Genomic DNA, 144,179 nt, shown 5'->3' on the forward strand with positions numbered 1-144,179 from the left:
CTGTGTAGGTGAGGTAGAAACCTCTTTGACAGCTTCCCAATATACGATGAATACATTATGTGCAGTATCATATCTGTATGTGATATATGCACAGACACACATACCTAAATATACACGTACAGTATACTCACAATTAAACAATTTCTGAATTCTTTACATATATCCATCCATCTTCTGTATAGGGTCACAGTTCCTTTAAATGCATTTATTATTATAATTATTATTTTGTTATATTAGTGATTTTTGTGTTTGTAAAAATATACATTTGCATTGATATGAGTCGCAATGATGGTATTTATCATAGCAGTGCAAGTGCATGTATGTAAAAGCATTATTCTGTATATATAAGATTTATTCTGTATGCTTAGCAGTGTTCCCCTTTGGTGGCAGCTGTCAGCCGTTTATTGTGCCGTTATTAATGGCTAATTGACATTCATTACATACTATTACATGATATTTACATTACAATGTTTCCACCACAAAGAATAATAATAATAAGTATATAGCATTTACATGAAATATTTATCATAAAGAAATCATTCAATCGTTCTTTACCAAAAATGCTAACAAATACATTGGCCCATGTTTTTTTCCGTATATATTGTGAATAGACCTACAGACATACCATGCATTTTCATTTGCAATGGACCACCGTTTTTTTGCTGTTAAAAACCTACCTTTAATTGGCTGTGTTTTACCATCCACTTTTTTTAAATGAGGAGAAATCCACAGAGCCGGTCACTTGCAACGTTATTTCACAGCACTAATTGCATTTTAATGTCCAGGTTATATTAAGAGAGATGAATTACAGGGCAGCCTCACAACCGCGCTGCGACTCGCGAAACAATCTGTTATGAAATTAGAGCTCGCCCTGTGCTTCCCCTAACGAGGTGTCCAAACGAAGGCAATATCAGTCGATAATTTAAATTTTGTATGTGCCGTTTCCTGAGCGCGAAAACCTTTGCTTTCTGAAAAGCCAGCGCTGGCACAAAGTCTGCACTTTATTAGCAGGGTAGTCTCTCAGCAAAACCAAGACTTCACGTCCATCAGCATCAGCCTACAGACCTAAGACTGCCCCGGCTGTAATTAATATGCAAATTCGCTTCGCCTCATTGGCAATTCAGATTACCTTCTTCTGTAATGTAACTCAAATTGTTCTACTTCAAACACTGAATTTGATTTCCGAGACCCCCTCCCCGTTCCCCCAGGGCATCCCATAATGGCTCCCTTTATCCAGAGTGTGAGCCATACATTGAACGTTCTGCTCGGACTTTGAATGCCTATTAAAAAAATATATGGAAAAAACAGGAGCGATGGCCAAGGCAAGTTTCCTTCACGTCTGAGCGCGGCGTCTCTGTGTCCTTCGGCATGTCCGACCCCCCCCCCCCCCCATGTCATTTCCGCAGTGCCAGGGCACGTCCTGCCTTCCCTGTTTCACAATGGCGTCTCTCCCGAAGACTTCATTTCAGAGACCTGCGGACAAGAAGGGGGGGAGTCGCCTACTCTGCATATATTAGTATGCAGAGCATAACTGCTGTCCTGAGTGGCGGCCCCCCCCCACTTGTCTTTACCCAAACGGGAACCATGGGCCCACATAGCAACACGCCCCACCTCCCTGTGAACCAGCCGTCAGCACGCAAGCATGGCGACAGCCGCGGGCCCACATCACGCTGCCACGCGACTTCGGGAAGAGTCGTTGCGTGAGGACCACCCCCAAACTGTGCCCCGGGCGTTCTGACAAGGCCCCCCCCCCTTCACTACTACTACCACCACCACCATGTGACAACAAGTGGCAGGATCAATGGGGGCGCAGTCGCCGGGCGCTGTAATTCATTCCGCCCGGCCTTGGCGCGTGGCCAGCCCTGCCATCTGTCTCTCTACCCCTCCCCCATCATCACCCCGCCCCCGCCCCATTCCCGCTCGCCGCTCCGTTCTGTCCTACATTTCGTAGCATGCGGCACGTGCCTGGCATCTGCGCTCAGCGCCACACGTCTGCCGCCTGCATGCGCCTCGCTCCCTCTCCGGCTCGTGCTGGCACTGCGGGCACTGCTCCCTGCTCACCGTCGCCTTGGAGGCCAAGCTCAAGACGGGATGGGTCCTGTGGTTGGCTGGCGCGTGGGTATTTCGTCCCTCCTCATGCCATCGGCTTTCCTCTTTTACGGCTCTCTCACTTTATCGACTCGTGTCCTCTCGGCCATTCCCTGATGGATCCCGGACGCGTAGGAAACTCCAGCTTGCATGCCACGGCCCAGGTGGCTCTCGAGCGCCAGTTCGACGTACCACCTCCATGCTGCCTGCTCTGCTGGAAGTGAGAGGGGGACTGCGAGCCGGTACGCAGCGGGGAAGGCAGTCTGGAGCTGCGGAAAAGTGAATAATCAATTAAGTATTGATTCCTTGTAAGATTTAGCAAATTTCAAAGGGAAGACAAAGAGGGCGGCTCACAGAGAGCGCGGCGGGACCCGGCGGCGAATCAGGCAGCAGACTGAGCCGTGGGATAAGCTTCCTCCTGGTTTTTCCCAAAATAATTAACGGTAACAGTCGGAATACAATGACTCCTTTTAACAAAAACGGCAAACATTCGAGAATTTCACCAAGGACCGCTGACAGGATCTAATTATGTGAGCTCGTACAAAGGAACTCATTCATATGCGGAGATGCAAATGTGGTTTCGCTGGGAGGAGGAAGAAAAAAGCCGCGGTATCGAGAATTAACAGTTATTTCAGACACTAAGTGCCTCACTTTCGCTCTGGTGTTTCCGCCTGAACTGCTTTCGGCAGAGCGGATATATCTCTGCATTACCTGGAAAACCAAACTGCGTTTGCATTCATCGACTGGTTTTAATTGAATAACCAGAAACGGAAGTAAAATTTACCTTTGTGCACACGATAGCGAAGCTCTGCGGATTGCAATGTCCGTATGAGGAAGAGCAAACATCTTGGTACTTATGAGACAGGAACGAGAAGAGAGATGAGATCTACTTTAATGGCCGATGGTTGCTGTATGTAATTCAGGTCCTGTTACATACATTCCAGCGATGTGTAATTATCAGAAAGAACTATGTTTTCTGCCTGAATGAATGAGAGCGTCACGAAAATTCAAAGAAAACTCAGAGAAAATTGCCTTTCCCTTGCTAAAAGCCTTACCATTTCATTTTGGCCTGCAATTTCGATGTTTTGAAATACTGCTATTGGAGGAAAACCCCTTTATGTCACTTTTTTCTTAGTCTTTTCTTATGAACTAAAGAAAGGCTTGTCTTCTCACTTCTGGGAAATAACAGAAGGGTAATAGCCTACAGATAATAAACACCTACATCTGCTTTTTGGTTTCTTTTTTTAGTACATGGTGCCTTGACTGGAATCCGCAGTTTGACAGTTGCCTGTAAAATGGATATTTTTCCTGGAAACAGAGATGCCAGTCACAAGAAGTTTGGTGGAACAATGTGTAAAGCTATTAGGCGAAGTAGATGTTGGTCTATCTGTACAGAGTACCTTGTGAAATACATGCTACTTCCTGTGGAATACAAAGGGGGCGTGTTGACTTGTCATGTGACGCACACATATCACTGCAGCACACAGCTCATGATGCACCAGATCCTGGCTGATATCCAGTAATACTCTGACTGGTTAAGCCATTGATTTGCAATGTGCTATTTGAATATTTCTGTTGTTTTTCAGATACTTGAATTTTGTGATTATGCTTTCATTTTTCAAAAGAAAAAATGACACTTCATGTTTGTATTCTGTTCATTAATATTAATATATATCATGCTACATTATTAATGACTTTATGCCTTCTTTGTGGGAAAATGGAACTGTTGAAATAATTTAGTCATAAGCATAGGCATATGCTTATAAAAACACATAAAAGCAGTAATTGCATTCAGAGTTATTTTGTTTCATTTTTCATTGAGAATACTGGGTAATGGGGCACTTCCTTGTTGTTATTGCCTGGTTGTATAGTTAAGCAGAAGTTACCAGGCAATATGAGAGACGCCAGAAAGTGGGAAGCTGTAACGGGAAGGCAAGCAAGATTTGCCAAGACTCTGATTTGACTTTGTACAGGCACTGGTAGAATTCACTAAACATGTTCCTGACTGACTACAGGAGTGTGACGGAATTTAGCATTTAAAGTAAATGTTAGAAATGTTTCAGCTGTGACTAAAATGAAGAAATTAATCAATACTTTCTTGCTGCAGGTGTCTTTAAAAGCATATATTGTGCAATTATTTCCACCGCAGTTGCTACTGCACTGATTGCTCTAAAGCATGATTTGCAATATATATTGAGCGGTGACATTGACATCACATGACATTATTTAGAAAAGGTTAATTTTGATAAAAGTGCAAATAATTTAGGGCTGCAGTCAGAGAAATCATTGGAGATGGAGCTGTGGATTCGTTTCCGGTACCTTATAAAAAGCTGCTGTAAGCCCACATGATCAGCCTGGGATGGGAAAGCGGCGCGTCAGCAAGAGCTCCTGCTAAATCATGCAGTATTACACCTGACAGTGATTGGACATCCTTTTTTTAATGACCTCAACTGTGGTGCAGTAGGATGGGAAAAGGCGCTGCCTCCCCGCTGATGGTTTCTGGGTTGGTATAGCCTGGGGTAACCCTGTCCCACAATAAACTGTAATTTGATTGATGGGAAATCGAAGCAGTTAATCTAACCCACCACTGGGTCTTTGCCCATGGTCCCCACAGCCGTGCAGATGATGATGCATCGTGTTCTTGGAAATAATTGTCATTCACGCTTCCAGGGTGACTTCACCTCCAAAATGAAGATCTCACAGCAGTACTATGACCAGTTTTAGGGCAGGGAATTCTAAGGGGGGGGGATACCCTTTTGGGAGCTTTGGGTGGGATGAAACCACTGGGGCAGTGTTGTTCTTTGGAGCGCAATAAATATGTAAAACTTAAGTGAAATGTCAGCAAAGCTCTGGCCAGCATCACACTACGTCAGGGAAAGATGGGACAATACATACAGAGCTTTTTGTACTTTTACTAAAGGCAGTGCTGACTTTCAGAGTGCTTCCTGATAGGATGATAGGAATACCGTGTCATGGGGATTCCCCGGCAACGTCAAATTCACCGTACGAAAATCAGCATTGTAACTTTGTAACTTTATACTTATTTATACGTTTTATGTGCCTCCTTTTTGTTTTGGTCACTGAACTGATGGAATGTTTATTGGATCAGTCAGTCATTTAAAAAACTAAAAGCTGACAGGGAAACGAACCACCACAATGGACATTAAATATGCCTTTAAAGACAGGTTTAGGCAAATATTTTAGGAGATTTAGAACAGCAAAATTTAATCCCAGTGCACAGTTTACAAATGGGGAAATAATAGATTTCATGTATAGAAACACTGTTTATTTATATACTAACCTAGAAAAATATGTCAATATCCTGGGTAAATGTATAAATGTGCTGTCAATATGTTTCTCACTTGGTGCAGTGGGCAAGTTTTTATTGAGTTTGTACGTGTTTGCGTGAGCATGTCTATGTGCGTTATTTATTGCTCAGGGAAAACTGTAGTGTGGGCTGATTTCTATCGCTTCACTCTGCAGTAGATAAGCTGGAAGCAGAGCTGGAAATTAAACAACTGCCCGAGATGCTGAATTACCAGGTAAGTGACAAGGTGATACGGTGACATGTGTGTTCGTGAGGTTCTGCGTAAAGATAGCTCATGATAAAAGTGCCAAGAATGATTGCTTGGACTGGGGATGGGATGGATTCGAGTGTGGATTGTCAGTAATAAACTCAGGTGCTGTCTTTCGCATGTAAAAGGTTCTTGGTTCTGTGAGTCCATTTGCAATGCTAAACTTTTAGGAGGAAACACTTTACAATCTTGTCACTGCTTGTTTTTAAGTGGCGAGCTACAAGCGCAGAGAGAGCTGCTCTGGTTTACAGCTGCATAAGGGTATTTAGGAGACCTCTTCAAAAGTCTGCCGGACTGTAAAAAGCAGTATTTCTTTTACAGGATTTTGGATTTTAGCCTAGTCAGGTTGGACAGCAGGAAGTAGAGTGGCTGCAAAACTAGAGTTCTAGTCCCACTAAACCCTGTTGTTGTACTAGAGAATGCAGAATTGTTTTGGGGCAATATCCAGCTATCTAAGTATACAACTGTCAGCTATGTATAGAATGCATTTTGTATAAAAGCAATAGATGAATAAAAATAGTAGCTTTACTATTAATTGCTTGGTCATATTCATGCACATTATTCCAGCTGATATTCAGGTTCTATGGTGCATGACATATGCATTACAGTTCCCCCCACTAGGACCATTACAATAATTATGATCATGAATTATGCACCATATCAGTCTTGTGTAAGGCTTTTGTTTGTATGAACCACTTTATCATATATAAGAAGAGACATTAGGAAGTCCTAGTTCCTCTATATCAACTCAAATTTATTAAAGTGTGATCTATAATAACGATTGGGTTAAATCATTTATACAGAGAATTGCAATTTACATATATCTTGAGATTTATGGGGGGGATTATTGTCCATTTTCCATGATTTTTGGTTACGTTCATATTTGCCTGCACTAGAAGCAGAGCCCTAACCAACAATACTTAGAAACGATCTTTGAACACACTAATAGATTAGTCGATGGGCAACGTGTCCTGTAATTGGTCATTGAGTGATAAAATAAAGGAGCTTCCTTTAGGTCAGTCACAGTGAGTACAGTGATTTAATCTATACTTCACACAGGAAAATGAAGCCTGACCTTGAAGTAGTCATTTGCTCGATACCTCTGCCAGAAGGAAGGGGATTAAGAAGCAAACAGAGTACTAACATGCTCTATGAAATAAACAGAACTCTGGTCTCATTCAGTGAAACAAACAACAGTCACGTACTCTGTGAAAAAAAACAGACCTCTGCATACTCAGTGAAACAGACAGAGCACTAACATACTGTGCGAAACCAACAGAACTCTGGGCATACTCAGTGTAACAAACAGAACTGCACATACTGAGTAGAAACGGTGAGGATTTCCCCCTGGGATCAATAAAGTCAATCTTAATCCTAAAACGAAGCGCTACAGATACTCTGACAAACAAACAGAGCTTTGGACATTCACTGTAGGACAAAACGATTACTGCACATACTCTGACGAAAACGGCACTGCACACGTTCTGAGAAGAAAATGGAGCACTGCAAATACTCTGTGCAAATACATAGCTTTGGGCATGCTCAGCAAAACAAATGGAGCATTGTACATACTCTTGATGCGGAGTATTCCACGCTGGAGATTCGAATGACAATGCTTTCCCTTCCTCAGCACTTTTTTAGCATCCTCAGTTGTCGTGCTCACTGTGACACCTACCAAATATCGAAGGTCACATTTTTACTTTGAGATTCACTGTTTATATTTTTAAGAGGTTGCATATTGAGCCAGATGATACATCTGTCCAAACATTTTCATCCCCATTTCATTTCTGCTCCACCGTTCGTTTTTGAGAGAGAATTTGAAAATATGACCATAGTTCAACAGGAAAAATGGCAGCCAACCACCTGCAGCTGTAGGACACGTTTTATTACCGTCATCGTACTACCTCCCAGTGAGCGTGGAGCGGCTCACTGTCAGCACAGCACATTACAGATACCTGCCCTGCTAGGAAAGAGCCTACAATTGTTTGATCACTGAATGACAGAGCAGGGCCTGGGTTTATATATCCCCCAGGGTACCAAGAAAGCCGACACGTCCCTGGAAAAAAATTGGGGGGCTGGGGCAATGAATAATACTCAGAGAGAGACTTCCATCACGCATACGTGAGAGGTCCCGCAGCAGACCGAGAGGAGCATTGGAAGCAATCAAGGTCAAATCCATTATTAGACTTCATCTTCTTAGCGATGTCAAGCTCGAGGAAGCTAAGTTACCTATTAATACTACTTGTATATCTTTGATACATAATCATACCCAGAAGCTTACTTGTTTATATTTGTCCATTAGATATGGGATAATGGATGGGCAGTCAAAATATGTAGTCATGAAGGCTAAACACATCTATCTAAGAAAATGTAAACTTCTGTAAATCTGTCTCGTTAATTGATTTACTTCATAAGCTAATACAGGACAGCATGTTGAGTAGCATCAAGCCTTCTGGGTCGTGGATTTTATTTCTCGGCATCCTATACTTACTCTCGTGTTGTTTAAGTGAGTTGGTGTCTCTAAATTGTGTGTATGTTTGTGTGTGTGTGTGCGCGTTTGTGGTCATCGGACCAAATGTCCCCTTAACGTGATAAAAGCCTGTGGTTTTGTCTTGATGGGGACATTTTTCAGTTCCCACGAAGGGAAACTCAGTTTTATAAAAACCTGTTAATGCAACCAAATAACTAAAATAGTCACAAGTCTTGTATTTTGGTTGGTTACTTAAGCTTAAACTTACGGTTAGGGTTATCACAGTTAGTATTAAGGTTATGTCCATAGAAATGAATGGAGAGTCCCCACAGAGATATGGGTATGTAATCTGTGGGTGGGTGGGTTTGTTTTTTACCACATTGTGGGGAACATACTTTTCAGTTTGTAGGGACATTTTTCAGGTCCATAAAATATAAAGTCTGTGAATGTAATCAAAATACTAAAATAACTTGAAGGTTAGAACTGGGTGGAGGTTAGGGTTTTCGTATTTGGGATTAGGGTTATGCCCATACAGTCCTTACAAAGGTATATGGATACCTAATGTGTGTGTGTGCCCTGCAATGGACTGGTGTCCCATCCTCGGTCCCCCTGCCTTGTATTCTGTCTTTCCTGGGGTAGGCCTCAGGCTGACACTGTACTGGGTAAGCGGTTATGGAAAATGGAAGAATGTATGATTCAACACATAAAATTGAGTCACTTTCTTGGCAGTGCAATTTTAAAATCATACTTTTGTAACGCACTGGCAAATGGATTTAATGCAATCACAATAGTTTCAGAACTAAGTAAAACACCCTATGTCAAACAAGCAGGGGGAGACATTTAACAGAAAACAACAGAAGACCCTACAGCAAAACCAACTTCAATGTTTGTACCTCCCAAAAATTCTTGAGTGTAATATAATTAGTGTTTGCTGCAGTGTGTTAACTTGTACTCGATCAAATGCAGTGTTTTTTGACAAGAAACAAATGGATTTTAGCCAACAGAGAAATTCAGCATTATAAGTACAGACATGATTCTTTGAAAAGACTGATAATAATATGCAGGCCAGGACTTGGCCTTACTTAATCTGGAAAAGGTCATTTTGGATAATTGGTAAAAGTAACTAACTCACTCTTTTCTTATGCATTATGGAAAATTGAACTTGACATTTTTCAAATATGTTTGTTCAGCAACTTTGAAATATGAGAGGAGTTTATCAGCAACTGCTTAACTCTGATTTCAGAAAAAAAACCTGACATCCACTGCAAGGTAAAAAACAATCTACAAATAATGCATTGCTTTGAATGTGGAAAATGTTGAATGAAATAACATTTACTCACATAAAACTTGGTTTCCCATCAGAAGTCTTTGCTTTCAAAGCAATCGGTTTCCTCTGTTTATTGACATTGCTTTTAATGTGACAAGTGAGACGTAATAATTCCGCCGCTGTTTTCTGATGAAATGGTTTTAGCTAGGCACGCATTTCCCGTTTCCCTCTGATGTTTAAGGGAAAGTCTCCTCCAGATGTCCTGCTTGACATATGGCCAGACTTTCCCTTTTAAAACATCTAACAGAACCACAAATGACTTTACACAATGTCCAACCAAAATACACTCACTACAGGTGCATACGCCTACGGTCAGTAAATCATCTTTCCATGAGGCTTTTCTGCATAATAGTATTAGCAGACAATGGTAATCAGAATGCATGGTATCTTTTATATCTCTGTCATATTTGACTGCCTGAAAAACTCCCGGTTGTTGTAGTCAGTAAGATGTAATGTGTAAAGATGTAAGATGTAATGTGTAAAGATGTAAGATGTAATGTGTAAAGAAGCACTTTCAAGGGTTCATATAAAATAGTGAAATTAAAGTACCAAATTTTATTAAAAAATTAAAATAATTATTTGGTGAAACTGGTTGGTGTCCAGGGGGTCCCCTGCCTCATGTCCTGTGGATAGATCGACTTCAGGCCCCCAGCATAAGCAATATATCACCCACAGCTCCGTCTGTGGAGAATCAGTCTTCTACTCATCTTAACAGAATTTCCAGCTTGTGGTAAATAAAGTATCTATGTGTTTGTGTGTCTATTTGGAAGTTGAATTGGAAGATGATGGATGGATGGTGTATGGATTAAAAAAGAATGCATTATGCTAATGAATTTCTAGAACAAAATATACATTATCTAAATGTCAGTAAATGCACCCTTCCTTAAAAAAGAAGCAAACGCTTGTTAATATGAATAAATAAATCATGGAATTATATAGCAGAGCAGAACACAATGCCGGTTTGTTTCAAAAGGAAATTACTCAAAAATCCTTTGCAGGTTTATGCTTGGCCAGCATGTTTTTGAAGTGCAGCCCTGCATATTTTAACAGTGAGACGCGCTTATGAAGAGAAGTACTGTCAGAAGTTCTATTATGTTTTTTGAATGGCCTGTCTGTAAGAAGTCATTAACTGAGTTAGGGGATAAGGGTTTGCTTAGCCACGAGTTTGTGGCGTATGTGGCGTGATTTGAGGAGAGTTGAGAGTTCATTTTCTATGTGCAATCTTCCCAGAAAGTGTCTGAATGGAGAAATAGTAACAAAAAAGCCATTTTGATTAGTTTGCCACACAATTCTTAACCTGCTTCATAAAGATACCACATCATATTTGTGCAATAGAAAGAATCATGAGGTAAACATCTTCCTTTAAAGCATAATGTATTTATTAAAATTTATGAGGTGCATTTAATTAAATAGCTCTGTGAAATCTTGTACGTAGATTTAAAGACTCCAGTTTTCAATCTGAATATTGATATGCAATATATCTTTATATTCATAAAGAGAGTATAATCGATGTGAACGGCAACACAGGAGCTCTGACGGTTTGACGGAGCAGGCGGTAAGTCGTGACTGGTTGTCGTTTGTAGCGAGTTCGTCAGTGGAAAGGTCGGCTTTGCTCCCCCAGCTGTTGTGGCCATCTCTCTGTGACGGGCCTGCCCTCTTGTCCGCGGCCGTTTGGAGTCCACAGCCCTTCGAAACCGCTGCTAACCTTAAGGGTTGCCTTTGTTGCGCCACACAAATGAGCCTGACCTTTAGCCATAAAACAGACACCTACGGAGGAGGATGAAACGGCAGCTGAAATTAAGAGCCGCTCGCGGTTATTTCAAACACATCCAAGAGAATTTGAAAAAGAATCGGATCGCCTGGACTGCAACTTATTTACGTTAGCGCCCCGGCATCTTCAATAATGAAACAGAGATATTTGAAAAGACTGACAAATGGCACAGAAATAAAAGGACTGGCCTCCCATTAATGATAGATGATGCTGATGAAAATGTACCTGACAAGAGACAAAATCACTCCAAATAAATGGCTTGTTGATTTATTTTTTCAGGCAAAAGACAAAAGCCTCAAATCGTTTATGAATATCGTAGAAGGGCAGACGGAAGAGGGCACGCCGAAGCTTTGATTTTCACTAATAGCCACTTCAAACGGTCTGCAGTCTAAAATGCGGGGCAATTATGGGATGTAAGCCTGTCATCATTGTTTTGTCGTGTTTCAAAGTGGCGTCTGAGCCTCTCTGGATGCTGCAGTGGGAAGGTGGCGGTGCAGAGCGGCCTTTTCAGAATCAGGGTCGACGACTAGTGAAGACTCAGCACAAACTGGGAGACCCGTCTCTCTGAGCGTGCACACTAAACGCACACACACAATCATGCAATTTAATTTTACACGCACCGGAGCCTGGAAAATGAACTGCCTTGATGCATTTAGGCATTCTGTATTTTTTTCTGGTGTGCAAAGATGAAAGAATAATTTGATTTAATGTTGCAAAACAACATCCTGACCGCTGTTGACCACGGGTCGGTTTCCCCAGAGTACCGTGTTTCTGCAGCAGCGTTTTGGTCCAACGAACTGCATTGAACTCCTTCGAACTGCGCTGAACTCCTTCGAACTGCGCTGAACTCCATCGACTGCCTCAGTGCTGTGTCGCATTTGGGAATTGCACCCTTTTATGCCCGTGCAATAAAGGCATGCTTGCTCGGTTTGGTAATTACATTATATGTTACGGTTGTGTAATAATGATGTGAGTTTAGTTTTTATATTGCAGACCTCTGCATAACATGTGATGTGAGATATATGAGGCAGATGGAAATGCTGGGACATTTTACATGAAGAGGCTTTGGGCTGGAGTTCACTGAATGGATTTCAGCCTCTGCAGGTCAAAGATGATGCAAATGATTGTACAAGATTACCTCATGTTGTGGGTAGCCCAGATGCTGTAGCTAGCCTTGTGTGTGGTGAGGGGGTGGGGGGAGGACTGGGATGTTCCAGAGGAGCGGTGAGGTCAGTTGACAGAACCCTCCAATCCATAATCGATTAATTGTTGAGGATAAAAAGCAGCCCTTTGTATGGAAGACCAGCAAGAGAGACTGGAGTTATGTGCTGGCTCTTATAGTGTCCTGGCCCTTCTGTCTTTTGTTAGAGCTGAAACGGCTTATTTGCATGTCCGCTGTGCTGCCCCATCCCAAAATACCCCGAGGAAGCTAATAAACTCCCCTTTCCATCCCCGTTTTCCCATCACGTGGAAATGTCCCTCCTAATATACACCAGTCCCTCATTTGCTGACCCATGGCAAAGAGTTCATATGCGTAATGTTTTTGACAAAGAACCGTGCATCCAAATTATCATCATGGAAAAGAGTCACTGTTTTTTTCTGAACTAGTACCTCTGCAAGTTCATTCATTCACAATTACTGTTGCAAGCTGTCTGAATGAGGATGTGAAATTAGGAATTTTGAGTCAAACGTCAACATGTTATATGACTAGTGGCATCTGGACGAAGTATCTGAACAGTTTTTTTCCGCAGGCCGTCGCTCTGATACTTATAGCAGTCAGACATTGTCAGAGACAATGTGCAATAATGTGTTGCTGGCCCTCCTATTCCCTCTGTCTTCTTACTAGCCCCTAGTGCAGGTGCCTCCAACTCTGGTCCTGGAGAGCTACTATCCAGTAGGTTTTCTATCATACCTGGCTTCTGATGAGCCACACCTGCTCTCAGTAGGTTGAGCGTGTGGCACCATGACTGAAACCCTACATGTATGGGTTCGAGGCCTGCGTCTTTTGTTTTTCTAGTGTTTTACTTTTGTTTCCTTGTTTTAGTTTATCCTAGTTGTGTCCATTTTAATTCCTTTCTGCATCCTAGTGTTAGCCCTCTGTTGTGTGTCATTATTCTTAGTATTTATTTCCCAGCATTTAATTCATTTTTCCTGTTTCTTAAAATTCCCCAGTTTCTCTGCATGTTAATTGTTAGTTACGTTTCTCCACTTGTGGCCATGTACTGTGCTTGATGGTTAATTGTCTTGATGATTTACACCTGCCTTTTGTTAGTGCTCATTATTTGTGTATTTAAGTGCCTGCCTTTGTCCTGCTCCTCAGTCTACCATTGTAAATGTAGCTGTATGTCTGTGTATTAGAGGCCAGTGCTGATGGTGTTCTGCTTGGTTTCCATAGTCCTGCTTCCCAGTTGTGTTAAGTTATGGTTTCTTTATTTGTTAATCTGTGTATTTTCCTCCTGTTTTGTTCTGACCCTTCGTGGTCCTTTTGTTTTATAGTTAACCCCAGTGTGTGCCGTTTTCCCCAATAAACCCCCATTGTCTTGAAGCCACTAGTGGATGATCACCTCTTCCTGCCTACGCCACGCCGCGATGTTACACATACCCTAGCCTAGTCTACCTTAAACAGACTTAGCACACTTACATTAGCCTACAGTTGTGCAAAATCATTAACACAAAGCCTGTTTTATAATTAAATGTTGAATATCTCATGTTATTGAATAATCATAGGCATCGTAAAGTCGAAATACCATAACATTGTAACCCAGGGAACGTTTTTATTCGAAGGTCAGCTACAAGTCGCAAAATATCATTTTTACAAATAGCTCCATTCACTACATGATATCCAGTAAGGATAGTGCAGTTACTGACACCGATCTAGCTGAAGAAGGTAATACGTTTTTGCTTTATAAAATTCATAATTTTCCTTTAGTTATGAATGCAATAGTTCCAATGATGGGCTAGCAAAAGGGCAACATTCATGCAAAACACACTGATGCCATGACTGGTTGGCAGGATGAGGGTTGTCTTTGCAATGCTTTTTTGTAGGGTCTGCTCTGAAGAATCCTCAACGTCCAAGCATTCTGCTGTATAAAAACAAAGAATATCGTGTCGAGGCACAGTGAACAAGCAGTGATATAGCCTAGGGTCGCCTTACGGAGAAAAGCTCAAATCGCTATTGAAACACTATTGAAAGGGTGACTCTTGTGGCTGGAGAGGGCAGGACAATGAGAACACTGACAGGTCAGCTAATTGTAGTGGCTCTGGCTCTGTCAGGACCCCTCCACAAATGAAAGTCAAGCCAGTCACATCGCCTGGCACCACATGGCACCCATTGAAAAACACCTCACACAATAAGAGGTGGCAGGGTTCTGGAGAGGCACACAATAAAACCAGGAAAACCTTAACAAAACTGTAAATGTCAGTGCAGGGGGAATGTCAGTCTCCTCAGGCCAACTGCAGGCTAATCAGAAGGAATATTCAGTGACGGCTGGCAGGAAGGCTGCTCGTCGCCTGCTGCTAAGCAATCGATTATTAAGCTCCTTCGTGGACAGGAGTGTGGTGAAGCCGGTGAGCTACGCGGATCTTTCCGGGGTTCTCTGTGGCGCCGGATCGCATTTTTCATTCAGTTGTGAAACCTTTGTCAGCAGTAGCTAGATAAGACACGTAACGCCCATTGGGGGGGGGTAGGGGTGGGGACGGGGGGAGGCGGTGGCGCGTCAGCTGAATATGGGAAAATTAATTTAGGCGATTTCTCATGTCACATTATAAATCTCACTCTGGGTTAGTCCCACCCCCTCTTTATCGAAGCTCTGCCACATTTGCCAATTCAGTAAAGCTACCCACACGTGCGTAATTTAAATCTCTAATCCCCTACGTGCGGCTGTTATGGGGAACCCGTATTAATCGGACACCTGGCCGACAGGTCGCTTGCATCGCCCTTTTCCAAATATGACCGCGATAGCCGTGATGGATTTTCTCACTCACTCAGACATATTTCTTCATGTAGCTTGATCTCGCTCCCGATCAGCTAATGAATTTCAGACGTGCAATCTGTTTGCAAATTTCATCATTCACTTGTGTAATTAAAACTTGATTACATGTGATTAATGTGCTCAAGAGATAAATACTAAATATGGAACCTGCCTAACACAAACAGATTGATTGTTCTCATAAAAACAACGTGTTTAATTGTACTGAGAATTTCTGACCCACACCTGTACTCTTCGGTGTAGCGGTGACGCTACTTACTGAAGGTACCATATATGCTTTAGATTCAATTGTCACATCGCACCTTATGTAAAATGTAAAATATATAGTTATTTCCAAATGATCTTATTTCATGGAACCGATATGTTGAATTAAAAAAAAAAGTCTTAAATGAGGTTATGGTCACCCACGTTATGAAATGACTCTCTATGATTGTTCTTTCTTCAGTAATAGATGACCCATCAGGAAGTAAATTTCACCCATAAATCTGCCCTTTGATTTTTCAGAGTTCATCTTCCTTCCATACAGCTTTCTCCAGGACCTGATGTGACATAATGTTTTTTTTTTTCAATTCATCTATTGCACTGGACCCTAAAGATATTTAGAGGCGTATATGATATACCTGCCATACTGGAGTTTTAAATGAAGGTCAAACACGGCAAAACCAACCCATCTCTGTCAGCATTTTCCTTCCCCGATAAAGACAGAACCCCCTGCCCCCCACAGTATTGTGAAGACGTATGGTTTGGGTCAGCTCCAGCTAGCTGGGGTTCTGCATGTATATTCATTGTGGTGAGTAATTGTGTTTCCCTGCAGAACACTCTCACCTTGAGGAGTGACACGTCCCTTAAGAGCAGCACTCTGGAGCCTTCCTCACCGTCCGTGATGAGAACCTCCAGAACTGCTCGGAGCTTCTCACTCTAATGGAGGCCGATGATCTGGTTTTAACGAGTCCTCCTCTCAACATGGCTGTCGTTCCCTTCAGGAACCACATTTATGTGGAATCCGTACCTCTCACATTCACACTCTTTTTCAGACTATTATCCTTCGTCTTTCGGAAGCCGACTAGGCTTCACATTAGTAAATGGGATATTTCCTATCTAATAATGGTCAGATGTTAAATGTACCTGAAAGGATGTAGGCAGCCTGTTTTACGGAGCCGCAGCGCATACCAAATGGTCATGCTTATTATCGGAAAGCCAGCATGAGTTCTGCCTCTCTTCTGATGTGAAATTCTTCCCCTGGAGCCAGTGCTGCGTACCAAAATGCATGTACGATATCCCATGTGTCATTACGCACTTTATGTGTGTGTGTGTGTGTGTGTGTGTGTGTGTGTGTGTGTGTGTGTGTGTGTGTGTGTGTGTGTGTGTGCGTGCGTGCGCGCGTGTGTTAGAATGCACTACTTCTTTATTATTTTTTATTTCTAGTGTGAGAAAGCAGGGAGGAGGGGATGAAGGATGAGATCAGGACACGGCAGTGAAGAATATTTGCTAGTTTATCATTCACGGTACAGCGAGGCTGGAGACAATGGAGTGTGGGACAGTGGCAATCTAGCACTGTGAGTGATACATTAAATGATTGTCTCGGATGGCGGCTCATGACTCTCACCCACTGCAGATCCCGGCTCTGGCCGCGCCGCTAGCCTGCCTCCTCAAAGTCTCCGTTACCCAAGGTCATATGTATGCAACATAAACCCCGCAGTTGTTCACCATGCGGGGGGGGCAGGGGGGCCTTGCGGTCCCGCCGATAAAAACCAGTGCCCGCAAAATGGGCTCCGGCGACGTGGGCGCATCGGGAAGCTGAAGCCGAGGGTCGTTGCGAGAGTGGCGCTTTAATCAGACTGCATCTCTGAGGGAGAGAGCCCGGGAATCCTGTGATTAATGGCTTGGATTTACATATGTTTTCTGCACTGCCTGGCCTGGGGTTTTGGTGTTTCCCTGGCAGACGCCATGTGGTGGGGAGATCTCTGCTCTACAGCATGGCCTCAAGTGATCAATTCATTGTTTACTAATTTCATTACATCTACGACACACATTCCCTACACTAAATACCTAGAGGTTAAAGCACGACGCACAAGCATCCCCGTCTGTCTATCGTCATCTGAACAGCTTCCCTGTCCGCTAACAGCTCACCGCTTGCTCTGTCTGCAGCCGTTTATAAAAACACAATTTCCATAGCATAGTCGACACCAGAGGAAGATGTTTCACCACTTCATACCAGGACTGAGGTCCACATTAAATGATGCTGGAAAATACCGGGAAAGAATGTTGTTTGGTATGTTCTACAAGAACCTGAAAGCCCTTTGTTAATTATTAAAGAGGTCTAAAGCAGGAGCTATAATCTGGCGTTTTGACTCTGACGTCAGTGCAGTTGGTTTTCCTGCCCCGGGACTGCAGTGTCACTGGTCATAAAAGATGCACTTGGTCATATCACAGAAGGCCAGGCTGTAATGAATGGTCTTAATTATGAGCCCTTCAATGATCTGAGTGCAGAACTAGCTTTTGTTTGCCATCAGGCCCTGATGCTTTGATATATACAAATGTATGACCACATGTAAACAAAAAGTTACATCAGAACACTGAACGTGTGGAACCCCGCATATGTAGAGCTCATTATCAGTTTTATATTCACGTTCTTTTTATATTGGGCGAGAGTATAGAAATATGAATTTCATAACACATATTTTCTGTTTAATATGTTTGAACAAGAAAGGCTGCATCTTTTGGGAAAAGTTACTAAATAAATAAGCAAAATACAATCCATAATGTGTGTTTGTTACTGGAATAAGGTCTGAAATACATTTCGGTCTTTTCCCTTTGCCCTAGTTTGTTTATTTGCCCAGATCCAATATACATCAGGGATATTATGGTGGAGTTCAGTAATGTTTTTGTTGTTGTTTTGTTGTTGCCCCCCACCCCGCACTCCCCTCCCCCCATACTTATGGAAATCTACCCCCCCCCCCCCCCCCAGCCCATCAAACAGAGAAGAATGGCTTTGCCAGACTGATGACTTTCAATATGCCTCAGTCGAGCGTGTCACTGTGAGAGGCCAGGGAGGTCAACAGTAATTCATAACTGCTTTAAAATTGCGAGCACCCCCAGCAGCAGCCTGCATTCTAATGCTCCCCGCTGACCAACCCCCCCCGTGCCGGTTCACGTGTGCAAACGAAAGGCCGATTTCACTCGCTTTCACTTCCACTCTATATAGCACACCTCACGGCTCCAGAGGCACCATGGGAAGTTTCATCCCGCTTCTGGAGCAGAGCACACTGGGAAGGCGAGGGCGTCTCTCAGCTTCATGACCATTTCCCCTCGACGGGCCCCTAACCCTTCATAAATCTTCCCATAAATACCGCTTTTTAATCCTCGCCTTGCACCTGTTTCCTACAAATAAGGCCAGTGCCGTCTAAAAGGCATCCCGCATTTTCGACATTGCATCCCAACATTAACCAGTGCATGTAAAGGGCCCTCGAGTGTCCGCACAAATGCCGGAGGCCAATTTTTCTGTTTACTATTCAGATCCTAATTGGATGAAATGGATTTAATTTTCTGCCCGGTAGCGAAGGGGACGAGATGAGGTTCGCGGAAATGCAGTTCAATTCAAACCTCGCTTTGTAGCGACAATAGGCTCGCCAGCAGTAATCTCCACATGAAGTAAGAGCGATAGACTATCCTTTTATTCACATATCTGCTTTTAAATAGGATGCGGTTTAGAAACAGTGAAAGAGAAATGGAGTTTCAGGCCGGGGAGCCTATGATTTGAAGGGGCAGACAGAAGGAAGTAGCTGTATGTACAGGCTTTTTCGCCCCGGTGTTAACAATACCTGTCACTGGCCTGTCATCCTCCCGGGCTAACAGACTGCTCCTGTTTCCATAATATAATATCCTCCCAGGCAATCGCAGAAAGCCATGTAGATATATCATTACGTGTGCACATTGGCCGCAATAAGGGAGTTATTCTTTAAAATAATATATAAATAATGATCACAAGGTACTGAACATTTTTTTTAACTTAAAAAGCAGAGCCGACATTTTCATTAGGTACCATATACAAAGTGAGTGTGTGTGTGTGTATGTGTGTGTGTTTTATTGACCTTGGCTGCAGTGTCATTATTGTCAGAGAAACTCTCATTTCACACCCTGGACTGTGGTGCATAATTTGCATGTAAATTATGATCGGTGGGTCGGGAGGTCCGACTAACAAGCATTTTATTTTTTGGTCACTTCAACCACCCCCCTCGTGTCAGATGGCTTTGCCCACTCCAGAAATCTTCCATGCACTGAAGGAGGTCGTGACGTTGCACCGGTGAAAGCTGCCAGGGGAATGAAGCCTCTGCCTCTGACGGGAAGAAGCAGGAATTCCCCCTCTCTACTTTCGGAAAAAAGACTCCGCAGGCCAGTCAGGCCATTGCAGAATTTGGCATGTGAGGATCAGAAAGTGGCCTGTTTGACATCCAGGATCCAGGCCCTGTCCTGGCACGTCTATGAGTGTGTGTGTGTGTGTGTGTGTGTGTGTGTGTGTGTGTGTGTGTGTGTGTGTGTGTGTGTGTGTGTGTGTGTGTGTGTGTGTGTGTGTGTGTGTGTGTGTGTGTGTGTGTGCGTGCGCGCACGCGCATCTGTATGTCCTAGCCAGAAGTTATATTGGCAGACATTCAGAACTTCACACAATGATTCCTGCCCAACACGCATGTAATTTCCACCCATTTGTCATGCTGAAGAGGGCTGGACAGAAAATAAAAACAGATTGCTGTTTTTAAAATCATCAAATGTTGTTCCAAGATTTAATTGAATTAAATTATGAATGATGACTACGCATGTCCTGTTTGCAGTTTACTGAGCAAGAAAAAACAATGATCTTGATTTATGCAAAATACATTGAACAGCTCTAAATGTTGTAAAAAACACCTCACAGCTGAATATTGTAAAACATGTTGTGCATATACTCTATGTTACATATGTTACCCATGACATTTTTCTGAAAGCAGTCACCCTCTTTTTGTTGAGGTCTTTTATATGAAGTTTCAAAAATCCAAACCATGATCGAAAATGTCCTGAGAATCATGAACACAGGGCCATTTTGGGGTATAACCTCTAAAATGCACTGTAAACATGCTGTTTCGTCTCTTCTCACATGGATAAGATTACAGGCCTCTTCGGTACAGCAGTGAGTCTTCAGTAGAGGCGCGTGCTCTGCTCTGCACCATGATAACCATTAAAGGGACTTAGCTGTTCGCCATTTTCAGATGAGAGGCTGCATCTCCTGTATAATTTGCTTTCCTCTCTTAGGATGTCTCTTTGAGTGTGTCTAATGGGTGTCTTGTTTTATTTCACCAGGACCCATAATTCCTTTTCGTAATCATTAGGGTTTCGTCTGCACAAATTAATCGCATGTAAACATCAGATGGGCTTAAGAAAATTTTCTAACAGGCTGTATTGAAAAGTGCTCTGGACTCTTAAACAATGGTTTGTAAAGTGGTTCTTTGCAGTCCGTAGAACACATCCTTTCATTTGATCGTATATACACATTATTATTTAGAAATGTTTTGAACAGAAAACAACATTCTGATTTCCTGGAGTATTTCATTAATGGGCTATACTTATTAATATCAGTCACATATTAAGACAAGTGTCTTGCCTCTATGCTTTGTTTCTGGTAGAAGGTATATGGTTATTCTTATAAAAATAAAATATTCTTTTCTTTTTCTTGTTTGGCCCATTTGTTTAATTGTGTCTGTCAGTTGGCAATTAAGACGGTGCTGCAGTCTCACTGGAATGCACTCATGGGTAATATGCCAGTGAAACAGTTTTATGGAGTAATTAAGACAGTAGAAGGAGTCATTCATACATCTCGGTAAACGGAGCAGGAATGCAACGCCATGCACAAATGAGATTAAATAGAAACTGCGGCCATAAATAAATGCTGATTGCACTAGGACGAGGCAGGGTTTCTCGGGCTTTTACCGACGATAACAAAACAACGTTGTTTTTGTTTTCTGTGAAGGTAACAGCGACCGTTTGTCAAAACAAATGCCATTTCAGTTACCTTGCAAAATGAACGAGCGATTGTTTCAGCTATAAACAACCCAAATAATTGAGGCGAAAAGCAGAAGGAGGTATGCTCGTCAATGGATATGCTCATTAAGACATCATGCCCCCCCCCCCTATTTTTAGAGATAGTAGAACATGCATTCTTGGTCTAATGGACACAGAAGTGCCTACAGAGACATACTTTGAATTAATTACTCAATTTACATTCCCTGAGAAAGCGCAGCGATGTCGCGGAACTGCGAACATGTTCCGAAGCAGAGATGCTACCGGTTAACGCTAATGAAGGCGGTGAGTCCAGTTCCAGTGTTGCGCGACATTTTCGTGGGTGAGGAACAGCAGAGAATTTTTTTTTAGCTAATAAGCTAAGAGCAGAGGAGGAACCAATTTCCCAACTTTTCATTTTGGTGGGGTGGGGGTGCAGAACTGCGGAAATAAAAGAAGCACAATGATGCTCATAGTCAGCTGTTTCGTGGTGAGGGTCTCCAGCCGTGTCCAGTATCACTCAACACCTAAGCCTGGAGTATTTGGGAAGAAGTAAAACTCATGCCTGTATAGGTAAGGTCTTGGTCAATTGTAGTCAACAAAAAGTTTTAGTGTGAGGATTTCTTTGTTTACAAATACATACACTGAAGCTCTCCCTGGTCCAGAAATGAGATTGATTATGCGTGTTATCTTTTTATTAGGCACTGTAACGTCACTGTAACATCACTGTAACGTCACTGTTGACTCCCAGCAGCCTTACATTTGACATTCACCCAGAATGTGCTGCCTCCGGTCCATCGTTTCAGGCTTCCCACTGTTCCCAGAACCATATTCTTTGTTGGCCTGAACGAGTCCATCTATCTTTGTGTTGGTTGACCTCATGCTTTTTTTTCTCATAAAGGCAATTACCTTTATTATGTATTTATTGTTTGGATTAAAAACCAAAGCAGTGATGATGCTCTTCACCATGTGTTGATATAACATTGTGTATGTGTGTGTGTGTGTGTGTATGGTTGGGTGGGTGGGTGTATGTGTGGGTGGGTGGGTGTATGTGTGTATAGGTATGGGTGGGTGGGTGTATGTATGGGTGGGTGTGTGTGTTTGTGTGTATGTATGGGTGGGTGTGTGTATCTGTATAGGTATGGGTGGGTGGGTGTGTTTGTGTGTAGGTGGGTGGGGGCAGGCGTTTCATGTTCCTTGGGTGCTTGTAATTAGAAGTCGTCTAGTTTTGGTAAATTGTTAGGTGCTGCATAGAATTATCCAGTAAACATGCTTAGTGGGTCTTGGCTGGTCTAACCCTGTTACAAGCTGCTTAGCATTACTTACCAGTAACTCACAGCAGATCAACTGGTCTAGGCACTTAGGCGTTAATAGTATTGTTAAACAAAACCAACATAGCAGTTCAGCTGACCTTTTACATTTTAAATTCTGGAAAAAAATAAATTCCACTGGAATTGCCCTGGAATTTCCACTTGGGCAGACATGGATCTTTCGCACTGGCTGACATAAGTCGCCTTAATAAAGAAAAAGAATGTTTATGCTCGGTGTACGGAGCGGACGTGCTACTGCATTCCGCTTAACATGGCCACGTTGTGACACTGTTCTCTGCATCTTCCCTCCACTTACACTCATCAGCCTTTGCAATGCAAAAAACAATTAAGTAACACCAATGTGAAATGAAATGCGATTATCCATTTTGCTCTGAGCTATACAAATCAATGCAGATGTTAATCCTTTGTACATACCCAAACGCTGCAACACGCTTTAAATACCGGGTTATTGCATTTTCATCCCCTGCATTTGCGCTGCAGGACAAAGCAGATCTGTTGCGCCGTCATGCCCCCGGCCGTCCTCAGGCCTCCCATCCCCACCTCCAGCTGAAATATCAACATGCCGCTGTCTCTGCGCCTTTCTTGTTGTCATCTTCTGCACTTTCTGTTGTGGATGCCGCTTTGATGCCTGCACTTCAACGTGAGAAGGATTATGTTTTTGTAGAAGACGCTACTTCTGTGACACCAGGGCACAAATACTGCATGTGAATTGATGTAACATGGAAGCAACTTACTTACAGAGGAGGAAGACTGATAGTAGCAGTGATGGAAGGACTTTCTCCTCGTATCATGTCCTCGTCTTTGGGTCCATTGTTGGGCAAAAACAGACAGATATTTGCATTTGCCTTATTTAGCGCACACTTTTGTACAAAGTTATGAAGTGAGACAAAGCGTATGTTCAGATGACAGCATGGACGGGTGTCTGAGTTTGCTGGTCATTCACTTCGACGCTCCAGGTCAGTTAAACTGGAATTTTGGGCATTTCCATTCACTCTTTACGTAAGGAATCATGTTATATTTGTGAAAGCAGTCACCCTTGGCATTTGAAGACCGGAAAGGTCTGTCATTGTATGATAATTAAAATCCATGCATGTCACCTATTTTCCACCTGCTTCCAAAAGGGGACACCCTGGATAGTATGCCAGTCCATCGCAGGGCAGGGGACACCCTGGATAGTATGCCAGTCCATCACAGGGCAGGGGACACCCTGGATAGTATGCCAGTCCATCGCAGGGCAGGGGACACCCTGGATAGTATGCCAGTCCATCGCAGGGCAGGGGACACCCTGGATAGTATGCCAGTCCATCGCAGGGCAGGGGACACCCTGAATAGTATGCCAGTCCATCACAGGACAGGGGACGCCCTGGATGGGATGCCAGTCAATCACAGGACAGGGGACGCCCTGGATGGGATGCCAGTCCATCGCAGGGCAGGGGACACCCTGGATGGGATGCCAGTCCATCGCAGGGCAGGGGACACCCTGGATAGTATGCCAGTCCATCGCAGGGCAGGGGACACCCTGAATAGTATGCCAGTCCATCACAGGACAGGGGACGCCCTGGATGGGATGCCAGTCAATCACAGGACAGGGGACGCCCTGGATGGGATGCCAGTCCATCGCAGGGCAGGGGACACCCTGGATGGGATGCCAGTCCATCGCAGGGCAGGGGACGCCCTGGATGGGATGCCAGTCCATCGCAGGGCAGTGGACACCCTGGATGGGATGCCAGTCCATCGCAGGGCAGGGGACACCGTGGATGGGATGCCAGTCCATCACAGGACAGGGGACACCTACTTAAACAGATGAGATGTGATTTGTCTCTATCCCTGAGATTAATTAGATAATCAAATTTAGACCAGATGAGTCGTGAAGTTTTTGTCTAATTTCTCTTCATGTAATAAATTTCAATGCATATTTTCTGTGGCATGCTGACATTAAATGTACTAATAACAACAATAATCATGCTGGTACTAAGCAATCTGTTAGCTTCTTATGATTGGGGTATACTGCTTGCCCTCCCTGTCTTCTGTCATTAGGTCTCTACCTTTCTCCTTCCTTGTCTCTCTCTCTCGCTCTCTCTCTCGCCCTTTTTCAGCAAGCATGTCCCAGGAATTGTGTGTGTCGTGTAGAGGCTCTTTGGAGAAGGAGCCCAGTTCATCTTTAAACCTCCCTGCCCCAAGGTCAAAGGCTGCCTTCTGTCAGTGGATGCAGGCAGTTGAGCTACGTGGGGATTACAGTTATCCCAGGATGTGGGATCTGTCTCTTAGTCTCCAACTTGTTTATTTCCGTCATGTCAAAGACCAGGAGCTAAATATACAGAGGTTTCAGCATAAGTAGCTGTAAATTCTAGCATATGTTGCCAGCATCCAGCAGTTTTGTCTAAAGTAAACAAAGTATGTAAAAAGTCTTTTCTAAAGATGAAACTGCAGCCATGCTAACAAACAGCCTTGTGGTTGACAGAATAGGTCTCAGTGTGCATTGCAGCCTAGCGGACAGCCGGCCTGCTGCCTCTAATATTTAGAGCCTATTCTGGGACCGGCTGGCAGAAAATGAGAAGGTTTCCCGTCCCCCGTCCACTCCTTCTCCTCATCTTCCTCCTCCTCGTCTTCCTCCTCCCCCCAGCTCATCACAAATAGCACAGCAGACTGCTGTTTCTGGCTTTGGTGCTGTCTGTCATTGGCGATGAGTGGCTGTGAGTTACAGCCCTTGCAGATGTATGAGGTTTGTGAGTAGCCTCGAGCAGACAGCGGTTCGAGGTCTCCGTGATAGAGATGGGGCGGGTGTGGGGGGGTGTAGGCTCTTTTAACGACATAAAGGCTTGAGCCTAAACTTCGCCTCATCAAGGAAGCCACATACACATCACGCCCCCCACACTCCTAATTTGCGTTTACCACTAGTTTGCCAAGGCAAGCAGTTTCAAATGATTTATATTTTCAGGAAAAGCCTTTAAAAGAATATGGTGATGGTATTGCTCTGAATACATTTAAATACATAAATATACATTTAAATTTTGGAATATAATTGTAAAATATGATCCAAATCCATATTTTGACATGGACTTTTACACTAACTTTTACATTATTTTATAATGCTATCCAATTATAGTGTAATACCTTAAAACTTATCTAAGCTTAATTGACAGTGCAGCCTTTAGCCAGTTACGTCGTATAAACTATGAATTATAACCAGGCCTGACTAAATCCTACATCAGCTATACAATTTTATTTTTATCTTTTTAACCTTTACATTTCAGAAAATGTCAGTGAAAAAATATTGCTTCCTGAAAAAGTGAGGATTTTACACCCTCACAGTTTTTGTTCATTGCATTTTATCTTAATATGTTATTTAAATATAAGTGAATTGATCCTTTGAGTATTCTAATGGGTTGATAGGCTGTTTCCATCTTTTGCATATATATCATAGGAAAACACGCCCTGTACACTGAGTGTGCATATATATAATATATGTGCCTGTTTTCTATGAGACCGTCTGAAAGTGATCATTAGAACTACTAATGACCCTTTGTTATTTAATGTTTGATTCTGTATGAATGTAGTTAAACTTGTGACAGGTAAATGTTTTGTGGAAACACATGGCATTCACTGATAAGGAGGTGTACGTTACGGCCACACGAAACAATCTGGAATTTCATCAACCAGTAGAACTTGGCTAATTCAGAATAAATGTTCTGTTCTTTCTCTGGTTCACAGAAAAGTAAACAGCAGACCTTTCGGTGTGTAAGTCTATTACAGAATGATCTTATCGAAGCTCCACAACGGCAAATTCCTTGTATGGAAAATACTTGGCTAATAAAAAGGATTCTGATTCTGATTCTGAACACAGCTGGTTACAAAGGTTAGCCGCGCTGCAAAGATGGTGATTACCAGAGCTAACATTTATATGGTGACAGCGAAAAGAGTGGTTGTGATACAGAGAGAGATGCAGCTAAAGGTAAAATCCTGGAAGGTTAACTGCTGTTGTACCATCAAGCAGGAAATCATTCAGTAAACATTAAGCTGGCCAGTCAAAAATGTAAAACTTTGAATCGCGCAGTCGATCTGAAGAATAACTGAAAGTTGATGCAGTTTGAATAAAATTAGCTATTATATTTTAAGCATTTTGATTGCGTCATACAACACGTCATGGTTTAGTTCAGGATAGTGGTCACTGTAACGTGGCCAGACTTCAGCTCTGACCCTGAGGGCCGGCCACCCGGCAGCTCTGTTAGCAGGCTGGACCGGTCACATTTAGATAGCTAAACACCTTACTGTTTCCCCTCAAACACAATGCACTTCACCATCTGACAGATACATTTGTGGCATCTTGCCGTTGTTGCTCTCTGCTGTTTTCTCGGCGTCACACCACTTTGCCAAGGCATGAATTCCAAATGCTGAAATATTACTCATGATAAAAAAAAATTAATAAAGAAGTAATTACATTATAATCAAGAAAATAAATAACATCTGAAGCTCTGTAGAAGACAGCTCTTGCAAACAGCACAAGGCGCTATAAGGTTTTGTGCTAGTTTAAAGAATTTTTAAAAAATTGAGTCACTAATCTTTCCCAAGCGTTCAAAATTGCAGGCACATGTTTTGGGATGGTTCATTTATGCTATGAAATTCAGGATTTTTCTGCACTTTACAGATTAAGGGACAATCTGAATAATATGTAAAATAATGATAAAAATGGTCTTTGTGTATGTTTCTTTTAAGCATCAGTGTTTAAAAATTGTTTTCTTTGCATAAACATCTTAATTTTAATACTACTAACTGAGGAGTGCATGGATCTACCTATAAAATAATAATAATAAATTACATATGTATAGCATCTTAAGCCTAAGGTTGCTTTATAAAGATGAAAAATATATCAAATAAAATAACAGTAATGGTAAAATAATTAAAAATTGTTAAATTGTAAATGTTGCTTTTGAAAAGTCATGGTAATTAAGTGTAACGCTAAGTATTTGTCATGTTTTTTTTACATTTGTAAAAAAAAAAAAAAACGATATAACCACATTGCATTGCGCATGTAATTTGAATAATAATCACGCTTGTTCCTTCTTTTAAAATGAAAGCAATAAATAATGCAGTGCAATAATAAAATAGCCGGACAGTAAACACGCTGTGGAACATCCATGACGAGGCAGGCTGGAGGCAGCAGATACGGCCAAACTGATCCTTGGATTGGGGGGGGGGGGGGGGGTTCTGTTCATTTTGGTCCATCCAGGGCTTATGTTAATGAAATACAGAATTAAAAATTATGCAGGTGAAATTCTCCCTTGAAATAGCGACTGTCACCGGACCCCTATCTCATTAAGATAAATATAGCGGGGGGGGGGGGGGGGGGGTTTGGAGAATCGGGTGGATACATTTATCTTCACTGTGGTGTTGTTTTGTGTGGGAGCAAAAATGGGTCTAAGCACGTTTTAGGCCCGGAAATGTATGGAAATGTATGTGCATTTTAAAGGGAGGGGCGCATCCATTTCCACCATCCTGATCCTCCTCCCCCCTCCCTTTCCAGGCTAGCCACACACTGGGCTTTTTTTTACATTTGCTTTTGGGTGAATGAAATGATTATTTCACTTTTTCACAGTCAGCAAGTTCTGATTTAATTTGTATAGCAAACAATGTCTGTAGATCTGACAGAGGACTTTCAGACTTCATATGTTAATTTTATATGTCGCATTTATGTGTGTGTGTGTGTGTGTGGTGTGTGTGTATATATATATATATATTATAAAGTTGAGTACAAATTCCCATTGTTCCATAGCTTGCAAAGGATGTTTGGTGTTGATTAAAAAAATGTCGAAATAGGATAAACGTGCATTGCAGTGAGGCAGGGACCAGCCCACGGTCTGTCCAACACCACCGGAGTCAAATTTAGAGGTTCTGAGGGACTTTCCTGTGAGCAGACCTAAGAGTCTCATGCTGGGAAAAGCTGCCAAACCCGCGAGACGTCAGACTCGTTTGTGGTCGGGGTCCGGGAGGGCGCAGAACCGGCAAGGCGGAAAAGGGTGCATGTCTTAGTCATATGGGCGACTCGAGTGTCCGCGGAGGTCTGGACAGGCTGCTGGTTATCAGACTGCAAAATCAAATCTTACTGACTACTGAGCAAACTAGTAAAATTAAGGCCGATTGGCCGTCCCAGAGCTCATGCTGGCAAGATGCCATCTACCCCGGTTTGTTAATTAAATTATTTCCCAGTCACACTTGTGTCCTTTAATTAACTACTTAACGAGACAAAGACACAAGACATCACAGATTTTTCACTATTAAAGGAAAATAATAAGCACAGTAAGATACACGCACAGCTGATGTATAATTCCGTTTTTATTGTTTGGAGCTGTATTCAGATGAATGAAAGATGCTTAATGGCTGCCAGTTAGAAACAGGCTTTATCCCAGCCTCAGGCCAGAGGACTAATTATTGTGTCGCCTACTGTTTTGATTGGCGCTCCGGAACAGGCTGGGGCAATGAGTCAGACTGGAAAACAACAGTTTGCTTTTTAATGCTTTATATTGAATAAATAAGAGCCATATTTGGGATTTAAGTTAAAGACTAAATTGCTTTTAGAAATGTTAATTTACGATAGTTATAAGGGTAAAAGGACACCGCTGTCCGAGTAAGTTGGAATTAACACTCTCAGTGTAGCATGATGCACCCAGTACTGAAGTGGAAACATCAATATGTGCTGCTGATTTTCCCCAGTGTACTTCATGCATGTTTTTCACATCATATAGACTATTTCACATTAATGCATTTGCAGTGGAATGACCCGCTAGGGAATGTTTAAACTAACATGATGAGTCAAACCTCACACTTTAAAAGCTTAAAAACAACTTTCCTTTTCTTGTTCACATAACACTGATGTGGGACTTAACTTGGTCTTATTTTATGTTTCTAGCGGTAATTTTGTATCATTAAGTTTCATAACAAATTCTGTAAATATATTGCAATTAAAAATGCTGCAGCTACCCTAATTTGATAAATTTATACAATGTTTGCCATGACCAATATTGGAGTGAAAATATACACGGTGCAAAAACAAAGACAAACATCTTCTGATTTAAAAATCTGACATTGGTCTTTTATTTTATTTTATCCTATATATGTATCCCATATTTTCAGGGATGTCTTGCTGTTGCCAGTATGACATCACATCCTGCGATCTGTTCCTTTCTGATGTGCTTGCTGTAGTTTCATGAGATTCCCTTGCAATGCTCAGAACTTCATTCCAGGCAGAATAATTAAATCACTGCACAGATACTAACAGAACTGCGAGGAATATACTGAAGAATTTATCCTTAAGTCCTGTAAATGTCTGAGGTCAAATGATATGTTTGGTATTCAGCTGTACGAAGTGAAACTGTTGTTTTACAAAAGTGTGATCCTGAAGGCAGTGCTGGCAAAGGAAACGCCATAGAGACAGAATTATATTGCCTCGGTTATTGGAAAATCTAAATAAATTCCTGGTTCTGATCTGGATCAGTTTGGGGTTTCATGTCTAATTGAACAATTAATTACTGCTGAGAGGGGCAGTTGGGGGGGGGTGAATCCGTGGGTGTTCGGCATTTTACTAAACACACGCTAAACTTGTGGTCTTGGAAGTTAGTGCAGGAAATGCTGCAGCAGAATGAATATCTGATGAATCCTACAGGCCCTCCGACTAATTTCAAAGTATAACCTGAGATTTTCCAAGGTGAGTTTTACACTGTGAAGCAAGCGAAGGAGGCTGAATTTAAAGTGGCTCCGTTTTCATGCGATACTTTATTACGCCTCCAGGGACAAAATGAAAACCATATTGAGAAAATTATATTTTACATTTGCTAATCTTTTATTGTGCCTCAAGCTGATGCAAATCACAGGTGCTTGTTCAGACAAAGGGCCCGTGCTTATTGTGGTAACCTACACGTCATAGTATAGATGCCACGTTATTGTAAGTCAGCCTCCTCCATAAATCTAAGCTCAGTGCCTTGCCAGTAATTCAGAGATGCTTCCCATACATTCTGTCATGCCATCATATATCATGAGTTACACGCCAGTCTGTGTTTTTGTTGAATTATTTAAAGCCTAGACATTAGCCTAGGCTAACATTTGAGGTACACCTTTCAGATAGTGGATATACACACGACATAAAGGCACATCGTAGCAACAGATAGTGAGGCTTGTTTATTTATTTATTTATTTTCCTGTTTTCCCAAAATTCGGCGACGACATTTCAAAACAAACGGAAACAGCGGCGGCGGTTCGCAAGCCCGAGCGCTGCGACGTGTCACGGCCAGACGATGCCGGCGACGCGCGACGTTGCGTGCGCCCCGCGAGACGCGTGCCCGTCAGCTTGAAAGGGAGAGCTGCGGCTTGCAGGAGAGCGTGCAAAGCCCCGGGGACAGGGGCTGTATGGTAATGACGCGTGAGAGGATAGTGCTCACCCTCTACATCCTTATTCCCTTCTGTCATTATGCTAGTTCCAAATGATCCTGTGTGCACTTTCAGGGAAACTGATCACAGCTGTAACATTCACAGTCATAAAGTTTACTGTTAAAAACAAAGCCACCCACACTTGTTTCCATTCAGATATTTCTCTGCCTTTTTCTCTCTGTCATTTGTCTAAGTGCATCAACATTTTCCCATCCCGGTGATCTAGAATCTAGAAGTTACAGACCCCTGCATCTATCCCAAAAGTACTCAGCAAAGGGGCAGTTTCTGTCCTCGTGTTCTTGGCTGTGCACCCTGCCTTCCACCTACAAATACTGTATTTCATTCCCATACATAATGATCATTACTGCTGTTGGCACTTAATGTATATCACATGTCTTCTGTTTATCTGTATATAGCTTGTATGTTGTGTATTGTCTATAAGTTATAGATACATATATGTATACATACTTTATCGATCCCGAAGGAAATGTAGGACAGTGCTGCTGAAAAGGCTGCCGCTCACGTCTGCATTAGAAGCAAATGTAAATGTTCATTGTCTGTATTTTGTGTGTCTCACTTGACAGACGCCGTCGGCCGGAACCAGATTCCTTGTGACTTAACAGACCTGGCCAGTAAATCTGATGCTCGTGATTCTAGCAGCCGGGAGTGAGCTCCCTCTGAGGGCCCGTGCACTTCCGGGCTCCCGGAGCCCACCGTCACTGTGCTGTCACATCCGGGCTCCCGGAGCCCACCGTCACTGTGCTGTCACATCCGGCCGGTGTGCTCGAGGACCTTTCGCTGTCCTCCTCACCGCGCTCAGGTACCCACAGGCACCATTTTTGTTTTTTTTTTCCCTCCACAGATGAATGCTTCGCAGTATCTTGCACCGAAGGGCCTTCTAGAATGTTCTCCAGTAAGGGGTAAAAACTCCCTTCTAGTGTGTGTCAGGCATTATGCTGCAGTGGTGAAGGTTAGGCTCTCCGTGTGCGTCGGCGAACAGGCTGCACGTTCTCCCATATGCCGCCTGACTTGGCAAGCCCGGCTCGCTATTGTGCCCTCCTGAGGACATCAACAAACATCAGCTTGTTCCTTATTGTGAGCTGGGATCAATTAGGTTGTCTTGTGCTAATTAACCCTCTAATCAATCTTATTTGTTCTCCCAGTGGAGCCCACAAAGGCTTGAGGGACGGGCTGCCTGTAAAGATCGCAGTGAAGGGCGTGCTTCTGCGGGCTGTTACTGGCCACTTACACTGGGTCTCCCAGCAGTCGCTCCCTCCCAGCTTCTTTCACGCAGGTCTGATGTATCGTACGCATTACGGTCATAAGCGCACGGGTGACGCCATTAATATGCTAAATAAAGAAAACGCTTTTATTATCAACTTACCGCAGGTCTTTTGTCATGTCTGATAAACCACAGATTGCTAGCAGACGGATACCAACTGTAAGGAACCGTCGGCTGTGAGCGCCGCTGCTATTGTGCTACTGTATCGAGAGGACGGCAGTGTTAATTGGGGTGTAGGGGCACATAAGGTGATGTGAATGTGCTTTTAACTGGTGGGGGGTTTGTCGTTTGTGCATCAGAGCTGCTTTGGTTGGGAGCACACGCAACGCACATTCCACGTCTTCCTGTCCGCCTGCGCGTGTTACCCTTGGGTATTGGGCTTCTTGGTCACTCGGACCTTGATAGCCGTCCAGCCAGGAGAAGGCGCCACGCAGCAGCGTCACTGTCACAACACACACGTTAAGCTGACCTGCAGACGTACACATGTTTATTGTCAGTAGTCTGGGTGACAGATACAAATGTGCTTAAATAATAGTGACATGAACAGAACAGAAGGCAGCTTAAAATCAGACAGACTTTCTATCCATTCATCTGCGTATTCAGATCAGGTTCACAAGGACACACTTTATATAATTATCGATAATTACACATTTACGTGTGCTGTGTGTGTGGGAGCATATGTAAGAAATGTTCTTACATTTAGTGATTTTAAAACTGAATCATTTTCTAAATAAACTAACAGGAAATTACACTAAAAGCATATTTTTGAGTTTTGAATTTATTTGTTATAGGAAATGTAAAAGTATATTTGTGTGTGTGTCCGTATGAGTGCGTGTGTGTGTGTGCGTGCGTGTGAGTGTGCGTGCGTGCGTGTGTGTGTGAGTGTGTGCGTGTGTGTGAGTGTGTGTGTGTGCGTGTGTGTGAGCGTGCGTGCGTGTCCGTATGAGTGTGTGCGTGTGTGTGTGTGAGTGTGCGTGCGTGTCCGTATGAGTGTGTGTGAGTGTGCGTGCATGTCCGTATGAGTGCGGGCGTGTGTGTGTGCGTGTGTGTGTGTGTGTGTGTGTGTGTGTGTGCGTAGTTTTCTCTTTTTTGGGGGGAATAGAAACTTCTTCTGTGAGATGGGAGCACTGACAGGATGTGTCAGGACCTCTTTGTGTGACGAGATGGGGTTCAAGAATTAAATCATTTCAAAACAGACCTTATGCATTTTGCATGAAGTGTTTTTCCGACTCCCCCATTGCTGCCGGGCGGCGTGGAGACCGCGGACACCCACCCAAAGCCGGAGCATCTGGCCGGCCTCGCGCTGCCACACTACTGCCAATCTGAGGGCCACCGAATGCTGCCGTCAGTGATTTTTATAGGAAAGAAACTCAGCGAGAAGCTGCTACTGGAATGACAGGAATAGCGATTCAGGGAGACGGCGTGGGGGCCGCAGAGCTGAGGGGGCACCGTGCCCCCGCACTCCACAAGTTTGGTGTCCGTGGAAGCAAACCAGGGCCGCGTCGTCTATTCCGTCCTTCCCTTATTTCCGAGCCTGTAATCCCTGGCCGGTAGCAGGAGTCGTCGAGGTGTCTGCCTTTCCTCCGACGTTTCTCTCCTGTAAATCTGGAGACAAACAGGCATCTTAGGCAATGCAGCCTCTACATAATTTCACGCAGTTTGCCGTCGTAGCGCGGCTGACTTGCCGAGATGAGCCCTTAAACACGGCCCTCGCTTCCCCTTCCCTTCCGCATTTTCTGCCTCTGTCCCTATCACAGTATCTCCTAACCATCAAATGCAATGACATGCAATCAGTCTCAGACATTATATTTTATTTAAAATATAAACAGGCTGAAACCCCCGAAAAAGGCTTGACCTTTTCAGTGAGTCAGCTCATCAGACGCCGTAATCTAGCTTCCATCCACATGTGAACCATGCAAATGTTTTGGCCATTAAAATTATCCCCTCAGCAGAAGATACTTAACATTTTTAAGCTGCCAATAATGCACTCACGTCATAAACACACGTTTTATATACATTATATACCGCAAATATTTGTTATATAACACAAATATTTGATATATTACACAAATTGCATTTCGGAATTCCCATTCTATTTTCCTTAAAATAAATATCCACCAAAACTGAACGATTGTTGTCAATTAATACATCCATGCATTTTCAGTACGATAATATTCAGGACAGGGATGATGCTGTATTACTCATGTCAGATCTTACGTTTGACAGCGAGCGGCTTGGCTTTAACACGAATGGGGCTGGGTGTGGCTCCCAAAGACAGCTACAGTACAACATCATCTGCCTTTGACAGGGATCAGGAGATGCCTGCTGGGTCAAGCTCTCCAGCAGATGATCCATAGGTTTCTGTCTCTGTGCAATAATATGTTAACTTTTCGATCTGAGTATGTGTTTCTGCAGGTGGCCCCTTAATATGTTGTGAAAGATGTTCTCCAGACCATTGTGGAGAACAATATTTCCTTGATGCATGTGAAAACACATTTTGTATGAGAAAACCAAATACGGCTTGGGCATAGATATCTTTTTTTTTATTATTCATAAAAATTTTATCAGACTGGAAGCTATCAGATACTATAAAGCACATCAGCCCTACTTATTCTGTGTGGAATATCTGACATCCAATGGATCACATGGTTGTTTTCAGGAATTCATTTGAGATCCTCACTGTATGTGCTTGGCATTATACTTAATACTAAATGAAAATGGAGAAGCTTTAATCAAAATTTATCTAAAACCGGGCCTAGTTTGTGCTGTATTGATGGATTATTTTTGCATCTTTGAGCGGTGCACACGACCAGGCTTTGTGTAAAAACGTGCCGCCATCTGCCTGTCTGTCATGCGTCTCGCTGTACCGGGCCACCGCGGAGAATGGCGGTCTGTGTGGGGAGCAGGCAGGTAGCCGCGTATCTGGGGGGGGGGGGGGGGCCGGGCGGCGGCTATGAAGCGGGATCTCACAGCCCTGCGGGTCCGCGCAGCCGCGTCTGAGCAAGGCGTCCGCCTTGAAGATGAGGCCGCTCGTCTGCAGCCGTCCTCATGCCGCTGCTCAGATACGCGCGTGTCCACTGATGTCCAAACGAATTCCGGTATTAATACTGGTATCTGCTGTCTCTTAGTTGCCTCTGCTTCCGTTTTTCTCGGTGTTAATCACATATAAACATTGATCAAGCATACAATTAATGACTCATCAGTATGCATAACAAGGATGGACATGCTCACAAACGTACACATTGCTTATTAACTTTAGGAATGTATTTAAACTAAGGCCCATGTAAGAAATATTACAGGACAGTATAACAAAAGAATGCAAGCTTCGAATCCATTCTACCTTTCATCGGAACAAACTGATTAAAAATCATATAAGTCACATGATCATTTTTTACCAAAACATTAACATTATAAAAACTGTTATTTTAAATATGTGTTTAACAGACCATTACACAGCTCAGGGAATTTTCAAAGAGAACTTGTATCGACAACACAACTAGCTCTGCCAGAAGCGAACAAATTAACACACCGGAAAGCGGTAGGCTATATTTGTTAAAAGTAATTTAACTTTCATTTGGCTAACAAAGCTGAAGGTGTGTTCGGGGCCCTTCCTGAAGCGCCAAAGGTATGTTCTCAGTTACAGTGTTTCCAGTGTTAAAACATACAAAACCAGCTTTACGTGACGCCCCAGTAAGATTTATCTGATATTTTGCAGCAGTATCTTTTTTCCCTGATATGATAATGAACGTGAATTTGGTCACACCGGAGTCCGTGCACATCTCCATAACGAAATGAAACAGAAAGTCTTAGAAAGGGATTAACCCATGCAGGACCTGCGTCAGAAATCAGAGAATGTAAAATTTCATTCAAGGAAGAGATACGCATTTTGATCGCCGCGAACCCTGTTTCCGTTTTTCCCCTCTCAGTGAGTCCTACTGACTCTCAGAAAAGGAGAAATGCGGCCGGTGTGAAATACGTCCGGCCTGCCGTATGTGCCAAGTGACAAAGTGGGCGCTGCAGGGTGAGCGTCAGTGCAGACATGCGCTACATTAACCCTCGTATTACGACGGCGCACGGGCAAAGTGACGGCGCTTTTCTGTTTCATTTCATTATAAGAATACGCCTGTGTCATTAGATCATTATGAAACCAGACGTCCGTCGCGTTTATGTACAATATTCACATGCAGAATATGTGAACGTACATGTGTTAGAGCAATACCTTCAAAAAATGGAAAAAGCTATTTTTCATAAATCAGTAATGAAGCTAAATTAGTATAATGTTGACGTGTTTTTAATATGTTTTTTTTTGCCAAAAGGATTATATAATGTTTCATAACCGTATATATTTTCACTGCTAAATCACAATTATATTAACAGCCAAACATTAGTACATTGCGCATCAGTTGTAAACTCTTGACATGCTTAAACGTATGTTTTCCATTACCAAAATGATTTTCCCATAATCTTGTCCTGAATGCTGGCCTCCGTGTGAACGTGTGTCCTTGCAGTTCACGTCCTGCCTTCACAGTGCTGCCAAGCAGCGGGAAATTAATGTACTATATAAGGGTGAGGCTCCGGTGCCATGTGTAAGTCACCAGATAGACCGCGAGCAGAAAATGGGGGGAAATACACGCTTAATAAGTGGGATCTACTGACTCGGCACTTCATTTCCTTCTGGGATCCATGTAGCAATCAACCAAAATTATTATTTTGAATATTATTATTTAAAGACTTCCTGGTAACGATTAAGAATCCCCCCTTCGACACTAAAAATTAAATTTTGGAAGAAATCACATAACACTTAAAAATACGTATATCAATAGAAAAAAATTTTGACAAAAATAATTGCCGTGAAATCATGGCGCAAACCAACTAAACTGCCTGTATGATATGAACTACAATTTGCCAAATTGCTTAACGAGTAGTTTTATATGCACAGGCATTTTAATGCTCTTAACTCGGAATTAATTGTAACCTACAATATTTACTGGGGGGAACTACAAAAGACAGACTGGCTGAAAAGGCATCGTCGATTAAAAGAGCCCATCTTTACTGTAAACCATAGAAAAGTACAGGAAAGGACTGAAGAGGCAGGTGTCAGGTGAGTGTGCTGTTTAACGTGGCTACCTGGTGCGATCGAGGCCCCTTCCCATAAAACCAGCTCCGAAATAGAGCAGAGGCTCACTTTCATTTGCTTTCTTTATCAAACAAACAGATGCCCCCCGGGCAGCAAACGCGCCCAGCTTACTCGCCCTGGGGGAGCCGAGGCCTCTTTGATTTCATGTAAATTTGTACAACGCCCACTTCGGCGTGTCTCCGCTTATCACCGATCCCTTTCTGTGGCTCTTCTGAAAACTTGACAATGCAACCCAAGCCGTATTAAAAGCAGAACTTTGTTTAAAAATCTGACATGTAATAACCTAACTGTGTTATTGTCACGTTGGATCTGTTATGGTCGCGCGTTGCGCTAACAATACTAACTCACTGCATTAAAAAGGCACCGGTAACGTTTTAAAGCAGGTTTGCCATGTGTGAAGTGTTCTGCAATTTGATCGGTAACCGAGTTTACCCATCTGGATAAGTTTTATATAGATTTTCGTTTTTCTAATCGATTGGTGGGATCCAATACATCGATTAATGTTTAGTGTTTTACAAGTCCCCACTTACTCTCATATTCGATTTCAAAACGGATATTTCAGCATTAAAGCAAATACTACCACCGCTGATGCATATTCAAAATTGTGTTCAATCGCCGGGTTAAAATAACAATACATATAGAGAAATAGAGAGATCCGAAAAAAAATACTGATTTAGGCTAACGATTGTGTTTTGGTACGTTAGAAATGCTAAGCGTTTTCCCGATACGCAGGTCTCCCAGAATTATGCTGAATGCAAATGATTTTGAAATGTTAGATTTAAGTTGGTGAAATCCTCTTTAAGAGAGACAGGACCTAGACTCAAACTTATTTGCTGTTTTCTATGACCGCATCACTGCGCTGTTCTCAATGACAATGTGACAAATCAAGGCGTTTTGAAAACCTTCCTCACGTGCTTTAGGAAGGCAGAAGAAGAAAGCAGTTCTCTTATATGTAAAAGGTACATTTTAATTGTTTTCGTTGGCGGTGTTTTATATAAAGTATAACGAAACTAAAAAGAATATTTGTCATTGTCATTAAATGGATATAGTACGGATGATTGCTTTACAATATATTGTTGACTTATTACAGATAGTGCGGAATGGATATTCCAGCTGTTATGTTGAAATTAGTTTTTATTTAATATTTCTAGTTATTTTAAATAGCAGTTATTATTACGAGATGTGAGGATTAGAATTTTTTTGTATTCCTGTTTTAAAGACGTTGTTGTGAAAGAAGGAAGTGCTCTACAGACGGGATCGGAAAGGTAAAGGAAAATTCGCAATTCGTGTAAGTTGCCTTCTATTAACTTCTTTTCAAAGCTTTGGGTTTTATGACAGCAACAGTCATAAACTCTAGGTTTCTTACACCTAAGGTAAACTTCTCAAATTAGTGGGTTGCTTTTTACAACGTAATTTTAGTGCTGTAATTATAATCGTTTTATTCTGCAAATATAACTGTATGTTAGGAAAAATTGTTTCATTGGGGTGTTTTGCTTCTTGTCCCGAGGTATATGTGTATATGGCGTTTGTCGATGTCGTTGTCATCATTATCCGTTCGCCATTCTTTTAGAGATGCGATTTTCCGCGGGCTGTTACCCCGGCGAGGCGCCCTGCCTATAGCACTGAGCTGCTCCGCCCCAGGGGGCGCTAGGCCGCTGGATTCGAGAAAAAAACACCCTGTACTTAATTTTTAGACTGCCTTCTAATTCTGTTAAATAGCATTTGTTTATGAAGCACATAGGTTTATTTAATTATCGTTTTACTTTACTGCAATTTTCTACAACAAATAACTCGTGCACTTACATGCATTTAATGTGCTTTTCAGCAAAAAAAAAAAAAAGCTCTAAACTAGGCAGTTTATATAGTAGACTACGTAAAAGGTAGCACACATCTATATTACATTTTACGTTGTCGTTTAATCACGATTTAAATTTTTAAGTATATTTTAAATGCCTTCGAAAGAGCACATGCACTTGAAATAGGCTGGGGGAAATATGCAAAGCGTTTTATTTCATCGGGTACAAAACAACAACAGTAATGTGGATATGTCTTACTGATATCCTGTGACTTGGGGTTACAAAATATAAACAGTTCAAATTTCACGCTCGGAGAGATATTTTTATCATTTGATTTTCACCGTGAAAACACGCGTAGAAGAGCATCTAACTGAAAAAGTAACACACGAATTACATCAAGCGTAATATATGGATATGTATTTTTACCAATAAATATCTAAATGTGATATTTTTATTCAGACACATCGTTCGCACAGTGCAAAGCCTACTTTATGATTAAATATTTTCATGCAACATCCGAAGTGAGTCGCCTCTCTGATGATCTTATTCCATCACAATAAAAAATCGTTTCTTATCTGTGCTCGTAGCTTTCGCGCCGTCGCGTAGCTGGTTCCACCGGAGCGGCGACAGTATCGCGGGTAAAACTGTACGGACTGCTGGCCGCTTTCGGCAGAGCCTGAGATGATCGGCCGCATGTCGGGCGCAGAGAAAGGCTAAGGGCGGGTCCATGGCCGCGTCTGCTGCGCCTTATCATAAGGTCTCTGAAAGAACAGCTCACTCAACTCACCTTTTTTCGCAATGGAGAGACGAACCCCCCCATTCATGAAAAAAAAACTCACTCACTCACATTGATCGCATCCTCAACTGAGATTTGCAGGGATTTTTGTTAATTTAAAAAACTTTGCGGGTACCCGAGACACGAACGATTCTCCGTTGTTTTACCTCGGACCAGACAAGTCTTAGAAAAATGTAAAGACTTTCAAATGAATATTTCACACCACTAAAGTGGTTTATATTTTACATTCAGTAGTTTTAATACAACACACCTGCGATTCATTTATGAACATTTACCTGAAAAGGCATTGGGGTCATATTAAACACAAGAACAAGAATAGATTGTATGCAGTTACCCGATACTGAAAATGTTAGGCCTTTTAGATTAAAGTGGAATGGAAACGTCGAGTATATACGGCATTTCATACTAAAGCTTTAAAAATTAACATGTTACACAGTGTCACTAAAATCATCCTGTGGGTTTAACAGTAGCCTATAGTTTGCAGTTCAGACCACTGCATAAACTGCCTGGTTTAACTGTAGCCACCAGTGAAATGTGTAAGACGTTAATGGGAATCCCATCATTTCTAATATCTCTGGTGCATTGACGTAAACGTTTTAAAATAAAGATTTATTGTTAGGCTGCTTTAAAGCCTCGGACTGAACAGCTCGGAGGGGCTTGCACTTCACGTTTAGTCGTACGGTATTAAACGCAGCCGTTTGGTGACCCTCACATCCTTCGCTGTGATCCGGACAGGGTCAGTCATTTCCCGGTCACTTTTATTTTAGGTCCCCGGTGCCGCTGGTGTCTATTCGTAGCGCGGTGTACGCGTTCGTGTTTATAGAGGCAGGATTGTCAAGTGAGGATTTTTCACCGCGCATCTTTATATTTGTTAATATTTTTATGTATGTATAATCATTTCCCGGCGTGGCTTACTACTCCTATTTAAAAAGACCATAATATGTAATGAGATGCTGTTGATCATCTCGCTAATTACAGCTCCTGCTCTCTCTCTCTCTCTCTCTCCCTCTCTCTCTCTCTCTCACCACCCCCCCCCCCCCCCCCCCCCCCCCTCTTTCTCTCTCTCTCTCTCTCTCTCTCTCTCTCTCCCTCTCTCTCTCATTCCCAGAGTGCATATCGGGAATAGACACACAAAGACATGCGCACTCAACTTAATCAGCCATTTTTTTAAACAGGGCTAAAACGATAATAATTAGCAGAATAAAGACATATCGGATTTTCATTTCCTTTCCTCCCTTTTCCCAGCCTCGCACAAGCTAAACTGCGAGGCGGCGGTCGACACACGCTTTAATAGCCGGACCCAAAGGATCGCTTCATATTCTCATCGTTTCTGTTTAATTTTTTTCCCTATAAAGTTCAAGGATTATTATTTTTTTTGCCATTTTCCCCCCCGTTTTTGTTAACTTTCGCGGTCACTGGATTTGACTGACTATAACTAAAGAAAAAAGCAGAACACGCCAGCGAGGAGACATCGAGGGGAGAGAAAGTAAGTTTTTTTCCCTCTTAACTTTATTGAGCACTTCTCGTTAAAGATATGTCGGTATCGATCATCTTTCTGCGTTGATCCAGTTCAAGCCTTGATATTCCGCTCTCTAGATCACAGCTGTTGAGTGTGATTTATACTGCCGATAACATTATATCGGTTTAAGGTCTTTGAACTACTAAATACGAGTTTTATTTATTCTAAAGGAATAATGAATCATTGGCAGAGGTACTTTAGATAGTCTAAGTAAGCGAATTATGCAAGTTTATTCGAGTTTCTGGGGTCTATTTGTATATTATACACAAGAAAGAATTTCATTATCCCAAAGAAGCGTTGTGTTAGTATTTCAATACTGGAATAATAAAGACCGATTATATATGAAATGAAACGAAATTATTAGTAAGGCAGCCTTGGGCACTTGACTTGACCCGATGCAGAGTCATAAACATCAAGTGGCAGGCAGTAAAGCTAACGGGGTGAATTCATGGGAGCTTAGGATGACAGCCTGTCTCCCCCGTTTATTAAGCGGTATGCTGTACTTTAAAATGAACGTTTAACGCTATTGTGTTTAATCTTTAAAGGAGCGGCAGCGACAAGAAGGATGATAATTATATTATTATTAATAATAATAATAATAATAATAATAATAATAATAAGGGCATCCTGTGAGAAAATCCACGGGAAAGAAATATTAGATACTGTGTTGAAATGGTGATGTCGGGGCTGCGGCTGTTACCTGGTTGCCAGTGATTCTTTACGGTTCTTTGGGTGACCGTATATCCGACAATAGTGTCTGGTCGCTGGGTTAGAAACCAGCTCCGGGAGGATTACGACGCGGCTAAATGGATGTTTTTGTAGGCATGGCAGTCCGAAACTTTACGCTGCAAATCCTCCGGTTTTTCGACCAGCTCTGTCGGCTGTAATCTCCATTTTCCAAACGCATCTTTCTTGCTTTTAGTTGCTGAAACGCAGCCCGACCTCTGTCTCCCAACAGTGTGATGCCACTATCATTTCTTTTTCTCATTTTGTTTTGTTTTGATTCACTTGACGGAAAGAGAGCCTGGAAATTGCGGCGGCTGTGCTGCCTTTTAGGCTGCTGGCTGTTTGTATGAAGCCGGGCTCCGGCGTGAGAGCCGCAGTGACAGCGGCATCGATCGCCCGCCTTAGGGGCCAGTAGCGGAGCGGAGCCGCGCTCGGGGTGTGTAGCTGGGAGTATAGCGGAGTGTAGCCGGGAGTATAGCGGAGTGTAATGGGGGTGTGTAGCCGGGAGTATAGCGGAGTGTAGTCGGGGTGTGCGCCCTGGAGTATAGCGGAGTGTAGCCGGATGTGTAGTCGGGTGTGTAGTCTGGAGTATAACGAAGTGTAGTCGGGTGTGTAGCCGGGAGTATAACGGAGTGTAGTGGGGTGTGTAGCCGGGAGTGTAGTGGGGTGTGTAGCCGGGAGTGTAGTGGGGTGTGTAACCGGGAGTATAGCGGAGTGTAGTGGGGTGTGTAGCGATCCGGGTCGTACTGTTTTCTAGCGCCCCTTTCAAGTAATTTTACAATGTTCTAATGCATTGTACATTAATAATACTATATGTATACATTTGTTTTTTTTATTTATACAAAGTTCTTAGAGAATTATTTGTAGTTGTACAGTACAAAATTAGGTTTTAAAGCAGAATTTAATGTACGCCTTCTTTTATACACAAACGTTTGAAGGACATTTTCTTGTGAGGCCTACAACAATTAATATTTTTACCATTATACATCGTAGTATTTTATGTCATCTTTTTTATTGTACTTTAAAAGTTATTATTTTGAGAAAAAATTAATTCGGATTGATTTCTGAATTTGCAAATAAAGGCGAAGAAACATCAACTTTCTGTGAAATAAAATGATTCGTTCTGTGGCCCTACGTCGTTTAAGCTGTGTTACCGGCCATTTTCATGGTAATTCACGTTGTATTTATGAATATGTATTAATACGGTTTTGGATGGTCTGTGTTCACAGTTAACCAGATAATTCGGTTAATTCAGTTAGGCCTATTAAATTATTCAAATGCGGTTAGCTCTATTTTCCTGTTTTGCGGCAATATATTTAACTGCAAAGGCAAGCAGTGAAGAATAATGTATCTCATAAATATAAGGAGGAAAACCCTTAATAACTCCAGAGATTCAGACGTACTCTACTCTGCTGGCTGAGGCATCTCCAGAGGTCCACCGTATGTCATTTCCATGAAGCTAAATTGCTCTCTGCCAGTATGATATTAATGTGGAAATCAATATTTCAGGGCTTAAATTCCCCTCCTTAATTTTCTTATGGTTTATACCTCAGGTCTCAAATCGGATAGAGAGAAGCCGTTACTCTGCAGTGGGATTCGTGTCTGTTATTTATTTATTTATTTATTTTACTTTTCCAGTGTTAATTCCTAAGGGGTCCCAGTCAGGCTGTTATGTTTGAATGTTAAGGAAGCGTCTTTGTGCAAATGCAAGGGGACAGTGTGTCTGCATGCTCTGCATCCGTGTGAACATCTTAAAAACATGTTCCCTTACTACAAATTAATAATAATAACAATAATAACAACAACAATAATAATAATAATAATAATAAAAATGTACTACTCATGCTCTCCCTGTCAATTTTTTCTGTCACTCAGCAGTGAAGGTTACCTCTCTATATATATAGTGACAAATACTGTAGCACAGCATTACTAATAAACACAGATCTGTTTTTAAGGAGCCGGCACAGTGTAGCATGACAGCTTTGCACAGTATTAATCATTAACAGCATTCTCCTGTGCAGACATTGTATTGGGAGTGTAAATTAGGCCGGCTATCTGCCGTAACCTGGTCTCGTCAGAATGTCCTTACGGAGTCAGCCTTACACGGAATGCGTGTTCTCCGCTCCGACGCGCTGTATTAGTACTGAACACTGCTGAGTTCAGCCGCTGTACTCTTTGTTATAAACTCGCGTTGATATTTTTGGTGTCGTTACCGTTTATAGTTCAGTGTCTTTGGCCTATAAGCCATGGAATTCTAGTAATAATAAGTAGTAATAATTTAAAGAATATATTTGGTATTTTTAAGGGTTATATTTCATTGTGCCTGTATTTTTTTTCTTGCGATAAACGAATTGCAGACAGGATTTTTTTTTTTTCTTTTCCTTTTTGTCTTGATAAACTCAACTGGACACGGCAAGAGTGAGTTTGCATGAGTGTAAGATGTCAATGAGACCTGCTTGGGCCCCAGGATTAGGGCTCAGGGCTTGATGAAGAAAGTCGCTTCTTTAAACTGAGGTTTTATGCACAGGCCTTACAAATGGTGTCAGGCCTTAAACAGAGCCTGCCAGCTGCCAGGACCTGAACCTGTCTGGCAATCAAAGTATTGAACCGAAACGGAGTTTGAGGATTGATTATCATTTACGGCTCGCCGTGCTCGCAGCCGGGAGCATTTGATCCCCTGTAAATTAAACTTGACCGCGCCGGAGGTTGCAGAGCGTGTCCGTGAGCTGCGGACTCGCGGCTGAAAGATGAGGAGTCGAGCGGCGGCTTAATGCCTCGCTTCGGGATGGCCGGGGGGGGGGGGGGGGGGGGGGGGCGGGATGTCACTTCAGTGCGTGGTTCGTTCCTCCTTTTGCTGGCGTGGCAAGGGTTAAAGATTTGGACGGGGCTCAAAGCGCCCAGGCAGAGTGCATTGGAACATACACGAGCGTCACACAATTAGTACTTAATTATATTAACATATGCAAATGGGCCGCCCGCGGGACCTTTCGGTTGGGTGGGATCAGCTGGGCCCCGGGAAACCCATTGTTTCCGCTCAAAACAACGGTCTGGAGTCGGACTGTGGAAAACTCATAACAAGACATCTCATTTAGCCATCCACACCATAGCAACATTTCATTAGTTTCCATGGTGACTCCTTTTAATTGTGCTGACTAATGTCCCCTGGCCGTCGTGCGGCCCGAAAAATGCTAGCGCGGCGCGGCTAATCCCCCTCGCGGTGACACATGCTTGTACATATCCCCCATTGTGTCGCTGTCTCGTTTGCCGTGACTCCTCGTTACGCTCTCGGCCAATCCCGTCTCCCTCTGAGGCTCTGTGGTATCATCTCCTTCAAAGGAATTCTTTTAACGTTTGTTTCTGATTAATAGGCCCGATTGGCCCCATTCTGTTCAGCCTCTTGTAAAGGGAAGGTCAGCTCTGTTGTCAAAAAAAAAAAAAAAGTGTTTCCACAGCAACTCAGGCATTTTTCTCCTCCTCCGCCTGTTGGCCTATTAAGTCTCGGCCTAAGCAGACCCGACACGCCTTGGCCACAAACTCCTTCCGATAATCTCTGGTTTCCTTCGGGCAGAATCGGTGAACCCCAAAGAAATGCTAATATTTCTGTGACAGCCGTGTTTTTATTTATTTATTTATTTTTTGACAAAACGTCAACGGATACCGCTGCCTTTCATCGGCGGGAACGGCAGTTTATGCGAGTGTGAAAGCGTCAGAAGCGGATTAGCATTTTTTTGCATAATCAAACGGCGCTGAATGGAGATGGCCGCGGCCCGCTGAATGGGCGAGATTAAAGAGCGGAGCGGCATGCTGTCGTTCCCTTTATTTTATGCGATGCCTTTCCCATATGTGTCGAACTTTGGGGAACTAACATTTCCCCATAACCTCGCTGTCCGAAGTGACCCAGCATTTCAGTGTCGCGTGAGGGAATGCGTATTAAATTGTCCGTGCATGAGACCAGATTAAAGTGGGGTCAGGCGGGTTCTGCGATAATATCGGGCCAACGGGGAATGTTTTTGTCGTGAAATTGACAGGTAAACACTGAGAATTGAATAGAACATTTTTTTTTTATTTAAAACTTTGCAGTGTATTGGGGTGAGACCTAAAGCTATTGGTCCGGGGAACCTTAGCAGAAATGCAGGAGCAGCCCATGGGAGCGACGTCACTGGCCGGCTGTATTGTAGGCTAACTGAGGTCCACAGAGTGTTTTCATTAGATGGGATATCATGTCACCGGCCTTCTGTGGGCCGGAGCCCAGCTTCTCATCCCAGGAGGCACCGTTTCAGGAGAGTGACGGTGCCCTTTGTTTTAATCTTGCGCCCGTTTGGGCCGCTGTCAGCGTGGGACAGGAAGTGAGGGTGAGGTTGTAGCGACGGTCCAGAGCGAGTGTCTGTTGACAGCTTCTGCCTCGCCACTGCAGCCTCTGCAACCGTCCGCGCTGGTGTTGGCGGTTTCTGCCTCGCCACTGCAGCCTCTGCAACCGTCCGCGCTGGTGTTGGCGGCTTTTGCCTCGCCACTGCAGCCTCTGCAACCGTCCGCGCTGGTGTTGGCGGCTTCTGCCTCGCCACTGCAGCCTCTGCAACCGTCCGCGCTGGTGTTGACAGCTTCTGCCTCGCCACTGCAGCCTCTGCAACCGTCCGCGCTGGTGTTGGCTGCTTCTGCCTCGCCACTGCAGCCTCTGCAATCGTCCGCGCTGGTGTTGGCTGCTTCTGCCTCGCCACTGCAGCCTCTGCAACCGTCCGCGCTGGTGTTGGCGGCTTCTGCCTCACCTCACTGCCTCCAACCTCTGTCCTTGACTCTCGAGCTCACGAAGTTCGAGCTTGTTGCCCCGAGGAATGTTAGTATCCTATTTTCATGTGAATTCCGGAAAATGCTGTTCCATCCATCCATCCATCCATCCATCTTCGGACTGGCTGGAGCTGGTCCCCAGGTCATTCTGTTTTTACCTTCAAATTCTGTATTATTGTACTGCCCTGTACTTTACTGTTTTAAATGGGGGAAATGGGAATATTTGCTAAAACCTGAGTGTGTTGTTGGTAATACACTGTGCAGGAATGTTAGTTCATGTCATGGCCGATGGAGAGCTTCTGTAGTGCTTTGTGAAAACAGCCTGGCCCTGGGAATCTCTCTGCCCGATTTAATCTGGCTTCATGGCCTGGTCCCCTCGCTCTTATGCTGGGGGGGTGGCAGAGGGTCGCTCTGGGGGCTCCCGCAGCAGCGGTCGGGTCCGCTTTGGCCCGTGGGAAGCTCAGGGAGACCCAGCTCGAACCTCTGAGGGCAGTTCATCCCTGTGGGGGTGGGGGGGGGGCCAGGATTCGTCACCATTGGCAGAGACGGAAACGGTGCGTGTGATTCTGACCTTCCTCCTAAGAAAAGCTGCAGTTTTACTTTCAGTGAATATTGTCTTTGTATCTTTAAAATAGCTGCGACGTCGTAGTTTTATTTGTTGTAATATTCATTACAAATAAAACATGTCGGATTTATTTTGATCTTCAGATGCGCAGAGTGGATTTGAAAACTGAAAGGCAGCATATTTTATCAGTAGTATAATATAAGCTGAAGCCTCTATCTTGTGGTGCTGTTCATTATTTATATTTAATTTCATTTTGAAGAGCCCCTGATTTGAAGCCTTTGTACTTGACATCTGATTTGGATCTGTGAGCTAAGGGGGGTCGACTGAAAATAGGGGTGTGGTGAAGTAACTCTTGAAGTTAAGGCCATGTCACAGAAAACATACCACCCCCGCCCCGTATCAGTAAAAATGAAGGGGCCACTGGCACCTGACATGGCGATACAGGAGGAGGGCACACTGCCCACCAGTGGGATGGCACAGCAGGCGGTGGAGCCGTGCAAGGTGCATGTCAATGTCGCCAAGATCGACAGGGGACCCTCCAATAAAGACCACTTTTATTGGGTGGGCATCTTTGGTTTGGTGTCTGCGATTGGCTATTCTGAGCATGCCTGGAAATCATCAACGAAACTGGCGAAATGGTTCGGCACAGTGCAGGTGTGCGTGCGTAAGTATATGTCCGACCCTTCGCTTCGAGGTTGGGATCGCGACGAGGACACATAAACACGGGGAGACGATTAAATATTCATGGCCGTCGCTTCTTAAACAAACTGCGCCGCGTTGGAATGAGGAAGCACCATTAAGGGCCACGCGTGAGGGACTGGGAGATTAATGGCACGGAGACGCGGCTGGTGGGGCGAACAGGCCGGGCTGCTCCATAGGACTCCTGCTTAGTCTCCTGAGAAGTGTTCAGATTACGCCAGCTTTCTCACACACTGCCAGTTCAGGCCCCCACCTCTGACACACGCTGCCTTCTAGCTGTGGCCGGGACGGGTTAAATGAGACCGCCTCCCCCGTTTCCCGTAAAGTCAATGTGCTGAGCGTGATATTATGATGCATGCTGTCTTGGTTGTGTGTGCGTGGGTAATTTTTCCTTAGGAGAAACAAGTCATGACAGGGTTACGGGGGGCAGAAGCCCCGACAGCTGCGAGAGCGAAGGCGAAAGAGGAAATTTGTTTTGTCTGTCGTTTGCTTTTAGAATTTCCTAGTAGCTCTTCCGTTCAGGAATAATTAGTATTCCAGTCGCTATGTAAGTGGTTATTAGCAAGGATTCAGGTAGGAAGCAACACTTCAGGGAGATATTCATAAAAAAAAATATATATATATATATATATATATATATATGTGTGTGTGTGTGTGTGTCTTTCCTTTATGGGCTTATTACAGACTGGTATCCTGAGATTCGGATTGACGTGCTTTGGAGATCGTCCTCTGCACCTCCTCCTCGGGTTTGAACATTACTAACATTATTGGAATGTCTCGGAGAGCGTCCGTCCTGTGATTATGTTTATGGTGATAATGGAAGGATAGCTGGCTGTAAAACTTGCCTGTTTTTCTTTCTTTCTTTTCTGTTACGTTTTGCTCTGGAATGTGGACACAGGCAAGGCTGGAATTACAGGCTGCAGCCCGGAGTGTCCCCGAAACGCAGAGAGAGGACCTCTTCCTGGCTCAGCTGAAAGCGTTTGTCCGAAATGGCACTACAGGCATCGCTTGGATGTTACGTAATTGTGCCTTTTGTAGTTAATGCCTTATATTCAATATATTTCAAAAATTAACATGAATATGCTGTTGTGCCACTTTGGCGGTAATTTTATCACACCACTGTCGTTTATAGAGGAGGTTTGTGTATTTTGCTGTTTCTGTAGGTGTTAGACACACGTCATGAACTAGGCCTAACCCTCAAAACACATTTCATTTCGTTTTTTCAAAACGAAAGCTGGCGTCTGTGGCACTTCCAGCTAAAAAGTCCAGCCTTTTTGTTCGAGTTTGTGTCACTAATCGTCTCCTTCAGGTATTGGAAGGAGCGTCAGTTATCCACCCGCGTGGGAGACATTGGCACCGGAAACTTGTTGACAGTGGGGAAGAAAAGCTCGCGTGCACACATACAAACAAAATGGAAGTTTTGTTTCACAAAAGATACGACCAATCCCTTTGTATAACTAAAAAAAACGTCTGGGTGGTACGCCTTACTGACTGCAGGCTCCGGATTAATTTAGTACAGGGAAATCAAAAGGAATTGACTGTGATCATTTTCGCTAATCCTACTTTCCAAAGGCTCCACAAAGGATGATTAGGAAACATGAGACACGGGCTGTTTGCACCTCTCCTTCTTTTAACACACTGTTGGGAGACGGCAGCTACGTGCTTCTGCAGATGTAAGACGCACAGCCAGGAAAGCGGAGACAGCCTCACGCAGGCAGGAGCAATGTGGTCTTCAGAGAAGCTAAAGACGGAACAGAGTTTGTCAGTCCGCTTGTCAGAAACGTGCATGAAACCTGCCAGCGGTTCTCAAATCATATTGTAAATGGGTCTGTTGATGAGGATTTGAGGCCTGCGGACGCAGCTCCGGCCTTGTTAATGGGGCGGCCCAGTTCCTAAAGAAATGGACAGAGTCGGATAAGAAGTGGGTGCTGTGGAGCGGGAGTGGGCGGCGTGGAGCGGGTGCTGTGGAGCGGGCGGCGTGGAGCGGGAGTGGGCGGCGTGGAGCGGGTGCTGTGGAGCGGGCGGCGTGGAGCGGAAGTGGGCGGCGTGGAGCGGGTGCTGTGGAGCGGGTGCTGTGGAGCGGGCGGCGTGGAGCGGGTGCTGTGGAGCGGGCGGCGTGGAGCGGGTGCTGTGGAGCGGGTGGCGTGGAGCGGGTGCTGTGGAGCGGGCGGCGTGGAGCGGGTGCTGTGGAGCGGGTGCTGTGGAGCGGGCGGCGTGGAGCGGGTGCTGTGGAGCGGGTGCTGTGGAGCGGGTGCTGTGGAGCGGGCGCTGTGGAGCGGGCGCTGTGGAGCGGGTGCTGTGGAGCGGGTGCTGTGGAGCGGGCGGCGTGGAGCGGGTGTGGGCGGCGTGGAGCGGGTGCTGTGGAGCGGGCGGTGGGAGTGGGCGCGGTGGAGCGGGTGGCGTGTAGCGGGCGGCGTGTAGCGGGAGCGGGTGCCGTGGAGCGGGCGCCGTGGAGCGGGAGCGGGCGCCGTGGAGCGGGCGTGGGCGGCGTGGAGCGGGCGCCGTGGAGCGGGTGCTGTGGAGCGAGCGGCAGGTGCCGTGGAGTGGGGACAGGGCGCCGTGGAGCGGGCATTTGTGATGTCTGGTATGACACAGCAGCCGGCGCGGCTGCCAGGCCCTCTGGCTCAGGAAGACGAGGGCGCAATTTTCTCCAAAAGCTGCTCCCTGCCCCTCATGCCGGGTCTTGCCGTAATTAACACATTAATTTATACTTTTAACGTTCCAGCTATCTTTGGTGCCAGAGCCGGAACCTAAGAAGCAGCGATTTGAGAAGAGTAGCGAATCCACTGCCCCTGACGCCAAACAAACAGGCTCTTGTTCGGTATCTCGTCAGTGTCTCCTTCTCACTTCTTTCCCTCTCCCCTGCGTCCTCAGCCGCTGTCCTGTCTCACATTCATAACGTTGCCCTTTCCTGTCGTCCCTAAAACACACACCTTTTATTTTCTGCTGGCGGGTCTCAGTTTCAGACTTAATTACACTCTGCCCCCACGACCAGTCTGATGGTCCCGCGACAAGCGGTCATGCCTTCTTTCGGGGTGCTTCTCCTTAATCCCCCCGTCCTGTCCCGTCCCGTGGAGGAGCTGTAACAGAAGAATCCTGATTCCGCCGCAGGAAGCTCCGCGCTGCTTAATGCAGCATAATTGTCCGGGCATAGACGGCCTTTGTTTGTGTGGCTCCCCTTTGAATCGCGGCATAATTAACTTCAGAGTGTTTCCAGATTGTCCACGGAGGGAGAAACTCTGGCGTTTCGGTCTTAAATTGAAAGAGGCGTGTAATATTACATACCTGACGAGGGGACTCTGGTCGAGGGGCATTACTGCCACAGATGCTGCTGATTAGAGGGTGGGGGGGGAATTATGGGCTAGCTTTAATTAGCCTCTTTTTACATGACTGTGTATCTGTGCCCTCCGGCGTGGTTCAAGGGTACGATACTTTGCGGACACCGCGTGAGCTGCCGGCGTGAGTTTATTCCCCAATGTGTTCCACTCTTTCCGTTAAAAAAAGAAGAAAAATCTTAGTAGGCAGTTAAAGGAAAACAGCCCATTTTGTGGAAAAGGCAATTTGTACGACAGAATTCCTGAACCAAATGAACCTCTTCCTTGAATAGGGCCACCACACCCAATTGTAATGATATGGTGTCTGCAGAAAATTAGGGCCCAGAAACTCGTTTGTGGCACCAGGGAGATTTTCATCTTCTGCATCTACTGTTACACCTCCGGGCACAAAGGGGTCAGTGAGAATCCCAGAAAAAAAAAAAGAAAAAAATCCAGCATGACCCCCCCTCCCCCACCCCCCCCACCCCCAACCTCTTTTCTCCCTGCCTTTTGACAATAAAGAATTAAGCCCCGGTGTGTCCTGGGAAGGGCTTCATGTCTGGATAATACCTTTTTCATCAGGCTGCTCTGCATGGCAACAAATAAACAAGTATAATTACACCTGGGAGGGTCCATTGAGCGCTCTGCCGGGATTAGGTGCTAGTGGCTCTTGGACGGGGCCCTTGCCTTTGTCTTTGCCTAACTCGCTGTGACGTGCCGGCGGTGTGTTTTGTGCCCAGGCGGGCGACGGCCTTTCAGGAGCATGACAGAGTTCAAGGGGAGCCGTTTTATCTCCCCTCCCCCGCCACTCACAGCACGGGCCGCCTTAAAAACTCACGGTCGCACTCCAGGCCTGTGTGTGTGTAACTCTTAACCTGAATGGGACAGAGAGAGTGGGGGGGGGGGGAGAGGGGAGACAGCCCCTTTTGAAGAAAATAAATAAAACTGCCTCTTTTTCTCCCCGAAAGCACTCAGAAAAGGCAGTGCCTTCTGCTGTCCGGTCCAGAAGCCACATAGCAGCCAGTATCTGAGGAATGTGCAGGACGGGCTAGATAAGCTTAATTAAAAAGGAAACAGATATGTCTGTGTCTGTGCGGGTGAGGAACAGACGTGGTCACCTTGGTATTAGTGCCATTAAATTTAAATGCTACACTAACGGTGTGGAGAGGAGGTCAGTGATGAGTCTGCCTTCCTAGTGAAACACACAAGCCGGCCTGTTGTTCAGCTGTGGGAGGGGGACCACGATGAGCTTCCCTCCCTTCCTAGTGAAGCAGGCCTGTTGTTCAGCTGTGGGAGGAGGACCACGATGAGCTTCCCTCCATTCCTAGTGAAGCAGGCCTGTTGTTCAGCTGTGGGAGGAGGACCACGATGAGCTTCCCTCCATTCCTAGTGAAGCAGGCCTGTTCAGCTGTGGGAGGAGGACCACGATGAGCTTCCCTCCCTTCCTAGTGAAGCAGGCCTGTTGTTCAGCTGTGGAAGGAGGACCACGATGAGCTTCCCTCCCTTCCTAGTGCAGCAGGCCTGTTGTTCAGCTGTGGGAGGAGGACTACGATGAGCTTTCCTCCCTTCCTAGTGAAGCAGGCCTGTTGTTCAGTTGTGGGAGGGGGACCACGATGAGCTTCCCTCCCTTCCTAGTGAAGCACACGAGCAGGCCTGTTGTTCAGCTGTGGGAGGAGGACCACGATGAGCTTCCCTCCCTTCCTAGTGCAGCAGGCCTGTTCAGCTGTGGGAGGAGGACTACGATGAGCTTTCCTCCCTTCCTAGTGAAGCAGGCCTGTTGTTCAGTTGTGGGAGGGGGACCACGATGAGCTTCCCTCCCTTCCTAGTGAAGCACACGAGCAGGCCTGTTGTTCAGCTGTGGGAGGGGGACCACGATGAGCTTCCCTCCCTTCCTAGTGAAGCACACGAGCAGGCCTGTTTTTCAGCTGTGGGAGGAGGACCACGATGAGCTTCCCTCCCTTCCTAGTGAAGCACACGAGCAGGCCAGTTGTTCAGCTGTGGGAGGGGGACCACGATGAGCTTCCCTCCCTTCCTAGTGAAGCAGGTCTGTTGTTCAGCTGTGGGAGGGGGACCACGATGAGCTTCCCTCCCTTCCTAGTGAAGCACACGAGCAGGCCTGTTGTTCAGCTGTGGGAGGGGGACCACGATGAGCTTCCCTCCCTTCCTAGTGAAGCACACGAGCAGGCCTGTTGTTCAGCTCTGGGAGGGGGACCATGATGAGCTTCCCTCCCTTCCTAGTGAAGCAGGTCTGTTGTTCAGCTGTGGGAGGGAGACCACAATGAGCTTCCATCCCTTCCTAGTGCAGCAGGCCTGTTGTTCAGCTGTGGGAGGGGGACCACGATGAGCTTCCCTCCCTTCCTAGTGAAGCAGGACTGTTGTTCAGCTGTGGGAGGGGGACCACGATGAGCTTCCCTCCCTTGTAGTATTATTCCAGGTATTTATCTGGTCCCACTTCACACTCACAGTCTTTATATATGTATTTAACAATTATATATGTATTTTTTCAAACTTAAGGACAGCACCAAATCACATGAAGTCCAGTCAAACAACTAAAAATCCAAAAAGTCTTGTTTGTATTTGGTTACGGATATGGTCATCATGTTGGGATTAGAGTCTCCCCCATAGAAATGAAGAGAGAGTCCCCACAAATGATATGAATATATATATTCAGGTTAATGATCATCAGAAGGACAAACCGGTAAATACCATGGTGTCGATAAGAATGCATTTACCTTTATATTTACAACTTTAGCTGATGCTTTTGTCCAAAGTGAGGTAATCGGCACAATAAAAACATGTGCTGTCGAGGAGTCGACGTGGCATAAGCGCAGCTAGGCTGAGCTTCCAGTGAATGTCCAGGTGTGAGCAGTACTGGAGCAGGAGCTACACACCGTTTAATACCCTTTGTAGGCTGTGTTCTTCAAAGGTCACATAGAAAGCATCGTCAAGTGGTCTGGCTTATGGATAATTTCCTATTTACATTACCAGCTGCTCCTATCGCAGGGGTGGCCAATCTTATCCGCAAAGGGCCGCTGTGTGTGCAAGTTTTCACTGCAACTCCCTAATTATTTTACTAATTAGAGGACTGATTGGCTGAAGAGTCCTCACACCTGGGTGTGAACAGCTGACCTAAAGGTTATGCCAAAAACCTGCACACACACCGGCCCTTTGCGGATAAGTTTGGCCACCCCTGTCCTATCGCCTAGCTGGGACATGCCCACTTTACCTCTGCGCGGTGAATCTTGGGATGTGTTGGTCTGTGAAGGAATCATCGACTAGGTCCAATCAGCAACTCTGCAAAAGGAGCACACATTTCTAGTCCGCATTTCAGAAAGCCTTCGGAATGGGACGGTTCTTGTCGGCCTGCTGTAACGGATCCGGTCCTCGAATGCAGCCTCAGGAAGGTGCAGCCCCTCAAACTCAGACTGTGCCTTTCTAAGCGTTGCCATTATACAAATCCAGCTTCATCTATGCTGTTTTGTTAGTCGGTTTCAATCCTCTGATGCCTGTTAGAGATCCTGAAGGCTTGGGCTCCTGGCGTTGGCCAGTGTTGTCCCACTGCAGATGGGGGGTGGCAGCCTGTCCCCATTTACCCTTGCTGGAAGCGCCTTAACCGGAAGGCCGAGGTCCTCTGTCACCTCTGACACAGAGCAGCTGCCCCCGCCTCCCCTCCCCCTCCCCCCCCCCCCGCATCGCTTTGGGATAAATGCTCTGCAGCTGGCTGAAAATGTGAAGGATCTCCATGGGCACTGGGCCTCCTTCCCGTGGTGGTCAGTGACAGACCTCCGGGCCTCCAGCACTGGTGGCATTGCCGCCGCATTCGGGACGCTGCCGACCTTTTCTTCTCCCTTTTGGGTGACGCGCTGCTCTTTGTCTTCCTCCTCTGGGGTGTAAGCGAGTGCGGTAATTAAGCCGGACTGCTCTCCGTGCCGTGCGGGGTCCGAGCGTGGGACAGAATCGTAATTAGAGGCACTTAATAAAGACCCACTGGGAACCTCAGAGACATGTCCGGGGGAAGATGTGAGGTAAGCTGATTTACTTGGTGCCACGGCAACCGTAGGTACCCCCCCTCCTTCAAAGAAGAGTAGTGATCGTTTTAATTTTTTTCTTCTGCCTTTGTCTTCGCGGATCAGTTTCTTATCATGCTGAGGTAATGAATAGTGGCGGCAGGGGGGGGGGCTCTTTTTTGTGTTGGAGGTGTGAAATGGGCAGCAATAAACACAGTGTTGTCTCATCCATGCTGGATCCTTATTTGAAAGGCAGGGTAGCTACAAGAAGCGCCCAGTTATTTAATATGCGTCGCAACATCAAAAAGCTTCAGAAATCTGGTTTCATTAACGGTGAAGTGCTCCTGCTGACTGTCACGGGCCCCGGCTGAGTGTGTGTATGTGTGTGTGGGAGGAGCATGTATTTATTACACAGTGTGATTAAAAACCTGTTATTTTAATGTTGCGGGGGCCACCTTTTTGGTCCCCATGAGGGGAACCACAGTTTTATGAAAATCTGTGTCTGCAATCAAAAAACTAAACATGCCAAAAGTCTCGTATTTTGTTTAGTTACTTATGGTTAAGCTTAGGGCTGGGTGGGGGGTAAGGCTGTTATTGTGGCGATTAAGGTTTTTCCCAATAGAAATATGAATCTGTGTGTGTGTGTGTGTGTGTGTATGTGTGTGTGTGTGTGTGTGTGTGCGCGTGTGTGTGTGAGAGAGAGAGAGAGCCTGTAACATGTGCCCTGTAAGAGGGAGAATGAGGCTGTGCGAAGTACCTGCCTCATTATTCAGGGACGCCAGCAATCACAACAGTAACCAAAGCTGAATGATCACGGCGGCACACGCGGGCCTGGGACGTAAACCCCCCCCCGCCCCCTCGCGGCTCCTTGCCATGACCCGCCCCCGCCGGGGCCCCAAGCGGCGACTTTCTAATCTCGCCGAGTGATGTAATTTAGCGCCCGTTAAGCGACTGCCCGTCATATCATTTATAGGCAACGCGACGACATCTGTTGGAGCCAGCAACCTAATGACTTATTGATTTAACCTTATATTTCAGTGTTTCAGAATTCAGCATACGCATCACTTCCTAAATCACGCTGTCATAAAGCTGTCGCGTGGACGTGTGCAGCTAGTCCGCCAGTTTGGTAATGAGCCGCTGGACGCCCGCGTGATATTTCTGTAGTATTTTTTTAAATATACACAAACATCACCTTGTTTTCTGTTTGTTTTTGTTTTTTGTTCAGGTCCCTGACAGGTGGGATGAAATGAGATCCCCATGTCGTGATTGCCATGGAAACCGGTGATTCCCCTTCTATGTCAAGGCAGCAAAATGGGCGGAGCCTCTCAGAGCCATGCCAGGCCACTTGTCACGATAATGACCTCGCGGAAAAAGGCGATGGGATGGAGCTGGGCACGGAGGGTGGCCCCACTGACATTAGTCTGAGAGCGGCGCCTAGGCGGGCGGTCGGCGCATGCGGGCCAGACGGGGATGAAGCCGATGGGGCCCCGCCCACCTCACCGACTGAGATCTCATGCGGCGAATGCACGGGCGCTTTTCCAAGCTTACGGTGCTATATGGAGCACCACTGCCCGGCGTCACGGCGCGTCCCGCCCGAGGACGGCGATGGAAGCGGGATCAGCGAGCCGGAGGACGGCGATGTGGAAAACCTGCCGGGGGAGATCGTGTACCAGGCCGACGGCTCCGCCTTCATCGTCGAGGACTCTGGAAAGACTGCTCCGCGAATGGGCCTCTTCTCTCTGGCTGCTTTCCCAACTCCGGCACCTTCCGTCGGGGCTCTGGCGTCCGTGTCGGTGTTCCCGCAGATCATCGACACGTTTCACATCGCGACGGCATCCGCACCTCCACCGCCTGACCGCTCTTTCCCAGATACCTCAGCGCTTACGGCCGCTGGCCCCGTGTTGCACAGTTTCCGTGTCTACGACCTCCGGCACAAGAGTAATAAGGACTATCTGACCACCGTTGGCGCCCCCTGTGTGTCAGATGTCCCCGGCGACGTGGACCTGTCCCGATTCGACGGCCGTGTCAGCGATGGCAAGAGGAAGCCCATCCTGATGTGTTTCCTGTGCCGGCTGTCTTTCGGATACGTGCGGTCGTTCGTGAGCCATGCTGCACACGATCACCGCATGGAGCTCACTGAGGAGGAGCTGAAGCTCCTCTCCAATAGGAATGTCTCTGCCATCATACAGGGCATTGGCAAAGACAAGGAGCCCCTCTTAAGCTTTCTAGAACCAAAAAAACCAAACGCTGGCCCTCCCCGTTTCCCCAGTGCCGACCTGCTTAGTCCTGATTCCCGAGTTAATGGTCTGTGGAGCACAGTCCGTTTGGAAAATGGCGAGTCCCTGTCGGCCAGCCTAGCCTTCTTGAAGGGAAGCGCGAGTCCCACCAGACATGCAGAAACGGACCCCGCCGGCGCATCCGCTTCTGTGGCTCGCTCTCCCGTCAGGCTGGAGGGCACCCGCGAGCGGCCAGTGGAGGGCGCCACATCATTTTCTGATGGCTCGTTCAGCGTCAAAAGCGAGCCCCAAGATGAGAATGAGGATGGCGGCATCGGTGACCCCGAAGGTGGCAGCAGCGACTTCTCTGTCTTAAACCAAAGCATTTCCCCCTTAGCGAGCCGTGTGCCAAAAAGTGGCGGGAGAAAGTCTGCGTCTTCCGCGGCTGGTGCTGACGATGCGGAGAGGAGCGGGGTGCCACCTGCCTCGGCCGGCGGCAGCGACAGCCAAAGCGGTAGCGACAGGGATTGCGGCGAGGGCACCACGCCACCTCAGTCCAGCCACCCTCCGCAGACAGAAGACGGGAGCCCCCCCCCTCCACTTCACGGCCCCTGTGCAGGGGGCCATTCTCCCGGCGGCATCGAATGCCCCAAATGCGACACCGTGCTGGGCTCGTCACGCTCCCTGGGCGGTCACATGACCATGATGCACTCGCGCAACTCCTGCAAGACGCTCAAGTGCCCCAAGTGCAACTGGCACTACAAGTACCAGCAGACGCTGGAGACCCACATGAAGGAGAAGCACCCAGAGTCTGGCGACTCCTGTGCCTACTGCGGCAGCGGGCAGCCGCATCCCCGGCTGGCGCGGGGCGAGAGCTACACCTGCGGCTACAAGCCCTTCCGCTGCGACGTCTGCAACTACTCTACAACCACCAAGGGCAACCTAAGCATCCACATGCAATCCGACAAGCACCTGAACAACGTTCAGACGCTACAGGGGGGTGGCACCATCGACACCACCGCCACATGCGCCCGACCCACCTCCCCCTCCCCTACCCCCGCACCCGTGCCCTCACCACCTGTCCGGCCGAAGCAGAAGCCGGCGTGGCGCTGTGAGTTGTGCGACTACGAGACGGGTGTGGCCCGCAACCTGCGCATCCACATGACCAGCGAGAAGCACATGCACAACGTGCTGTTGCTGCAGCAGAACATCAAGCAGATGCAGCATGGGCTGCACGTGGGCCTGGCCCCCGCCGAGGTCGAGCTCTACCAGTACTACCTGGCCCAGAACCTGGGCCTCGCCGCTGTTAAGCTGGAGAACCTGGCTGAGCAGCACGCGCTGGTGGGCCCCTTGCAGGCAGACTCGAGCCTGGCCCTGGGGCTGTCCTCCGGCCTCGGTAAGCCCCCGCCCCCCTTCTCTGCCGGACACTGGTCTCCTGGTCGCAGTACGCTCTGGTCAAGGAGATTGATGAAGTTCTTCATTTCTTGTGCTAAAGTTGGGTCTAAAAGGAGTGCAGGCAGCAGTCAGTGATTTATTGGTCCCGAAATTAGCTCAATCACACTGAGAACTAGGATACAATGTTACAGTGTTCTGGAAGTGTGATTAAGTCTGATACTACAGTAATAATAATAATGCATACAATTAGCTATCATTTTTATTATTGTTTTTACTGTCTTCTTGTTGTTATATTTACACGATTTCATGCTGGAGGAATTTCTCAGGTAGAGACACCATAGTCGTGCAGTATATCTCTAATGCCTATTATTACAGTTTCAATGGATATTATTAGATATGTTCTGCTTTCTCTGCGATGCTGATATGTAACATTATTTTCTTTTTAATTGTTCGTTTTGATGTTCTCACAGAAAAAGTAAATCCCACGTGCAGAGAGCTTATTTCCCATGGGAATAGGCTAATGACAGATTATTGCTTTCTGGCTCCAGTACAGAGTCTGTGTGCCGTAATTTGGCGAGTGTGTTTTTTTTTTTTTCCCCTCTCTGGTTCACGTTCTAAATCACTGCCATTTTTACAGTATTTCCCATGATGCACTGCGTAGCTGCTGCTAAATATGGAAATGCTCGGAATGGTCATGTAACGACTCCTGCTACTTTCTGTCTACAGGCGGATGTGTTGTACCTTTTTTTGCTGATTGATTAGATTTTTCTCTGACTCTGAAGCAAACTGATGATGTTCTGGCTTCCTGTAGTAGACATAAAACTGGCCCTTTTTTTACATGGATTCAGTCTATCGAAATTTAAGTAATTATTCTACGTATTGACTCTGAATGAGAATAAACATGAGAATTTAAAATATGAAATAATAGGAGTTCTGAAGTATGATAATGCACTATAACAATAGTGGCCGTGATGTGCGTGAGACAGCATATTTTTCTACTGTCCCTTCACACCTTTAAAAATCTGCTGTTCTTTCTTCATTCCTTTTCCTCCATGTCCTGCCGGCTTCCCTCCCACAGCAAGCGGCGAGCGGTCGCAGGAAGAGCGCGTCTGCGCCCGTCCACTGGGGGCGGAGCCCTCCGTCACCACGGACCCCCGGCTGAAACTCTTCCACTGCGTGGTGTGCGGCTGTTTCACCTCGGATAGCCTGGAGGCTCTGGGGGCACATGCCGTCGCCGAGCGTGCCCTGCCCGAGGCCGAGTGGCACGTCAGCGTGGGCGAGCTGCACCAGTGCACGCTCTGCGGCTATGGCTCGCAGCTGCGCGCCAACTTCCAGCTGCACTGCAAGACAGAGCGCCACGTGCAGCGGCACCGGCTGGCGGCGCACATGCGTGAGGGCGGCGAGCCGGGCTGCTGGCGGACCAAGGCTCTCGACGCCGCTGCCCCCGTGCATCTCAGGTGCAACGCATGCGACCACCAAGCCAGCAGTGTGGAGAAGATGCGACAGCACACAGTGGGGGCGCAGCACGAGGCCGGCGTCAGGCTCTACAAGGTGGGTGGGGCATTGGGACGGCTTCCTGGAGGGGGGGACTAGCTTCCGGAACCTTCTGCACAGAAAAACCACTGTGCTGCCATGGTTTGCGCAGACTCCGTGCTCACAGAGCACACAGAGAAGCACTGTTGTATCTCGAATAATGAAGGATAATCCGAAAGACGGGACGGGTTCCCTGCATTCCTGGAGGTAATAAGCCTTCAAATGCCTTGACAGTCTGACTTGGAGCGGAGAAAAGGTGCAGCTCTGAATAACGGAGAGTACTGTGCTCTCACGAAGCCCGCAGCGAGCATGTCTCCCCTTCCACAGGGATAAAAATCATCGCACCCGGGGATCAAGATCCGGCGCGGTGCATCTATTCATGTCGGGGGTAGGGGGGGTTGGAGTACCGTGTTTGACTGCCCCCTGCTGGCGGAGCCTGGTACCTTGGGCACAGGCCAGTCATTTGATGCAAGACGGGCGGAATCGGCAGGTTTTTATTACGCCGATGGCTGCTATTAAGGTCTTCGGGGGCAGTGCAGTTTGGGCACCGGGAATCGCATCCACAGGAAGGAGGGAAGGCGTCGGTGAAGACGCCGCAAGGCAGAGCGGGATCCGTCATTATGATCGGAGACAGAGGGTGAATGTGCTGTGTTTTCGGCCGGCAACCATGACTGCTTAACACTGTAATAAGGGATAAACCAACATGAGGTGTGCAGTTATACCAAAATAATCCATGGCAACTTAACGTGATGCGTCTCGCCGCAGAGCGGAAAAACTAAAATAATAATAACGGTTAAATTTTCAAAAAAAATTATATTTAAATTAGAATTTAATAATGTTCCAATGTGCGCTTATAAATATAGTCCCTGTAAGGGTAGAACATTTGGTCTGGTTACTGGAAGTGGGGAGTCCGTTAAGCTACCGTAGAAACCGTCAACAGACCGGTTTGTTTTTTAAAACACACGTTTTAAAACCCAGAGAAAATTACGCTGATCAGAATATTAGCTTATTTGTAAAAAAAAAAAAAAAAAAAGTCACACAGGTTTTTATATTAACATGTCTAATGAAACATTAAAGTGCATTAATACAGAAACGTTACGCTGCTGTTGCTACCTTTGCAGTCACACAAGAATAACACACATGTGACATTTCTGCACCAATAAGGAGACGGTATTTAACAAAGCTATGGTTTTGATATATATAATGTGGCACACTGCATGTACCATGTCTGGGAACAATCGACGTGTCCTGTTTGACATTTCTGAGATTTATTTGTGAAAGTCCTGGAATATAATGTATTAATTTATTATTAGTAGTAATGATAATAATCATGGATGGATGATAATAATAGTGTGTGGCTGCGACGCCGCTGGTGACGACCGTCCTGAACGGCCTCCCCGTCTTCACGTCCGATACTCCATGCGCCTTGGCCTGCCGGGGGCTTGAGTCCCAGGGGGAGTGTAAATATAGGGGGCTGCCCCCGCAAGATGCCGTTAACCCCCCCCAACCTTAAAATGTGCTGTGCAGATGGGCCCCTTGATGCCTTTCATAGGGGACTGAAAGCAGCTCATATTATATACATAGTAGTAAAGAATTGGTGGGGGGGGCTTTTAACGATTTATGGTGATTTAAGTGCCAAAATCACCGTACAAACATGGCCTGGGCTGTTTAGTGAGATTCTTATGTTCCTCCTTTGTTTGGTGCTCAAGGATGGGGGGGGGAAATGAAGCGGTTGTACTCAAATTAAACGGATTCTGGAAGATTCTGCCCCTGTGTTAAGGGGTTTAGCAAAATACCTCTGACAAGAGTGCTGTAGGCTCTTTTTAAGCCGTGGGAATGATGCAGGCCTCTGCTCTGGCGGTGAAACCGAAAATCGGTCACCTGCATGACACCGGAGGGTGTCGGTAACCTGGTTATGGACCGGTGTTGCCGACTGTGAGTCAGGTCTGTTTTGGAAGCAGCTGTTAGTGCTGGATAATGGCGACCGGCACGGAGACAGACCTTTGACCTGACAGTTGTGCTTTCATACCTGTTAGGAAGGAACTTAAAATACCAGAAAATAAAAACAGTAAGAAATCCAGTAACAAATGACCAGGTGGTAATTGTAATAGTCATAATTGTGTTGAACAATAAATTAACACCAGATCATTGTTCTTTATTTGCTGATGGTAAGCGATGTGAAGTGCATTGTGGGATTTAACGTCTGTGAGAGGCAGTTATGGTGCAATCTGTGGTCTCCACTCTTCTGCCTACAGTTGGGAGAATGAAAGTGATTTTTTAAAATAATAATAAACACTGTCACTGCATGTAGAGTCATGTAAATCTGTCACGACTATTCAAAGTTTCTGCAGCGCTCAGTAAACACAGGAAATATTTGTTTCTTTAACAAGAGGATTAGTGCAGGTGCTCGGGTCATTTAAAACCAGGAATGTTCAGGCTTGGTGCGTCGGCCTCTTCGCTGAGGAGCTCGAATGGCTCGCCACACCTGTTCCTCAGCTGGCTGCCCCCCAGGGGGGCATGGTAACTGCCACACACCCCTCCCATGCCATTGGCTGCCCCCCGCTTTTGCTGGCCCCCTCCCGTTTCCCGGTGACCTATCAGCAGGCAGTCTGCATCTCCCCGCTTGTTTGCATATTTAACTTTTATTCTCCCATCCCGGGGACGGGGGGGTCTCAGCACACACAAAGTGTACATGTGTCGTAAAGGCCGGGGTGGGGGGATTTAGCCCTATTCTGGCCAGGCAGAGGGGCAAATAGACAGTCTTATTGTCCATGTGGGGGAGGGCTGATCCGTCTGTGTGCATGGGGTGGGGAGGGGCGGAAGGCATATATAGGCGATGGGGGTCAGGGGGCAAGAACGAGTATGCAGGTAAGGAGGGATAAGCAGGGAAGGGCTGAGGCAGTCTGCAGCCTGGATACCAAGCAAATCCTTGGTCCTAACTTCTGTCTAATTTTAACATCTCACTTTATCAACTTGTCACTTTATTTGTGCTGAGCCTGGTGTCCTGAATCACCCTCCCCCATCTTTACTCACTTAATGACCACCCCTGCCCCCCCAAAGAATTAGTACAGAAATAATTCAGCAGCTCAGAGCTGCCTCATCGCATGTTTAATGAAGGAGTTTATAGGACAGTGACAGAAACCTTAAGCAACCACAGCCCAGGACGGCCAAGCTCTGAAACCTTAAGCGGGCATGGCTGGGGAAACTGAACTCCAGAAACTTAAGTGGGTGAGGCCCGGGATGGCTGAGCTCTGAAAACTTAAGTGGGTACGGCCCGGGACACTGAGCTCTGAAAACTTAAGCGGGTACGGCCCTGGATGGCTAAGCTCCAAAACCTTAAGCAGGTATGGCCTGTGACAGCCTAGCTCTGAAACCTTAAGCGGGTACGGCCCTGGATACTGAGCTATGAAACCTTAAGCGGGTACAGCCCTGGATACTGAGCTATGAAACCTTAAGCGGGTACAGCCCGGGACACTGAGCTCTGAAATCTTAAGCGGGTACGGCCCAGTACACTGAGCTCTGAAACCTTAAGCGGGTACGGCCCAGTACACAGAGCTCTGAAACCTTAAGCGGGTACAGCCCAGTACACAGAGCTCTGAAACCTTAAGCGGGTACGGCCCAGTACACAGAGCTCTGAAACCTTAAGCGGGTACAGCCCAGTACACAGAGCTCTGAAACCTTAAGCGGGTACAGCCCGGGACACTGAGCTCTGAAATCTTAAGCGGGTACGGCCCAGTACACTGAGCTCTGAAACCTTAAGCGGGTACGACCCAGTATACAGAGCTCTGAAACCTTAAGTGGGTACGGCCCGGGATACAGAGCTCTGAAACCTTAAGTGGATACGGCCCTGGATGGCTAAGCTCCAAAACCTTAAGCAGGTACGGCCTGTGACAGCCTAGCTCTGAAACCTTAAGCGGGTACGGCCCTGGATACTGAGCTATGAAACCTTAAGCGGGTACAGCCCTGGATACTGAGCTATGAAACCTTAAGCAGGTACAGCCCGGGACACTGAGCTCTGAAACCTTAAGCGGGTACGGCTCAGTACACTGAGCTCTGAAACCTTAAGCGGGTACGGCCCAGTACACAGAGCTCTGAAACCTTAAGCGGGTACAACCCGGGACACTGAGCTCTGAAACCTTAAGCGGGTACGGCTCAGTACACTGAGCTCTGAAACCTTAAGCGGGTACGGCCCAGTACACAGAGCTCTGAAACCTTAAGCGGGTACAACCCGGGACACTGAGCTCTGAAACCTTAAGCGGGTACGGCTCAGTACACTGAGCTCTGAAACCTTAAGCGGGTACGGCGCAGGACGGCTTAGCGCTGAAACCTTAAGCGGGTACGGCCCAGGACGGCTTAGCTCTGAAACCTTAAGCGGGTACGGCGCAGGACGGCTTAGCTCTGAAACCTTAAGCGGGTACGGCGCAGGACGGCTTAGCTCTGAAACCTTAAGCGGGTACGGCGCAGGACGGCTTAGCTCTGAAACCTTAAGCGGGTACGGCCCAGGACGGCTTAGCTCTGAAACCTTAAGCGGGTACGGCCCAGGACGGCTTAGCTCTGAAACCTTAAGCGGGTACGGCCCAGGACGGCTTAGCTCTGAAACCCTAAGCGGGTACGGCCCAGGACGGCTTAGCTCTGAAACCTTAAGCGGGTACGGCCCGGCACGGCTTAGTTCTGAAACTTTACGCAGGTACGACTTTGGACAGCGAGCTGGACTCCGGGACCATGGGGGCCATGAGGACTCATGGGCCTCACCTTAAATGTAGATGAACATGGGAGCCAAACATAAATCCAGCCTGTGTGACTAACCCCTAAAGAGAAACTCCCGATTTTCTTTCCTGCTGATGAGCAGATGGAGATTCTCTTTCTGAGTCCAAAGATCCAAACCCAGGCTTGTGTTTTGTGGTGATGTTGGCTCGTTCTGCCTCATCCTCCTCTCCGTCAATGCCCCCCCCCCCCCCCCCCCCCCCCATCACTCTTCTCATGTGACTCTGTTTGGCTCGGCCTAGGGGCCTTTTCTGGCTTCCTAGTCTCAAGGTCACCTGTGGGTCACATTGGGATGCCTTCGAGGCAGGCTGACGGTTGGGTATGAAGTGGAACTGGATTTTGCATGGTCCTCTGGAGCCCCTCCCCAGAAGGTCTGTCCGGGGAAGAGATGTCATTGCTACGTTTTCCCCCGCGTACATTCGGCCCAGTTTATCAACCCAAAAATTTCTGCGTGAGCCGTACGTGGCGTGTTGAAGTGCACCTGCCTCAGTGACGTTAATATGCTGTAAGTTTGAAGCTTGCTTACCACGCATGCGAGTGTCATCCTGTGTACCTGCTGCACCTGCCTGCTGGGCGGGCCGCATATCGAATAATTGACATGCGACCTTGACAAGCTGATCTGTTTTTTTTTTTTTTTAACTGATCTGTTAACGTGGGATGTATGAAGTATTACCGCCGTAATTGATTTGGAACATTAGGTACTCAGGCTAGGATTTGAAGCGGAACAGGATTTTCTATACTCAGCCTCTGTAGGATTACACTTCAGCAGGAGCATAATCCTTAATACCATGAAATAGACCCAATAGAAACCACTCTTACTTCTTTAGGATTATACTTATGAATTTCAACGCACTTGTTTGGCTTGTTACGTTTAATACCGTACGTTTGAGTAATAATAGCCATGTTAATACCTTCCGGTGAGTCAACCCGCCCTTTCTTACATGGATCCGGTGTGTAGTGTTTAAATGACTCTTGGCTAGAGTAAACCTGTCTTTTTTTTCTGCTGTACAATATGAGTGCATATCGTTCTGTCGGGAGGGGCTTATTGAAAACACCCCCCCTCCCCCAACACACACACACAGACCAACACGGACAAGAAAAGAAAGAAAACATTCCAGTGATCTTCAAAGTGACCACTGGAATGTGCACTGGGTGAACCTCACCTATGCTAGACAGTGACTTCATCAGTATTGCCCTTTTCATGACAAGACTGTGTTTGTGCTACAATGACTTAATGTCGATTTATTCATATATTTTTTTTAAATACTGTTTCTTGCTTTATATGCAAAATGTTCATGAATCATCTTTAGATAATAAGCTGTTTAACAGAGTTCTTTTGAAACTCCAGTGCCTGTATTCGTTTAAATAAGTTCGTTTGTCTTTATTCTTGTTTGAATGAATATATTTAAGATATTTTACATAAAATTTACTATTCGAGTCACTGTTTGTCAGGCTGGAAATGGCTGTGGTGTGCACTGCCAGTGACTGTGAAATTACAGTGAAACACCAAAATACACCTTTTAAAAAGGAAAATAACTTATCTTAACTTTATTGTTGATTAGTTGTTCAGCCCATTTGGCTACTTGAGGGAAAAGACCGAGTAGTTGCACTAGTTGATCTTGTGCTGGTAACTTCAAGGTTCTCCGCTGGCCAAACGTGGCTTGCTTGATGTTTCAGGGAATTCCAGTGAGCATTTCCCTGAAAGTCAAATGGACACTGGCTGCAGGGCTGGCAGTGGAAGGAGCCGCTTTGCTGTCTGTAAAGCAGGGAGTAAGTGGGAAAAGGAGCCCAAAAGTGGGACGTATTGGCGTCGCTGATGAAAAGCAAGTCAGGCACGGTGTTCATTTTTAATCGCCCTAACTACTCCTGGTTTTGATGTTAGCTTGATATCTTTCCCTGCCGTGAAAAGGCAGGGAGAAGGGGGCCGATGTCCGGGATGCTGGGACGCATGAACGTTACAAGTTCATCGGTAGGGAACAGAAAATTGACTTCCCTGATTTCGTATTTGCTTGCCATTTATCGGGCCCAGGCGGGTGTTCCCTGACCTTCCCTGTGGTTGTCAAAAGGACAAGCAGTGACCACGGCAATGCGACCGGCGGCATCTCCAACCACGTGACTGGCCGCCGCGTTTACATCACGCCACCCTGCAGCGCTCATGCTGCCCACAGGGAGGTGCTGTGTGCAAGTTTGGCAGGCCAGTCCCAGCGACCTGCACTGATCTACACGGCTGTAATTATAATTCCTAATTAAACCTACATGAGATGGTCTGGCCTCTGCCTTACGTGCCGTTAAATTTTCTTCATGTCACAAATCTAGAGTGCACTTAGAAATGTGCCTGGGCGATTTGTCGGGGGTGGGCTGGCGAGGCAGGAGGTTGCTGTCACGCATTGGGACTGTCACGCTCATTTACTGCAGAACTTTTAGTCACAATCGACAAATTAGTTTTTTTTTAATTAATCATTATACCTGGTCACTTTTTGAATGGGTCAGCTGCTCCTCACACGGTTTGCATTTCGAGAGGATTAGATGCAACTATAGGGTAAAAGAACATTGAAAGAATTGCCTCTTTGATGCCAGTTGTGTTGACCGACTTTGCAGTTTGTGCAGCTCACAGATAATGGCAAACGGGTTTGAAGTATGCAAAGTATTTTAAGGGGCAACATGACTGTCGAGTCAGTTTTCAATTGTGTTCGGGGCATGTTGGGTGCTGTGGGGGGTGCTGCAGGCAGTGCTGTGGGGGCTATGGGGGTGATTTGGGAGGTGATGCTGGGGGTGATGCCGGAAGTGCTATGGGGGTGATTGGGGATGTGAATGGGGGGGTTGAAGCCAGGGTGCTGTGGGGGAGGCACAGAAATGGCTGAATCCCGCCACACGTCCACAGGGATAAGCTGCTTTCTGTAACTTCGACTTTCCATTCCTCTGTTAATGAGCGCAGCCGGCGTCCACACAATGCCTTCATGCGTCTTCAGTCAGCTCCTGTCAGGACAAAGACGGCGCTCATGAGCCCCCCCCCCCCCCCCCCCCCGCTGGCCCAGAAAGGCTTCCAAAGGAATTTTCGTAAATTCTTTTTCTAAGACAGTCACACAACTTCTGTGTGTACGGCGAAAAGCTAGGAAGCATATCCCAGTGTGTCCTTACCCCAGCAGTGTGTCCTTACCCCCCCCCCCCCCCCATGAGGATCTGAATGGTTCTGCCCCTTGCCTGTGCTTCACCCCGCCGTCCCTAAGTCTGCCACATGGCCTTGACAGACTCACTGTGTGTGTGTGTGTGTGGGGGGGGGTGGATTAAGTTTATATTACTTTGTGGGAACCAAACGTCCCCAAATGTAATACAAACCTGATTTTTGTTTTTTTTCAGGTCCCCACAAAGACCTGTGAATACAATCAAAAACTAAAAATGCCAGAATTCTGTTTGGTTACTTATGATTAAGGTTAGGGCTGGGGGGGGGGTTAAGGTGGTCATGTTGGGATTAACATTTTTCATATTGATATGAACAGAGAATCCCCACAACGTTAGAATTACAAATCTGTGTGTGTTTGTGAGGAGGGGGGGGTGCCTCTGCCAGGGGGGTGGGAGTATCCTGGCATGCAGAGAGACATCCTGGAACGAACCATCGTATTAGATGATTGGTCCCGGGAGGGGGGTTGGGGCTGCTATAGTTTTGGCTGCCCTCCAAACAGTAATTGAGGATAATTTTCATTGTGCCGCTGTAATCCTGAGTGTAGGAATTGTCTCAGTATCTGAATCTCCTTCTGGACACATGATGTTCTGGTTCTGGACTTCGAGCGTCTGTTCTGGCATGGCTGCTTCTGTGGCGCGGGGGGAGGGGGGGGGCTCTGGGAGGAATGCTGGGCTTACCTACACTTACTAATAAAATATTACCCGCCTTCCAGCTACCTAGCCAGTACTGGGTGTCCCTGGGGTCTGTCCTCAGCATGCAGGGCAGCACACTGGCTGGGATCTCTGTCCATCAGGGGGCACAGACAAACTCGCACGCTTAGCGCGGTGCTCATCCCATTGACCCCACTTAAGTGTAAGTGCACCGAGACACTACGCACTGCGGTGAGGTATGTTGACGTAAGACGCAAAGTGCGCAAGTATATGCGAAGGGCTCAAGGAAACAATGGGACATACTTGATATCTGAAGATGAACAAGAAACACGCTACAGCTATGTTATCATTTGTGTTAGTTGTGCTTGGGGTCGTCCTTCACTGTAGCCTACGCTGCGTAAACATCCGTTATACACACTGAAACTGAAACTTCTTAGGAGGCATGTTGCGCTCTGATAGGCCAGCAGACTTCTTTGTGTTAAATGTAAACATTAGTCGTCATGAATGCGGTGCATCGTGGTCTATATCCTTATATGAAGACCACAGTATTTTTGGCAAAGTGTGGATAAGGTAGACATTAAGCGTGCTGCACTTGGCTTACTTGAGGAATGGGACACCCTTGGATACTTGCACTAAGCGTCAGAATGCACCCACCAAGTGTATAAGTGTGTACTTGGTGGGGCAAACAGGGTGAGGCATGGGTGTCTTTGGACTGCTGGAGGACCCAGAGGAAACCTAGTGAACACTGTGAGAGAAGGGGGAGGAGCCAAAGCCCCCAACGTAGGCGGTGTGGTGACGGGCGATATCCAGTGGGGCGAGCAGTGTCTCGTGTCATCACCCTGGAGTCAGCTGCAGTGATGTGACCGGCCTGTAAATTTGGCACCTAGCTTGTAGCACGGTAACTCAGCAGCCCGGCAATCACCAAAGTACAGAGAAATTAATCTGTATATGAGTATATTGTATTAAGTTTGTACAGTTCAGGCGATTAATGCAATTAGTTCATCCCGAAAAATCTTTCCTAAAGCAGGATTTTACGTTTTTATTTATTTTTGCCAAAAATTGAATTAGAATTTTTTTGCCAGATTGAAAGGAACAGACAGATGAAGTCATTTGAGTTTGTGCTTGAGATATTTTCTAAAACTTTCCACTAATTTTAATAATAATAATAATAATAATAGCTGATGCCTTTCACCTGTGAAATGTGGTCTTTGTCTGTAAGATCTGCTGCTGCTCCCTGTGAGCTCAGCCTCCTCAGTGCCTCCGAGTCTCGCACAGACCTCTGCTCCGCGGGGATAGGGGGCCGCTGCCTTTTAGCGAGAGCCCTGTGACAGGAGACTCTTTCTCAGCAGCATCTTTCACTGCTCTCCTGTTGCCCTGTGTCGGATGTAGCGGTTCTCCTGTTATCTTGTCGGATGTCGTTTCTCAGGACTCCCTCCTGGGGCATTCTGGGCCGTTTCACAGATGCGGCGAGGTTGCAGCAGAACTTCCGGGCTGTGTTACCCGTTCTTAGCGGGTCTGCCGTAAACAGCGCCCTTCCTGCGGACCCCCCAGAACTTCCAGCTGTTCCTCAGAGAGCCCCCACCCGCCCTGCCGGCCCAGCTTGTCTGCGGAAGCCTTCCTTCGCCTCGCAAAGAAACAAAGATAGCAGTAATTAATTACCCTGGAGAAGTGCCAGGAAGCCGCCTCCCCTCCCACTGACAACTCCGACTTAATTAAAACTTGGGCTCTTTCAGTGGCCCCCGGACGCCCCTAACGGAGTGGGGGGTTGTTGGGGGGGGGGGGGGGGTGCTAGTGCCATGACGCTACTAATCCCTGACACTCTAAGAGGCCGTGGCCTTTTCTGGTATCGGGGCCACACCTGCCGGCCTTCTTGCGCCCCCTCAGCGCCCCCCCACCAAGAAAGCATCATTGTGTACCCATTGGAAGCCCCATAATGGGGGGGGCACCGTTTCTGCCTTTGTCTTTGCTGCATTGTTCATTATCCGTCTAGCACCGGGGGCTCTCTCGCTCTCGCTCGCTCTCTCTCTCGATGTGTTCTGCTTGGCCGGCGGGGGGGTGGGTCACAGTGACACTGCGGAGGGTCCCTGCCTGGACCCTGGCCCCCGCTGTGCCACACGATTGGCTGCGGACACCCGCTGTTCCAACACATTTCACGAGAGGGTCATGAGGGGGAGCGTGTGTGGTGTAGATGGGCTGAGACCCACAAACAGGCGGGGCCTGGACCTCAGTAGGAGGCGGGGCCTGGACCTCAGTAGGAGGCGGGGCTTGGACCTCAGGAGGAGGTGGGGCCTGGACCTCAGGAGGAGGTGGGGCCTGGACCTCAGGAGGAGGCGGGGCCTGGACAAAAACTGTATTGTTCCTTTATTTGCCGTTAATTAGTGTCCTGTGGGTGGGACTAATATATATATATATATATATATATATATATATTTTTTTTTAAAAGATTGTTAAAAGATTGTTTTAATAACAAATCAAATATCTTCATAAACTACACTCCATAAATATTTGTCCTACATGGTGTGGCCCCTTTCTGTCTTAAGAATGGTACTATACTTTCCTGCAATCCAGAAACCCGTCAGGCTAATCAGTGTCTAATTGGGCTGTGTGTGTATTTCGCAATAGGCTGGCATCCTGTCCCAGATGTGCCCCTGCATTGTGCCCTGCCCCCCTGCCCAGCATTAGTGGGTGGATGAATGGCTTGGGAAAACCCACGAGTCATATTCTGCATGTTGCCTTTGAGTTGATTCATCTCGAGCTTCGGAAGTGTTTCTCTAGCTTAAGTGCACCTTATTCCTAGCAGCTGACCCATTCGGGGCAGTGAGCTCGGATAAAACCAGGCATTCAAGCCAGGCTAATTGAGGTAAATTAGCATGAGAACGCGGGGCTTTAATTTTCCGTGGCCGTGCTGCCTGCATTGAGAGAAAGTGCTCTGTCCGTAGTCCGTATTCCTCCCAAATGAGGAAGATCCTCACTTTGCAGTCTGGCAGCTCAAGTCTGAGAAGCAGCCATTTTATTAGAATACCCGCAGCAGTAGGAGAGGACAGTCTATGTCTGTCTGTGTCTGTCTGTGTGACGTTACCCGCAGCAGTATGAGAGGACAGTCTATGTCTGTCTGTCTGTGTGACATTATCTGCAGCAGTAGGAGAGGACAGTCTGTGTGCCTGTGTGTGTGTGTGTGTGTGTGTGTGTGTGTGTAACATTATCTGCAGCACTAAGAGAGGACAGTCTGTGTACCTGTGTGTACCTGTGACAGACACAGACTGTCCTCTCCTAGTGCTGCAGATAATGTCGCACACACACACACAGACTGTCCTCTCCTAGTGCTGGGGATGGTCTCCTAATGGGGCCCGAGTCTGATAATGGTTGAGGGCACACGATGAAAGAGAGAAACACACAGTCACGCGCGCGACCAGACGCACGACACACATTGATCCCTCCTGATCCCTTATATCCGCCGCCTGACAACATGTATGTTTTCCTGACTTCCTCCACAGCACCTGCAGAAGCAGGAGAGTGCCCTGGACCCGGACTCCTGCACCTACTCCTGCATTCTCTGCGACTTCTCCACCCGCGCCAAGCTGGGCCTGCTGCAGCACCTCCGCTCCCCACGGCACCAGCAGGCCGACGGGCTGCGGCGGCTGCGGCTGCGGAGGAGGGGCGCCGGCCTGGAGAGCGACGACCTCGCAGAGATCTTCGTCGTCAGCGACCGCCTGCCCCGGCAGTCCGGTGAGTGCGCACTGCACCCCCTCCAGCTCCTTCCTCACGGGCCTCCTGACCTCCCCAAAATAAGCACGCTGTCTGAGACCCGGCATACACATGGGATCTTCTTTATGAACCGTTCCAGAGGCTGCTGGAAAGCCCTGGAAAGATCCCACAGTGAAATCCATCTCCTTCCAGTGAACCCTAACGTGGCTTTTCTTTACCAGACCGGTTTGGCTTCCATTTCTGTGCTCAGGGGCTAATATGTGTAACCAGTCTGTATAACTTTCGGAAACAAAAGATATTAATAGTTATGATTTGGCCGGTGATGTAAAACATGAGGTCCAGTCGGCTCGGTTGTATAACACTCTAGCGTCTGCGATGCTGGCCTAGGCAGGGGCTCGGCCTCTGCGTGCCGGATCTGACCTGGCCCTTTGAGCTCGCTAACACGTCGTGAATAACATTCCAGCGCCGAAACCCACCCTCCCTGTCCCTCCAAGCGTCCTGTTTATACGGGGAACCCAGAAGCAGAGGACAGTCAGCTTGAGAGCACATGCTGCCCTCCTCAGTGCCGCCCGTACACTGCGCGGCCAGGCGATCCGACCTCACGTCTGCGTTTACATCCAAACGACTGACGGGGATCCTGGGCGGATGAATCACCACTGGGCACTTGAGAAAAGATACTCTTATCAAATCTTCAAATGACACGTTTTCAGAGGAAATTTCAGGTCCAGAGAGTAAAAATCCAAACCAGGATTTTGTTTCAACCAACCAGTTGAACATCACAGACTCAGAGACTCAGCTGGTTGGATGAAATAAAATCCTGGTCTGGATTTGTACTCTCTGGACCTGAAATGTCCTCCTCTGCACGTTTTCCTTCTCCATTCATGAGACGTTTTAGGTGTGTATTTCCGTCATTTCCTGCTCCCAGTGACTTTTTTGCATTCCCACGTTTATTCTTATCACAATACGTCTTGTCGAAGATTAACCTTTTGTCAGCTCACTGATTAATTGGTCTTACTGGGGTGAAGGCAGAACAATCAAAAACCGACATGGAGCCGTGTTGATAAACTGAGAGGCTGTTCCTGATGCTTTGGGTTGTTTTTAGGTTTCCTGCGGGACTTGCTGCGTGTGTGTGTGTGCGTGTGTGTGTGCGTGATTAAAAACCTGTAATGTTTTACTTTGTGGGGACATTTTTTTGGTTCCCACAAGGATAACCTCAGTTTTATAGAAATCTGTGAATGCAAACAAAAAACTGAAAGTGCCAGAATTCTCGTATTTGGTTTGGTTACTTGTGGTTAAGGTTATGGCTGGGTTAGGGTTAAGTTGGGATTAGAGGGGTCGTCATGTTGGGATTAGAGTATTTCCCATACAAATGAATAGAGTCCCCACAAAGATATAATTACAAACCTGTGTGTGTGTGTGTCTGTCTGTGTGTGTGTGTCTGTGTGTGTGTATGTGTGTGTCTGTGTGTGTGTCTGTCTGTGTGTGTGTGTGTCTGTGTGTGTGTGTGTCTGTCTGTGTGTGTCTGTCTGTCTGTGTGTGTTTGTCTGTGTGTGTGTCTGTCTGTCTGTCTGTCTGTGTGTGTGTGTGTGTGTGTCTGTCTGTGTGTGTCTGTCTGTCTGTCTGTGTGTGTGTGTGTGTGTGTGTGTGTGTGTGTGTGTGTGTGTGTGTGTGTGTGTGTGTGTGGTACACGTGTGTATTTCCATGAAAGGATCTGAAGCAGCCTGTATTTTGGTTGTGCTCCAGTAGGTCATTTAACGCAAACAGATATGATCATTTTATCATCATCATTCTTCTTCTTCTTCTTCTTCTTATTATTATTATTATTATTTATATGTGCAGTGTTAGTTGTGACGGCAGAGATGATAACGCTAATAATATAATTAACAACAACAGGTGCCCCAGTTTACAACATGAAATAACTGGAGACTAAGGAGCAAAATAAAAAGGAAAAAAATTAATCTTTTTTTTCCTAATTATGGAAATTCACCTGCTTTCCCAGGCGAATGCAGCTCGTAGGTCTATCTTGCACGGTGCCGATAACCTCGAGCAGCAGCCTATCTGGTTTTTGTGTGGCCGGTGTGGAGCCCCGCCTTGCATGAGCTCTGCGAAAGTCGCTTCTGAATATTCAGGACACTCTGAAGAGCACAGTGGGGCCCCCTGACTGCATAAATTAATGTAGCACCTCTATATGTGTTGACATATGTCTTGAGCAATACAGGCGAAAAACTACTCAAATTTCTCTTCAACTCATATTTTTTAAATTTAGCTACCTGAAATATGTGAATGTAAGTGAACTCCTGACACTTTGATAGACCCTCAGAATGATTAAAAATATCTGTTTGTCAGCTATAAGATTATGAATGTTGAATAGTGTCACATGAACATGTTTTGCCGCTTATACATTTTGAGAGCCTGTGCTGATTTTTGGGAAATCTTCATTGTTTCCTGCGAAGCTGAGAATTAGCAGAGGGCGGGGGTGCATGGTTGGTAGAGTGAAATGTTACTTTACTTTTTCATTCATTAATCATTTTTCCCCTGATAATGAATATGTCCTGTTTTTTTTTTAGTAGTTGTGAACTTGTGTGTGAAAAAAAGAAACTAAATTCCACACGTTATTTGAATGTGATATTTGTCTCTACATTAGGAGTTATGTGGCCTGAAAATGAATTTACTATTTAGAAAATTGAGTTTATCGAGAAAAGCCAGTGTATATTACATTAAGTGCAAGTTAATATCTTGACATTTAGGGGGTTTTGGCCCCAGCCTTGCCCCGCCCCCAACTGGGCCCCAGCCTGACCCCGCCCCCCCAACTGGGCCCCAGCCTGGCCCCGCCCCCAAACTGGGCCCCAGCCTGGCCCCGCCCCCAACTGGGCCCCAGCCTGACCCCGCCCCCCAACTGGGCCCCAGCCTGACCCCGCCCCCCAACTGGGCCCCAGCCTGACCCCGCCCCCAAACTGGGCCCCAGCCTGACCCCGCCCCCCCAACTGGGTCCCAGCCTGACCCCGCCCCCCAACTGGGCCCCAGCCTGACCCCGCTCCCCAACTGGGCCCCAGCCTGACCCCGCCCCCCAACTGGGCCCTAGCCTGTCCCCGCCCCCATGGCCCCTCCCCGACAGCCAGCCCTGTGTGCCTGGGTGCTTTTCTTCAGTAAGTCGTCATTAGGGCCGCTGTGCAGTGGGCACCACCTCTCCCTGGCCTCCGGCTTCGCTGTAAATCATCCGATGGGCTCGCTCATGCATGAAGGGGCTCTCTGTCGCATCCGCTCTCCATCCTTCCTCCATTTTTTAGTACCACACGAAAAAAAAGAAGAAATGGAGATGGGAACCTATGGAGGCAATTATTTCTGAGAACACAGCAGACGTGCCCCCCCCAGCAACCTCGCATGTATTACAGGGGGGCGGAGGGGCAGCCCCCGTGACAGAGGGGGCTTAAAAAAAAGCTCCTGACTTTATAGCTCAAGCTGCCGTGGGACTGGGCAGCACTAGAGCAGGAGGAGGAGGAGCCATGAGGAGAAGGAGGGGGGGCCAGGAGGAGGAGGAGGAGGAGCCGGAAGGAGGAGGAGGGGGAGCCGGAAAGAGGAGGAGGAGGGGAGCCGGAAAGAGGAGGAGGAAGGGGAGCCGGAAAGAGGAGGAGAAGCCAGAAGGAGGAGGAGGGGGAGCCGGAAAGAGGAGGAGGGGGAGGCGGAAAGAGGAGGAGGAGCCGGAAGGAGACCTCCTGGTCTCTCCTGAGTACCAGAGCTCTGGGATGGTGGCGCCCGGGTTCGAGGAGGCGGAGAATAGCAGCCGTGTGCCGCATGCGTGTGAGAGACGAGGCGTATGTGCATGGCGTACCTCACACACATTACCCTTCACAGGTACACATCTCTTTCATTTGGCAGTTCTCTCCTTCGCCTCAGTACGTTTGACAGGCAGTCCGCGTTGTCCGTCTGTACCCCTGCACTGCCCATTCCTCCTGGTACTGCCATTTATGAATGATTACTACCAGCCGTAATAATCATGATAATTATCATTAGTATCACATGAAATCTAAGTTTAAACTCTGCAGGATTCCCTGGCATGTTACTGTTCCCTATCTTATTACGCCGTGCCACTCTGAGCTCACATTTTGCTGCAGTTTTTGGTGAAATGTAAAATGTCCTGCTTCCATAACAAGAATAACTCTTAACGATAACTCCGACTGGAAGAGAAATTTTGGTACAAATTGCTAGTGCATAATTCAGTTCAATTGTGTTTTTTATATACAGCTCTGGAAAAAATATTGAACCCATTCTGTATTTCTAAACAAATCTGAATTTTTAACTCCCGGTTTAATCGTGGTTCTGCTGGCAGAAGGCTACACTGAGTGGCTGGTTGCTTCCAGGTTCAAAATTTCTAAGACAGCAGTTCATAAGAACAAGGTGAAGCAGGAGACACTGGGAATGACCAGAAACCAGCCAGGTAGAGGGCAGAAGTGACCTTCTAACACCAGAGATGACCGTTAACTTATCCAACAGTTTCTCATGAATTGACCTTCAAAAGCAATGCAACACTAATAGGACAGTTCATATCAGGCTCCTAGAAGCAGGACTAAAGTCTTGGTAAGTTGGAAGAATATTAATTCAGTACAAAATAATGATAATTGTACAGTACTAATACAAGTAAGAACATATGGTACCGTTCTGTACCTTGAGCTGACAAACACCTAAAGCCACAAATGTTTTCATGAGCGTCCCAAAGTGATGCCTGCATTCATTATTACAAACTATTGTATTTAACCCAATTTTTTAATATAATAGACTTCATGGCAGTCCGTTCCTGGGTATGACTCGTCCGTAAGTCAGACATTCTTAAGCCAGGAACTGCCTGTATACAGTTTCAGTTTCCATGTCTTTTAAAAACATAATTAAAGATATTTTTATTTCAGCTTGTTAGTAATGCTTCTAAATTATAACCTCTTGCCATTTTTGGTCATTTAAAAATGAAAAACAGATAATATTTGCGTGATTACAAAGCCAAGCTCGCCTGAGAGTAAATTATTTGTAATTTTGTCCATGCTTCCTGAGACCACCACCGTCCTTTGATACAGGTAGCCAGCGAAGTGTCTGATACACTCTATCATTTGTGCCATTTTTCCTGCTTTCATGAATTGTGGCCCCATTGCAATAAACAACAGACAACAGTAATTACCAGCCGGGCTTCATTATGTAGCCGCACCACTAATGGTTTGGATTTTTGGGTTTAAATCTGTGTGTCATCGTCTTCCTATGCATCATGGCTGTTATGGAGGCCCTTAATTCTCTCTGCGTCCAGTAGGATTCTGTCAAATAAAATTCTCTAACAGCACTGAATTCATTATTATTATTTTAAGGATGCAAGATCCCACTTATTGCTGTAATTACATCAGTATACGCTGACTTCTTTATACAAAGCAGCTTAAAATTTCTAAATGATTTTATGCAGATGGATGTTACGCTCCAGCAGACCAGGTTAAGTACCCAGCTAAAAGGTGCCTCGGCAGGGAGCATTCTGGGACATGTAGTTCTTTGGGCCACGGGGCCCTGTCCTTTAACGCTACAGTGCGTGATGCACGTAGATGAGCGAAGAAAGAGGGTCTGACAAATGTTTACGGTAATGAAGACGACGGCAGCCTAATTACATTTGATATGAGGACTGAGGTGACAAGCTCATTTTCCAGGGAGCCCAACAAATCATATGAAATGCAATAGAGCTGCAGTAAAAGGTGTCACACACGTATTTACAAGAGCAGGCGCTGTAAAGCAGTCGATCATGTGACTGACGCTTGGAATGGATCATATGACGCATTAGGCAAAGCGCTGTTCGGTCTTTGGCAAATCTCCCATCAAAGTAAAAGTGACTTTGCGAGCCGCACGTCTCACAGGGGCAGATGGGGCCAGAACCTCACCCCCTGACCCCTCTTAATACGCTATCGCCTCTTGTGTGCCTGTCTATGAGCATATTTTTAATGTTGCACTCCTTATTTAGAGACATTTAGTCTTATTGCATGTAAATATAAACAATATAACCCAAAAAGGTCAAAAAATGAAAGACCCCCCCCATCCCTTAGAATTACCAATTTTATTTTTTGTTTGAGGGGAGGATTACTTTCGTAAGTAACGTATACAATATCCCAGACTGGATCCTGTTCAATGAGAGGATCCATTTGGAAAAGAATATTACAAAAGCCAAATTGTTCCCTTATGTTTTCATAGGCTGTTTCTACCCACTGGCAGTTATAATTACAGCTGCATAACTGAAAATACTTTACTTTGCCGAAATTGCGACAATTATCTGCATTAACATACCGAGTCCAGCCATCATTCTTATTTACAATACAAAGGCTGGCCGTGACACTCTGAGCTGCTTCTTTTGAACCTCGGCCTGTATCGGCTTTCACCCGCTCCTTTCGCTCCCAGCCTGTGTATAGTTCGCTCGCTCGCCCGCTCGCTCGCTCGCTCGCTCGCTCTCTCTTCCGGCCCGATGTATTTTTACCCAGCTGAAGTCGCGTCGCTTCAGGAGCTCGGCACTGCTGAAACTCGATACGGTTTTACCACGCTGAGGTTGCTCCTGAGTGTCGACTTGGGTTTGCTTTTGATGAATAGAGAGGGGGGACAAAAGAGCTTTATAAGGATCAAAATTCAGATGCGTTGGGCTGTCTAGCTCGATTTTATTGAAAATGGAATCATTAATCTAGTTTATTGGAATCGCAGTGCCTGTTGCTGCTTTGCCGTTTAATTACGGACGTTGGGAACTGGGCCACCTCCTTAATAGCTAGTAGATGTATCGATACCTGCTAAGTGATTACGATAAATATTAGCGTTACCAGATAGCTGGCAGATTCGTATGAATCAGCACAAGACGTGCATTTTTAAAAGCCGAAGCCTACAGCCATGTTTGCTGCACATGCGTGTGTGTACATATTTACAGGTAATTACGTGGCATTGCGGAGGTACAACGCAGAGATGCGTTCTGGCTCTCCGTCACTGGATGACGTCCCGTCTGCCCCTAAGCAGTGCAATGAGTTCCCCTCCTGCCCCAGTTGCCTTTGAAAGTCGGGCATCTGCCGATCCTCCCCCTGGGGAGAGGGGGGCCGTGCTGAATCTCATCACCCGTCAAAGCAGGACAGCCCGTTAGATGGGCGCTAATGCTGATTGAGCTCCTCAGGGGTGGTAATGAGTCCTGATGACCAGCTAAACTCCCTGCCCTCCCCTACACAGCTCTGTGTCCCTCCCGAGCGTGTCTCTCATCCACAGTCTCCATCCAGGGGCGTGGCGGGGTGTGACAGACCTGCCGGTGGGTGGGTTGTCTGTTGGAGATCAGCGGTCGCTCTGTGGATTCGGTTCCACTGTTTACGGGCTGATGAATTCCAGATACAACAGGAAAACACCCTCCCCTTCATCCTTTTCATCCTCCTCTTCCTCTCGGACTCAATCAGTCAGGGTTACATAGTACAACATGAGCTGTTAATCGCAGTCTCGTCCTCATGCTTATGAAGTACGGCGTCAAAGGCGGTGTCAACTTTGAAGTTCATTACAGGTGTCTTACATTCTCCCGGTTTATGATCTCTTAAAACAATATTTTTATTGCTTTGTCCCTTCCCCGCCACCCCACCCCCCCCCCCCCCCCCCCACACACACACACACACACACACACACACACACACACACACACACACACACTTTTCAAAGGTTCGCTTTGTATTTTCATTTGCACTATAATGAGAAAATGCTTTTAACAACAGTCTGTTACAGGCAGAGGTCGTTAAGCTTATCAGAAAATTAACTGGTAGCTATGGCGATGTCCGTTAAACTATGTGAATTGAAAAAAATACTTTTTTTTGGCATTGTTACTGTTATGTATAAACAGAACCAGGAGAGGTCAGTCTGAAGGCAAGTGTTATAACAACACTGGAAATCTGTCTTTAATCAGCTTTCGTCAAGCATAACTGCATTAAACATGATTCATCACAAACATTTTTACAAGGTTAGTTCATTTTTATGAAGGTGTGTGTGTGTGTGTGGATTATGTTTATATTGCATTGTGGGGCCCAAATGTCCCCCACAATGTGAGAAAAACCTGTTATTTGACGTTGTGTTTGACCATTTTTGAATGCAGTCAAAAAACTAAAAATGACAGAAGTCGCATATTTAGTTTGGTTACTTATGATTAAGGTCAGGGCTGGGGGGGGGTTAAGGTTAGGGCTGAGGGGGGTTAAGGTCGTCATGTTGGGATTAGGGTTTTACCCATAGAAATTAATGGAGTCCCCACAAAGATGTAATTACAAACCTGTGTGTGTGTGTATCTGTCTGTGTGAGGAGGGTTAAGCTTAACTACTTCCCATTTAACTGAAGTTTTCTGCACATTATGAAAACATTAGTATGGACGGCTTTGCAAAGACCACGTCTGGCTTCATGTGAGGTGTCTTGTACACAAACGCGTGTCACATGGTCATTAGCTCTACGCAGAATGAAAGGCGGCGATAAAAGTGGACGGTTCACCTTCACGTCAGACAAACAATGGCTGTGATACCTTAATGGCGAAAATTACTGCTGTCATCTTTTGATTTAGTTATAGCCAGGGGACAAGCAGTAACCAGTAACACAGTAACCCCCCCCCCCCCCCGTAATTTCGTAACCATTCTCTTCTGCTGTTGCTGGTTCTTCTGTTCACATCATTTTCCGTGACCAAAAGCTGGGGTGCCAAGCCCCCCCCCAAGCCTTTCACGCTCTGACCTTTGACCTGGGGGGGGGGGGATTTATGGGCCTGTAGTATGTGATTAACGGGCCGAGCATGTTACCATGGAATGATACAAAAGGCATCTCTGTCCATTTCGGTGAGGGCCGCTTCACCTGTCTCTCATAGCGAGGCTCCCTCTGCTTTTTCTGTCAGGGTCAGGGTTCCTATCAGGTGTCTGTCTGCCTCTGTCTGTCTGTCTGTCTCTGTCTGTCTGTCTGTCTCTGTCTGACTCTCTCTGTCTGACTCTGTCTGTCTGTCTGTCTGACTCTGTCTGTCTGTCTGTCTGTCTCTGTCTGTCTGACTGTCTGTCTGTGTCTGTCTGTCTCTGTCTGTCTGACTGTCTGTCTGTGTCTGTCTGTCTCTCTGTCTCTGTCTGTCTGACTCTGTCTGTCTGACTCTGTCTGTCTGTGTCTGTCTGTCTCTCTGTCTCTGTCTGTCTGTCTCTGTCTGTCTGACTCTGTCTGTCTGTCTGTCTGTCTCTGTCTGTCTGACTCTGTCTGTGTCTGTCTGTCTGTCTCTCTCTGTCTCTGTCTGTCTCTCTCTGTCTCTGTCTGACTCTGTCTCTGTCTGTCTGTCTGTGGCTTGTGGCTCACAGTGATTCCTGTGCTTCCCTTTTGCAGGGTTCTATGTTATTCTGATTTTGCCTTAAGCCCTCTTCTCCTTTGCTAATTTTTCAGTTCTCACCTGGCCTTACTTCTCCGACCTGGTGGGGCCGCCCTCTTTACTCCCCTTAGGTGTTGTGGGTCTTAAAGTGCCGAGACAGTTGGGGGTGGGGGTATTTATTTTGCAGCTTGTTTATCCCACAAGAGGCTTCTAAGGTGCCATCTTTAATTAGCGAAATTGCCACGTTTTACAAGGGGGCAAGTAGGAATTGAGGCTGAAGGGTTGTGGCGGTACATATTTCCAGCTTGTGGTGAATTGGACCATTACAGGGAAGGTTGCCTGGTGTTGGGTCGATCCGCTCCTTTCATGCGGGTCACGGCCGATTTAGTGACAGACATATTCACGAATCATTTCGCCAGCTTAGCCCTGACTGACGGTGGATAGGGAATGTTTGCTTTGGGTCGAGTTACTCGCCTGCCTTCTGGTGTGATGTCACTGAGTGATTATGAGGGCATTACCTGAGGATGGCGCAGAATGGCCTCTGGATGAGAAGCATACTTTCAGTTTGATGCCGATGCTCTTGTTTGCGTTGGGCTTTTTGGCTGCTAAGACAAAAGGCTGTTAAGGGCGTGTAAGGACCTTTTTCAGTAGTAAATGTCAGGCCTGTACACCTTCAGCAATGACATTGTTCCTTGTACTCTTTAATAAACCAGTCATAATTTAGCTTGTTTATAGACTTCGATTAAGTCTGCGATTAAGGCTGAATAAAATTGAAACATTATAAATTGACGCATATAAAACACCCTTTTCGGTGGTGGGATTGACTTATGTTGGGAGCACAACACCACCAACTTCCTGCACAATCTGCCAGAAATGACAAAGGAAGTCTACAGATTTCTGTTTCATTTCTGTCTCGTAACCGCAGCCGTGTCGCTCCGGCGGAATGTGGCCATAAAGGGAGCTTTGGCCCTTTATGGGCTGGTCACGTTCTCGTCCCGAGCCTTAGGCTTCACCTGTGGGCTTTGGGCTGGTCACGTTCTCGTCCCGAGCCTTAGGCTTCACCTGTGAGCTTTGGGCTGGTCACGTTCTCGTCCCGAGCCTTAGGCTTCACCTGTGAGCTTTGGGCTGGTCACGTTCTCGTCCCGAGCCTTAGGCTTCACCTGTGAGCTTTGGGCTGGTCACGTTCTCGTCCCGAGCCTTAGTCTTCACCTGTGAGCTTTGGGCTGGTCACGTTCTCATCCCGAGCCTTAGTCTTCACCTGTGAGCTTTGGGCTGGTCACGTTCTCATCCCGAGCCATGGAAAATTTTGACAGTGCTGTGAGATTAAAGCTTGCAGCCTATGGCATGTGGGTGATCATCATCCCAGGGAAACTTTCATCCCATTTTGGCTTATTTATTGATATTTTATTATAGCGATAGTGACTGGAATCTTTCACTACTGCCTTGGTGCTTTTATAATGCACAGTAATAAAAGGGCATGACTGTAGGGATTCTCTGTTTTTGTTATCAATGTGAATTTGTTTCTCTTATCTCTGGAATGCGGGGTTTATTCTTTTTTCTCTGTTTTATTGCCTTTTTTGTGAATCCATTAAAGGATGCAGATTTTGAAAGCAGTCTGCAGGCTGTCCTGTCTCTCCAGACTCTGATCTCTGGACAGAGCGTTCCTTTGTCCTGTTTCTCTAGATGCTGATCTCTGGACAGAGCGTTCCTTTGTCTTGTCTCTCCAGTTTCTGATCTCCGGACAGAGCGTTCCTTTGTCCTGTCTCTCTAGATGCTGATCTCTGGACAGAGCGGTCCTTTGTCCTGTCTCTCTAGATGCTGATCTCTGGACAGAGCGGTCCTTTGTCCTGTCTTTCCATATGCTGCTCTCTGGACAGAGCGTTCCTTTGTCCTGTCTCTCTAGATGCTGATCTCTGGACAGAGCGGTCCTTTGTCCTGTCTCTCCAGTTTCTGATCTCCGGACAGAGCGTTCCTTTGTCCTGTCTCTCTAGATGCTGATCTCTGGACAGAGCGGTCCTTTGTCCTGTCTCTCTAGATGCTGATCTCTGGACAGAGCGGTCCTTTGTCCTGTCTTTCCATATGCTGCTCTCTGGACAGAGCGGTCCTTTGTCCTGTCTCTCCAGATGCTGATCTCTGGACAGAGCGTTCCTTTGTCCTGTCTCTCCAGACTCTGATCTCTGGACAGAGCGTTCCTTTGTCCTGTCTCTCTGGATGCTGATCTCTGGACAGAGCGTTCCTTTGTGCTGTCTCTCCAGACTCTGATCTCTGGACAGAGCGTTCCTTTGTCCTGTCTCTCCAGATGCTGATCTCTGGACAGAGCGGTCCTTGTCCTGTCTCTCCAGATGCTGATCTCTGGACAGAGCGTTCCTTTGTCCTGTCTCTCCAGACTCTGATCTCTGGACAGAGCGTTCCTTTGTCCTGTCTCTCCAGATGCTGATCTCTGGACAGAGCGGTCCTTGTCCTGTCTCTCCAGATGCTGATCTCTGGACAGAGCGTTCCTTTGTCCTGTCTCTCCAGTTTCTGTTCTCCGGACAGAGCGTTCCTTTGTCCTGTCTCTCTAGATGCTGATCTCTGGACAGAGCGGTCCTTTGTCCTGTCTCTCCACTTTCTGACCTCCGGACAGAGCGTTCCTTTGTCCTGTCTCTCTAGATGCTGATCTCTGGACAGAGCGGTCCTTTGTCCTGTCTCTCTAGATGCTGATCTCTGGACAGAGCGGTCCTTTGTCCTGTCTTTCCATATGCTGCTCTCTGGACAGAGCGGTCCTTTGTCCTGTCTCTCCAGATGCTGATCTCTGGACAGAGCGTTCCTTTGTCCTGTCTCTCCAGATGCTGATCTCTGGACAGAGCGTTCCTTTGTCCTGCCTTTCCAGACGCTGATCTCTGGACAGAGCGTTCCTTGACCTCGGTCGTCCGTGTCATATGAAAGCGTTTGGATTAGAACAGAAATTCTTGGGGAATGGACTCATTACTTTATTAATCATTAATTGGGAGTTTCTCATAGCCATAAATGTTTCCATTAACCTTTGCTGGGGGAATAGACGTCCTCCATCCTAGTTGAAGTCAAGGCCTTTCAGAGGAGAGCTCTGGGCTGTTCGTCAGGCTGGCGGTGAGGTGCGGACTCTGCACCGAGCTCACCGCTTCTATGTTTCTCCTGGAGGTGTCGCCGGAAAGGAGCCGAGCCAGATACCCTCACGATTCTTCTCCCCAATGGCTGGCTGTGTGATGTTGCCAGCGGTGCCGCCATTGCTCCGTCTGCGCTCTGCAAAGATCACGTTGGGCTGGCATGTTCATGAAGGAGTAATGGGTGTTTTGAAAGCAGGGGCCTCAGAAGTGCTCGAGGGGGTCAGAGTTTTAGGCTTTCATGAAAGTGGGAAAGTGATTATCAGCACTGTGAGGTTTAGACCTATTTGAAGCCGCCCTGGTTCAACCTGGTCCAGCTTAGCCACGCTCTCCCTTGCTTCCTGGCGAGGGTCCAACATGGTCCAGCTCGGCCATGCTCTCCCCTACTCCCTGCTCTCTGGCCAGGGTCCGACCCAGTCTGGCTTGGCTGTTCTCTCCCCTGCTCCCCATACCGCTTATCTGCCTTAAAGTATATCTCTGGGGATGATTATCTGTCACTAGTCATCACTGAAGCACTTCGTTATCAGCACAAAAACAGCTGAGGAGGTTTATGGCTGGTTGACCAGCCATGGGGGAGGGGAAGCGGTGATGGACGATGGCAGGAAACCCATGACAGGATGGTGGAGTATGGTGAAGCAGTGCTTCTCAACTCATCCTTGGTAAGTGGGGGGGGGGGCTGCAATGGTGGGAAACCGATCACTGTATGGTGGAGAGTAGTGAGGTATCGCTTCTTAAGCTAGTACCTACTTGGTTTGGGAGGAGGGGAGGTGATGACAGACATTGGCAGGAAACCCATGACAGAATGGTTGAGTTCGGTGAAGCAGTGTTTCTCGACCCACTTCTTGGGGGGGGGGGGAGGGGGTGAAAAACATATCAAAATGCTGACAGGTTGAAACAAATTAACATTTGCTTAATTGCTACACACATCGCAGCAGAATTAATTATGGCCAGAGATGAGATGTCTAAATTAGACTCGGTACATGTGGATGTCACCCCCCCCCCCCCCCAACATGGATGCCGGCTGGCACAGAGCAGCGTTTGTCATGTGGTATTTTTAGTCTTGCCTTACTGTCAGCATTAAAAAAATTATATATTTCTGCCCCAATAATAAAGGCAATGGTGAGTTTAATGGCTTGTTATGCGTTAGTCACATAGTGTGGAGCATTGAGTGTGGAGCAGCCCCTAAAAGGCCCGTCTCCCGGTCTCAGGCTGCGTCACCTGGGCTCAGGCTGCGTCTCCCGGTCTCAGGCTGCGTCACCTGGGCTCGGCGCAGTTGCTGGGTGTTAATAAATCAGCAGACTGTTGGCCCCTTGATCTCGCACACGCACATGCACACGCGCGCACGCATGTTGACGCACTTGCGGGCCAGTGAGCCAGCGGCTTGCTGCATCATTCACACGCTCTGGCTGATCGAAGCGCAGCTCGATAGTCCTAAACCGGTTACCGCCCAAAAGATTTGTCTTACAAAACCCTGAAAACGGCCCTGGGCATCCATACATTGATTTTTTTTTTCCTCCAGCGTGGGGGATCACCTCTGGCTTTGATGTAACACAGTGTGCGTGGGGGGGGATGGGAGGGTCAGAGGGAATTCCCAGTCGATAGCTGGGGCTGCCCTGCCTGTGTGTCTGCCCCTGTGCCCGCCCACTCACCCCCACCCACGGTCCCGCTCTGCTCAGCCACACATGCAGAGCTGTGGACTCTGGTGCACTGCAGTCACAGTTAAGTTATTCTTACATTTTTTTCTTGTTCTGCCCTAAAGAAAATTGCTCAAGTTTCTGCTGCTGCTGAATTTATGGTATGTTTTTAAAATACAGATTGCAAATATTGATGATGATGATGATGATGATGATAATAATTATGTAGTTTTATATTAGTAGTATTAATATTGTAGTATTGTGCAATTAAGTGCTGTGATAAAACATTCCTAATGAATGTTTAGAGCTGACGGATTGTGTGTTGGAGTCGATGATTTGAATTGCGCTGATATTTCGGCAGCGGTATGAGAATCGGAGAGTAACGGCACAAAAAGAATCACCCACTTTGGAGCGAGATTGTGGAAGTGCCAGATTGTTGCTGCAGGGCCGTGCTTGCTAATCATTAAATGGCAATTAACTTAATTAAATTCATGATTATCAACTAACTATATAAAAATGTCCCCTGTGGAACAGCGCAGATGACAGCTGTGCCGTCTCGCGTCGGGTGTTTGCTGATGAAAGAACAGAGACCCCGGTGTCCAGCTCTCATGGTAAAGGTTCTTTAAGGGTGCAAGTAAATAAAGTGGCTGATGCATGGATTCTTCTCTCCAACCAATAAGAGCCTCTCAGAACCCCCTTTCCATCATAGTCCCCTAGGCTCTCCAGCCAATCAGAGCCTCCCACACCCACCTGTTCATCATAGTCCCCTAGGCTCTCCAGCCAATCACAGCCTCCCACACCCCCCGTCCATCATAGTCCCCTAGGCTCTCCAGCCAATCAGAGCCTCCCACACCCCCTGTCCATCATAGTCCCGTAGGCTCTCCAGCCAATCAGAGCCCCCCCACACCCTTCGCAGAGTCAGAGCCACCCAGTTCCTCTCTTGCCCTTCATTTCCTTGATGTGATAGGTTGGCCTTGAATGAAAGTGAGGCCTAACGACTCGTCATGGGGACTCTGCTCTGGAGTCGTTTCCGTGGCTGTGGGCCTCCTGGACCAAATTGCATCGTTAGCCTAATGGCTTTCCCGATGCTGCGATGATGCTTGTCACGATAAGCGCCAGATCGTTTTCTGCTGTCAGCTGTTAGCATTTCTACTGCGCCACACTTTTGATGCTTGAAATGGCCAGATGTTTAAAACATCAGCCATCTTGGCCACCACTAAGAGCTGTGATAATCCTAATGCAATCCTCTAATTAGGACACAAATTAAAATCGACCGGCTGGCTGAATCAAACTTAGCTGGGTCTGCTTAGTGTCAGTTTTCCCCCCTGTTTAATGTACCCTTCTGACATGTAAGAAATGGATTTAAATAATGTTGTTCGAAGGAGCCAATACGCCTGTTCTGTATCCACTGCTGATCTTCAGCTGTGAAAAATTAAACGTTTAATAAGCACGTTCATTTTCGCAGTCCGACACCGTTAAAACGTCCCCAACCTGGAAGCCATCTGTTCAAGAGTGAATCAAACACAGCTTGCGGGGAGACCTTAGATGACTGACCCAACCGAGAACCTGGGGAGGAGGGCATACAAGGTTGAAAATGACAGAATGTATATGGTATATTAGAGGGATTTACCCTCCTAGAAGTGTTTTAACACACAGATCTGCGGGACCCCCACAACGTGTTAGGAATTGAACCGGTCCACAGATCTGACCAATAGGAATGTAGAAGCTAGTGCCCCTCCCCCTGCCAGCGGAGGCTTGAGCAACCTTTAAAGGGGTGTAAATTGTAGACTTTAATCTGCTATGGTAACACTGTACCTTTCAGATGTCTCCATGCATAATTAAATTTTACAGCCAGTATGCTGTTCCAGCATCATCTCCCCTGACCTGGTCTGCACAGAAAATGTTCTAATCACTGTGAGCAGCAGGAAAAGGTTTTTTTTTAAGGAATCTAAGTCTTAAACTGCCATTGATTAAATGTTAGGTGATATACTTGGGCTGGCAGTGTTGTTAGAGACCCCCGTAGCTAAGGGCAGACACTTTACAGGTCCGGAGGATCAATACCGCAGATGAAGATTTCATCCATCAATGAGCCCCTGAAGCAGAGGGTGCCCGTTACCTTATTAGGGCGAACAGGGGGCTGGCCCACCAAACATGGCAACTGATTGGCTATGACGGCAGTGCGTGTAATTATCGGGCGGGACATTTCCGCCGATAAAGTGCTTTTGACTTACCTCGAGGGGAAGGTCGATCTCACCGTATCCGCTGGTTTTGGTGGGCTGAACTGGTGGGGTGTGTGTCTTTTAAACATTTACACCATGTCTGCCCTGCTCTGGACCGGTGATGTGTTTCAGTGAGATTATACCCGGGGTGATTTAAAAGACATGAAATTGCGAATCGATGATGAGTCATTTAAATATCGATGTTTTTTTTCCCCCTCCTGAAACCCCCCCTGAAATACCAGGCCACTGCCTCCTTATCTGCAAGCACTTCCTTAAACTGGTTAATCGTTCAACGTCTCCTTTCATGTAAATGCAGCTTGTACTTTTATCCTGCAGTCTGAATGCTTTAATATGCATGTTCCTTGTGGGTCAGTCTGTGTTTGCAGGTTATTCTCCTGTTCGGACTTCACACGCAATGTAAATTTTATCACTCGATTATTTGCATTTTGTAATAATAAGTGTGATTCCTTGAAACCTTCATTGTTAATATTCAAATGCCGAGCACTTTGTAAAATCCATCACACCCTGTATGTTCTTCTTTGAATGAAAGAAATGGGGTCGCTGCAGGTGAAATTGGAGATCCCCCCCCCCCCCCCCAGCCTGTGAAGCTCACGGGCTTTGGGCATGTGACTGTCGCTTTATTAATACCCTCCCACTCATGCTCAGCGGCTCCTCTGATTGGTCACTGCTGAAGTGATGCTGCGAGGCCTCCTTGATAACCTCTCAACAAGCCATGGAGACCTTCTCTCGCGGAAACCCAGGGGGGCTGGGGGGGGGGCAGCGTATACCTGCTTCATCCAGCCTCCCTTTTTCTTTTTTCCCATATTTTCCGAACTAGAAGCAGCAAAATGCTGGCCAGGGGCTCAGGTCACGTTGGCGGACGCGTGTGAAATTCCCCGCCCTGTCTGGCGTGTGCCGCCGTCGCGGCTGCCCAGGCAGCTGTTTACGATTGGCCGAGGATAAATATTGGACTGAGAATAATGGAACCAAAGAGAAAAGGGGGGGGGGGGGGGGCGGGCAGGGGGTAACCGACAGGAGTCTCTTTAAATTGTTTTCGAGCAAAGCCCAAGCCATTATGTCTAACACAAATGCTTTAAGGAGGGGGATGAGATGCAGGTGTTGCGGTTTAAGCTAAGGGAACCGTTGAAAAGCTATTTTTGATGTTTTGTTTAATTTTTTTGAAGCATATGTAAAACCTATAATCCTCGTACGTCAGGTGTCGCCCTCAGCGTGAGACAGTGGCACAGGAAGGGGTTTCAGCATTGGACGCAGTTGTACTTGCGATCAGTTTGCCGTTTTTTTTTCGTTAAAAGGCATCGGGGGCAGCTTGCGCGTGTCAGTGGGATCATGGGCCTTTGAGTGAATTAATGAGGGGCTTTGGCACCCCCAGGGGGTTGGGGGGTGAATCCCTTCTGGAGGATCCGTCCCATTGCGAAACCTTGAAATGATCAGCCTTTGTCTCGCCTTAACCCAAAGTGACTCTTCAGGATTGTGAATATTCAGATTTTGGGGGGAAAAGGCTAGAAAAGAAAAACAGAAAATGGAACGTTGCCCATTAAATATGCGAAGCAAAGCGAAAAGAATTAAAAGGAAAAGACGTACGGTGCAGGATGTGGGAGCTGACATCCGGCAGCAGCCATGCAGTGCTCTTTGTGTAACTTCAGCAGGACGGTCCCTGCCCAGTGCCCTAATGTGTACAATATGGCCGCCGGGCCCCCCCGCATCCCCCCCGCCACTGCCGAGGGCCCATGTTTAGTATTTTAGACACGCTACATTAAAGGCATCTGGTTAAGATCTAAATGCTTGTTAAATACGCTGACATTTGGGGAAAAATAGGCATGGGGGGTGGGAGCCGTGTGAGGGCTGGGGGGGGGGGGGGGTGTTGAGGCTCAGCCAGCCAGCAAAGGTCACTTTCCTGAAGGTATTACTGCCACCCCCTTCACCAGGAGCAGCACGGGGTCCCCGATTCCAACAAGGCCGACGGTAAAGCGGCCGGCCGGCCCGGAATGCCAGGATCGGCAAACGCGAGCCACAGCACCACAGCATGTCACGCCACGGCGACTCCGGTGACTGATCATTGCCAGAATTCCACAAATGGAATAAAAAAAAATAAACAAATTCCAACATATATCAGAATAAATATTTATGTCGGAACAAATCGCCTTTTTGTTAACACTCTTATTTAGGAGTTGCCCGCCGAATCTGCCCGCCGAATCTGCCCGCCCTGACATTAATTAACCAGCCGCATGTAAAATACGCAGCCGGCCGCCTCAGTGAATATATTAGCGGTGTAATATTCAGTGGGTCAGTCTTTTACTGGGTTTTTAATGGCGAGCTCTCGCAGTTACTGTGCCCGTGGGAGTCGCTGCGGGACCCTCGGCCCTGAGCTCATCCATAACCTGTCCCTGAAGGACACCGCTTAATGAAACAGGAGACCTACGCTCACCTACGCCAGATTATTGGAAGCTGCTTCCAGATCTTTCCATACTGTCCTCTTGGCCTCATGAATATGAGAACAAACAAGTCAGTCCCATCCCCCGACCGGAGAGACCTTCTCCATTCGGCTGCTCTTTTTAAGACCGTGCCTTTTTTTTGTCGTACGTTATTGAGGTTTTCTCGCGTGATCTGACGGTAGCCTGATGAGCCTCTGGTTTTTACTTCTTGCCTGTTTAAAGCACACTTTCCTGATGTAGGTTTTGTGCTGTGACTGCCTTAAGGAGCACAGTGTGACCTTCAAAGGTTGCTGGTGTTGTAGCTAGTGTTCTATAACGATAATGTTTTTGTGTTCTTGTAGAGGCCTGTGGGGTCCCGCCTGCAGAGGCCCCCCTCCTCACCAAAGTGCAGCTCTCGCCTGGCGCGCCTGGGGTCACGCGGAGGGCGGGCACAGTGATGATGTATAGCTAGACATGTCTGGGAATTTCTTTAGCACTTGAAACGCATACCAGATCCGCGGAAAACCCTGCCGAGTCTAGAGAAGAAGGAAAAAAAAAAAGAGAGACCGGGTCTGATAAGACCCAGATGATTATCGTCCGTTTTTACCATCTTCATAATTTTCCTTTTTCCGTTGCCGTGACGAGCGGCAGAGTATTAACGCATTCCATGGCGGCTTTAAAAGCGGCGCGCTTCCCTGAGCGGGGGCTGTGTCCCGGGGCCTTTGATGGATCTGCTTCCCAGTCGAGCGGAATGGGTCAGTAAATCCAGCCGGAGTAACAATACCGAGGTAGTGGGGGGGGATGAGTGAACGGGGAGGGCTAGGCTTCGGAAAGGGGGAGGGTGCAGTGTGACACGTGTGAATCCGAGGACTTGGGGCCTGATGCCTAACCCTAAGACACGGCGCATGTGGGGTTAGCAGCGGCCGACTCCAGTGTGCGGGGGGGTGGGGGGGGGGGGATCAGAGGCCCCCAGCTGCACGGCCCCATCGCATCGACCCTCTGTGAAGAGGAGACTGGCAATCAGGAGTGACAGGGCCTGGAAAAAAATAATGCACCCTCAGCCTCCCCCCGTCCAACACCCCCCTACCTTCCCCCCGCCTTCGTCTTCAGCAGGCATTTCTTTTTTTCCTTCCTTTTTTCTTTTCTGATTTCTATTTGCGATAGGCTCAGGGTGGGGGATGGTGAGCGAGCGGGTGGGTGGGGGGTGGAGGGGGCGGGGCAGGCACTGCCCATTCTAGCATGAAAATGGAGGCTCCCTCACCGATCTCCTGCATTTTAACAGCCAGTAGAGTAAAGCGATCGAGGGTCGTGCCACAGCGCTGCCCATGAGACCCGGGCGCCCCTGCGGAGCAGCATCGTGCCCCTGCTGCTGATCGCGGTTTCTTTTTTTTTTTTGCCCCATACAGCTGTTGACAGACAGAATTATTAATACAGTATCAGGAGTGGCTTCCCTGCATCCTACTTTGGGTGTAATTTGGTTTGGGCCCTGAGCTCGCCTGTCCCCTTCGGGGTGTGCCGGGTTAATCATGTCACCTCCCAAAACGGCGAAGGCCAGCTGCTTACCGACTGCTGACTTTGAGTGATTGTATGCAAATGAGCCCCTGACCTTTCTTCCACCTCCTGGCCAATCTCTACGCTTATTAAGGCTCTCGCCGCTGATGACTCCCAACGCTTTCAGCCATATTTCCTCCCCTCTTTTCAATCCTCACCTTTATTGAATTCCTACGCCGGTCTCACTGCGTCTCCCTGCTGTTTTTTTTTTGTGATGGCAGCCCTGTGCGGCGCCATTTAGGGGGAGGATGAGCCTCGCTATCTGCTCTCGCTCAGACTGCTAAAAATTCATTAAAATGTGACATCGGCACGGTGAGAGATGAATGATCCTGGGATGAGAGGGAGCAGCAGGCCTTCCGAGGATTAGCACGGCCCCGACCTCGCGGCTAACAGCGTAAACAGATTAATCCGGCAGTGGCGCAGGCGTTAAGATGGGTCCGGGGCCACCGTTGGCGGGCGCTAAGTCGGGTCCGGGGCCGCCGTTAGCGGGCGTTAAACTGCGTCCGGGGCCACCGTTAGCGGGCGTTAAACTGCGTCCGGGGCCATCGTTAGCGGGCATTAAACTGGGTCCGGGGCCACCGTTAGCGGGCGTTAAACTGGGTCCGGGGCCACCGTTAGCGGGCGTTAAACTGCGTCCGGGGCCATCGTTAGCGGGCATTTAACTGGGTCCGGGGCCACCGTTAGCGGGCGTTAAGATGGGTCCGGGGCCACCGTTGGCAGGCGCTAAGTCGGGTCCGGGGCCACCGTTAGCGGGCGTTAAACTGCGTCCGGGGCCATCGTTAGCGGGCATTAAACTGGGTCCGGGGCCGCCGTTAGCGGGCGTTAAACTGGGTCCGGGGCCACCATTGGCGGGTGCTAAATCGGGTCCGGGGCCGCCGTTAGCGGGCGTTAAACTGGGTCCGGGGCCACCGTTAGCGGGCGTTAAACTGGGTCCGGGGCCACTGTTGGCGGGCGCTAAATCGGGTCCGGGGTCACCGCTAGCGGGCGCTAAGCCGGCCCCAGGGCCGCCGTTAGCGAGCGTTAAACTGGGTCTGTGGCAGCCACCAGCGGGCTTAAGCCGGGCCCGGTGCCACCACCAGCGGACTTAAGTTGGGTTTGGGGTAATGCTGCTAGCAGACGTTCCAAGTCTTCCAAGCCAAGTCCAGGCCCACCGCTAGCAGGCATTAAGCTGGCTCCACTAGTGGCAATTAATCTATTTACACTGTTATTAGCATAGTATAGTGCCTGATTCTTTTTTTTAAGTACTGTTTCTTTTTTTTAGTATAGTGTAGTAGAGCGTAGTATAACAGAGCAAAGTACGGCATAGTATCCCAAAGACACTGACTGCTCTGTGCATGAGAAGGTGTACTTATCCATGTATTTCTCTCTGTGTTTAGTTGCAGAGGAGCTGGACGGAGACACAGATGGACCTCCTCAAACTGCAAACCTGACAGCGGCTGATGTCAAAGACTTCAGGGAGAAAAACAGCAAAGATGGCAAAAAAGCTAATAAAGAATTCCGTAAGAAAAGGCCTCCTCACATGTCCCTGTCGCGTGTCCCTGTCTCGTCTCCTGCCGCATGTCCCTGTCGCGTGTCCCTGTCTCGTCTCCTGCCGCGTGTCCCTGTCGCGTGTCCCTTTCTCGTCTCCTGCCGCATATCCCTGTCTCGTGTCCTGCCCCGTGTCCCTGTCTCGTGTCCCTTTCTCGTCTCCTGCTGCATGTCCCTGTCTCATGTCCCACCACATGTCCCTGTCTTGTGTCCCTGTCTCATGTCCCTGTCTCATGTCCTGCCCCGTGTCCCTGTCTCGTGTCCCTTTCTTGTCTCCTGCCGCATGTCCCTGTCTCGTGTCCCTGTCTTGTGTCCTGCACCGTGTCCCTGTCTCGTGTCCCGCCCCGTGTCCCTTTCTCGTCTCCTGCCGCATGTCCCTATCTCATGTCCCGCCACGTGTCCCTGTCTTGTGTCCCTGTTTCATGTCCCGCCACGTGTCCCTGTCTTGTGTCCCTGTCTCATGTCCCGCCACGTGTCCCTGTCTCATATCCCGCCACGTGTCCCTGTCTCGTGTCCTGCCGCTGCTCATGCTAGCAACTTCACACTGACCTACTTTTAATCATATCCCTCAGACGGCATAGATTCAGATAAGCTGAAGTTTATTAAAGAATGACCTGTGAGATTATCCTTTTCATCAGATCCATTTGAATGCTTGTCTGCTCATTTCCTTTTATTAATCTATGCCACACATGTTCTTTGCGTGATGGGTTGCCAGCTCCATTGAGGTGGTCTCAGAGCTGTGGACGCCATATTTTGAGGGACCCTAGGATCTGTATTGGTCTTCTGAATAAGCCTCATTCTTCTAGCTAGCAGGACCAACATGGTCTTCTCACTAGAGCCTCTTATTCTAAGCGCAGGCTAGCAAGAAACCTTGACCTAGCCTTTGAATACCACCTAGGGCTGTGTGCATGTGATTTGGTAAATTGGACACCCTGCCCCTGGTCATTCATCAGGTGAAGGACTAAGGTCAAAATCGTAAATTTTACATGAACATTACAGTGGAGGCATCAACGGCAAAGGCCTAACGCTACTGAAGCAGCTGTAGATAGCCATTGATCTTGTTTCGTGTCTCTGTGACGGGTCTGTCCAAGGAGGACCTCTCTGAAGCCACCTGGACCTTAGCGTCATGTGCAGCCTCAGTTAACACCCAATGGTAATTTCTGGTCAATGTTGATGTGGTGCAAGGGGCTTGCAGCTGGAGTGCAGTGCCATAGGGGATATATGCTATAGTTTGAAATATCTGCATTCCCTAGTGAACATCACTTTCTGATTTTGTTTTCAGGAGGTGCAGTAAGAAGGGAGACTTGTTTCTCAAAGAATACAAGGTTATACTCTTAACGGCATCATCAGTTTAAAACTGCGGTTAGTTTTTAGGTATTTGTGTTGTCACACGTGTACGTATTTTTCCATCGTGGCTGGTTTGATGCCGTCCACATTACAAGTTCATTATTCTGAAGCTGTGCCTTTAGACCAGTTAATAGTGATACTGCCCTCACAGCAATGAACCAAATGGAAATGTTTAATATCCCTAATAAAAGCATTAAGCACGTTGCCATACTTGATTTATAACTTAATCGGAAAATGGTGGAGGGTGTTCTCTGACTCGCAAGCTACATTTCACGCTTAGGAGCGACTGGCAGATTTCATCTCGTCCCTTCTGACTCTTTGGGAACGTCATCGTTTGAGCCAACGGCCAGGATGGGAAGCTATGTTGTTTCGGAGTCAAATCCAAGGCTACGCTTGGAATGTCTGTAATACCCGTTTTTAATAACACAGCTTGTACGCTACACCCCCCAAGAGCAGGCATGCCAAGCCGGGGTCTGTGTGTAGGGAGATGGGCTTTTATGTAGGTGAAATACACAGATTGTGTAGCTCAGAGTAAAGGTCTGAAAAGGTATGGGTTAGCAGCATGCTCCGCTTATGACGGCCCAGTGAAATGAGCCCCCACCCACACGCCCGTGGGCATGATTGAACACTGCGCTAAAAAATTTACCATCGTGTGAAAGACTAATAGAGCGATGTGTGCTTTTCCGTTCGCTTCCCCTTAAGGTCACTGACGGTTGTAAATGAAGACAGGTCGCGAGACCATCTGTCTCATTCCCGCAACGCAAACACGGTGAATGCCGCTGAGCAGCTCCTGATTCATTTAATGGGGCGAGGCCACGTCCCTCAAAGGCGACAGTGTCCTGTGCCGGGGACCGGCGTCCCGTGCCGGGGACCGGCGTCCCGGCCGCTGCCATCTATCGGTCTGGACGTGTCGGGCCATGTACCAAGACGCAGGGGAGCGGGCTGCTTTCATGAGGCGTCGGGTGATAGGAAAGGGGAGCAGCAGACAGTGAAGATCCACCGAGGTCGATTCCTTTCTGGGTGTCTTTTCAGCACAGAGAGAGCAATAAAATAATGTTTGGGTAAAGAGGAATTAAGGGATCCTTTTGCTTGTGCTTCAAGAATCATAATATGGTCTAACTTGTTAAAGGGAAAATATGTCTGTGTTTTCATTTTCGTCTTCGATCTTTGAAATTTGATTATGGATGGATGATGGATAGACAGATGGAGGGATGCGGTGAATGTTTGAATTGGTGAATGCAGGGCTCTGTAACACGTACTGTAGCATGACAGTGTATAATATAATGTTTATTTTTCCAGGTTTAGAGTGTGTGTGCGTAGGTGATGTGCTGTGTATGTTACATTGTAGGCACCACAGTATGAGAAAAACCTCTTATTCAGATGCTATGGCGAATGGCTTTTCAGTCCCCACAAGGGGAAACTCACTTTTATAAAAATCTGCGATTGGAATCAAAGGAGTAAAAATGCCAAAGGTATTTGTTTAGTTACTTATGGTTAAGGTTAGGGCTGAGTGGGGGTTATGGGTGTCATCGATGGGATTATGGTTTTTCCCATAGAAATGAATGGAGAGTCCCCACAAAGATATGAATATAAACGTGTGTGTGTGTGTGTGTGCGCACGTGCATAGTGATAATTGAGTGACCAGAATCCCAGACCCCTCTCCATTGCCAAGGTATCACAAATGGGTTAGTGTGCTATTTAGGGTGTGAGAATGGAGATTTGAAAAATACGTTTTTGTGGCTTTGTGTCCAAGGTCATGTTCATCTCAGACAGGTATTGAGAATTCATGTTTAGGGGTCATGTTCATCTCAGACAGGTATTCAGAATTCATGTTTAGGGGTCCTGTTCATCTCAGACAGGTATTCAGAATTCATGTTTAGGGGTCCTGTTCTCAGACAGGTATTCAGAATTCATGTTTAGGGGTCCTGTTAATCTCAGACAGGTATTCAGAATTCATGTTTAGGGGTCCTGTTCATCTCAGGCAGGTATCTTGAATATTTGGGGTCTCCAGGCAGCACACCCCAGGGGGAGTAGGGGAAATAAAATGTGCAATTAGCCAAAGTAGGGGAGACTAGAGGCAGTGTAAACAGATTGGTGTGTGCAGTATGTAAGCTCCAGCAGGTAAGGCTATGGCAGCATCAGTAGGAGAGAGAGGCAGATGGGAACACAGGCATGGGGGGTCCCTGAAATGTCAGCACTCCAATTCCACACGGGGGTGTGAAGCTGAAGTGACAGACTGACAGTTCAGTTCATCCGAAGCCAATGGCACCGATCCCCACCCAGCTCTACACCTCACACTGTAGGGCTCACATGCAGACCCCTGGCAGACGCCCTGGTCCTAGAAGCGCGAGGCAACAGCACTGACCACTGTGCCACTGCGCTGGCTCATCATCAACTGTATAATTTACAATGCAGTGGGGAAAAACCAACTTTAACATTACCGTGTTAATATTAGTGTTGTGTGGGTCCTTCTTGGAGTAAAACATTGTTTTATTTTTCCCTTCTGATCTTGGACACTGAACAAATTAAATTGTCTGGTCCGGATTGGACCGGTCTGGTCTCAACCGTGACAGTAATGAAGGATTTATCATGCTCTGCAGTGTCCAACCAATTACAGCTGGAGGCAGATCTCCATCACGGGGCTCAGCTGCGACCAGCATGACCCTGACAGGGTGCACACACACACGTATATTCACACACATACACACACCACACATTCATGTGTACCCACACACACATACACACACCACACACTCATGTGTACCCACACACACATACACACACACCACACATTCATGTGTACCCACACACACATACACACACCACACACACATGTGTACCCACACACACATACACACACCACACATTCATGTGTACCCACACACACATACACACACCACACACTCATGTGTACCCACACACACACACCACACACTCATGTGTACCCACACACACATACACACACCACACACTCATGTGTACCCACACACACATACACACACCACACATACATGTTTACCCACACACACATACACACACCACACATTCATGTGTACCCACACACACATACACACACCACACATACATGTATACCCACATACACACACCACACATACATGTTTACCCACACACACATATACACACCACACATACATGTGTACCCATACACACATATTCAGATATATGTTTACACACAGACATATATCCACACACACATAACACATACGTGTTTACACACACATATACACACATACGTGTATATCCACACACACACACACACACGCTCAGCTCAGATGGACACATGCAAGTGTGCTCAAATGGGGACACACACACAGTCCTGTACTCAGCTGGGCACATACACACACTCAGAGGTTATCTAAAGGATATTTGGCAGAACTGGACCACTGGCTTGAGAGGTGATTTCATTTCTTTGGTAGAGCTCTATTAAAGTGTGCAGTGATGTCAGTATGTTCCTGTGGGTGGGGACTGTTCTGCTGGGGACAGGCAGGCATATTGCAGTGAAACATCCTTCTGTCTTGTGCAGTCTTTCAGTCATCTGTGCTTCTCATGACTGTATATCTTTGAAACAGAGTCTATCGTCTGTCAGTGTTGTTAATCCCTGGAAAAGTAAATAATCACCGAAGCCACAATTTTACTGCTCCAGAGTGTTTCTTCTGCACGCATGTGTGTGTGTGTGTGTGTGTGTGTGTGTATGCGAACGTGCATATTTATACGAGTCTGTGTATAACTCCTTTCACTGCTGATCCCGGTGCTCTTACCTGCAGAGTGGATGTTACTGCAGCAGTAAATCTGTAGAGACTTTCACTCTCGTGTGCTGTGAGCCTGCTGCGCTGACGCCCACCTGTGTGTCTCCTGCAGGAGCATGCCCGCTGGACAGAGACGGCCCACCGGAGGAGACCGGAAAGCGCTTGCCGCGGGACGGGCAGAACGACAGCAGGGGCAAGAGGCGGAGGCTGGGGGAGGACAAGGCCGTTGCCGGCGATCAGGTGGGACTTCGCAGATGGAGGGGCACCGCCATTGGTGTGGACGGCCAAAGTGGGTCAGCTAGCACGTGTTCTTTATAAACCGAGAAGCAGGTCCGTGTGGCAGAGGGCGGCGCTTCTGAATTCCACAGGATTAGCACAACCCCCGTCGCTAGCTATTGTCTCCAAATACGGTCAGATGGGATCTCAGCCTTATGTCTTCTTCTTTTAATCCGACGCTTTATTTCAGATTAAAACGAAAAAAAGGATTCATGTTTGTAGGAACACTTCACTTGATGGGGCACAAATACTTAGTAATAACTCAGTTACTACTGAAGTACAAATCATGAATAAATATAGTCTGCTTGAGATAAAACATGCGTCACGATTTATTTAAAATGAACTAATATTAGATCATTGTTATTCATGACTTGTTCCTTCATTAATTCCTTAGTAGTTTACAAAAGTTTACAGAATTAACAGATACAGTAACATAGTAACTGCTTGAGATAAAACATCACGATTCATTAATGATGATTTAACATGAGCTCAGTATGTAACTAAGACTTAGTTTGTAGTTAATTCATAATTAATAACATTGTATTATATTATTTGTGTCCCCAAGTAAAGTGTTACTGTTTGCGCACCTGAATCAGTGGAGGAGCTAGTTTCTTAAATGGATGATGTCACCCGGGGGGGGCGGGGGGGTATGTTACCCACCCACCATGGGTAGGAGGGAGCGCTGGCACTTCTGGTCTCCAATGTTGCTCCTTTAATTAATCTCATTTTCCAGTAATTCCAGTTAGACCCGTTACTTTTCATAAGCAGTCAGTTGTGTTTGTATCGGGCCTCACGTGTGTTCAGGTGTCTTTGGGCCCCCTTGACCTCTGTCGCGGTCTCTCTAGGCCTGCCAGTGCCCCTACTGCACCTTCAGCAGCCCGGATCCGGCCTGCCTGCAGGCCCACATGGCATCGCAGCATTCCCTGCAGCATTCCCTGCAGCATTCCCTGCAGCCGCTGCTGCGTTGCCCTCTATGCCAGGACATGCTCGGCAGCAAGCTGCACCTCCAGCTGCACCTGACGCACCTCCACAGCGTGCTGCCCGACTGCGTGGAGAAGCTGCTCCTCACTGTACGTCTGCATTGCTGCTTTTTTCCTTTTTATTTATATATTTTTTTTGTCCCGGTCGGTGGTGCGGCCCAGCATGCCTTGCGGCCCATAACAAATGGCCTTTATGGGCGCTAGGCCACCTTGCTGTCCGACCGCCTTTTATGATGAAACGGCTCTGTTAAACTGGGGGACTGTGCCATAAACACGAAGCTTTTCTGTTATTAGGAAAGTTAATACCGCTTTTGAAAATAAACCCTGTGTCGGGGGCCAGACGTTACCTAAAATGGCAGTCTAAATGTCACGCCCGGTAAAGTTTAATGCTATAAACTGAAATGAACGATTGTGCGAAAAGTGAATTCAGAACATTCTTTGGTATTCGTTTTTTCCCCCCGCAGGTCATATATATTCAGAGTCATATATATTTTTTTAAATATAAGAAAGTATTTAATTTGTTTATGTTTATCTCTATGTATAGCATATGTAATTTTATGGACGCATACAGCTATGGGGAAGCAGACTGACAGTCTGAGTTTGCATGCTCACTCGCTGTCATGCCAGTTTCCTTTGACTACTCTTGTTAGGGGAAGTTGTAAATTGCCCGCTGTAAGTCAGAGCAAGCCCTGGCATTCTGACCTGGCCATCCCCCTGCCCTGTGTCTGAGTGGCATCCCGCCCAGGGCATCCCCCTGCCCAGTGACAGAGTGGCATCCCGCCCAGGGCATCCCCCTGCCCTGTGACTGAGTGGCATCCCGCCCAGGGCATCCCCCTGCCCAGTGACAGAGTGGCATCCCGCCCAGGGCATCCCCCTGCCCTGTGAAAGAGTGGCATCCCGCCCAGGGCATCCCCCTGCCCTGTGAAAGAGTGGCATCCCGCCCAGGGCATCCCCCTGCCCTGTGACTGAGTGGCCTCCCGCCCAGGGCATCCCCCTGCCCTGTGACAGAGCGGAGTCCAATTCAGGGCGTCCCCCTGCCCAGTGACAGAGTGGCATCCCGCCCAGGGCATCCCCCTGCCCTGTGACTGAGTGGCATCCCGCCCAGGGCATCCCCCTGCCCTGTGTCTGAATGGCATCCCGCCCAGGGCATCCCCCTGCCCTGTGTCTGAGTGGCATCCCGCCCAGGGCATCCCCCTGCCCTGTGTCTGAGTGGCATCCCACCCAGGGCATCCCCCTGCCCAGTGACAGATTCGGTGTCCCATCCAGGGTGTCCCCCTGCCCTGTGACAGAGTGGTGTACGGTCTAGGGCGTCCCCCTGCCCAGTGACAAAGCAGCGTCATATCCAGGGTGCCTCCTGCCCTGTGCTATGAGAGAGTGGCGTCCCCCTGCCTTGAGCCTTGTTCGTCCTGGAAGGGCCCCTGGATTGCAGTGTCTCTGCACCGGAGGCGTGGTTTAAAAATGGACGGATATACATATTTTAACAGGTGTCCGGACCAGATGTTGCCACAACCAATAACATGCCGCTCCCTGGAAAAGACAAATTAAAGGAAACCAAGACTGCTACACCGGAGGAACCTGGAAACGTTCTTGGTAAGATTCTTTTTTTTTTGTATTTCTTTTTTTCCCTAAAGGGAGTGATTTTGGTGTGTCAGGTGTCTCACTTATCAAGCTTCAACAGCAGTGGAAAATCTTTACCTGTTCATTCTCCAAAGTAGTAAAACTAATAAAAATGGACATTTAATACGAGTGGAGATTAAAAATGTAAAAGGGAAAAGCAAAAAAAAAAATGTTTTCATTCCTTCAGGAGAAAACGAAGCTTAATAAATCATTTTAAATTCCGCACAGGTATTAACTTATCAACGTTATTTCAACATTTAAAAAACAAAAAGACTTAAGAAGCCGTGCTTTCAAGAGCTTAACCCCCCCCCCCCCCCCCCCCACCCCCCTTGACACTTTCCTAGGTGATGCTTCTACCAAAAAAAACCCTAGACAAGATAAGTGGCTTCAGAATGAGGAGCTGAAACTTCAGGTGAACCTCCCGGAAGCTGGAGACCAGGACACCAGCAGCGCCAAGAGACGCGAAGACCCCACTCCTTCAGCCGAGGAGCAGGGTGACGCGCTGAAGCAGCGGCCACCACCCGATGCTGACCTCCCAGGCCCAGGCTTCCCCTGCGGACAGTGTGGGCAAACCTTCGGCACTCCGCAGAAGCTCCGCATCCACTCCCAGTCCCACGCGGTTGTCCTGTGCACCCTGTGCCAGGGAAGCTTTCCATCCTTGCTGTCTCTCAGGAAGCACTTAGAGACGGGTCACCCGGAGCTGAGCAAGGCCAGGGTGAGGCAGCTGTGCGGGAGCCCGTCGCCCAATGGGGACCCGTGTGCCGAGCGTGAGGCCAGGCCATGCGAGGACATGCCAGCTCTGGAGCATCAGCTGGACAAGGAAGAAGAGATGGACCAGGAGGGGAAGGCCAGCCCCGTAGGAAGCGACAGCAGCTCCCTGCTGGATGAGATGGGATCAGAACCAAAGCGGAGCCTACCTCTCAGGAAGGGTCCAAACTTTTACATGGAGAAGTTCTTGGACCCATCTCGTCCATACAAGTGCACGGTGTGCAAGGAGTCCTTCACCCAGAAGAACATCCTTCTGGTTCACTATAACTCAGTGTCGCACTTGCACAAGCTGAAGAAGGTCCTGCATGAGGCGTCAAGCCCCATGCCGCTGGAGGCCAGCAGCGGCGTTGACAACAAGCCCTACAAGTGCAACGTCTGCAATGTCGCCTATAGCCAGAGCTCCACCTTGGAGATTCACATGAGGTCTGTGCTCCATCAGACAAAAACCAGAACCGTCAAGGTGGAAAATGGCGGTGCCGCGGTCAATGGAAACGGGCCGACACTCAGTCCCATCCCTGTCCAGCATGGGGTACCAGACTCCAGCTTACCAGCGCCCCCTTATAACGAGAAGATGGAAGCAAAGGAGACAGCAAGGAAGAAGGCGGAGCACACTTCTGTCCAGCCCTCGCAGTCTCCGGCGCAGCTGATGATGCAGCACGACTTGCACTCGCATGCCGCTTTCTTCCAGCCCCAGCTGCTGAACCCAGCTTTCTGGCCGCACTTCCCAGTGACTCCCGAGGCCCTGCTGCAGTTCCAGCAGCCCCAGTTCCTTTTCCCCTTCTACATCCCTGGTACCGAGTTCAGCCTCGGGCCCGAGCTCGCTCTACATTCTGGCGCCCTGGGCCTGCCGAGTCTGCCGACCTCGCTGCTGGAGGACCTGAAGCTGCAGATGCAGCAGCAGCTTCAGATGTCGCAGCAGCAGGCCGCCTCCCAGTCACATTCTCAGCAACCGAAGGTACAGCAGCAGCAGCAGGCAAGCAAGCCAAAGTCTGAGGAGATGAAGGCCTCTATTGATGGTCTGATGCCAAAGGAAGTCGAGGAACCACCAGAGAAGGAGATGTTCAGAGAGAAGCAGGATGGTATGAGCAGCGACGACACTACAGCAGATGGCAGGGATGCCAAAAAGCCAAAGCCGCCAGAGTCCCTCAACCCTCCACCACGCATTGTTTCTGTGGCCAGAGGCACGGTCGCCAAGGCGTTGCTAGAGAACTTCGGTTTTGAGCTGGTGATCCAGTACAATGAGAACCGGCAAAAGAACCCGAAGAAGAACCAAACTGGAGAGGAGACCTCTAACGATAAACTCGAATGTGGAATATGTGGAAAGTTGTTCTCCAACCTTCTCATCTTGAAGAGCCACCAGGAGCATGTGCATGGACAGCTGTTTCCAAATGGAGAGCTGGAGAAGTTTGCTCAGCAGTATAGAGAGGCTTACGATAAACTATATCCCATTAATCCACCCTCACCAGAAATATCAACACCCCCAACCCCCCCACCTCCTCAGCCTCTCCAGCCCCCGCCTCCACCAGCACCACCAACACCTTCCTCTGTTAGGAAGGTTCAGACTCCTCCATCACCTCTCCAAGTTTCACAATCATTGCCACCACCCGCGCCACCACCTCCCCCGCCCCCTCCCCCACCTCCTGTACCTTCCCAGCTGCCCTCCTTGGACCTCCCTTTCTTTCCTCCGCTGATGATGCAGCACCCTGGCCTGCCCCCGCAGCTGGCCCTCCACATCCCCTCCCTGGATTCATTATCTCAGGTAGAGTTAGCGCAGCTCTACCAGCAGCAACTGGGACTGGATCCTGAGTTCCTGCGGCAGTCGCAGTTCAAGCGGCCTCGCACACGGATCACTGATGACCAGCTAAAGATCCTTCGCACTTACTTTGACATCAACAACTCCCCGAATGACGAGCAGATCCAGGAAATGGCAGAGAAGTCTGGCCTTCAACAGAAAGTGATCAAGCACTGGTTTCGCAATACGCTCTTCAAAGAGAGGCAGCGGAGCAAAGATTGTCCGTACAATTTCAACATTCCACCCATCACCACCCTAGAGGACTTCCGGCTGGATCCTCAGGTTAGCTCCATGGAGTATTACAAAACAGATGGCACGCTAAATAAGAGGTCCTCCAGAACTCGCTTCACAGACTTCCAGTTAAGGGTTCTCCAGGATTTTTTTGATACCAATGCTTACCCTAAGGATGACGAGATCGAGCAGCTTTCCGTTGTTCTCAATCTGCCAAGTCGGGTGATTGTAGTCTGGTTTCAAAATGCTCGTCAGAAGGCTCGCAAGACTTACGAGAACCAGGCAGATGGCAAGGACAATGAGAAGGAGAGGACAAACGAGCGTTACATCAGGACCAGTAACATGCAGTATCAGTGTAAGAAGTGCTTGGTGGTTTTCCCACGCATCTTTGACCTGATCACCCACCAGAAAAAGCAGTGTTACAAAGACGAAGACGATGAAGAAAAGGATGATGGCCAACCTGAAGAATTTATGGATACCAGTGACCTGAACATGCCAAAGTTTTTGGGGCTCACAAATGCATCTAAAACCCCTGTAATAACAGCCACTAGCTCTGGGTCCAGCTCTCCCATAATTCCTGCAGCACAGTCTTGTATGGAAAAGGCTTCACCAAAACCTGACCTAAGCACTGAAAAACCAAAGCAAGCTGAGACTGTTCCTTCCCAAATGGCAAAGCTGCTGTCAGAGTCCCAGCCATCCCAGACTCCTCAGCACCTTCAGAAAACAGCCTCCCACCAAAATGTCGCCAGGCCTCACTCACAACCTCAATCAACAGTCACCACCTCTAGTCCTTTATCCATGGCCATCTCCTCGATAACCAACAGTTTACCTCCTCCCATGTTACAGTATCAATGTGAACAATGCAAAATTGCATTGCCTTCTGCAGAGCTGTGGCAGGAGCATCAACACATGCATTTTCTGGCAGCCCAAAACCAGTTTCTCCACACCCAGTTCCTGGAACGGCCCACAGACATGCCGTATATGATATTTGACCCAAATAATGCCCTAATGACTGGGCAGCTACTCTCAGGAGCTCTCTCCCAGATGGCAACGCAGAACAGCATGGCCCTCTCCACATGTTCTGGTTCTGGTTCCAACTCACTGAAACGCAAGATTGAAGAAAAAGACGAGAGCTGTTCCAATGAAAAAGACAGCGGAAACAGTCTAGAGGACCAGCACAGGGATAAACGACTTCGGACCACCATTACACCAGAGCAGCTGGAGGTCCTGTATGAGAAGTACCTCATTGATTCCAACCCAACTCGAAAAATGTTGGACCACATCGCTCACGAAGTGGGCCTGAAGAAAAGGGTGGTGCAAGTCTGGTTTCAGAACACCCGCGCCAGGGAGAGGAAGGGGCAATTCCGAGCCGTGGGACCGCCACAGTCTCACAAGAAGTGCCCTTTCTGTAGAGCACTCTTCAAAGCCAAGTCGGCCCTCGAAAGCCACATCCGCTCCCGGCACTGGCATGAAGCGAAGCAGGCCGGCTTCAGCTTGCCCCCAAGTCCTCTGGTGATGCAAGATGAAGCAGAGAGCCCCAGTAGGTGTGGTTACTTTGACTATCCACAGGTGTCCATGAAATCAGAGACAAATGAATATGAGCTTCCTGCTGCATCCTCAACTCCAATCAAACCGCCTGAAGCACAAAGAAAGAACATCTTGAGCCTTTCACTGAAAATGGAAAACCATAATGATTACGATATTCTCAACATTAATTCCACAGATGTTTTCCTAGATCAGAACAAAACTGATTTTGATGAGACATCTTCAGTGAACACTGCCGTGAGTGATGCAACGACAGCAGATGAGGGACACAATGAAAACGAGAGTGTCAATGGCACTGGAGCTGAAAAGCAGATAGAAGCCAGAACACATCCATCCCAGAATCCCAATGGTTATGATGAACGTTTTTTTTATAACCTGGCGAGCCCCTCCTTTGGCTTCTCTGGTAGGGAAGGTGAGCAGGGTTACATTATTCTGGATGACCAAGATGACAATGCGGATAAGAGTGAAACATCAAGCTTAGCGGATCCAAGCTCCCCGAGTCCTTTCGGTAATGGCAACCCCATGAAGCTAGGAAAGTCAGGTGGAGAGAAGCTTAGCCACAAGCGCTTCAGGACCCAAATGAGCAACCAGCAAGTCAAGGTTCTCAAGGCTTGCTTTAGTGACTATCGAACACCCACCATGCAGGAATGCGAGATGCTGGGAAACGAAATCGGTCTCCCCAAGAGGGTTGTGCAGGTCTGGTTCCAGAATGCCCGCGCTAAGGAGAAGAAGTTCAAGATTAACATTGGCAAGCCATTCATGATCAGTCAGAACTCCCCGGAAGGCCCAAGGCCCGAGTGTACTTTGTGTGGCACCAAGTATTCCGCTCGCTTTTCCATCCGAGATCATATATTCTCAAAGCAGCATATTGCCAAAGTGCAAGAAACCCTGGGACACCAGATTGACAGAGAGAAGGATTATCTTACTCCAACGACTGTCCGGCAGCTGATGGCACAACAGGAGCTGGACCGCTTAAAGAAGGCCACGGATGTCCTCGGCATGACGGGCCAACAGCAAACAGTGACTGAAAAGAATGCACTTCAGGGCCATAACGGGCCTACAGGCTACACGGGAATCTCCGCCATAGCACCCGTGCAGCTGCCTGGTGTAAATGGCCCCCTACCCCTGCCCCTCTTTCCTCCAAACATACCTGGTGAGTTCGCCGTACGATGAAAGGCCACCTCACGCATCACATGTCTCTTCTAAGTTTATGACAAATGCTTTAGACACTTGAAACGAGGGAGGATGCTTAGTGCATACAGTGAGGGGACACACTGTGTTTTCTGTTCAAATATTTCTAGAGCAACCATATCTTTTTTATTATAATTTTGTAGTTGAATGGATATTGTTTTGTGTTTTGTGAAGTTTGTGTCAGTTCTGGTCTATAGGTCTATAACAAAAAAAAAACCAAGACCTCCCCATGTTCAGATATAAATAGATATCAAGGTTAGCGTGTTTCATCAATGTCTGCAATGTCTTTATCACTATATTTCAGCTTTAGCAGCCCACGGTGCTGGTATTCTTGGGTTTCCCACTACAACCACCTCCACCGCCAGGCCTCTGAGCAGTACCCCAACCAAGGCCATGTTGAGTCCTCCACCTCCCCCTATAACTCCTGCCAGCAATCCCAATGAGCAGAAGAGTAAAGAGCCCGAGGTGGAAAAGAAGGCTGAGAATCAGAAGAAAGCCGAGGAGAAGGAAGCAGACATCAAGAGCCCAGACATAAAAAAGAGAATGAGGTCCTCGACCATGCATTCGGCTAAAGTCAAAGGTGGTGAGGTGCCAGTGGATCCGGCACAGCTGCAGGCACTGCAAAGCGCCGTCGCTGGTGATCCTGGGTCCTTCTTAGGGGGACATTTACTGCCCTACTTCCTTCCCGGACTGGCGTCGTGTTTCTCGCCCCAGCTCCCGGCCGGAGTGCAGGCCGGATACTTCCCGCCCTTTTGCGGGATGGAGAGCCTTTTCCCATATGGCCCGGCTGTGCCGCAAGCCGTCACTGGCCTCTCCCCTACTGCTATTCTGCAGTATCAACGCTCCCTGCAAGACTCCCTGCAAAAGCAGCAGCAGTCGCAGCAAAGGCAGCAGAGACAGCAGCCGCAGCAACTGCAGGATCACGCCGCGCAGGAGCCTAAGCAGCAGAAATCCAGTCTGGCCCGGCAACCGAGCACGCAGAGCGAGACCCTCAGACCAAAAGAGGAGGGGAAAGCCGCCACAGCAGAAAGCACAAAAGACGAGCCCCGCACCGATACCAAAACCTTAGACTTCCTGGACACTTTCATCCTTCCCTCCGTGAAGCACGAATTCATCTGCCGGAAGTGCGAGACGCCATTCGCCGATGAGGAGTCGGCACGGCGCCACCAGACATCCTTCTGCTACTTTGGCCAGCCGACGGCCGCACTGCAGGAGACCGTGTTGTGCAGGGCGGCGAGCAGATACGACTGCCAGGCCTGCAACGTGTCCATCGGCGGGAATGAAGCGCTCAGCCAACACCTTCAGTCGAGCTCGCACAAGGAGAAAACAATCAAACAAGCAATGAGAAATGCCAAAGAGCATGCTAGACTATTACCTCACTCTGTCTGCTCCCCTAACCCTAACACCACATCTACCTCGCAGTCTGCAGCTTCTTCTAATAACACCTACCCGCACCTTTCCCCCCTGACCACAGCGGCCTGGCCCAGCGCCCTCTTCCCAGCGTCCGCCAGGACAGCCGCCTCTTCTCCATCACCTTCTCCGCCCATCTCATTGCCTTCAATGGTTACCTCAACTCTGTGCAGCTCCTCAGGCGCCCAGACCTCCCTACCCGGCAGAAGCTGCTCGGAAGAGTCCGACAGCAAACTAAGCCAGAAGCTGGAGGAGCTAGAAAATTTGCTGGAAGTCAAGTCAAAGCCGTCAGCCGGCATGGATGGTAGTTTCAACAGTATACGGATGGATATGTTCAGTGTATAGGAGTGAAAATGGGATCCATTGCTTTAAAAAAGAAATAAGACTTAAACTGCAGTTCCAAAGTTTCTCTAACCCAAAAATATTCACAGTTACCAAATGATTGACTCAGGATTGTTGTTCCCATATTGATAAAGCTGGTAAGCTATGGATTAATGGACAAAGTTGCATATGCTTGACTGAGTTTTTACTGTATGAATATACAGAGGAGGGGAGAGGGAGAAAATAAAATCCCACAAGTTCATGCCGAACTTGTTTCAAACCAAAACACTCATGATAGCAAGTTGCACATAAGCTGGACTGGTTTCCAGATGCTTGCGTGGGCTGTATGGGGCTGATGATCCGGAAATTTTTTTTGGAGAGAAGTTTCTCGTGCTTTAGTTAGGTGGTGATTCAGTAGCTTTAAATTCTCAGGTCGGAACAACATTTTCTCATTTGTAAAGAGCAGCAAGAAGCCAGGGCTTGGCTTTACCAAAACACGTCCGGCATTATCAGAAGCATTAAATATGTGGGTAATGTAACTGTTACTGAACAACATATCTTTTTGCATCCCCCTCCAAAGCAGTAAGTTGTACAACTGAGGAAGACTCTGGAATGGCGTTGAAATATATGCCCCCCCGTGTCACTTTTCAGTCCCACGAGCGTGTTTCTTGTATATCTGTAAAGCACCCCCCCCCCCCACCATAGACTGTACTAACACCTGTGGCAACACTTTTTTTCTCTCTTTACCTCTGATAACACCCTTTTCCAGAGAGGTAATAATCCTAGTTTTGATAGACTTTGATAGAATGACGTGGACATTTTTATTCCGTGGTGAACTGCTATCCCGTCAAGGTGCGTGCTTGTGTCTGGACTACAGTGCACTTAATTTATCATCTTTAATTTCACCTAGATTTTAATTTATTTGTAACTTTTCTGTAGATTGTTCATAATTTAATAGTGTTTTTTTTTTTTCGTGTGTGTGTTTATACTTATTTTTAAGTGTAGCAAAGCAACATTTTGGTCTTTTCTTTGTCATTTTGACTCATAGCATTTCAAAGACATATTTAAAAATTTAACAAAGTAGAACCACATACTTGAAACTACATAAGTACAAGTTGAACAAAGAATATTTATAATGCTATAAATATTTACTTCTTGAGAGCAAAGAAGCTGCTTTGAGAAAGGGGACTAAAACAGTTCTTTTGTCAGTGATTTCAATTTTCCTCCTGCTGTCTGTCAGCCAAACACACTTCCAAACACACAGTGTCATTTAGCGGATAGCTAATTGTACTTTACCCAATACTCTGGGCCCCGTTGATTTTCCTGTCTCATTTCATCATGTATAAAGTATTATTATCCTTTACCGACATTTTGCTGCTACTCTGCAACATAGTTTCTGCTTGCCTTGGATTTTCGACTTTCTATTTGACATACGACTGACTCATGAAATGCTTCGGTTGGCTGTTTTTTTTTTTCATTTTTCTTTTCTTTTTTCTGCCGTGGATCTTAAACAATGTGAAAGCTGTCGAGGTTGTTCAGTTTTACGAACAGCCTTCTGGTTCTGCGAGGCTGGTCAACGCGACTCATTCCAAAGTAATGGATGGCCATTTATACGGAAGTAAGAGGCTTTTGGACAAAGAGAAGTCAGCAGTTGTACATATTTGTGGTCGGCCGTGCATGGTACAAATGTATTAATTATGAAGAAACGCAAACCTGTATCGCTTTTGATATTCCTATTCTGAGATGAACAAGTAGCATGTAATGCAACTGTTTGACAGGATACATCAAATTTTGCTTATAATAAAAATCAAATAACATTTTCATTTTTTTTTTATATTGTACAGGTTGTTTTGTTGAAGTTTTGAGTGCTATTGTCACAGCGATTTTTATTCTCCGCATTTTTATGTGAACTTTTTAATGTTCTTATTTGTATTTTTAGTATTTTTACATTAATTTTAATCCTGACGACACTTTTTGATTGTTTCAAGAGATGTCTTGGGTGCAATTTTGCCTCTCTAAAAGTAGGGGGCACTGTCCTGATTCCAAAGGGTCTCTGCATAGGTTCTGCCTTTCTCTTGAATGTGGGCCAGCAGTCAGAGACTGAGCTGTCCGTTAACACAGCAGATAGGTGTGTTGGCATGGAACAGATCGCTTCCCGCGTAAAGGACTGGTGAACGAACCGAAACTTGTATAACGGTCCAATAAATAAATGTATACACATTGCAACTGAACCAAAAACTTTCTAGGGATGGATAGTGTCAACCTAAAGAGGACAGCTTTCAAAGGGCGATGTGAGGGTGCTGTCCTGGACGTCAAAGGGATTAACGCAACGCAATTATCCAAAAAGAAAAAGTACAAAAAAAATCCTTTCCATGCCTGAGTAACGTAAGAAAATGTATCCTGGGGTTTTATTAAAGAGCTGTCCATCTGGCGAGAACTTTAAATAAACGAAACCAAAAATGTTATTGATGTTTATAAATATATAAATATATATATAGAGTAGTCACACTAGTTTTTGTTACTGTAATGTTGAAAGTCCCAACTGTACTGTATTACAGTTAAACATGGTTTTGAAAATTCTTTTCATTTTGTCACAGACCTGTTGTCATAGTTGAAATGATGTTTATCGTAGATGGTATTCGAACCCGCTTCCACTGGAAGGCGACGGTTACTTCGGTATGTCTGTTATTCAGTGTGATACATTAAAGTCTATCTGCAAACCAGGTCTCTGCGTGTGCGTGCGTGCGTGTGTGTGCGCGTGCGTGCGCACGCCTCCCATCTCACTATCTTGGCCTTCTTTTTTCGATACCCCCCCGAATGGTAATCGGCAGCTTAAACGCGAGGAGGCCGTGACGCTTTTAAATCATCGCCACCGCTGGATGGAGACATCTGCTTTTAATTTGTACGTGATTTACTGAAGTCCTGTATAAGCAAATGTGGCTCGCCTCTGGTTTGTAGAAGGCAGGACGCAGTCTGATGCTTAACATATGAACTGTTAATTCCATTTGCTTGTGAAAGATCCAAAGCAAGAGGCTGATATGGGGGTTAAAACTGAGGCTCTAACTGCAGTCCGCCTGTATACGAGGGTGACATAGGTACGGTTCTGCCGTCCTCTGTGCCTGCGTGTCTGACATTTACTAGCTTTTGTGATGAAAAATCTCATTTTTTCAGTTGAGGTATATTGTGAGTCTTAAAAAAAATATTTGCTTGATAAATGACTCATATATGTGATATTCTGCAAGAGTATAAATCAAATTTTCCCTACAAGGTATATTGTCTTTCTGTAAATCTGAGAGCAATATTTAATCTTATTATTATTTTTTTACTTTTGCAGCAAATAAGTCACTGATCTTTACATAATTACATGATTAAAGTCAAATAGAAGTGTGTAATTTTGAAATAATTTCAGATGTGTATGCTTTTTTTTGAGGGGGGGGGGGCTTCTTGACCTTGGCGGGAATATCCCATAATATGAGCCCATCTCTTTTTAATCTCGTTCCTGATATTGCTCCAAAGAACCTCCCCATACATTTCCTCAGACGCATCGAAAGGTGGCCATGTTGAGGTAATTCAATTGTGTCTGACCTTTGCAGAGAACAGTTCTGAAAGTAGCTCCATTATAATTTTTCCCCTCTGTACTTTTTTTATTCCTGTCATCTGCCTGTTTCGCGATGCCTTCTGCTGATCCTCGCTGACATTTCAATCACGGAGCTCATTTGATTTGACCCAGATGTGCGCTGTGTTTGAACTGCAACACTGTCATCTTTCTGCACTATAACCCGAGTCACATGGTGTCTGACTCCAGACCACATCTGCCATTCTGTTCTGTACAAATAAATCACCTTTCCTGCAGCTCACAATTTCTCCATTTTTCAGAACATGTGCTTTCAACCTTTTCAGTAAAAAGTGGGGGGAAGAAGGAGCAAAGTTCTATATATACATAAAAGTTTTTATTCTTTACTATAGTGCTACACTACTTTGTTTGTATTGACATTTTAGTTAATTCTCTTCACTTTCCAGTGTATTTTTATTATTAAGCATGAAACTCAATATAGTACGAGGCTGATTGCGGTTTGCTTGCGACTCTTTGACACATGTGATTCCCTGAAAACTCACAGTCGACAATTATTTTGCTTATATGTTAAATAATTTGCCCCAGTGGCTTGCAGAGCCTGTGTAAATGACAGGGGGGTTTTTCTGGGGCTGGTGTCTGCTCAGCAGACTGTGAAATTAGCTATGCAAGTCAAACTGTGAGCTTATTTTATACAGACAGATCACAGGAAGATAGACCTCAGTCACCTCAAAGAATGTAAAACAAACCGGAAAGGCCACACTAATGCAGGATGTATTTAAGAGTGTATGTATAATACATAATAATATATGTATAAGTGTATATCCAAGGATTATGCACACAGCTGGTCATTCCACACATATGCAGGCACAGACAGTAATTTTTTAAAATAGTAATTGAAGACCCCATCTGCTCTCTGAGTACTGTGGTTGGCTGGGGCAGATTAGATGTTTTGAAAATACAGATGGTCCTATATTTACACAGCATGTAACCTCGGTACTGCATGCACAGCCGACACATTTTTAGGGTTTATGTAACCTAAGCTTCATGTATATGCGGTTTATAAGTAACTTTACTTGTATCGGACTTGTTCGCTTATTTTAGTTTCTGTGTTAGGAGGAAGACTGTTTTGGAAAATGGCACTTTTCTGCGTATTTCGTCCGTCATTGTGGATTAAGAAGCATGCACTGGACGCTGTCCTGCAGTTTGCCCAAACTTTGCAGAGAGAGAGAGAGAGAGAGAACTATTTACCCATAAAGATGCAGATTCTGTCACCAGGCAGAGGGAGAGAGACCCCTGCTTTTTGGCTATTCTGCCAGAAGGGAACAGCATTTAATGGTTTATACCTTGGCTGAGCTTCCCGGGATGCGACAATAGAGGGGGCTGTTCCAGGGGGTGTCCCAGAGGCACCCTCAGTGTAATGAGTACAGGAGATATGTAATCACTGAACGTAACATCTGAAAATGTGTTAATTAATGAGTCTTTTTTTGGTGGTCTCTACCATATTGAAGTGGTCCTTGCATATTCCCAATGGGAAACCTGCAATATTCTCCTACGCTGTTTATTATCATCATTGTTATTATTATTGACAATGATAATAGTAATAATGATGTAAAGTGGCATTTGTTTACTGCGTGTGTGTGTGTGTACACTTAACAGGTGTGCCTCATTCTTCTTAATTTTACTGCCAAATAACTTTGTTACATTTCAGTAGATTCCCATAAGCCTGCTATATAGAATTCACAGGAATTGGAAATGGTTGATTTAGTGCAAAACTTTAAACTAATTGTGATACTGCAACATGGGAGATGAGTAATTACCAGGCAATATTCTAATGAATTTAAAGATAAAACTTTAGAATACTTTTCCGACTGTCTTTTAAGGGCCATACATTTTGTTCTGAAAGTTAAAATGTTTTTAGAAGTTCTGCCGCTCATACTGGTGCAATAACCACAGGGCAGTAACCGTTCTACAAGAAACAGCCCCCATTGATAATGCATGTGTGAAGTCCGCCATGTTTGCTACACAAACGGATTCAGCTTTAGAAACAGTATTTGCCAGAAAAGGAGAAATGGTTCGACTTCGAAAGGAAAGAAGTTCCGGCCAATTGTGATGTGAACTTGCCGTTATTACTTTTTTAATTTATGACCTTTAATGCATTTTTTATTATTTGCAGAGGCCCTCCCCTTCGCCGTTATTTTACCGTACCTGTTTAACAGCCCCCGCTGCAGCGATGCCTTACCTATTGCGGAATCATGCCGCATTTACTCCGCGCGCTCGGCCCTTCAACAAAAGGCATTTTATATCTAATTTGTTTCTCGCGCTGGATACAGTGCCATGGTAACTGCAATAAACATGTCACCTTCTCGTAACATGGCTTCAGCTTTTTAAGAGCGTTCAACAGCTTTCCAGCTCTTTACAAGCGTCTCCCCGATTCGGAGAACAGGGGGGAGGCCGAAGCGTTTCTGCCGCTCCTGCGTGCGCGGCTTCCCGGACTATCCCAGGGAGGCTCGGGTGCGACTCAGCCTTTCATGGGGGGCGCTGCGCTTCAGGGTGCATTATGAAAAGTTAATGCGGGGGGAGCCGATCATCAAATAACAGTGACTCTATTTTTATATTTCATTTGTCGTCTCTGAATTATAAGTCTGAATACGTGGTTCGGTCGATTCACTAAGGCTTTATAATTCCGGAGAGCGCGGGCTTGCGACGTTGCATGTTGGCGCTGCTGGTGATGGCGGGAACACGGCGGTCCTTTGTTTTCCCTCGGCTGAGTACATGTACGAGGGCCGTCTGATCTGACAGCGCCGGCCTTTGATCACCATTATTTCTCCATCCATCCCGTCTCCGCCCCCACTTATAGGTGACACAGAGCAATCGACGGGCTGTTCTGCTTCCATGCCCCCCCGCATTCCCTTTTATTGCTTTCCATTTTGGACTTTCTGTTATCAGCATCATAAATGCAGCCATTCTGTTCTGCTTGAATCCCTGTTGTTAATTTTGGGGGGGCTATCTGGGACTTTATTTAGGATATTTATCATTGTTCTACTTGTAAGCAGATAATTAAATTTTCTCCACTTTTTATATTTACAGTTTTTTAAATGTACCTTTCAGCAATGACATGAGCAGACAAAACTGTCTCGCTATCTCGATTTCAATATAGTTGCTCAACTTCATTGAAGTTTACTGGAAAAAACGCTAAATTGCGCGTGGTTATTATGTGTGCCTCTAATTCGATATGGAAGTGTAAGTAAAGCATGCGATCTGTTTCATATAGATTGACTTTAATGTTAAATGTCGAGATGCTGATGTGCTTCAGAGCCAGACAGTGCTGTGTCTTTGCAAGCGGTGGTACCAGCATCTCAGCGTGTGTCCCTGATGCCCATAACTGCCCCTTTCATAATGGCCAAGGAAATGCACCTGTGTCACCTTTATTTGGGAGGGTGGGTGAGGGGGGGGCACCCGCCAGGCCTTGCCGGGAAACGGCGCTCTCCGCTTAATCACATCATAAAATAAGCCGGCTCCGTTTTGCTTTCATTATTACTATATAGTATCTCCCTGCTCTCCGGTGAGCGTTTTATATTTTATATGCACATTGCTTCACGTCAGGCTCACAAGGGGCATTTGTTTAAAAGGATTGAGAAATAAAAAAGTAAAAAAAAAAAATCTTGCATGTCTAGACTTTTCAAATAAAACGGAATTGGCAGGCATCGTCAGTGCGGACGCAGGCAGCCGGAGCGCCTGCACCATCTCGCCGTTATTGAAGCGAACAGATGAGACCGCGAGTGACGTCCTCATTTAAATAACCAGCGCAGCTTTCAGCGCACTCGCCTTATTATTTTTTAAATACGTCCTGCACCACCGATATAAGCCTGACTTCTTAAGTGGTTAGAAATAACCGACGTTTTGCAGCGAAAATTGTATTTTCTGGTGGGGGGGGGATGATTGATCAATTATTTCTGGCCTATGGAAGAGAAAGCGCTGGTTTGTGGCATTATGTAATGGCCTGCAAGTCGTCCTTGAGTTTACATACATTTATTTATTTCAACAGGAAAATACACTGATTCCAGGTCCACTGGGGCAATCTGCGTGTTTACTTTTCACATAATTAATTGTATGAACTGACTGCGAAAACACCCACTGGGCAAAAACGAGCTTAACGAGTATGAAATTTTTTGGAAGTTTTATTTAAAAAAAACCTGGCGGCGTGTATTTGGGCGCAGCATACAACGTATGAAATAATTGTGGAGGGGGGCGGTGTTTTTTTTTTTTGTTATTTTCACATATGCCTCGTGTGTTTTGCGCATGAAGCCGCGGGAGATGTCGAGGCACGCTGAGATGGGGGGGGAGGGGAGGGGAGGGGGGGGATGGCGCTGAGGAATGCTTGACCCAACATGCTAATACGGAACAAATTGCCTCAGCCGTGCCCCCTTCCTGTGCACACCTGGAATATTTACAGCAATCGTGGATCATAAACAAGATGCTGGATACATCCAGTTATTCCCATTTCCTCCTCCTCCACCTTTAGTCCTAGTCTCTGTTTGTCTGGCTGTAATTATGAGAACAGAAGGGAAAGACCAGGCACATACACCTCGGCTTGGGCTCTCCCACGCTTCCATTACACAGGAATTGCTGAGATTTAATATCATATGAGGCTCTGCAGAAGTGCCAAAGAACCCATCTGAACTTTGGGATGGTGCCGGGAGCTTCGGATTCCCTCGCCATTGCTTACCCCACAGAAGGGGGGCGCTGTTTTTCCAGTCGTGTCCCGCGGACACGCTCAGGGCATCTCGTCCTTGCTGTAGTCCACTGCGCCCGTGTTGCTCTCACACTCACCGTGCGTTTAAAGTTTGTCTCACGCTAATCGCAGATCTCATAATTGTTCCAGTTCGTTTTGCTCTCGGGCGTCCATGAGGGAATATCTCTCGTGGATTCACCAGAATAGCACTGGGCGGGTGGAGGCCCGTTGGGATGCAAAATGACGGTAAGAGCGGGCTGCCCCGCGGTGAGCTGCTCGTCTGATGGAGTTGGGACCATCCAGTTCATGTTCTCTGATGGCTCCACGCTGCAGCTCCGGGTGGGAAGCTGTGCCGCGTTACAAATCACCGGCACTTAAGGGCTTTTTAATGCACCCCAGCCCACTCGGAGGCCGCATCTATTACCCCCGGCCATGACCCAAGCACAGAGTGGCCTGTGAGGGCTAAGCACCGGTTAAAAGGCTTGGGTGGTGGACGGGGCCGTCAAACACGACGACCAATCAATGGATCGATCAGGACGAGGCCAGGAGCGGGAGGCCGGTCTCGTCCAATGAATGGAGGAATCGATTGATGTGTTTCTTTTATTGTAAAAAAAAAAAAAAGGAAGGAAAAATACTGTCACAATAGGGACCAGCTTAGCTACTTCAAGTAACGGAATGTTAGCCTAATTAGTCCAAACAGATAATTACCTTGCTTGATCAAGTTTAAGATGGCATGGTCTACAGTCTGCAATCCTGAAGTTTCCGTCAGAAATGGTCGAGCGGGTGGGGGACCGTATTCGCCTGATTTCCGAGACTGAGGATGCAGGAATGGGAGGCAGGGGGCACCGCGCTCCTCGCTGGTGACGCCCCTAGATGCAGCCGTCGGGAATTCCGGCTCCTTTGGAGTTTTCAGGCAGTTGCTGATGCTTATGTCTGATATTCTTCCCTGCACGTTCCGTGGATGGTTTTTAAATAGGATTATTTAAACATGTGTTTATATGGTGAAACGATTTTAATATCAATGTACAGTATTAATAAAACGGTAAGGATAAAAAATACACACGACGTTTTGAAGCAGTTTGCATTCCAGTGGCCTGGTCTGGATTCCTCAGCCTTGCATTCTTTGTAAAATCCACACCATGTTGTCTCAATCAAATTCAAAACAGTTATTAAAATTGTGAAAGGCATTTCTAATGAGCGCAAACCGCAGGGATGTTTGATGATTATTTGGAATTTTATATGTATTACGTACAAATGAGCGGATGGCAGTGGACAAGGCTGCAACCCATTTCACCTCAGACCCATTAAAGAGCAGAAAGTGAGGTAATCCCCGTAATTCCCTCTCTGCCGCTTCTTCAAAGTGCTCACTTCCTAGGCCACAGTGTCCCGGTGCGGCCATGTCCTCACTGACATGCTCTTTCTGCCCCGTTTTTGATAGTAACTTTAAAAAAGGATTGTTGCTCTCCCAGCCAAATGTCTGGGTCTATTTAACACAAATTCTCTGGCCATCGTTCATATTTGGAATATGCCTTTCAGTGCGTGGATCAATATTCGTACGAATACTTCATAAAAGTGCTCTATAGAACAAATGCTTACTGTACCAGATTACTGTACCAGATTCCCTCCATACAGAGAATTAGGTATTTGAATTTGCAGATAAATTCATCTTGATTGTAATTGTGTACAAATGGAATACTTATGATATCCATGTATCATGCATGATTGAAGTGATATGACTATTGGCAATGAAGAACGCTATTTCATCTTACCTCCTTGACTAAATTATACATTTTTGGAATTGTACATGTTCTTTGGAAATATTATCACTGGCCTACATTATATGCATGTCCCAATTTTCAAATTCATTCCATTAGCCTGCAGAGTCAAATTAACGGACACATTTCATACGTGTAATCACATAATAATATTCATCAACAAAATGGGAAAACCTCGATTCCAGTTCAGATTAAAATATGCCTGCACATATCCAGTGGGTTCAATGCATGCCTGGATTCTAATGGAGCTCTTTATCTGTAAAACTATTTAATCAGATGAATTAGCATTGAGCATTAAGGCTGTGAGTTTGAGCGCTAGAGAAATGCTGATGAAATGGCAAATCCAGGTAGGATTGTGCCTCTAAGGTACAGATTGCATGTTTGGTTATGGAATCTGTAACAAAAATATGCTGTGACGATTGGTGTGTTTGATGTTTGTTACATAACATGGGATGTATAGAGAGCATTGCCTCAGCAGAATTTAAGCACAGGAGTACAGCAGTTGCCAATGTGTCGTTAATGGTGAAACGGTAACAGCGGTTTTGCCTGCCGTCACACGTGGGTTGCAACAGATATGTTAGCTAGGGCCACAGGCTAATATTGATGTCGTCGGGGTCTCTGGAATGTTCTTGCAACGCCAGTGTGATCCTCATTCCATGCAAGGGCTGTCTGTGAGAGGAGAGCGTCCAAAATCACGATTCCACTAAGCTTGAACGCCATTGTTTTCAGGAGACATCGCCCCACGGGTGCAAGTATGACATCATCATTATTGGTCAAGTAACTGAGGACATCGTCCAGTAATGATGCAGATGAGGAATGGAACGGGAAGCCGGCCATGGCTTTTAAGAGACCGTGCAAGAAGCGATATAACCCAGATGTGTACCCAGAAAGGTTGCCGGATGAAGAAGGGGGTGCGCTTCTGCTCCCAGGAGAAAGGCGATACACCTGAGAGTCATCGTTAATGCAGAAAGGCGAACGGGGAAGAGGCTAAATCTATAAACCATAAGTCACTTTGGGTAAAAGCGTCTGCCAAAACACCAAGATTTAGGGAACAAATGGATGGTGATTTAATTAACCTTTTTTTTGCATTACAACTATCACTTGAAAAAGTGAGGCTGGTTCCAAATGAGCTTCTATACATAGAGCGACCGGTTTGCTTAATAATCCGCCGCCCTGCGGTTCCGCTTCTGCACATTGCGCGGGGCGCGGACCTCGAGCGGAGACGGCGGGCCGCTCCGATCCGCGTGCCGCCTGGCGAGGCGCCAGCTGGCCATTTGCTTCTCCCGCCGTTAGCGTCCCTCTCCTCCGGTCCGGGTTAATTACGCCAGAAGCAGCTGGTTAATTCACATCGACGCCGAGTGACATTATTATCCAAGTGCAACCCGCTTTACGTTAAATAAAACTGCAGAATGTAAATGTCAGCTGGGGAAAAAAAATACCAGAGGTGAAGAGATTCAAACAGGCCTGGTTTTCCCTGTCTAGGGCCTGACCTTGTTCTTGAATTTGCATGTTCCCTAAAGCGTCAAGACCTTGCTCAAAGAGCGAGCCAATTAGCAAACCTGGGGTCTTGATGATGCTGGATTACCAAAGACATTAAGTGCTTGTTTAGATGCTGTGTCACCCCTGATGATCATTGCAGCTGTTTTGGAAGGAGGCCAACGAGGTCGCCTGATGGGGAAGGCAGGGGGGGGGGGGGGGGGGGGCACTGTAGGCCGCGTCAGGCCACAGTATCGAGCATCAAGTGCAGGAGCAGCAAGCAGGTAAGCGTCTGAATACTTCCAGCAAAGACGATCAGCTCTAAATGAGCCCATTATGTCTCCCTTTCTCAACTTCCACAAACTTCATTAACACGTTCGAGTTATTGCGCGTTAACTGGTCACGCCACATTATCTTTGATGGGGCCAAGTGTGGATACGGGGACCGGGAGCCGCAGATGTGGTGCCTGCATTCCGTCGCCGAGCAGCAGCACATAAATTAAAGAGATTAAGCTACATACAGGAAACATAAACTTAAAGATCTAAGTGCAAGTACGGCACAGAAGTCTCCAAAGGAAAACCCAGAATAGCCTGGTGAAATCTCAAGAAAGGGGGCCGATTTCTCTTAATAAATAAACTGCATGTTGTTTTATGCTGATGTCATTTCCTTTTTTAGAATGGAATTTGTGTTCTAATGTCTTCCCGCTTCTACACGATAAAAAAAAAAAGAATTCGAGCAAACGAGCCATTTTTATTCAGTTTTAGTCCCTCTGCAGTACAGTTGCTACCAGCTGCATACATACATGCATATTGGCAAATATACAATAAAACCAACCATTAGTGTTAATATTGTGCTAATATAAAGATTAGAAAGTAACAGTGAAATGGTGAGATTATGAATATGGGTTTTGTTTCTGATAGGTTGACAGTCTCTGGATGTTTTGAAATGTTACACTCCGTATGTGATTGTAGCCGTTAATCATTTGTGCCACAGCACCAAATATTAAAAACTGACATTTTGTCTTCATCTGTTATTAGTGGGATTAGGACTTAATTAAGCGCTGAATTACTCGATCGAATGTCTCTGATGAGACTGCAAAAATCCCGCAAGTGTTACACGTTGTGTTGCGTGTGAAATCAGTTTCCTCATCCAGTATAAAATAAAAAAACAATCAAAAGCTCAGCTTGATTGTGTACGTTGGCACGAGAAACCTAGTTACACATGGAAGGAGAATGTTCACCCACATTGATATTAAATTCAGAAAACAACGATATGATGAGGTAAATATTGCAATTTTTTTAATCTGCTGGATTCGCTTTTTATTTATTTAATGCGTATGTGGATATCGCTGATGATGGGCCTCATAAGCAAGGACATAAACAGGCTGGCCATGGTGCCCTTTGCATCCTGGCACAGATTACAGGCTCCTCAGCATATGTGGTTATGGGAAGACGGGAATCAATATATATCCATCAAGCAATCACCCATTATTATGGCTGACAAGAACCGCTTTAATACCTGTGTCTGCATAAGATGATATAAAACCTAAAGTGGTTATATCTAAAGTGAGTAGAGTAACTGCATTTTATTATCATTACACTGAGATGCACGGCATAACACTACAGAATAGCAGTGTAATAGCGTAAACAATGCATGACTATTATGGGATGTATCCCGGCTAATAGCTCAATATGTAGCTGTTTTCACTGTATGTCTTACTAATGGCTGGCAGTTCCATTATCACGCCTGTCAGAAAAGGTGTTAACGTGACACGCGAGAGGCACATTAACCTCAACAGGATCCCGGTTTTTTTTCCTTCTAGCTGGTCACATGGGACCAGCAACAGACAAAGTCTTGGTCCTCATGCCAGGTCGTCGCGTTGAAATCGGACCACATAACTTGGCGTCAGATTTCCGCCTGTGCTGCTCAGTCAGACGTTAAATTTACGTTGCAGCACACAATTAGCGGCCGTGACGCTCAGCCGGGGGACTTTCCCATCCCAGCTCCTGTTTTTGCAGCTTTTATTTGCAGTTCAGGGCTGCTTGCGTCAGGACAACGCGGTGAAGGGCGGACTGGCGATGAAGGTGAGTCATATTCGGATGAAAGCCGATTAGCGGCTTGTGTCGGCTGTGAAGGAGGTCTGAGAGTCAGCACTTTGGTAGGTCAGTTTTCCAGATATTATGAGTGAACTGATACAGTTAGCAACAGTAGTAAGCAAGAGAACGCTTAACAGGATTGTCGCGCAACAACATTAAATTACAGCTTCAGTATTTGCGAACTAATTCCAAACTAATCCTGCGCCTCTCTGATTAAGCCCCAACAAAAACTGTACTTCGTGAGGTTCACAAAGCCGGAATTGCTGGTTGGGCTGCCATTTGGAAACCACGTGGACTGGTCAGAGCATGACGATGCATAACTCCATGTAAGGAGCATGAACATCAGCTCCTGAGCGAGAGGGGAAGTGCTGCGGCCTGGCCAGCCATCGTTCACCCTCTCTCCTACACCCAGATGCCTTGATGTTTGCAGAACGTCAGGATTCCAGTTGCGGAACATGGTCCATGATGGTGTGGGCAGCCGTCTCGCGGCAGTCATTAGGCTGATGGTTGCTCCTGTGGCAGGTATGCATTGTGGCGTTTTCTCCTCAAATCCTTCATGATACCCAGATCAACAGATCAAAGTCAAACTATTCCCACAGCTTCATGTCACCTGATCTAAACACCATTACGTTTATATTGCCAGTTAGTTCTGGAGGACAGTATGAAGTAGATTGTTCTGAATTCAAAGTGTGACCCCATCTCTTATTAAGTGTTCATGTTGTGTTCTCTGCCAGTTCGAACTTCACGCAGAGACACAGAAATACCCGCTTTAATTTTGTTTGTTTCTGGCAGACTTCACATTCCACTTTTAAAAATGTTTTTGTTTTTCTTCTTAACCATCACAGAGAGCATAATAATATCAATATGTAATATAAAGGTTTAAAAAGCATCTGATTGACGAAACATGATTATCAAAATAAGCAGAAAATAATAACAGTAATCTGATTCTTTTCATGATGTCTTGATGTGTAATTATCTGCTGCCAGGGCTGTATAATTGCGTTCAGCAGCAGATCCAGGTGAAGAGCAGATGCAGCGTAATTCACAATAACTTTGTGAAATTTCCAGCAGTGTCTCTGGCCCTATAATCAACAAATTCCCAAGTTATTTATCTTATACGCTTTTTTTTTTTTTGCCCGATTGAAGAAATTCTCATTTCAAAGAACAGCTTATTTCTGCTGTGCCTCTCTGTACACTGAACAACTAAAATGAAAATGCGCGATTCCCAACAACTTCCCAGCATTCCCGGCGGTCGTAGGCATCTGACGGGAAGCTGGGCATTCAAATTTCGTTGTATCAACAATGACAATAGAGATATTCTATTCTATTCTATTGTAAAATGTAACCAATTAAAAGAAATGTCGAAAAGCAAGCAAAAGGAGATATTGTTGCTATTGTGTGCTTTATGCATTATTATTTGCTACTACTAATTGTACAAAGTAGAATAATAATAATAATAATACATTTAATTTATAAAGTACTTTGCACTAGAACGAAATCGCAAAGTATTGATATAAAGTTAAAATAAGAAAATCGAATGTTTATGGTTGGACAGTTACGGGTAAGTGAAAGTCCCTGAAATCTGTTAAGAAAATTGCCAAGTTTCCACATGCTACCGCCGGAAGATAAAGATTAAGCTGGAATTGACTCCATGATGGTGGTCTTGCTACGCGGAGCCCTGACTTGCCGGTGGGATCACAACCAGGCGGTGCCACATTTTCCCTTTATTGACTTTTGCAGATGTTTGTCTTCAATGGACCCTGTTCTTACACAGTGTGGCAAACAAATCAATACCCTGCAGCAGGTCCAAAGAGTGGATGTGACAGGCCTGATCCCCGTCACGCCGCGACCCGCCGCATCGCAGGACGGTGATTTATACCCCTCCTCGCTGTTTTACATGCCCCCGCTTGGGAAAGTCTTTTGGTTCATCCATCTGACCCGCTGAGTGGGTATTGATTAGCGCTTATTTAATGAGTTACTGAGATAATCTGCCAAATAAATATTAGGCACCACTGTAATCGTAAATGGGGGGGAAGTTTTTGGGGGAAAAGGGAGTCTATGTGAGCATAGCCTTTACATGCCTCTGAAATAAAGAGTTGGCAGCCTCACAGTTGGACTCAGCAGTTGTACATTTTGGCTTCTGCAGTGGCTAAGCTGTTGTACCCTTGAGTGGGGAGCCTCTTTCCATGCATCCCTGAACATGATCGGGCTCTGCGGATGTGAATAGTGTACGGGTGTAGGCCGTGTGAGCTAGGGGGCACCTGTGAATAAAAACATCTGCTTAGCAACAGAATAATGCCCCCCCCCCCCGGCCACCACACGCCCCAGTAAGAGTCAGATTTTGTTGCAGCTGCGTGTTTGTGTTCTGATTGCAGGCACATGGATCCTGTTGGTATAAGAAGCGCTGCCACCGCAAGGCAGCCGTCACAGCGACCCCTCCCCCCCAATCCCCCCCCCCCCGCAGGGTCTGCCCGTCTCCGAACGCCTCCCCGGCAGGGTGGCTTCGACATCTGCTGGTCGAGAACGCGACTGCTGTCAGCCACCGGAGTGGGGGCTCGCCGGAGCAGTTGGCAGCATGGCTGCCAGCCAGCTTGTTACCATCTGTGTGCCTGACATTTCCCTACTAATTAACAGCGAGGTTAATTGTTCCGGCGGGTTGAAATGGAGTGTCTAACATCACCCAGGGGAGACGCGGCAGAGCGGTGGAACGGTAGGGCGGGGGGGGGGCGGCACTCGCTCCTCTGCTGCTGCTTCGAGCCGCGGACGGCTTCTCAGCAGGCGAGAGACGGGCACGCTCCCTCCTCTCGGTGAATTATGGCATTCAGCACACAGCACCCCTGGCTCAGAGAGGCAGGCAGGCCTCTGGCCCTGGGCGAAGGCAGGGCTTCGAGCTGCGGACGGCTTCTCTGCAGGCGAGAGACGGGCACGCTCCCTCCTCTCGATGAATTATGGCATTCCGCGCACAGCACCCCTGGCTCAGAGAGGCAGGCAGGCCTCTGGCCCTGGGCGAAGGCAGGGCTGCGGGCCACGGACGGCTTCTCAGCAGGCGAGAGACGGGCACGCTCCCTCCTCTCAGTGAATTATGGCATTCCGCGCACAGCACCCCTGGCTCAGAGAGGCAGGCAGGCCTCTGGCCCTGGGCGAAGGCAGGGCTGCGGGCTGCAGATCGGCGTCTGGTCGCACTTCCCCTTGCTGAAGGGGGCGTCTGACGGCCGTTACGTGGCCAGCGAGCTTCTTTTGTGTACAGAATGCACTGTCCCATTCTGCGGTTGCCGTGTGGGGACCAGCTAGCTAGCTAAAGTATGGTAAACACTGACATACCATACAAGGGGCATCATTAATAAATATACTCTCTGTTTACAGTTAGTTACAGGTAAGTAAATGTCCCTAAAAACTGTTAAGAAAACTGTTACCGTACTACAGCTGTAAGAAAAATATTATCCTAGTGGTTGAGGGTCTCTCTTTAGATAATTAATTTTATAACAAGGGCATTCTCAGGGCAGTTTGAGAGTAATACGATCCTTTGTCTGTATTCCTTTACTACTTCAGAAAGTCAAAATGAGGGCCATACAGACAGCAGGCTCCACTGACCAGACAATCGAAATCAGACAAAACGAAGCAGCGACTGCTTACTGCTACTAATAATGTTGCTTGTTGTATCTGCTAGGATCTGCGTTGCTGGGCCGTGTGCCACGCATTAAGCCCTGCATTCTGTGCATTAAGCCCTGCGCTCTGTGCGAGCCACTGCATTCTGCCCCAGAGGCTGTGTGGTGCAGCTCATTGCCCGTCGCATTTCTTATTGCAAGTTGTTTTCCTTTGACAGATTCGAAAGGGTTTGTGCAGTGCGGGGTTGGTAAAAGGGTGAGATGCAGGCCACACTGTTTTACAGTATGATATATATCAAACTATGTGTAACCCAAGGGCAAAAAACACACTTTGCATGGAGTGAAAACATATATACAGTGTATTTATGCAGTAAAAAAAACTGCAAAAACAGCTGATTACTGGACTTGCATATTTAAGTAAAAATGCAGTATTGATTAATCAATAACAGGATATAAAAAAATCCCTAACTTCTCAATGTTTAAAAGCACTGAGAAAGAAATTCATGTAGCTCTTAATTTTGAAAAAGGATTTCTCTGAAAATGTCTATATTTCAGTTAAAATAGTGAAACAATACTTCTGTTTTACACAATGGCCCAAGAAAAATAACTGCAATTACAGGCTGCATTTATCACACTAAAATGCCTTTCTGACTCCAGCACTCATCATAAGTTACTTACAATTTGATTGATGTTGTAGTTATCTTCTGTGTGTGTGTGTGTGTGTGTGTGTGTGTGTGTGTGTGTGTGGAGGGGGTGCAGGGGTGTGACACAGCTACGTATGTGGGCACAGAATGCCTCTGGCTTTTGCTTCTCACATTCAGAGGTTTGTCGAAGGCATTTTCTGTAGAAAAGCAGCAGCACTTTAGCGACTGCAAAAAAGTCTGCTGATCAGAGTCTGTGCATAAGCAGAGGAGCAAAGGGGCTTCCGAAGGCACAAAGGCTTCTGTCCAGTGCGAATCCAACGGCAAGAGTCGTGTCTGTGAGGCGAGCGTGTGAGTGAGCGCACCAGGGGCTGGACGCCGGACATGAACGTGCTCCATTCACTTAAGTAAGACTCGTCTCCTTTGTGGTTGCATAAATTCAGCAACAGGTTTTATGCATTAGACAGAAAAGTGATTAAATGAATATGAAAGATGGGGGGGGGGTCCTGCTGGAGTAGATGAGATGGCCTGCGGTACCCTTGAAGATGGCATTCAAGCGGAGTGATTCATCTCGCTGAAGAAGGACTATCAGCTGCTTCATTAGAACCCGCGAAGTGAGCCCGAAACAGGAGCCATCATCTGCATGTTCCGATTCCACCAAATTCGGAGGCTCCAAAGAACCTTCATGTTTCCATTACAGTTTTCCTTTGGTGCCAATAGTTTGGACCACCCTCGTCTGCCCTAGACTGCCCTGGTCTTTCCTGGACCACTCTGGTCTTCCCTGAACCGCCCTGGTCTGCCCTGGACCACCCTGGTCTTCTCTGGACCTCTCTGGTCTGCCCTGTATCGCCCTGGTCTGCCCTGGTCTTCCCTGAACGTCCCTGATCTTTCTTGAACCTCTCTGGTCTTCCCTGGACCACTCTGGTCTGCCCTGGACCGCTCTGGTCTGCCCTGGACCGCTCTGGTCCACCCTGATCTGATGCTAACATGTTTAGCATTTAGAATGCTGAGTTCATCCCCTCTCTGTCCTTCAATAGCATCTCATTTTAAAACCCATTTCAGTGAATTATTTTGCCATAGGGCTTTAAAATTTCTGTCATTCCACAATGTGGATGATGTTTTGTGCCGTTTTGATTTCAATAAAAATACCACACGCTCTCCATCATGCAAGTACGCATTTCCTCAATTTCCTGAATCCCTGCAATGTATCTGATGACAGCAAATGATTCCCACAGAATTAATATTATATCATTGAAAAAATGCATCTGTCAGGTTTTTGTTATGTGTTTATCGTTATATGCTGTTGTTTTCATAGCTGCGAGGCAATTAAGTGTGATGGTGCGGCTGAAATCCCCGACTTCCCTGCTGTAACCTAGAGCAAATTATTATTAATCATGAAATGCATCGCTGACATAACCAGCCGCAAAAAATAACAAGTTCGTACTTTTTTGGCCTAGTCGTTTTGAGAAAAAAAAAATCTCATTTGCTTTTTTTATATGTGTAACAATGTCTTAATTTCTTGACTGCGGGTTGTTTTGATATTACTACGTTACTTGGTACTACGTTAGGGTCCCGTATCACGAAACAGGAAGCGGGATGTTTGCTATCCTTTAGTACCTTGTTTGAATTGACACGGGGAACATTGTCATTCTTCATTTTTGGTCACAGTTGTCTGTGAAATAATATGACAAGTTTCCTCCACGTTTGTTTATTCGCTCCTCTGTGATTCGGCCCCGATGGCCCCTGATTTAGCGAAAAACGCTCCTGCGGGAGTTAAGACTGAAATCCCTCGGTCGAGTGTCCAAAAAAGTGGCACAGACACACGCCTGCAACGGATGCCAGGATCCAGTGGGCTTTCAGTGGGACGTGGCCGTAATGAATCCTTCGGAAAAGAACCTTCTAAAAGCGACGGTTGTTAGCATGGGGTTTAGCGCCGTGATGAATGTCTCCCCCGCACACACTCCCATTCTGGATCAGTGAATTTTAATTGAAAACATGCCAGCAACACAACGGATTAAATTGAATAAATAGTACTTATCCATAACAAGGAGCATAATTAAAAATGCAAATTGTCAAATAATACTATTAACCTCCACGGAACATTTGGGGCTCTTGACAGCTTTTGTACTTGAATTTAATCTGCACATGTGTTGTGATCAAAGGGAGGAAATTTGCATGTAGTTGTTGACATTTTGCCAAGGACGTGAAGTGGTTAGCGCATAAATTAGCCTCTCGCATTAGCGCTTCTGAAGACTTCCTTATATTGGCACCACACGTTAAAGTGTGATGTTCTCAGAGATCCAGCTTCTGATACATGTCTTCATGTGTGTGTGTATGTGTATATACAGTATATATATATATATATATATATATATATACATACATACACACACACAGTAGATGCATGTATATTTGTACAGTATATATGAATATATGTATATAGATGTATACATGTATGAAATAATAAGAATTTCAGTCAAATAAAGATACTGATTTAACAAAGAGTGATCTGTGCAGGCATTGTGAGGAGAAAATGAAAAATGTGCAAGTGATTCTTCAGTGTTATACCGAAACCACCGGGATGTTCAGCTGTGCCCGTCCTGTCCGGTGTGTCTGGCATGTGCCTTCGACTGAAACTGTGCCTGAAAATGTGCCTTGGTGTCTCGGCCCCCGGCCCTGCGCCCTAAGAGAGGGGGGACCTGGATGTTCAGCCGTTGTGCAGGAAGTATGTTCAGCTAAATTCCACTTGAAGCCAAACGAAGTTCACTTGACATCAAAAGGAATATCATTATCACAAGGAATATATATATATTCACATTCCTGCATGTAATTATTTAGGTTTATTATATTTTTTTGGGAGTATCATTCAGGGACTTGTTTGTTACAGTTCATTACACCTACAATAAAACTTTATTTATCCTGAGGGAAATTATTACCTTATGTTCAAAGATAATAAAAGCATTCTATTCTATTCTATTCTATTCTATTCTATTCTATTCTATTCTATTCATGCTTCCATCTTCCATAACCAGGGTGAATCTGTAGCTTTTCTCAGGAGGAACTGGGCATAAGGCAGGGGACACTGGGTTCCCTTCCAGGGTGTCCACCGCCCAGTGATGGATGATGGATGCCGGTCCGTCTCTGGGTGGTGGACATCTTGGAAAGGAATGCCGGTCCTTCGCTGGGCGGTGGACACCCTGGAAGGGATATCGGTCCGTCTCTGGGCAGTGGACACCCTAAAAGGGATACCGGTCCATCTCTGGGCGGTGGACACCCTGAAAGGGATTCCAGTCCGTCTCTGGGCGGTGGACACCCTAAAAGAGATGCCGGTCCGTCTCTGGGCGGTGGACACCCCGGAAGGTATGCCGGTCCGTCGCTGGGCGGTGGACACCCTAAAAGAGATGCCGGTCCGTCTCTGGGCGGTGGACACCCCGGAAGGTATGCTGGTCTGTACCTGGGCGGTGGACACCCTAAAAGAGATGCCGGTCCGTCTCTGGGCGGTGGACACCCCGGAAGGTATGCCGGTCCGTCGCTGGGCGGTGGACACCCTAAAAGAGATGCCGGTCCGTCTCTGGGCGGTGGACACCCCGGAAGGTATGCTGGTCTGTACCTGGGCGGTGGACACCCTAAAAGAGATGCCGGTCCGTCGCTGGGCGGTGGACACCCCAGAAGGTATGCCGGTCCGTCGCTGGGCAGTGGACACCCCAGAAGGTATGCCGGTCCGTCGCTGGGCAGTGGACACCCTAAAAGGGATGCCGGTCCGTCGCTGGGTACATCATAAGGAATAAGTCCTTGAAATTACATCCCCTCTGTAATTTCCCAGTGACTTTCTCTGAATGCATAGAACGGAAGCAAATTCCAATGCAAATTTGCCGCAGGCACCATGTGTTTTTAAAATGTCTTTAAGTGCTGCTTTCGGGAGGCAGCTCGCTAATGATATGATGATGCAGATTAAATGTTTAAAGCGTAATGTGCTAATTTGCAGGCTAAGGCACTGCTGTTAAAGCAAGCTGTTGTGCTAACTGGTTAATGTGCAACAGCGTCTTGTAAGATTAAATCAAAATCAATGGAGAACATTCAGGAAAGCAGATTTTCCTGTGGGGATTTTTAAAAAAATGTAAGCATTGATTAAATCAGCGTAATCTACCTCTGCAGCTCTCGTTATGCTAGAAGGCCTCTCTGTTACCCCCTTGTAATGCGATCGCAGTTCACTCCCACGTGCTAGCATGCTAGCACGCTTTGATCCTGTTGTGGAAATGCTACCCCGACCCCGCCGAATCTACTTTGCATAAGTGTCCATTATCTATAATGGGCACTCTCTTTTGATATTTGCGTTATTTACTAGGCTTTAAAAGGGAGGAAAACTGTCCAGCCAGCGAAATGGTGGTCAGGTTCAGGAGCTCGTATGGGACAGTAACAACTTTATGGAATAATAATGAATTGGATTTGCTGGGTCAGTATTCTCTAATCCCCACTGCACCCTCAAAACGCAGCGCTCCTCCCAGTGAGAGGTGACTTTGCTGGGCCGGTGCTGGCAGCCCTGCCCAGCTCTTCCTACCGCTGGGGCCCGTGGACCATCAGTGTGGGGGGGTTATTAACAGATGCCATTGGATGCCCTGTGTACAAAAGCCTGACAAACGAGGGATCCCTGGATGTTTCAAAGGAGCCATTTCTTCAGACCTTGGTTATTCTCTCTTGCTCAAGTTCACTGTAGAAAACATTTTTCAAGGTAGATTGGAGGCAATTATCTCTCCAAATGGATAGAACCATGGCCTCTTTTTCCATAATCCTTACATGAGAATCTATCGTATCTATAGGCTAGACCAGTTGCAATATTGTAACCTTTTTTGCGTGTCTTTGAAGTCCTTTCAGAAACAAAGTGTCGCTATGTAGGGTCACTAAATACAAATTGCTCATCTTACTTGACTTCGTGTACATGGTCACCATAGTAACCTTGAGTTCTTGGATTGTTGAATTAATAAATCATCTTAGCGATTCCCATGAAGGACATCTAAGCTCTGCTGCTGAAGGTCTTCTTATAGCTACTTCATTGCTTCTGAGATTCTAACACATCAACAAAAAAAAAAAGAAAAAAACAGACACAATAAGTTCAACAGATTTTATGTTTTCTGGAGAATTCTGCTTGTTTTCATATAATGCATTTGAATGTCTGGCTATCGGAGTGTAGCTGATGTGAGGTTAGGATTAATATTGATGAACAATCAGATGCGCTGATTGGACACCAGGCAGCCAATGACAATGAAATAAACTTTCTGTCAGCGTCTCCCAGTGGACCTTCAGGGGGGGCTATGTGTTCTCTAAAACACAATAAACCCTCCCACATCGCTACAAATGTCAGCCCATGTAATATTCATATTTCTGACGATCATTTTCATATCAGAACTTGTAGATTTTTTTACATAACTGCCATTATTAACATATTTTATGTCTTGTCAGTATAGCATTATACAAATTTTTCAGTTCATCCTAATATATTGTTTAGCATGTTGCATAAAATAATAAACAGTGAAACCTTATGGCTTGTGCCATTTTATACTTTAGTGCAAAACAAGGGTGTTCTCTGAAAAATTTATTTAATCCGACATAAAGTTGTAAAAACAACAAATTGAAAGGACATACATTTGTATGTATATATTTTACGTGCATGTGTGAGAGAGAGAGAATGCTGTTTATTTCATGCATCCTTCATAATGTATATGGTTCTGTGATTATATGTGTTGAGGAATTCTTTATAATTATTCTTTTCATGGAAAACATTAAAAGGATCAAATCTATTTAATACGTCCATTTGCTCTGTAAAGTTTGGCTAAATGTCAGATATTAGCATGTGAACTTTAGAATGCGTTTGTTTATTCAGTGACAGAGACATACACACGTGGATATTGAATCTATAAGTTGCATGGGGGGGGGGTGTCAACGATTTTCTAGTGACACACCTTCTGCAGAGCTGGCAGGTGTCTCGCGGCTGGCCGATTTGAATGACGGGCTCTTTAAAATCCATTGCTGACTGAGAGTCCAGCGAGCAGCAGCTGATATGTAAACAGCGCTTTCTGTGAGCATGACTGGCAGACATTGTTCCGGAACAGTAAAGCCCCTGGTTGAGTCGTTCTTGTGCCTCTGAAATGTGCTCTGAAATGCACCTGTTTTTCAGATGTCATTTCATGACGAGCTGAAATGATTGCACTTGCTGTACAATATTAGTGGAAAGCACCCAGTATCGTCTTTATTTTTAATAAATATGCTTTTTAAAACTTGGCTTCACAACTCCATGGCTGCAAGTTCGATTCCAGTCTATTCATCTGAATACTCCAGTTTACTAACGAAATCGAAATATATTTTAGTTAGGTGTCTTTAAATTGCTGGTCCCAGCTGTCACCCCTATCCTGTGCTCACTGGAAGAGGCCGCGGGAGAGACCGCGAGAGAGACCGCGAGAGAGACCGCGGGAGCGGCTACAGCAGAGACTGGAAGAGGCTGCATAAGCATTTATCAAATGGACACATAATAGCTACAGGTGTTTCCTATGATTACTGGTTGGGTCTTGTGTTTTTCTTTGCTACCAGAAGAACATGTTAAAAGAAGAGAATGCTGTCACCTTGGAGATGACGAATGTCAACCAAGTTATCAGATGTGCCATGATATGCCACACAGGTCTGGCATATTCTGCTGCGCTGTTTCCGTCCATGCAAGCCAGGTCATATTCACATGTGACAAAAGGCACATTCTTTAATAATGAATAAACAACCAAACAAATAATAATAATAACAACAATAATGAAGAAGAAGAAGAATTCACATATAATTTAGGCGATATAAATTAAGGGGATGAATTCCAAACCAAATATGTAAAGTTTCACCTTGACCTAATCAACCTAATATAGCTAATTATTTTTTTTTTGTTTTATTACAATAATAAAATCAAATATGTCTCTAAAAGATTCATATTAGGAAATGCATGTGAGCAGGTTTAATAAATGGTAATTGTTCTCTGTTTTCCTTATTGATATAATGCAATATTATGAGGTATTTTATTAGTTTTGTTTTTTTTTTTTTTTTTTTTTTACGTTTGTGTCGAAACTGGTGGCATTTAATTAGATTTGTGTGTTTTCACTGTGTTTCCAATACCTTTTATTGCCCGTGAACTGAAGGTTCAGGCCAAGCACTTGTTTGTTTAGCTGCATTATAAAACCGCTGTAATTACCGCACTCCTTATGGCCTTCAGTTTTAATTGATCTGGGATTTAATAAGCCCTGGCGGTGTTGCAGGCTGGTGTTCCACGCTCAGTGGCGTCAGGGGCCACGTCCGAGGCGATCGGGAGCCGCGGGATGTCCGAGACGTGCTCGGGTTTGAGAAGGGGCTCAACGACGTGTCACTGGGCCTCCTATCGCAAAGCTGCTGATTAATGGCCCTAATTAAGGAGTGAAATCAAGCATGTGAAGACAGAGGGGCTGTTTCAAGTGCCCCCCCCCTCCCTCCATCCATCTTAATCGCAGTTTTTCTTTCCTGTGCATCCTAGCTGGAGGACACCACATGGGCCCCAGGTGTGCGGGGGCGGGGGGTGGAGTGTCAGTCACGCCAACGGCGCCCAAGTCCCAGCTGAGGCGGGGCTAGGTGGCCAGGTCATGTGATCTGACCGCCGTGCTCTGCGGGCATGGGCTGTCCCGGAGCCGGCTTCCCCGCGGCCCTCGCTGCTTGCTGTCTCGTGTACCACCGCTGCCTCTGGCAGAGTCGCGCAATTAGAGCAGACAGGTGCGCCGGCACTGACAACGTGCGTTACCGTTACCGGGGAGAAGGGAAACAATGGGAAACAGCAGGGGGAGAGAGAGAGAGAGTCGACAGGAGATGAGGGCTACGCGTGTTTCTCGTGGGTGGACTGGGTGTGATGTTCGATGTCAGTCCCTGCGATTTGCTGTCATAATATCACATGTGAGATTACAGTGTGGCAAACAGTCATGGTCACACAGACGGCATTGCAAAGCCAGCCAGGCTATTTCATGGAGCGAACAGTGTGGAAGTGGCCCGCTTTTTAAAAGTAATTATTATCCTTGTGGTAGTAGGTTACACAACGTCTGGGCCTGAATTTTAGTCATTTATACAGCTGGATAGTTACTGAGCCAATTCCAGGTTAAGTACCTTGCTCGGGGGTGGAAGGGTGCCCTCTTGGGACTTCAACAGACATCCATCTAGTCATATGCTCACTACTTTCTGCTAGGACACCTGAATAGACTATTTTGCAAGTGAGCCATAATCTCTCAGGATGAAAATCAACGCCCTTTAACAGAAGTGAGGGGTTACAGGCAAAAAGCAGGACAGCCGTTGGGCCCGACTGATAAATAATAAAACAGTTATTTGCATTCTGTAACTTGTACAAGCTTGTCCTGACGGGCGTGTTTTAATTTCCTGTCCCCTGCAATGGCATACACAGAGCCGGATTTGCTCGGCTCGGGGACTCCAAGCCCAGGGCCGCGCGGCTTTGCGCATCGTGCCCCGTCAACATTTTAATAACTTTCGTTTGTATGATTATTTCAGCGTCCGGATCCGCCGATTGATTTTTTTTCACGAGTCCGTAAGTGGCTGCGTGTTGTATTGGGCAAGCTGTTTGCCTCCAAAAAAAAAATCAAAGTTAAATGGGTCATCTATCATCAGAATTTGCGTCCGGGTGGCTTGTCTGAGCATCGCCGTGATTTATGAAGGTAGCCGGGGGGAGTCACCCACGCGCCTTTCCCGCCTTTATCCTTCCTCGCCGCGTCAATTAAACACCTATAAATACTGCGATAGCTTCGCCACATGGCTTGTATCGCCGAAGACCATCGGGTTTTTTTTTTTGCTCCGTCCAGCCCCATACCGACAGCATCTAGTGAAATCAGCACTCCTCTGCATATTTTTAATTATTAGCCTACATACGCTAATTTCATTATTCTGGCGATATATGCGCTCCCGATCATAAAGTGCATTTTCCCCAGAAAGAAGTTTTTCAGACTGTCGTTGCTATGTATTAAACATTTTTTTCTAAATAGCTTACATCTACGTTTTTATGGAAGGCTTTTAGCATGGGGGTAACGTTGACTTTGCTGGTTTCACTGCATATTAAGTACAATACGGTAATATAATTCGAGCGGAAAAATGATTCAAAATCTTTTAAGTGCATCAATTTTAAGTGGGTATGAATATTAAGCAGTTGAATGCCTTCATTTGCTTTGAGGACACTGAATAATGATATCTGTGTTCATAAATGTATTGGATTTATTGTGCCTGCATGTAGGAACTAAATTTCAGTCACCTTGACTGTCCTACACCACAATAATCAGTTGACTGCGATTGTTATGTTGGGAACTGGATAATCAGTCTGGATCCCCCACCCCTTTTAACAAGGACATATATGTCAAGTCAGAAAACATGCCGCACAATTGATTGGGCTATAAAAATGAAAAGAAACAAAAGTTGCAGCGGCTCATGTGGCCGCGTTCTCCCCGCTCCGAAGATGTCTGCTCTCGGCGGCTATCAAGCGGAGAAGCGCCGGGAGCCGGAAATAACGCGGCGGCGCGGAGGCGCGCTGCCGCGGGGTCCGGCCGTCCCCGTCAAAGCCGAGCGTCGCAGGCATCGCGCGTGGAAATGAAACGCAAGAAGGCAGACAGCTCGGGTAAACCACGCCGGCTGTAATGTTCTCCATGTTTGCCAGCTCCTACCTGCGGGCAATCATTACTTCTCAAGAGTTTCGGGTGTAATTTTGAAGCAAATGCAACTAGGTTATTCTACGATCCGGAAAGTAGCCAGTCTAACTTTTGGTTTTTTTTTTTTTTTAAAAAGTTATAATAATCCGCCCATCTTCCGACAGATTATCCTGTATGGGGTCGTGCGGAATAACAGAGAATGATTATGGTGTGTGTGTGTGTGTGTGTGTGTGTGTGTGTGCGCGCGCGTGCGCGCAATTTGTTCTTGTGTTTCATACAGGCCTGCTGACGATCTGTTTTTTTTCTCCTTTGGTCAGTTAACGCCTGCCTGTTACACCGTGAATTTCCCGTCATTCTTTAAGGTCACCTGGCATTTTGCAGGTAAAAGTAGCATCTGCCTGGAGAATGGGCCAGTCGGTATATAATGACCAAAAACGTCATGTTCTGTCCATCCAAATGACCACTTTAATCAGCTGAGATTTGGGACACATCGCACACTTACTGCCATTTTGCCATCTCTTTGCTGTGCAGCGGAGTTTACACAGGAACTAGATTAATCAATTCTCTAACTGCTTATCCTGGTGGGGGGGGGCTTGGTGCCTTTCCCAGGCAGCATGGGGCACAGGGCTAGGGGTACATCCTGGATGGGACATCAGCTGATAGCAGGGCACATACACAGATACACTGCAGGCAATTCAGAAATGTCAGACTCATTGATACTGTGGGATGTGAATCTGTGTAGCATGGGATGAATGTGCAAACTCCATATACACAATAGGGCTGTTTTCAAAGCCCCAGGCCTGCTATGATGCAATGGTGCCACCCACTCTGGGTTCAAAGCCCCAGGCCTGCTATTAAGCGATGGTGCCACCCAAGCTGGGTTCTATTGTTCTGTACTGCTGTCAGTCTCGGGCACGCCTGGCACTTCCCCTGCGGCCTCTAAAGCCACGTCTCTGCTAGAACCCTGTGCTGTGCTTTGTCTCCGCTGTAGAGAGGCACCGTAAGCGTTCGTGCGCATTCCCTAAAACTCTCCTCAGACATTGCATCCCTTTAAAAGTCTAATCCACATAAATAAATGGTCTTTTTTGGGGGCCTGGCTTTTATGAGGTGAATGCTCTCCCTCTGACTGGAATGAAGCACAGCCTTCCAACAATGCGAGCAAATTTCCTGCCTGATTTAGGGCTCCAGACAGCCCCGCTCCCTGTCTGAGACCGCCCCTAACCAGCTGTGTTACCCTATGCACAGTCACATTGCTGTGCTTTCCTTCAGCCCCGCCGGTGGATGTTCCTGCGATTTATGTTGTCCTTCGACTCCAAAAATGACTTAATTGCTGCCGAAATTCGGGAACCTTCGTTAGACATGAAATTCAGGCGTTCCGGCCAGAGCGCTATGAAATGCTGCTGAAATTAAAAGTCAGCATTTTGTTTCTGAAATCTTTGTAATGAATCTTACTGAGAATTGATAATAGTTATAAGAATGAACAAAAACAGTTTCTAATCATATTCTTAAAATGTCACGCTGCAGCCGATCGGATCCCTAAGACAGGCCTATTCCTGCTCTTTTTTTGTAGAATCGGCTGTCCCATACTAACAGTGTCGGACCCACCTACCAATCCCCAAGAGTAAATCTTCAAATGGCTTTTGGTTCATCACTCATGTTTTCAGATTAACGAAAGTAATGAACTTTGCATTTCCGTGAAACCGAGTATCATGACCCTGTACTGTAGGGTGTCCGAATAGGGTTTGTGAGTTCAGCCCCCACCTATAAAATGAACATACCTCTCTGCTTCCCTGATACTGTCTGCAATGATGGCCTTTTCGCCGGTCTGATGCCCCCCCCCCCGCCATTCGTAATCCTGGCTGCCACACTTGTCTCCTGTAGTGAGAGACGTTGGCAGCTGTGAAATTATCATCTTCCATAATTAGTTCACATATCCAGGAAAAAGATCAATCGAATCATTAACCTAATTACTTAATGGGTTTACTTCAGCAGTATCCAATTCTGGCTGCATTATCTAATTAAGTGCCCTGTATTGGCACCGGTTTTGCATGTGTAATTATCCTGCTCACAGCTAATCATTTATACCTGTAAAAATGAAGGACAATAACTTTTTATATTTCTGTATGCAGGAAAAAAAATTAAATATAGAAGAATTGTTAAATATTACTTATTGGCAATTTTCTAAAATGCACCGGCGTTTTTGAATATTTATTAAATTTGTGTAGTTTTCATGCGAACGAAATACAGGAAGAATGTAGTTACATGTGTATCAAGATTCTGGAATAGAACGACTGTATATTTGAGCAGAAGGGCAGATCTGTAAAAAGCGAAGGTCTATACAAGCTGTGTATAGCACCTGAATGTCTCTGGGGTCCCGCACTGGCAGGTAGCGCAGCAGAAAGACCCACAAATAAGTCGAGCTAGACGACGTTTAGCTACTGCACCAGTGCCTTCATTCCTTCTGTCATGATCATAAGAATTTTATGATTCACTTAAAAAATTAAATTGGCGTAAATTTATTAAGACATTTTGTTTATTAAAGACAAACGTAAACAAGGCAGGGTTTTGTTTAAGAGAAATAAGAGAGAAATAGAAGCAAAACCGGTTTTTGTCAGAATTTTTCCGCAGTAGTTGTATTGATTCTCGGTCCTTCGTCAGCCAAGGACTTAGCATCGCTAAACACAATGTGCGCATGGGGACACACAGACCACATCCCAGGCGCTAACGAAATGCATCCCGGAGCTGTGTTTGTCTTCAGGGCCCCGACATTCGCTTTTATCGTTTTAAAATATTTATCATATAAATTAATGCCATTTGTCATGAGTGCCACGTCGTACTTACAAACTTGGGAATTTTTAATTTGCCGTTCTAAATAAATAATGTGACTAACTCTCAGAATGAAAATAGGGAATGTGAAATCCACATATGTCTCTGATTTTACAAATGGCCAGCACATGTATTATATTCATATAGTGTATATGATATATTAATTAGTGTTGCACAAGAAATGCATTGTTATTAGTAATTACTTTAGAGTGGCTTATGAATGAATGCAATGAATGAAGCCTTTCATAATTTTTAGGTAAACTTCAGTGATTTTGTGAAGAACATAAAATGATTTCGTAATAGGCATTATAAATAGGAAATTACATTGAGTACACTGTCATTTGTAATGCACTGCATGCTCAACTGTAGTTTAATTATGATGCTTATCTTTTCATATATTAAAATATTATTTACTTGCTTTTTAATAGGCAGAAATAAGTACTGCTTAGTAAATAGTTTATAAAATGAAGGATGCATTTTCTATGCTGCATATTCAGCTGCACATCTTCACAATTAGATCATGTAAATTTGAAAACAATTGTTGAATAGTTATATTATTTGAACTTTAAAATGAACCAGGCAGTAAATTTCATTAAGAAAAAAATGTGTCTCTTATTTAGTGACTGAAAACAAGAAGTGGATATGGTTTTTTAAATTTATGAACTGATTATTGCAACTATGAAAGTAAATATTTGAAAATGCCTCCATCGAGAATGAATACTTCAGAATTTCAGAGCATTCGAATAGCATCTGATGCACATGATTATGAGCTAAAGAAACGTCTGTAGTGTTAGTTTGGTACTTGGCCCAAACACGTGAAGCACATTTTACCTCTGAACAGCCTCTTAGATAGCAGTGTCCTTTGTAGCCACGCGGTACGTTTTTAAACCTTCAGAGGAATTTTCACAGCATCTCAGGCTGAGCTCTGCAGTGCAGACGCAGGCCGTACGTATTTTTAGCGTATTTCGGCTCCTCACACGGGGCCGGTGCTCCACCTGAACTCTATCGATCCGCCAGACAGTTACAAACGACTGTTCAACTCCCATAATACTGTCACCGTTACGTATCTGAAGGATACAGCGATTTGTGCCGGAAAATGCTGCAAGGACGCGCTTCGTGGCGACACCCTCCTGGTCTCTCAAATGGTCCGCCCCCCTCCCCACCTGGCAGCTGAAATTCAGATGAGGGGGGCCGGTGTCAAATGACCAGTTTGCTCACATTGTACAAGCTGACAGGAAGCGTAACACTTGTGCGCTGTGTCACAGATCTGTAAATAAAATCATAATATAAAGGGGGGGGGGGGGGGAGAATCAGATCATGTGTCTTCCTTTTATTTGCCACTTATTTCTGTGTTTTAGGCGTATATTTGCAGTTTTATGTCAGGGTTAGGGTGTCTGCAGTGTATTTAGTGCAGTAAAGGTAGGGATGCTTCTGTATAGGAAATATCAGACCCCCCCCACACAGATTACCATAGCCCGTTGAGTACGATGGAACGACTACCCTCCAGGACTGAAGGGACTCGACTTTGTGTAAGGTATTTGTGTACTGGACCATGAAAAATGTATGAGCAGAGCGGGGAGCCTGGAATATGCACCATTATGCTGGCGGGATGTGAATACAGATGGTTTTCTAACTTGGCAGTGTGTGTGTGTGTGTGTGTGTCAATGTTAGAGACAATGCATGAGCCCTAGGCCTGAATGGCGGGGGAGCATGTCCAATAAGGAGGTAGGGGGCCTGACACGGTCTATGTGCCCCCCCCAGCATCCAGCACCACACAGAGAAACTAAGGCTTGCTCATCACTCAGGCATCCAGAAAGGAAGGAGGCCCCACCCACTTCTGTGCTTTCCTCCAATCGGAGCTCTGCATTCTGCCTGCTCTCTTGTGTCATCACCCAAAATATTCTGGAAATGTCATGTAGAAATTCCAGTTACCGTATATCCTTCTCCGATTAGAATAAAATGTGAATTGAATTTTTGCTCTTGATCTACTGGCACTTCCAGAAGTAAGCTGTCCTTACTATGCTATATCCTTATCGCGTTACTATAAGAGAATACAGTATTTATTAATAGTGGTATTATAAAGCATTCGGCATGACTACAATGTAAAATTAAAAACAAACACGATATTAATTGCACCAAGAACATGTAATGGGTAAGCAGTTATGGAACATGGATTGGTATTATAAGTAGAGCTTGTAAGTTAACTTTTTTGAAAAGTATGATAAAATCATGGGAATGCAACTTTGACCTCACGACAAATCATAATGAACATTAATGGGCAGTAACTCTAGACTGTAACGTCAGACATGCCTGAAGCGCTCATTCTCATCGCCTACACCTCGCTGTAAAATCCAGCTCTCATCCTAACCTAATTATAAATGGCACTTGTTTGTCTTACAGTGACTCAGAGTTTCAGCAGAGACGCGCACGGTCTAGCTGTGTAGGTAGCATAGAGGCGATTGACGGTGAAGCACGGTCTGCATTCGCTGAAGCTGCGTTTCTCTCTGCCGCCATGTTATGGGGCCTGGTGTACATTACTCGCATGCTTTAACGGCGAGGTCGGGGATGCTAGCCCCCCCCCCCCCCCCCAATGTGAGCCTCACGCGCACCTTGCTTATAGCTGGCAATGGCGACGGGACGTATGATGGCTCCAAATAAGCGCTGCGTCATCCCCCCCTCCGCGACTTTATCTCGACGCGCAGCCGCGCATATTTTGCGACGAGCGGTTTACTTCGGGGAGGCGGGGGACCCTTTTCGCCATTTCGCATGCAGCTTTTTGTTCTGCTTCAAATCAATGTCATCGTGTTCTGAAATGATTCAATGTATTTTAAAGGAGTTTGTTTTAAACCAAAAAGTTTTTTTTTTATTTATTTTGTGATTAGCTATGTGACAAGGGATAAGAAAAAGAATGTCGTGCGAATGCCGTCCCTTTTCCTCGGAAAAGTTTTCGGCAGATATTTCCATTTATCCTGCAGCATTGCCCTTCGGGGTGTCCTTGGCCTCGTGCCCCATGTGTCTTGGGAAAGTCTCTGTTGCAGCTAGACAGGCAGTGTGTGGCGAGGAGGGGGGGGGGGTGGGACGCACTGCAGCCCATCAGCCGCCATGTATGTTTTCCTGAATGAATCTAATTCGCCTGCAAGGACGTGAGGCTCAGCGGTAATTCCGTTGATGAAAACTGACGAAAATTATTTGTTAACGAAGACTTTTCGTTGCTGACAAAGAGAGAATAATAAAATAAAACTTACGCCATGGTGAGATCCACTGATGCTTTCGCCAAAGAAATACAGCAGCCTGACACGTATAAATTGGTTGGGTGACGCCTCTTCTCAGGACACTGCTGGCTCCCCGCTTGACAAATTTTGATTGTTATTGTTATTTTGAGAATACCATCAAAATACCATATACCGTGGTATGTCAGTCCAGCAGGCTGTGATGGTATGAAAAATTATATCCTGCTCAAGTTTAGTCTGTGCCAGAGTAGGAAAAAACATACCGAAATATGGGTAGATTTCACTTTTGATGCAAAAGAAAGTGCGACTCAAACTGTGTGGAGCGGCACTAACTGGTGAAAACAGCAAAAGCTTGAAGTGCCATGAAATGAATAAACAGCTGATTTTTCTTTTAATGTCCGTGAACAGTTCA

At 46.5% G+C, this 144,179-nt stretch overlaps 1 protein-coding gene and 1 long non-coding RNA gene across 2 annotated transcripts; both read left to right on the forward strand.

Moving 5' to 3' along the window:
• Positions 1-38,314: 38,314 nt before the first annotated feature.
• Positions 38,315-112,847, forward strand: LOC125726929 (zinc finger homeobox protein 4-like). Its single transcript, XM_049003403.1, has 13 exons — positions 38,315-38,374; positions 38,635-38,703; positions 41,116-41,493; positions 56,658-56,745; positions 56,845-59,231; positions 60,309-60,781; positions 72,853-73,084; positions 94,729-94,851; positions 100,106-100,233; positions 101,115-101,339; positions 102,734-102,839; positions 103,211-108,355; positions 108,698-112,847. The coding sequence occupies exons 5-13, from the start codon at positions 56,891-56,893 to the stop codon at positions 110,146-110,148; spliced, it is 10,224 nt and encodes a 3,407-aa protein (XP_048859360.1). The 5' UTR covers positions 38,315-38,374; positions 38,635-38,703; positions 41,116-41,493; positions 56,658-56,745; positions 56,845-56,890; the 3' UTR covers positions 110,149-112,847.
• A 10,850-nt stretch (positions 112,848-123,697) lies between these two features.
• On the forward strand, positions 123,698-125,828 carry LOC125726930 (uncharacterized). The gene is made up of 3 exons (XR_007388470.1): positions 123,698-123,765; positions 124,208-124,299; positions 125,517-125,828. It is a non-coding gene; the product is annotated as an uncharacterized LOC125726930 (long non-coding RNA).
• Positions 125,829-144,179: the final 18,351 nt, after the last annotated feature.

The sequence above is a fragment of the Brienomyrus brachyistius genome, unplaced genomic scaffold (genome assembly GCF_023856365.1).
Source record: "Brienomyrus brachyistius isolate T26 unplaced genomic scaffold, BBRACH_0.4 scaffold79, whole genome shotgun sequence".
Classification (NCBI taxonomy): Eukaryota; Metazoa; Chordata; class Actinopteri; order Osteoglossiformes; family Mormyridae; genus Brienomyrus; species Brienomyrus brachyistius.

Coding starts and splice junctions, on each gene's coding strand:
- LOC125726929 (XM_049003403.1), top strand. CDS start 56,891: ATGGAAACCGGTGATTCCCCTTCTATGTCAAGGCAGCAAAATGGGCGG. Junction 60,782..72,852: donor CCGGCGTCAGGCTCTACAAG/GTGGGTGGGGCA, acceptor CTTCCTCCACAG/CACCTGCAGAAGCAGGAGAG. Junction 100,234..101,114: donor AGGCCGTTGCCGGCGATCAG/GTGGGACTTCGC, acceptor CGGTCTCTCTAG/GCCTGCCAGTGCCCCTACTG.